This window comes from Macaca fascicularis, chromosome 13 (genome assembly GCF_037993035.2).
Source record: "Macaca fascicularis isolate 582-1 chromosome 13, T2T-MFA8v1.1".
Lineage (NCBI taxonomy): Eukaryota > Metazoa > Chordata > Mammalia > Primates > Cercopithecidae > Macaca > Macaca fascicularis.
This window is the reverse complement of record NC_088387.1, coordinates 89,911,608-90,020,590: the sequence shown is the minus strand read 5'-3', so window position 1 is coordinate 90,020,590 and position 108,983 is coordinate 89,911,608. Positions and strand designations below refer to the sequence as shown.

Below are 108,983 nucleotides of genomic sequence, written 5' to 3'. Positions count from 1 at the left end.
TTAAAATCAAATCTTACAGCATCAAGGTTATATAACATCAGTAATTTAAAACCAGAACAAAACACAGCATTCTTGAGAAGAAAACAATTCAGAGTCATCACAGCATATACCCAAAGCTCAGTACATAATAAACAGTTACTAAGCATGCAAGGAAAAAGTATGTGATCCTTTTGACTCACCTTCCCTCATGGAAAAAAAAAAAGTGGTCCATACCATACTCAACAGAGAATATATAGAAGCAGATGCACAAGTGACCTCTATGAGAGTGATTTTAAAATAGTGTTAAAATATGTTAAAAAAATTTACAGGAGGCCGGGCGCGGTGGCTCAAGCCTGTAATCCCAGCACTTTGGGAGGCCGAGACGGGCGGATCACGAGGTCAGGAGATCGAGACCATCCTGGCTAACACGGTGAAACCCCATCTCTACTAAAAAATACAAAAAACTAGCCGGGCGAGGTGGCGGGCGCCTGTAGTCCCAGCTACTCGGGAGGCTGAGGCAGGAGAATGGCGGGAGCCCGGGAGGGGAGCTTGCAGTGAGCCGAGATCTGGTCACTGCGCTCCAGCCTGGGCGACAGAGCAAGACTCCGTCTCAAAAAAAAAAAAAAAAAAAAAATTTACAGGAAAAGAGAAAATGGGTGAATAGATTGGGAGTTTCAGCAGAAAAATAGGAATTAAAAACTCAATGGAGGCCGGGCGCCATGGCTCACGCCTGTAATCCCAGCACTTTGGGAGGCCGAGGCAGGCAGATCACCTAAGGTCAGGACATCGAGACCATCCTGACCAATAATGGTGAAACCCTGTCTCTACTAAAAATACAAAATTAGCCAAGCATGGGTGTTACATGCCCGTGATCCCAGCTATTTGGGAGGCTGAAGTGGGAGAATTGCTTGAACGCGGGAGGTAGAGCTTGCAGTGAGCCAAGATCATGCCATCGCACTCCAGCCTGGGCAAGAAAAGCAAAACTCCATCTCAAAAAATAATAAAAATTGGCCAGGCGCAGTGGCTCACACCTGTAATCCCAGCACTTTGGGAAGCTGAGACGGGCGGATCACAAGGTCAAGAGATCAAGACCATCCTGGCTAACACGGTGAAACCCTGTCTCTACTAAAAATACAAAAAATTAGCCTGGCATGGTGGTGGGCACCTGTAGTCCCAGCTACTTGGGGGACTGAGGCAGGAGAATGGTGTGAGCTCGGGAGGCGGAGCTTGCAGTGAGCCGAGATCATGCCACTGCACTCCAGCCTGGGCAACCGTCTAAAAATAAATAAAAAATAATAATAATAATTAGAAAATAATAAATAACCCACTGGAAAGTCTTGTAATGAAAAATATAGTATCTGAAGTTAAAAATTTAAATGCACGGACTTAACAGTAAACTAGGCACAACAGAGGAAAGACTGAAAAAGACAAGCAAGTAGGTATCAAACCAAAGCACAGAGAGAAAGAAAAAAAAATACCAGAGGTTTGAGACCTTTGGAACATTATCAGTTCCTGCAATTTGAAGTAGAGAAGGAAAGGAAGAGAATGGGGCAAGAGAAATCTTTGAAGCAATAATGCCTGAAATTTTCCCCCAAGTGTTGAAAGGCATCAATGTACAGATCTAAGAAGTTCACTGAACCCCCCAAGCAGAATAAATACAACAAAGACGACATCTGGGTACATCACATTGCCAAAAAAAAAAAAAAAAAAAATCTTAAAAGCAACCAAGGTGGGGAGTGGGAAGGAATAGCATTACACTCAGATAAACAAGAGTGATGGCTAACCTCATCAGAAATGATGAAATTCAGAAAATGATGGAATGACGTCTTTAAGGTGCAAAGATTAAACAACAAAGGTTAACTTAAAACTCTATCCAGTTAAAATATCCTTCAAGATGTTAAGGCAATGGCCAGGCTCAGTGGCTTAACCCTCTAATCCCAACACTTTGGGAGGCTGAGGCAGGAGAATCCCTTGAGGCCATGAGTGACCAGCCTGGGCAACCTAGTGAGAACCCCATCAAAAAATAAAATTAGCTGGGCATGGGCTGTGATCGTGCTACTGCACTCCAGCCTGGGGGACAGAGTGAGTCCCTATCTCTTGAAAAACTTAAACTTTTCCAGATGAAAACAGAATTTGTTGCTGGCAGACTGACTTTATATGGAATGCTTTAAGAAATTCTTCAGGCTGAAGGAAAATACAAATCTGAAGTGAAAAATGAAGTACCTGAAATTAAAATTTTCCTTGGATGGACTTACCAGTAAATGGATTTCTCAATGAGAACCTGTAATCTCCAGGATGGAATTAAGAATTTTGAAATGACAAATATGTTGGTAAATAACATATTTACATTTTTCTTTTTTTATTTTTCTAAATATCATTGCTGTTTAAAGCAAACAAAAATAGTATTGCACTGTTTATAATATATGTATAAGTAAAATATGAGACAGAAATAGCATGAAGGGCCAGAGAGGACAATAAATGTAATTATATTGAAATAATATTATTACATTGTACACAAGGTGAGATAGCATTAATGTAAGGTAGACTGTGATAAGAATGCATTTCATAATCTCTCACCCCATCACTGGGGTGATCTACTGCACTAGATCTAAAAAGCCATTAGAGAAGATGAAATGGCTAAGAATTACTAAGAGTTATGTGATTGGTCAAATGAAATCAAGGAAAGAAAAATAAAGCAAAGAACTGTAAGATAAAACAGTGGGATGGTAGAGCTGAAATTAAGTAATGTCACTAAATTGCTTACCTTCCTCCTTCCTGAGCTATTGTGGATTTTTTATTTTTTATTTTTTTTCAAGGAGTTGGGGTTTTTTTTTTTTTTTAGAGACAGAGTCTCGTTTGCCCCAGGCTGGACAGCAGTGATGCAATCATACCTCCCTGTAGTCTCAAACTCCTGGGCTCAAGTGATCCTCCTGCCTCGGCCTCCCAAAGTGCTGGGATTACAGGCAGGCAGAGCCACTGCACCCTGCTGGAACTATTGTTTTAAAGTCATTAGGTGGTTAGGCCCTCAAGATTATGTGCAAGTTTGATGATTCATTAGGAGCACTCACAGGACTCAGCATATAGCCTTACTCCCAACAATGATTTATTAGAGCAAAAGGATATGAAGCAAATTCAGCAAAAGGGAAAAAAGGGAATTAAGTGAAGTCCAGAGGAAACCAAGCACCAGCTTCTAAGGGTTCTCTCCTGGTGAAGTCACACAGGATGTCACTCCAGCAACAAGTGACAGCATGTGAAAGTGTCAGGCCTCACTGTTAGGCATAGTAAGCTTGTTAGGGAATAGAAGGAATCTTTCCTCAAATTCAAGTTCCCAGATGCCTGGCAAGGGTCAACCTTGCCAGCAGGCCTTTCTAGGGATAGCAGTCTCAGGCACTCATTTGCACAATGGTTCAGATCAAAGTGCCTACATTGGGTAGAGGGGACCTATGGAAGCCCAAATTTGGGTGTCAGAGACCTAATAGGGTGAAGACTGTGTGTACAATGATGGACAGCTAGGTATGAGGTGTCAGGGACAGATTGAGGCAGTTATTCACATGGTGGATAGGGGCAACCTGGAATGAGGAATAAGCTCAAGCACAGAAAGGAGTGTCCATATGGGGTAAGGGTGTCAGCAGAGACGGTAGATTGGTTGCATACCAAAGACTTGATTGAATCAAGTGAATATACTAACCACAGTGGAAGCCAGGTTTCTCACCATCAGAGAAGGTAATTATAAATACACAAAGGGGGAAAGTTAGAATGAAACTTGGAGTTCAGCTTGAGTTGGGTTTAAGAGTGAATTCATGGTTTAAAATCTATAAAAATAGATGAAATATTGGTTGGGCACAGTGGCTCATGCATATAATCCCAGCACTTTGGGAGGCTGAGGCGAGCAGATCGCTTGAGATCAAGAGTTTGAGACCAGTCTGGCCAACACTGCAAAACCCCATCTCTACTAAAAATACAAAAATTAGCCAGGTGTGGTGGTACGCACCTGTAGTCCCAGCTACTTGGGAGGCTGAGGCACAAGAATCACTTGAACCTGGGAGGTGGAGGTTGCAGTGGGCTGAGATCGCGCCACTGCACTCCAGCCTAGGCAAATGAGATCCTGTCTCAAAATAAATAAAAATAGAGGAAATATAGACGTAAGTATATAAATATACACTTGTGTATGTGTCCAAATATGTGTGTTCCCTAGTCTGTCCACCAAGGTGGCCTTGGAGCAGTTACACTCCAATAGTAATGAGCACATAAAGTACCCATATCTTGCCTTCCAAATTCTTCACTTTTTTTTTTTTTTTTGAGACGGAGTCTCGCTGTGTCTCCCAGGCTGGAGTGCAGTGGCCTGATCTCGGCTCACTGCAAGCTCCGCCTCCCGGGTTCACGCCATTCTCCCGCCTCAGCCTCCCAAGTAGCTGGGACTACAGGCGCCTGTCACCACGCCCGGCTAGTTTTTTTTTGTATTTTTAGTAGAGACAGGGTTTCACCATGTTAGCCAGGATAGTCTCGATCTCCTGACCTCGTGATCCGCCCGCCTCGGCCTCCCAAAGTGTTGGGATTACAGGCTTGAGCCACCGCGCCCGGCCATTCTTCACTTTCTTAGTCTGCTTGGGCTGCATTACAAAATACCAAAGACTGGGCAGCTTAAATAACAGAAATTTATCCTCACAGTTCTAGAAGTTTGGAAGTCCAAGATTAAAGTACCAGCCAGTTTGGTTTCTGGTGAGGGCTTTCTTCCTGGCTTGCAGATGGCCACCTTCTCGCCGTGTCCTCGTATGGCAGAGAGCACAAGCTCTCTGGTGTCCCTTTTCATAAGGGCACTAGCCGGGCGTGGTGGCTCATGCCTGTAATCCCAGCACTTTGGGAGGCCGAGGCGGGCGGATCACAAGGTCGGGAGATCAAGACCATCCTGACTAACACGGGGAGACCCCGTCTCTACTAAAAATACAAAAAATTAGCCGGGCATGGTGGCGGGCGCCTGTAGTCCCAGCTACTCGGGAGGCTGAGGCAGAAGAATGGCGTACACCCGGGAGGCGGAGCTTGCAGTGAGCTGAGATCCGGCCACTGCACTCCAGCCTGGGTGACAGAGCGAAATTCCATGTCAAAAAAAAAAAAAAAAAAAAAAACATAAGGGCACTAATCCCGTCATGACGGTCCCATCCTCATTATCTCATCTAACCCTAGGTACTTCCCAAAGGCCAAACCGCCAAAGACCATCACATTGCTGGTGAAGGCTTCAACATATTAATTTGAGGGACACAAACATTCAGTCCATAACATCAACTAAAGGAACCAAGACTGATAAAATGGCTAAATTCAGGGCTGGGGCAGAGAAAATACATGAGCTTGGAACTTCTTGTGCCAGAGAGAAGAAAGTGCCCAAAGAATGATGAGCATGAATCACTGAAATGACACACAGATTAAAAGGGTTCCCACTGGACAAATTTGAGCATCAAAATAAGTAATAGTAATTATATATAATCCATCAGATGAAATAAACCATGAGCTGATGTGAATATATGAATATGTACATAAACAAATTACAAGCATAATGAGGAATGTGATAATTATATGGCTTAAAGGTACCTCTCCAGGCCGGGTGCAGTGGCTCACGCCTGTAATCCCAGCACTTTGGGAGGCCAAGGCAGGTAGATTACCTGAGGTCAGGCATTTGAGACCAGCCTGGTCAACATGGTGAAACCCTGGCTCTACTAAAAATACAAAAATTAGCTGGGTGTGGTGGCACATGTTTATAATCTGCCAGTGACTAGGTGTGTGGTTTTGCCGAGCAGGGGATAACAGTAGTACCTATATCAAAGGCTGTTATGAGGATTAAATGAGCTATCACATAATCACGCTTTTTTTTTTTTTTTTTGAGACAGAGTCTTGCACTATCGCCTGGGCTGGAGTGCAATGGCATGATCTCAGCCCACTGCAACCTCTGCCTCCCAGGTTCAAGCGATTCTCCTGCCTCAGCCTCCTGAGTAGCTGGGATTACGGGCTCCTGCGACCACCCCTGGCTAATTTTTTGTATTTTCAATAGAGATGGGGTTTCACTATGTTGGCCAGGATGGTCTCAAAAACCTGACCTTGTGATCCACCTGCCTTGGCCTCCCAAAGTGCTGGGATTACAGGCATGTGCCACCGCACCAGCTTTTTTTTTTTTTTTTTTTTTTTTTTTTGAGATGGAGTCTCACTCTGTCACCCAGGCTCCATCTCAGCTCGGTGCAACCTCCGCCTCCTGGGTTCAAGCAATTCTCCTGTCTCAAGCGATTCTCCTGCCTCAGCCTCCCGAGTAGCTGAATTACAGGTGCCCACCACCACACCCAGCTAAGTTTTGTATTTTTAGTAGAGACAGGGTTTTGCCATGTTGGCCAGGCTGATCTCAAACTCTTGACCTCAAGTGATCTGCCTGCCTCAGCCTCCCAAAGTGCTGGGATTACAGGTATGAGCCACTGTGCCTGGCCTCAAACTCTTAGAATACTGCCTACTACATATTAAGAGCTCATTAAATCCTAGGTATAGGCCAGGGGTGTTGGCTTGTGCTTGTAATGCTAGCACTTTGGGAGGCTGAGGCAGAAGGATCACTTGAGCCCAGGAGTTCCAGACCAGCCTGGGTAACATAGCAAGACCTCACCTCTACTAAAAAAGATTACTGTGGCTGCAGTGTGGAGAACAGACTGTAGATAGACAATAATACCTAAGATTTTATCTATTTTTTATTTCTTAATTTTTTTGAGACGAAGTCTTGCACTGTTGCCCGGGCTGGAGTGCAGGTGCATGATCTCGGCTCACTGCAACCTCTGCCTCCCAGGTTCAAGCAATTCCCCTGCCTCAGCCTTCTGAGTAGCTGGGATTACAGGCACCCGCCACTACGCCCAGCTAATTTGTTGTATTTTTAGTACAGACAGGGTTTCACCATGTTGGCCAGGCTGGTCTCGAACTCCTGACCTTGTGATTCGCCCGCCCCAGCCTCCCAAAGTGCTGGGATTACAGGCGTGAGCCACCGCGCCCGGCAAGATTTTATTTTTTAAAATTTGAGAGAAGGTCTCAGTATGGTGCCCAGGCTGGTCTCAAACTCCTGAGCTCAAGTGATCCTCCTGTCTTGGCCTCCCAAAGTGCTAGGATTACAGGCATGAGCCACTATGCCCAGTCCACAGTAACCTTTTAAAAAATGTAAACATCACTCCTTGTTAAAACTGTTATCTGGCTTCTTGTCTCACTTGGGGGGGGGGGCGCGGGAGGGCAGGAAGGGGGAGAAAGCACTTTACCATTAATTTAGAAATTCCTGCTTGATCTGGCCCCTGTCTAGCACTTAGATCTTCTCTTCATTTCTTCCTCTCAAGCACAAAACTCCAGACTTCCTTAAGATCTTAAAATACCCTACTCAATTTGACTTACAGTTTTTGCACTAGCTGTTCATTCTGCCTGGAAAAATCTTCACGAAAAGACTTTTGCCATTCAGAAATTAAATTTCATCTCCTTAGAGCTAAGTTTTCTCTGACCACCACCCTAAATTGGCCACCCAGTTGCTTTTTGTTTTTCTTCCTTTTTAGATTGTTTTTGTAGAGACGGGACCTTCCTATATTGCCCAGGGTGATCTCCAACTTCTGGCCTCAAGGGATCTTCCCGCTTGGCCTCCCAAAGTGCTGGGATTACAGGTGTGAGCACCACACCCACCCAGTTGTTCTATATAGCATTACATGTTCAGCATCCCTAATCCAACCATCTGAAATTAAAATGCTCCAAAATCAAAACTCTGTGATCGTCAACATGATGCCACAGTGGAAAAGTCCACGCCTGACTGCATCTGAAAAGTTTTGTTTGATACACACAATTTTTTAAATTGCATAAAATTACCCTGAGGCTATGTGTATAAGGTGTATACGAAACATAAATGAATTTCAAGTTTAGAAATTCGTTCCCCCTCACCCCATCCCCAAGATAAAGAGCCAAAATCTGAAACAGTTCTGGTCCCAAGCATTTGGAATGAGGGATACTCAACCTGTACCCAGTTTTCTACATGACACTACTTATGAATATCTTTTAAAAATTTCTTTATCCCTACTTGTTTTCTGTCTCCTCTACGAGAATATAATTTCCACGAGACCAGTACCTGACAAACACACGTGCTACATATTCAATCTTTATCTAATGAATTTAATATTTTCCAAATTTTCTATAATTAACATTACTTCTATATTAATTTTATAGAGAATCCAAATAGCATTTTATTAAGTAGACCATTAGTCGGTCCCAGTTAAAATTCTGCTACTACAGCAAACTATATGTATGACTCAAGACAAGTTTCTTTTTTGTGAGACCGGAGTCTCGCGCTGTCGCCCAGGCTGTAATGTAGTGGCGCGATCTCGGCTCACCGCAACCTCCGCCTCCTGGGTTCAAGCGATTCTTCTGCCTCAGCCTCCCGAGTAGCTGGGATTACAGGCGCGCGCCATCACGCCCTGCAGTTTTAGTAGGGTGGGGTTTCACCATGTTGGCCAGGCTGGTCTCGAACTCCTGACCTCCAGTGATCCGCCTGCCTCGCTGCCGAAAGTGCTGGGATTAACGGGAGTTAGCCACCACGCCCGGCGGAGGCAAGTTTCTTCGTTCCTCACTTGTAAAACTGGAATACTGTCTATTTTCATAAGGTTAAATCATACAACACAGGTAAAAGCGTTTCAGCACTCAACGAAATTTTTCTAACATAACGAAAAACTCCTGCTTGCTCCTTGCCTTGCCCTTGGACTCAACGCTTCAAGTCCCGACCAATCCCTCCGAGAGCTCAGAAGGAGCCGCTCTAGCAGCCTACCGCCACGCAGTGCAGGGGCAGCCGGGAAGGGGGCGAAGCCCGGAGGCCAGAAGCACGCACTTCCGCCCACGCCTTCCTCACAGCCAATCGCCCACTAGTGCCCCACCCCTTCCGTTCTGGGAAAACTCGAGCACCAAGAAAGACTTCCGGCGGGAGCTGTGCAGCTCCTTATCATGGTGAGTTGGCTGTTGGGGTGAGGGTTTCGGCTGTAGCTGATTCGGTTTATCTTATCTGGTCCCTAAGCGGCCTTGAAATCCCTCAGCCACCCGGAGGAGGGGGCATTGAAGTTGAAGTCGGGGCCCCTTGGCTGGAGCGGCTGTCTCCCAAAATGTTCTCCTCAGAGTTCTGGTCCCCTTTGGTCCCTCACCTGTACCGCAGGCGCTCCCGAACCAGGCCCCGCTGCAGGCCGAGCTTTCAGCTCCTGGCGAGTTTCTGACTTCCCTCTGCCTAGATTTCTTTAATGTAATAAAAGTCTTTGCCAGCGTCAACAACTAGACCACTAACAAAAGATCTGAAAACAAGTCCACAGCAACAACTCTAATAGTGATTGTTAGAGCAGTGGCGATAACGCCAGCGGAAATAAAGAAGGTTATTAATAGGGTTTTAAGGCAGACGCCTCACTCTGCAATTTGGCTTTACTAAATATTAAGTAGCCTGATTACGGCAGCAACTTTCATAAGCGGAGTAACTACAGAAAGTCAAGGTGTTGGTAGGACGTCTTATTGCTGCTTTGTTTCTGCGTTTGTAGAAACTAATGGAAGACCCAGTAGACGTAATGGCTGTTGGGATATGGTGTTTTCTCTCAAATTTGTTAGAATTGGTCACTGTTTACCTTTAAAGCTCAAATATATAGCTATGAACTTTATTTAAAAATAAGCAGTTGGTTGGGATTTCAAGTGTCAGAGTGGTGTGTGCCTTTTGAAAATGCATTTATTAGAAAAATTCATGGAGTACTTATTGATAACCTACGTATGAAAGAGACCACATTTCTGTGCCTAAGCTTTTGTCACTGTACTAAGTTTTTTACATAAGTGGATATGGTCGGGAAAATGTCTTATTCACACTATGTTATGTAAATTTTCTGTAATCCTTTTGCACACAGAAAATGGGTAAAAGTTTACCCTTTTTGGCTAATGATCAAATAGCCTTCAGTTATGCTCTTTTTCAAAACATTCACCATTGTGTAGCTTGTAGCCAGAGTTATATTTCTAAAATTTGACTACATCACTCCCTTACTCAAATTTTTTCTTTCTTTTTTTTTTTTTTTTTTTGTAGCACTCAAGATAAAGTCCTGTTTAGCATGGCATGCGAAGCCACTCATTATCAAGCTTCTTACTTTTACAGCCTCTTTTGTTGTTGTTGCTGTTGTTGTTGTTTTTGAGATGGAGTTTCCCTCTTATTGACCAGGCTGGAGGGCAATGGCGCGATCTCGGCTCACCACAACCTCCGCCTCCCGGGTTCAAGCGATTCTCCTGCCTCACCTTCCCGAGTAGCTGGGATTACAGGAATGCACCACCACACCTGGCTAATTTTGTATTTTTAGTAGAGATGGGGTTTCTCCGTGTTGATCCGGTTGGTCTCGAACTCCTGACCTCAGGTGATCCTCCCGCCTCTGCCTCCCAAAGTGCTGGAATTGCAGTCGTGAGCCAGTGTGCCCGGCCACAGCCTCTTTTTTTTTTTTTAATGCATACACGTATGTAACATCCGTATTTCAGCCACAGTGAATAGCTTGCAAATCATGCTGTATGAATTGAGCCTTTGTACCAACTTTGCATATGCTCTTCCATCCCCCTGAATTGTTCCCTGTCCTCTACCGGCTGTCCTTATCAGAATAACCCTTATATATCCTTAACTATTTTTCATGAGCCTTTCCCCCATGTTCCAGTATACTGTTAGTTGCTTCTCCTTTGTGCTCTGGTGGTACCTTGTGCTTTTATACATACACACACACACCAGTTTTGTTACATAAAGCTGCACAAAACGAATGCATACAATAGAAACTTGCCTATAATACTGATGATTTGAAGGGATTTGAAGGTAAAGGGACAAGAGACTTAAAATTCAGAGGTCTTTCAGGTTGTACACCTTCATTAACTCACAGCCCTAATTTAATAAAGTAAAGCTTGAATCTCTTGTGCTTTTTACCATTAACATCTGTAATCCTTACAGACTGTGTTAAAATTGTATATTTATTTGTCCTTCTCACTTTCTAGACTAAGCTCATTGAGAGCAGGACCTATGTGTTTCACTCTGGTATTCCCGGAGCTTTGTATAGTGCCTGGCCCAGAGGAAGTTGTCAGTAAACATCTGTTTTATAAGACACTGAAAACCTATAGCACTGTATCTTTATGCTTGAAACATTAGTAATAGTCATGCAGGGAAACAGTATTTAAGGTTTATTTTAAAGGATATTGAGAAAAGGTTTTGTGTTTATTAAGAACATGCTATGTGAAAGCAGTACTTTCTTAGAAAATACAAAGAAAAATACAAATAAAACATCTGTTTTATAAAGCACTGAAAACCTATGGCACTATATCTTTATGCTTGAAACATTAGTATTAGTCATGCAGGGAAACATTTTTTAAGGTTTATTTTTTAAAATAAGTATTTTAAAATAAAATATTGAGAAAAAGGTTTTGTGTTTAAGAATATGCTATGTGAAAACAGTGCTTTCTTGGAAAATATAAATAATATAAATACATGATATTAAAATATGAATATATAAAAACAAAATATAAAGAAAAATAGCCTTTGTCAGTAGTGAAGTTACTAAATTATAAAGCAACGCAACAAGTTGAAGGCTATACTTTGATTAACGCAAAATAAGTGGCATTAAAAAAAACACTACAGTTTGGAATGATCTAGGAAGACTTCATTTAAGAAGTGAAACATGGGCCGGGCGCGGTGGCTCAAGCCTGTAATCCCAGCACTTTGGGAGGCCGAGACGGGCGGATCACAAGGTCAGGAGATCGAGACCATCCTGGCTAACACGGTGAAACCCCGTCTCTACTAAAAAAACACAAAAAACTAGCCGGGCGCGGTGGCGGGCGCCTGTAGTCCCAACTACTCGGGAGGCTGAGGCGGGAGAATGGCGTGAACCCGGGAGGCGGAGCTTGCAGTGAGCTGAGATCCGGCCACTGCACTCCAGCCTGGGCGGCAGAGCGAGACTCCGTCTCAAAAAAAAAAAAAAAAAGAAGTGAAACATGAAACTAAGTACTTTGTGCCTCACTCTAATACTCTTAATCTAGTACTTGTTTCTCATTATATGAATAAGAGCTTGGGTTAGACAGATCTGGCTTTTTCACGCAAGAGCGGTGTAATGAGACAAAGAGTAGACCAGTTTAACCGAAGTTGAGGGTTTCTATGTGGAGTAAGAGGTAAGACTGGAAAGAAACAGGCTAAGTCATTGAAAACCTGGAAATTCTGGTTGTAAAATTTGGAGTTTATTCTGATAGCAATGGAGAGCCAATATAATTTTAGGAAGAGTGATATGAGCATTAGGATTTTTGTTTTATTTTCATTGTCAGGATGGCATCAGAAGTGGCCTTCTGCCTCTTAGAAACCTTGTTGATTCTCTTAACCTGAAACTTAAAGTCGGCTAGGGTTAAACAGAAGATGTCCAAAAATAACAGTATTAAGGAGAATTTTTTAAATCTTTGGAACCAAAATATCTCACACGTAATTCCTTAAGAATATATATACATACGTATGTAATATTTATACATATGTGTGTGTGTATTTATTTATTTATTTATTTATTTATTTATTTTGAGATGGGGTCTTGCTCTGTGGCCCAGGCTTGCTCTGTGGCCCAGGCTGGAGTAAAGTGTGATCCTGGCTCACTACAGCTTTGACTTCCTGGGCTCATGCAATCCTCCCACCTTGGCGTCCTGAGTAGCTGGGACTACAGCCGTGTACCACCATGCCTAGCTAATTTTTTTCTTTTCAATTTTTTGTAGAGACAGGGTCTCAGTATATTGCCTAGGCTGGTCTTGAACTCCTGGGCTCAAGTGATCCTCCTGACTCAGCCACCCAGAGTGGTGGAATTACAGGCATGAGCCACTATGGCCAGCCAAGAAAAAAATATATTTATTAATATTAACATTTATTAACATCTAAAGTGAAAATAGCATATTCTTTTAAAACTGGATTAGCTTAGCTGTCAGGTTATACACACACAGTGGTCTTTATTTGGATATAAAAATGGTAACATTTTTCTGGTGCTTTATTTTTACTTTTTTCACCTTTCTATTATGAAAATTTTTATACATACACAGAAGTAGAGAGACCATAATATGAGCCCCCTTGTACCTGTCACGTGGCATCAACAATTATCAACACTCTGCTGTTGTTTTTCTTATGCCAAATATCTAGTGCTTGGCCTTTTTTCCTGCTTTTCCTGAGTCTCAGCATAACGCAACTAATGATGCCTAAGCTTTGAAGAGATGAGTTATCCCTCCTTATAACCACTTAATTGCTCTCTAGATGCTATGTAGGAAAATCATGCTTGCATTGGATTTGAAAGTTTTTTACATTTATTTTTTTATATATATATATATATATATTTTTTTTTTTTTTTTTTTTTTTTTTTGTGAGACGAAATCTCACTCTGTCACCCAGGCTGGAGTGCAGTGGCATAATCTCAGCTCACTGCAAGCTCTGCCTCCCGGGTTCGCGCCATTCTCCTGCCTCAGCCTCCTGAGGAGCTGGGACTACAGGCGTCCACTACCACGCCCGGCTAATTTTTGTATTTTTAGTAGGGACGGGGTTTCACCGTATTGGCCAGGATGGTCTCGATCTCCTGACCTCGTGATCTGCCCGCCTCAGCCTCCCAAAGTGCTGGGATATAGGCATGAGCCTCCGCGCCTGGCCTACATTTATAATTTTTTAATACCTCAGTTTCACTGCTTTCTGGGGCTTCAGTGTTTGAGTCAAATTGACCAACTTTAGTGAGGTAGAAATGTAATAAGGTTGGTATAGTGATTGTGGCTTTTACCATCTAGGAAAGTATTTCATTAAAATTCAAATCCAAAAATTTATGTTTGTGGCACTTAGCAATCAAATTACTGTGTATGAGCCATTTAAAATTGTGAAGGATTTTTTTCCCCCTGTAATGATACTTTCTTTTGGAATGACAAAATATTCTCTTTAAAAGTAGCTATAGGGTTTTGCTTTTGGAAACCTATACCAGAAAAATTAATAGGGCCATGCCAAATTTTCAGCATAAAAAAAGGCTAAGTATTTTTGAATGATAACTGAAACAATTAGTAATCAGATCTTTTGGCACTATTCCCGTTCTTACCAGTAGACATCACAAATTCGATTCATTATAGCACACACTTAAAGTACCGTTTTTTGCCTTCTTCATAGACATAAGTTTCTGCCTCATTATCAGTACTACATCATAGAAAAATGACAGGAATGGTTTTCACCAAATTTGGGACAATCTGATTTTTAATACGGCAAACAGGATATTCACTCCTTCGCCGCAGGATGAGACTGCAGTAGAGTGAATATCCTGTTTGCTGTGTAGCCTATGTTTAAAATCAGACTGTCTTCCTCAAAAGCAGCTGGAACTGAGGTTCAAGAGATGGATGTGACTGTGTATAGGGAGAGGCATACCATTTTTATTTTTAAAGTATCAACAGAAATCATGATTTCACATTAACAATACAAAGTCGCAAATGTGAAGAATGAGCAGGTATTGATTTGGCCAGCTTTATAAATGTGTAATTTTTAAAACTGGGTTATTTATCTTTTTAAAAATAATTTGTGGAAGCTCGTCGTGTATAGAGAAAATTGGCCTATTGTCTGTTGTGAATTACAATTTTTTTTTTCACAGTTTGACCTTAAATCTTTTTTCCCCCGTTAGGATATTACATTTGGCCATGAAATTATATAGTAAAATCAATCAATTTTTTTCCTTTAGAGCTTCTTGGTTTTTATGTCCTATTAAAAAAGGCTTCCCCCAAATCCCAGATTATAAAATAATACATCTAGGCTTTCTTCAATCAAGTACTCTGTAATTCTGTATTTTAATTTTCAAAATAATAACAAATTAGAGTAAGGAGTATGGTAAGAGTGAAACATTACCTTGATTAAAATACCATTTATTGACTGGCTTATATTTTCTCCCACTGATATTGGATACTGCCTTTCTCATAAGTTAATTTCTCATATGTGTTTGAACTCTCCTTTCTGCTAAGGCTTTCCCATATGATATCCTAAACTTGGGTGGTAAATCGCCTCAGTCTTCTCTCTCATTGGTGAGCCCTATCTTTACTATCCCCAAACTGTATACTAGCAGGGGCCAGGGAGACTAGCCAGGGTGTCAGATACTTTGACTGAATGCCTAAGAGAGAATCTCAGGTGTTTTACTATAATAGTTGCCTGAACTTGCTTTCTTTTTGAGACAGTCTTACTCTGTCACCCAGGCTAGAGTGCAGTGGCGCGATCTTGGCTTACCGCAAACTCCACCTCCCAGGCTCAAGAGATTCTCATCCCTCAGCCTCCTGAGTAGCTGGTATTACAGGTGTGCACCACCACACCCGGCCAATTTTTATATTTTTAGTAGAGATGGGGTTTCGCCATGAACTCCTGGCCTCAAGTGATCCCTCTGCCTCGGCCTCCCAAAGTGCTGGGATTACAGGCATGAGCCCCAAGCACTGCCACATATATAGCTTTAATTAGGTGAATTTTCAGTAGAAATTTCCAGTAGAGCTGTTTGGCAAACTGTTTCTTTTTTGGTTCAAATTGCCTTATCCATTTCTAAAAAGCCTGGTTTTGATTTCTGCTCAGCCATTTACTAGCTCTTTGACTTTGGATGGCTTACTAAAAGTTGTCTCCACCCACATAGGTTTATTGTGAATATTCAATCCATAAATACACATAAAGTATCTAGAATAAGTGCTTGGTGTATAATGAGTACTTAATAAATATTGGTTATTATTACCACTATCTCATACCATAGCATAGGAACCACTATATCATATCATAGGAACTCAGAAGATGATTAAATATTTAAATGCTGATTTGTATATTGTTTGTTTGAAAGGGGACAATTCATCTCTTTCGAAAACCACAAAGATCCTTTTTTGGCAAGTTGTTACGGGAATTTAGACTTGTAGCAGCTGACCGAAGGGTAAGTTATTCCTTAACCCCAATTTTAATTATTGCACAAACAACATTATAACATTGAAGAAAGATAATTTTTAAGGCAAATAGAAATCACTCCTGATCCCACCACACTGTTTTCATTTTTCTATGTTGGAAAAGTGTTTTTTTAGTGTAAAATTGCAGTCGTTTGGTGTTAAATTGTTTTGCTTTGGTAGGAATCTTCTGTTAAAGTTTTGATTCTAATTCTGAACTGTTTTAAAGAAAAATGGTTTTGTGGTTGCTTTTGGTTATTACGTTTTCAAAAAATTAAATGGATCCAATCTAAAGCCATGTTTTCTCTTTTATTTATTTATTTTTGAGATGGAGTTTCACTCTTGTTGCCCAGGCTGGAGTGCAATGGCATGATCTGGGCTCACCGCAACCTCTGCCTCCCGGGTTCAAGCGATTCTCCTGCCTCAGCCTCCCAAGTAGCTGGGATTATAGGCATGGGCCACCACGCTCGGCTAATTTTTTGTATTTTTAGTAGAGATGGGGTTTCTCCATGTTGGTCAGGCTGATCTCGAACTCCTGACCTCAGGTGATCTGCCCACCTCCACCTCCCAAAGTGCTGGTATTACAGGCCTGAGCTACCGCACCTGGCCCATGTTTTCTCATTTTTAATGTAGGGCAAGAAAAATATGTCATGTTTTGAGACTGTAAATAAAAAGATGTAATTGCCATCCTTTTAGGCCACCAATGTATACCTTCTAGTTACTGTGTTTCATGCTTCTCATTGTTGTCTAAATGATAAATTCTCTTAGGGAACTGACTATCTCTATTTTGCTCACCTTTTTATAGAAGTACAATATAAGCATCCAGTAAATATTTGATGACTTTTAAGTAAAGCCAGCTTCAATGAAACAATAATAAGCAGTACCAACGGGCAGTCCAATTGAAACTCTGCCATATTTTCACTATTTTTCAACTCCCTTATCTTCATTTGCTTCCTTATCCAGCTTAGATTCTATGCTCCATCATTATCATTTCCCTCCTTTTTCTTTTTTTTTGAGATGGAATCTTGCTATATTATCCAGGCTGGTCTTGAACTCCTGGGCTCAAGGGATCCTCCTGCCTCAGCCTCCTGAGTAGCTGGGATTGCAGGTGTACACCACCACTCCCAGCTGGTATCATTTTCTTTTATATACTTTCAGCTCTTTTGTGCTCCCCTTCCCTCTGTCTTAATTCCTGGAAAATCCCCAATCTTCATTAAGTTCACTTTCTTTTCTTTTCTGTTCTGTTCTGTTCTTAGACGGAGTCTTGCTCTGCCGCCCAGGCTGGAGTGCAGTGGCATGAGCTCAGCTCACTGCAACCTCCACCTCCCGGGTTCAAGCGATTCTCCTGCCTCAGCCTCCCAAGTAGCTGGGATTACAGGCACGTACCACCAGGCCCAGCTAATTTTTGTAGTTTTAGTAGAGATGGGGTTTCACCATGTTGGCCAGGATGGTTTCGATCTCCTGACCTCATGATCCGCCCTCCTCGGCCTCCCAAAGTGCTGGGATTATAGGCGTGAGCCACTGCGCCCAGCCAAGTTCACTTTCTTTCTACTCTCTACTTGCATCTAAGCAACTGAATGTAACCTGAGAGAAACAAAACCATGCAACTGGTCTCACTTTGAATTCATGATCAGACAGACCATTAGTGCTGCCTGTATTTCTTTCATTCTATACTTCCTTCGTTCATTCAATTTTCCAATTTCCTAGATGGCTATTTCATACCATGTTCTTTCATTTCTATCCTCAAGCTTCTAATACCATCTTCATCCTCACCCCTAAGCCAATGATCTTGCTTCCTGTTTCACCAAGGTAAAAGAAGTAATCAGAAGAAAACTTCTACATCCTGTCATTAGCACATCAGCCATCACTCTGCCTTCCCTCCTATTTCTCTGGACAAGCTTTCAGTTATCCTCTATAAAGCCAGTTCTTTCACTTGTTACCTACTGAAAGATGATGTTCGTATAATTGTTCTGTTTCTTGCATCATTGTTTTTCTTTTTTTTTTTTTTTTTTTTTGAGATGGAGTCTCGCTCTGTCACCCAGGCTGGAGTGCAGTGGCCGGATCTCAGCTCACTGCAAGCTCCGCCTCCCGGGTTTACGCCATTCTCCGGCCTCAGCCTCCCGAGTAGCTGGGACTACAGGCGCCCGCCACCTCGCCCGGCTAGTTTTTTGTATTTCTTAATAGAGACGGGGTTTCACCGTGTTAGCCAGGATGGTCTCGATCTCCTGACCTCGTGATCCGCCCGTCTCGGCCTCCCAAAGTGCTGGGATTATAGGCTTGAGCCACCGCGCCCGGCGCATCATTGTTTTTCTTGCATCATTCTCTTTCTTGCATCGTAATTACATGTTATAAGTTCCACTCTCAGGGCTGCTTCATTTCTCAGCTTCCTTTTGTAGCAAACCTCCTTGAACGACTTGTCAGTACACTGTATTCACCTTCTCTTCTCCCCATCTCTATTAAACACATACCAGTTTGGCACTGGTCCCCACTAATTTATGTAAACAGCTTTTACAAGGTAACCAAAAACCTCTGTGTTGCCAAAATCAAGATCTTTCCTTATGTCTCATCTTACTTGATTGATGTTGAACAGCCAAGGTCAGTACTTTCTTTTTTTTTTTTTTTTTTTTTTTGAGACAGTCTTGCTCTGTCGCCCAGACTGGAGTGCAGTGGCACAATCTCGTCTTACTGCAACCTCCGCTTCCCTGGTTCAAGCGATTCTCCTGTCTCAGCCTCCCAAGTAGCTGGGATTGCAGGCACCTGCCACCATGCCTGGCTGATTTTTTATTTCAGTAGAGATGGGATTTCACCATGTTGACCAGGCTGGTCTTGAACTCCTGACCTTCACCCGCCTCGGCCTCCCAAAGTGTTGGGATTACAGGCGTGAGCCATTGCACCTGGACAAGATTAGTAACTTTTAGGAACATCATTATGCCCTTTATTCAGATTCACCAGTTGCTTACATTTTGCCCCATTTGCTTCATCATTGTTTCTATAATATGTACCTATAGAGACAATATGCATATGTATATGTATTTTTCTCAACTATTTGAGAATTTCTATGTCAGAATTTATTTTCTCTTGAACAACTCTCCTTCTGGAATTATTCCTTTAAATTTGTATACTATAACTTAGCTGATGACACTTTTGGTAGATGTGTGACACAGACTTTTTGAAGGAAGTTATGTTTATTCCTTTGAATATCAGAGTATAAATTATAGCAACTTGAGCAGACCTTGTGAAATTTATCACTTGTGTACACATAAGAGTGATTTTTATTTTCACAGTCCTGGAAGATACTGCTCTTTGGTGTAATAAACTTGATATGTACTGGCTTCCTGCTTATGTGGTGCAGTTCTACTAATAGTATAGGTATGTCACCTTTGTATTTTTATGGAGTTGTTATTTTCACTTTTGTTTTTCTCATTGGAAATAAAGGTATATCTTATATAGAATATATTCTGAAATGTATTTAACTCAAATGATTTAAATAAGGGAATATATTTAAAACTTCCTTGTAAGCTATAAAATTTTGTTCATTTGTTAACATTGTATCTTTTCTTTTTTTAAAGTTTTTTCCTTTTAAAATATATTTTAAAGTAGCAGTGGGGTCTCACCATGTTGCCCAGGCTGGTCTCAAACTCCTGAGCTCAAACGATCTACCCACCTCGGCCTCCCAAAGTGCTGGGATTACAGGTGTAAGCCACAATGCCTGGCCATTTTCATTTTAAATAAGCTGTTATTAAAAAAAAAAAAATCATTAAATCTATTTGGAGATTTGTTTTTTTTTGTTTGTTTGTTTTTTTGGTTTTTTTTTTTTTGAGATGGAGTCTCACTCTGTTGCCAGGCTGGAATGCAGTGCTATAATCTTGGCTCACTGCATCCTCCGACTCCCTGGTTCAAGCGATTCTCCTGCCTCAGCCTCCCAAGTAGCTGGGATTACAGGCACGCACCACCAGGCCCAGCTAATTTTTGTCGTTTTAGTAGAGATGGGGTTTCACCATGTTGGCCAGGATGGTTTCAATCTCCTGACCTCATGATCCACCCACCTCGGCGTCCCAAAGTGCTGGGATTAGAGGTGTGAGCCACCGCTCCCAGCTGGAGATTTGTTTTTAATGTAATAGATTAAAACTTTAGTTTATACAGTTTATAAGTTAGATTTTGAGGTTTGTTGGCTTTTCTTTAAAAAGGGAATTCTGTAATTTTTTCTTGTATCTTAACTTTTTATGTTTTTTAATGCATTGTTCCTTTGTTCTGTTGTTCAAACAATACATTTGAAATAGTGCTGAGATTACAGAAGCAGGCAGAAAAATGGTCACAGGGCTTTTTAACATTCATTACTTCATTTTTCCTAATGGAGAAATCAGGTTGGGAGGTAAGCTTTTCTACCAACCAACTTTGGCTACATGTATTGATCAAATTTACTAGATAACTGGCAATATATCAGGTTGGCCAGTGACTCAAAAGTTTTTTTGGTGATGGATACCCCTGGTAGAAATAATTTGGGTGACTTGCTGTATTTTTTTAGAGGGGTCAGTAATATTTTAACCTTTTTTTTGGTTGTTTTGCAGCTTTAACTGCCTATACTTACCTGACCATTTTTGATCTTTTTAGGTAAGTTTTTAGGAAATCTTAATGTTTTGGAGCCAATAAGGAATTTGGTAGAAATGTGGTATAGCCATACAATTCAGCAATAAAAACAGCAGCTACTGATATCGTATAAGAAAACAATAAAAACATTATACTATGAAGACAGTCATAAAGGACCACATATTGTATGATTTCATTTATATGAAATGTCCAGAACAGGCAAGTCTATGGAGAGAAAAAGTAGATTATGAAGAAGTTTTCTTTGCTTAAAGGAAAGTAATCTAAATAAGTAAAATTATCAACATAGAACAAACACACAAACAACAATAATTAGAGACATAACAGTAATTAGAGACATAACAGTAATTAGAGGCTGGGTGGGGTGGCTCACGCCTGCAATTCCAGCACTTTGGGAGGCCAAGGCGGGTGGATCACTTGAGATCAGGAGTTTACGACCAGCCTGGCCAATGTAGTGAAACCCCATCTCTACTAAAAATACAAAATTAGCCAGGCATGGTGGCTTGTGCCTGTAGTCCCAGCTACTTGGGAGGGTGAGGTATAAGAATCGCTTGGACCCAGGAAGTGGAGGTTACAGTGAGCCGAGATTGTGCCACCACACTCCAGCCTAGGCAACAAGAGCAAAACTCAGTCTCAAAAAACAAAAAAACAAAACATTTATAAATTTGATTATATTAAAGTTAAAAACTCTAGGTAGCAAATGTCACCTTAAACAGAGAGTAACCTGAGAAGATACTTGCAATTCATACCTCAAAGGACTAATTTTGCTAATATTTGAAGGGCCCTACAATTTAATAAGACGAAGGCCCAATAAAAGAAAAGTAAGAAAAAAAATTTATAATACATACGAGAGTTTACAGAACAGGAACTATAAATGACACTTATGAAAAGTTGCTCATCTTCACTAACAGTAAGAGAAATGCAAATTAAAATTACTCCGAGATGCTGTTTTGCCTGTCACGTTGGGAAAGATTAAAAGATTTGAGTATAGCTGTGTTATTGAGTGTGTTAGGGAAACACGTGCTCTTTTGTTTTTAAAAAGATGGCTTTATTCGGCTGGGCGCAGTGGCTCATGCCTGTAATCCCAGCACTTTGGGAAGCTGAGGAGGGCGGATCACAAAGTCAGGAGTTCAAGACCAGCCTGGTCAATATGGTGAAACCCTGTCTCTACTAAAAATACAAAAATTAGCTGGGCATGGTGGTGGGCATCTGTAGTCCCATCTGCTTGGAAGGCTGAGGCAGGAGAATTGCTTGAACCTGGGAGGCAGAGGTTGCAGTGAGCTGAGATCGCGGCACTGCACTCCAGCCTGGACAACAGAGCGAGACCCCATCTCAAAAATCAAAACAACAACAACAAAAAAAAACACCAGTTCACTGTAAATGTGAATGTTTGAATGTTTATTTTTGGATTTTCAGGTCTGTCCCATTGATCTGTATGTCTGTCCTTTTATGCCAGTACCATCAGTCTTGATTATTGCAGCTCTGTAGTAGGTTTTGAAATTGGGAAGTATGAATATTCCAGCTTTGTTCTTTTTCAAGGTTGTTTTGGCTAAACAGGCATTCTTTTTGCTCAGGCTGGAGTGCAGTGGGTTGACTTCGGCTCACTACAGCCTCAGTCTTTACCTCCTGAGCTCAAATGATGCAACTCAGCCTCCTGAGTGAGTGGTACCACAAGCTTGTGCCACCACATTTGCCAATTTTTTGATATTTTGTAGAAATGAGGTCTTCCTATGTTGCCCAGGCAGGTCTCAAATTTCTGGGCTCAAGTGATCCTCCTGCCTTTCCCTCCCAAAGTGTTGGGATCACAAGCGTGAACCACTTGTCCTGGCTGGAAACAGGCACTTTTATACATTGCTGGTGGGAATATAAATTGGTGCAGCATCTCGAGGGCAGTTTGGCAATATCAATTAAATTTAGAAATGCACATAACTGGCCGGGCGCGGTGGCTCACACCTGTAATCCCAGCACTTTGGGAGGCCGAGGTGGGCGGATCACAAGGTCAGGAGATCGAGACCACGGTGAAACGCCGTCTATACTAAAAATACAAAAAATTAGCTGGGCGCGGTGGCGGGCGCCTGTAGTCCCAGCTACTCAGGAGGCTGAGGCAGGAGAATGGCGTGAACCCGGGAGGTGGAGCTTACAGTGAGCCGAGATCGCGCCACTGCACTCTAGCCAGGGGGACAGAGCAAGACTCTGTCTCAAAAAAAAAAAAAAAAAAGAAATGCCCATAACCTTAAACATAGCAGTTCCTTTTCTAGTAATTTATGCTACAGATACATTCCTGTGATCAAAAATGAGTTGCATATGAGGTTATTCAGTACAAAAGATTGGAAACAATCAGTATGTGAATGATGAAATAAATTATGGGGCATGTATACCCTGTATTTTGGTACATATATATCATAGAATTCTCAAACTTGACCATACATCAGAATTACTTGGAAGGTCTTGTTAAAATACATGTTGCTCCATTTCCAGAGTTACTTATTCAGAAGGCCTTGGGTAGGACCCAAGAATTTGCATTTCTAGCAACGGATGAAACCGATCCTGCTGGGTATAGGGAACCCACTTATCTATGTAATTAAATATTATGTAGCCTTAAACAACAAAGCCAAAGCATTTTATGGTTTAGAGGTCCTAATGAGGGGAAAAAGCAAGATATACAACAGTGTATATAGTATGCTGCAATTTGCATTAAAAAGGGGGAAAGAGTAAGAATACACACATGTTTACACATCCACACACTACAGTCATTTGCTTATATTTGCGTAAATATACATAGGAAGGATAAACAAGAAACTGATAGTAATAGGTGTCTTTAAGGAGGAAGACTCTGGCAGGGAGACGTAATTTAAAATCTTCCCACTATATATCTCTTTTGTAAATTTTGAATTTTAATTATATAAATAAAATGCCAATTTAAAAATAAATAAAAGCAGATTAAGTATGTTACAGCCAAGAGTGGTGTCTCGTGCCTGTAATCCCAGTGCTTTGGGAGGCTGAGGCAAGAGGACATTTGAGCCCAGGAGTTTGAGGCTGCAGAGAGCTATGATCTTAGCACTGTACTCCAGCCTCAGTGACAGAGAGATACCCTATAGACCAGGCACAGTGGCTCATGCCTGTAATCCCAGTACTTTGAGAAGCCAAGGTGAAAGGACCGCTTGAGCCCAGGAGTTCAAGATCAGCCTGGGCAATACAGTGAAACCTCGTCTCTACAAAAAATTTTAAAAATTAGCCAAGTGTGGTGGTACACACCTGTAATCCCAGCTACTTACTGAATAGTAGGCATTAGGATCACTTGAGCCCAAAAGGTTAAGGCTGCAGTGAGCTATGATTGCACCATTGTACTCCAGTCTTGGGTCTTGGTGACAGACTGATACCTGTCTCAAAAAAAAAAAGGATTTTATTTTATTTATTTTTGAGACAGGGTCTCACCTGTCACCCAGGCTGGAGTGCAGTGGCACGATCTTGGCTCACTGCATGCATCCTCCGCCTCCTGGGCTCAAGCGATTCTCCTGTCTTAGCCTTCCGAGTAGCTGGGGTTACAGGTGCCCACCACCATGCCCGGCTAATTTTTGTATTTTTAGTAGAGATGGGGTTTCACCATGTTGGCCAGGCTGGTCTTGAACTCCTGACCTCAGGTGGTCCTCCCGCCTCAGCCTCCAGAAGTGCTGGGATTACAGGCGTGAACCACCACACTCAGCCCCTTCATACACTTTAAAAAAGTTACTTTGGGGAATAATTATTAATGTTCCCAACCATATTTGATAATAATAAACTAATGGTAATAAAAATAGTAACATTTTAAAACTAAAGTAATGTTGTTTCCCTAATGTCTTAAGGTTCATAAGGAAAATCTTTTCATTTAATTTGAAGAAGTTTCTTTCTTTAGAGGCTCATAATCTGCCATGTGAATTAGCTATCGATATATATTGTTTCAGATGAAAGGTGTGATTTACATTCATTTAGAGCTTCATTAACATCCAAACACAGAAGAAAGTGGTTATCTGATTTTAGACTGTTGTTAATAAATGCTACTGTTTTACAAAGAGGTGTAGAAATATATTTTAATGGAGAACATTAATACCAAAGTGGTGTTATTAAACTATGGAAATTAAAATAATTTATGCATATAAATAAAATCAAACATATTGAATGATTTGTTAATAAATGGGTGCTGATTTTTAGATTTATGTAGTAATGGGAAGTAAGTTCAATTAGTGTACCATATTTCATCAAACATTAGATGTTAAGAGTTTTAAGACAAATACTTATTTTATGTGTCCCCAAGAAAAATGCTGCTAATTCAACTGTGATGTACTGTAAGTTGTAAGACTAACCCTGATTTGAGGAGTATTAAGATGTGAAAAAAATATGTGCTTCTTAAAAGTGATGAACTGTAGAAAAAGTTTCAGAGATTTTTATCCACTTTTAAGGGTAAAATTTTCAAAAGTTAATGTTTAGACACTGAATTTTTCAAATTTCTTATTAGTAACAAATATCATCTATAGAGTATTATTTACAAAGAAATATTTTACAATTAATAATTGAAGCTTTGGCCGGGCGAGGTGGCTCACGCCTGTAATCCCAGCACTTTGGGAGGCCGACGCTGGCAGATTCCCTGAGCTCAGGAGTTGGAAACCACCCTGGGCAACATGGTAAAAACCCATCTCTACTAAAATACCAGAAAATGAGGTGGGCATGGTGGCGCACTCTTATAATCTCAGCTACTCGGGAAGCTGAGGTGGGACAATCGCTTGAGCTTGGGAGGTAGAGGTTGCAGGAGCCAGGATTGTGCCACTGCACTCCAACTTGGGCGACAGAGTGAGACTCCGTCTCAAAAAAAAAAACATAAATAAATAAATTAATGATTGAAGCTTCAATTGTATATTTCGTTTTTCTTTTCTTTTCTTTTTTTTTTTTTTTTGAGACAGGGTATTGCTCTGTCACCCAGGCTGAGTACAGTGACATAGTCATGGCTCACTGCAGCTGCAATCTCCTTGACTCAGGCGATCCTCCTACCTCAGCCTCTGGGGTAGCTGGGACTACAGGTACTCACCACCACACCTGGCTAATTTTTGCATATTTTTGTGGTGACAGGGCATGACATGTTGCCTAGGCTGGTCTTGTACTCCTGGGCTGTCAAATGATCCACCTGCCCTGACCTCCCAGAGTGCTAGGATTACAGGCATGCGCCACCATGCCCAGCCTAATTGTATATTTCTGACTGCAGAAACTCATTTGGCTGCCTTTATCCAATGCAATTTCAAAAATCATCCATCCATTCAAAACCAACCTAGATTATTTGCTTAACTTCAATGTAAATACCATATTCTTGCTACTTACATGAATTGGAAATGAGGTTAGCACACTATATGAACCCTGTCATGAGTGTGAAGTACTCTCAAGGAGTTAGCTGGGGCTCTTTTGATTGCAGCCATCAGACTTCCACTGGAGCTATACTGGGGGAGCAAAGGTGTAGGATACTTAATTCTACAGATTCAGGGGTGTTAATGGAATCTGAGGGCAGAGGTTTAGCTGGGCTCCATTGTAAGAATCAAACTTCTCCTTATCTGTCATCTCTGTTCCCTGTGTGTGGACATTGTTGAGCTATTTTCTTCCTGTAGACCAGCATTCCCTACTCCCAAATCCGGGGATAGAAATATAAATACTGCTCCAAATTTTCAGATTTGCATTTCCATCATTCAATAAAGCAGCCAAATTAAGCCTGGAATGCTTTGGTTCCAGTTCCAAATCCTACTTCCAAATCCAGAGCAGCATTTTGACCCAGCTTAGGTTACATGCATCAGGTGTCTGTCTGTGGATGAGTCAGCTGTGGCCAGGGAGTAGGGTCATGTTAAGAACATACCAGTTCCCAGCCAGGCTCGGTGCCTCGCACCTGTAATCCCAGCACTTTGGGAGGCCAAGGTGGGTGGATTACAAGGTCAGGAGTTCAAGACCAGCCTGGCCAACATGGTGAAACCTCATCTCTACTAAAAATACAAAAGTTAGTCGGGCATGGTGGTGCATGCCTGTAATCCCAGCTACTCAGGAGGCTGAGGCAGGAGAATCACTTCAACCCAGGAGGCGGAGATTGCAGTGAGCCGAGATCGCACCATTGCACTCCAGCCTGGGCAATAGAGTGAGACTCCATCTAAAAAAAAGAACATATACCAGTTCCTGCTGTAAGTTTATAGATGGAGAAAAAAAATGAAGGATAGTTAATAACTGAGAATTAAGAATTGTGAGCTAGGGAGAGAGACTCTTGGCTCCCTGCTTCATGGAGCCTTTCATATTTCCATTTAGGGATTACAAAATACTTTGATGTCTTCAAGATCCATGAGATAGGAGTATATTATAAGGATGGCTTTTCAGCCAGGCGCGGTGGCTCACGCCTTGTAATCCTAGCACTTTGGGTGGCCAAGGTGGGTGGATCATTTGAGGCCAGGAGTTCGAGACCAGCCTGGCCAACATGGTGAAACCTCATCTCTACTAAAAAAAAATACAAAAATTAGCTGGGCATGGTCGTTCACACCTGTAATCACAGCTACTTGGGAGGCGGAGGCAGGACAATCACTTGAACCCGGAAGGAAGAGGTTTCAGTAAGCCGAGATGGCACTACTGCACTCCAGAGCAAGACTCTGTCTCAAAAAAAAAAAAAAAAAAAAAAGAATGCCTTTTATTAATCAGGTAACTAACATATTTAATTGGGTCTAACACAGATAGTTGTTACCTCAATTTCATATTGTAGTAACTTGTTTTAGAGGGAATCTCTACTACACTTGGAAAATGAACATAGTTTTATCTCAGTCAAAATGTTGTCAAGGTATTATTAATATTTATTTTAACTTTTAACAAAGATGAAGCGTATCAAAGATAAAATTGTATGTGTCATTTTTTAGCATTTTCAGTTACAGAAACCATTTAGGGTGGATAACATTGTGTAGTAGAAGTATGAGGTTAGGTTCTACTTAACTGACTTGATGTATTATAACTTTATTCTGTTCCTTCACATGTTAAAATCTTACAAGTATACCACACGTTCAGATGCTCACTATGATTAGATGGTAAACTACTAGAATTAATTATCTTAATAAATTATTAGAGTAATTTATTATTAATTTAGTCTGTGCAAACACGGATAACTTTCAACCACTTAGGAATTCTGAAAACTTAATTTCTCTTCACATGTTCTCTTCTAGTTCTAACACTAAATTTATTTTTGTTTTTACTTAGTTTAATGACATGTTTAATAAGTTACTGGGTAACAATGAGGAAACCTAGCCCTGTCTATTCATTTGGGTAAGTTCAAATTATTTTATTTTTTGCTAACTTATGACTACTAAAATATTATTTATAGTAGACAATAAAGATCTAGCTAGAGTATTCCTGGAAAATAAATGCTGCGTACTTAGTGAAATGATGATCAGATAGTGAAAACAGATAGGCTGGGCACAGTGGCTTACACCTGTAATCCCAGCACTTTGGGAGGCTGAGGCACACAGATCACCTAAGGTCAGGAGTTCGAGACCAGCCTGGCCAACATGGCAAACCCCTATCTCTACTAAAAATACAAAATTCATCCGGGTGTGGTGGCGTGCACCTGTACTTCCAGCTACTTGAGAGGCTGAGACAGGAGAATCGCTTGAACCCAGGAGGCGGAGGTTGCAGTGAGCCAAGATCATGCCATTGCACTCCAGCCTGGACGACAGAGCAAAACTCCGTCTCAAAAAAAACAAAAGAAAATAGATAGAAAAGCATCTTCCAAGAAACAAACATTTAAGGTATAAATCATATTAAAATGAAATGTTCACATTAGGTTTTTTACATTTTATAAAGCAAATATTTAAAGTTCACATTAAGTTCTTTAATATTTTGGGAATTTATTTTAGCTAGAGCAAGTACAAAGGATTTTTATGTTAGTGTATCTTCTAGATGTTAAATAAATGTGACATAGTTTAATACTAGGCAGTGGTAAAGATGGATTTTCATCTGAAACTGGATTTGTGATAGCAGTGGGTCAACAAATAATTTGAGATTTGTTTCCATAATTTTAAAAATTACTGAGGCCAGGTGCGGTGGCTCACACCTGTAATCCTAGCACTTTGGTAGGCTGAGGCGGGAGGATTGTTTGAGTTAGAAGCCAGCCTGGGCAACATAGTGAGACCTGTCGCTACAAAAATTTTTTTTAAATTATTGTACATGGTGGTATATACCTGTGGTCCCAGCTGCTTGGGAGGCTGATGTGGGAGGATTGCTTAAGCCCAGGAGTTTGAGGCTGCAGTGAGCTATAATTTCATCACTGCATTACAGGTGGCAAGAGTAAGACCCTGTCTCAAAAAAAAAAAAAAAAAAAGAAAAATACTGAAAGTTGAAAGGAAATAATCTTTTATATTAAAGGTTTAAAAATGTATTTAAACATGAGTTCCTTTTAGATTCTAGGAAACAACTTGAAATAATTTTACTTTATTATTATTATTTTTACCTGAAGAGGCATATCAACCAAGGAATTTTACTTTAGTAAAGAAACTTTTGGACCAAACTTACTCTTCTTTTCTACCATACCATTCGTTGGGACTATATTCTTTTGAACAAAATTAGGTTTTATTAAACAATGGGAAGAAGTAAATATAAAATTTTAATGCAAAATAAGGATTTTTATAAGTCATAAATCAAAATGAATTTTTAAAAAATATTTATTATTTTTAATTTTATTTATTTTTTGAGACAGAGTCTCACTCTGTCACCTAGGCTGGAGTGCAGTGGCGTGATCTGGGCTCACTGCAGGCTCTGCCTTCCAGGTTCAGGCGATTCTTCTGCCTCAGCCTCCCGAGTAGCTGGGATTACAGGTGTGTGCCACCACACCTGGCTAATTTTTTTTTTTTTTGTATTTTTAGTAGAGATGGAGTTTCACCATGTTGGCCAGGCTGGTCTTGAACTCCTGACCTCAGATGATCCACCCACCTCTGCCTCCCAGAGTGCTGGGGGATTACAGGTGTGATCCTTCACACTTGGCCTTTTTTTTTTTTTTTTTTGACAGTTTTGCTGTGTTGCCCAGGCCGAAGTGCAGTGGTGTGATCTTGGCTCATTGCAACCTCCACCCACCAGATTCCAGCGATTCTCATGCCTCAACCTCCGGGATATCTGGTATTACAGGTGTGCACCACCACACTCAGCTAATTTTTATATTGTTAGTAGAGATGGAGTTTCGCCATGTTGGCCAAGCTGGTGTCCAGCTCCTGGCCTCAAAGTGCCAGGTCCAGCCTGTGTCACTGAAATTTGATAGAGTTGCATTATCACTATGATGATCAGTTGTAAGGTGTAGATATATCCATATAAGGAAATCTGTCACTGCAAGTTACAGAAATCTAACTTAGTTTGGGGCCTGGCGCGGTGACTCATGCCTGTAATCCCAGGACTTCGGGAGGCCAAGGTGGGTGGATCACCTGAGGTCAGGAGTTTGAGACCAGGCTGGCCAACATGGCGAAATGCCATCTCTACTGAAAACACACACAAAAATTAGCTGGGTGTGGTGGCAGGCGCCTATAATCCCAGCTGCTTGGGAGGCTGAGGCAAGAGAATCACTTGAACCTGGGAGGCAGAGGTTGCAGTGAGCCAAGATCATGCCACTGCACGCCAGCCTGGGCGATGGAGCGAGACTCTGTCTCAAAAAAATTAGTTTGGGGAGTCAGATGCAGTGGCTCATGCCTATAGTCCCAGCATTTTGGGAGGCCCAGGTGGTCAATCACTTGAGCTTAGGAGTTTGACACCATCCTAAGCAAAGAACGAGACCCTGTCTCTACAAAAAAATATAAAAATACAAAAATATGCTGGGTGTGATGGGGTTTGCCTGCATTCCCAGCTACTCAGGAGACTGAATTGGGAAGATGGCTTGAACCTGGGAGGCAGAGGTTGCAGTGAGCTGAGATGGTGCGACTCTACTACTCCTGCCTGGGTGACAGAGCCAGACCCTGTCTCAAAAAAAAAAAAAAAGAAAAAAGAAAAAAGAAAAATGAGTTTGGGGGGAAAAAATGGGAGGACTTTTACAATTTCTATAACCAAACTACTATGGGAAGACAGTAACTGGTGCAGGCACTAGACCACTGAGGACATTGTCATTTTTTTTTTTTGCCTCCCAGGCCTGCTTTTCTCTGCATGTCATGTTCAGTCTCTCAGACGACTTTTCTCCTCCAGTCTGGAATGATACTCCTAGCAAGACCTTAATTCACACCTTCTCACCTTCATCCTAGAGAGGAAATAATAAATTATGACTGTTAAAATGATATTTATGGTAGGCAATAAAGAGCTAGCTAGAGTATTTCTGGAAAATAAATACTGCCTAGTTCAGAAAATCATGAGAACTGTTGCTTGGGCCAGCTTGGAACAGGCATCAGTCTTTATAGATCAGTTACTGTGGATAGAAGACAAGGTCATGTAAGGACATGACAGCTCCCATTTTGGCTCACTTGCTTAGAGTGAACAGGAAAGAAAGGAGGAGTTAAGCAATAAAGTTAAACACTCAAATATAGTTGCAATCAGTCACATAGCTGAAGTATCACATATATCTGGAGACTTCAAAATCCAGTTCTCTAGGCCTGAGAACTATCTAGAATTTCAGACTACCTTCTTGATAGCTTCACATGGATGTCTAATTGGTGTCTTAAACTTAGGAAAAAATTCTTGGTTTCTTCCCCAAAAACCTATTCCTTTGTAGTTTTTCCCATCTCAGCAAATACCATCAGCACTTTGTTGCTCAAACAAAAAATTCTGGGAATTTCTGTTGATTACTGTCTCTCATCACCCACATTTAATCTATTAGCAGATTAATTATGTCAAGGTAACCTACAAACACATCCAGAATTAACCCCCAATCCCATTTCTATCTCCACTACTGCCATCCCAGACCAAGCTACTTTGATTTGCAGCCAGTGTTTTTCTTTTTAAACCTGTATCATATTATCACTGTCCCCTTAAAACCATCCAGTTGTTTCCCATAATACTTAGAATAAAATCCTAACTCCTTTTTCTAATTTACAAGCCCCTTATATGATCAGGACCCTGCCTACTTTTCTTCAACTTAATCCTCTCATGCCCTCTATAGGACACTGACTTTCTTTCTGTTGTTTGAACGCTACTCATTCCTATTTTAGGGCCTTTGTATAAGATCTGCCTGATATGCTCGTCACCTGATCTTTGCAAGGCTGGCTCCATCGTGTTATTCGTATCTTAATATCACTAAATGCTAATTTCCATTAAGTGACTGAACAGCCCAATCAAAAATAGTCATCTGGTTAATCTCTTGTCACATCAGACTACTATAATTCTCTGTACAGAACTTACCAAACCAGGTATTTGTTTTTCTGTCCCTACCCTTTAAAATGTAAATTTCATAGCTGGGTGCAGTGGCTTATGCCTGTAATCCCAGCACTTTGGGAAGCCGAGGTGGGAGGATCATCTGAGGTTAGGAGTTTGAGACCAGCCTAACTAACATGGTGAAACCTTATTTCTACTAAAAATACAAAAATTAGCCAGGCGTGGTGGTGCGAGCCTGTCGTCCCACCTACTCATGAGATTGAGGCAGGAGAATCACTTGAGATGGGGAGGCGGATACTGCAGTGAGCGGAGATGGTGCCACTATACTCCATCTTCCATCTCAAAAAATAAGAAAAAAAAAAGTAAATTTCGTGAAAGTAGAGACCCTGTCTTGTTTTCTGTAATATCTTTTTGCAACTTAATGAATTTTAAGAAAGGAATACATTTGTATAGCCACTATCTGGATCATGATATACAACATCACAAGTCCCCAAAAACCTCCCTTCATGTCCATTCAGACCCTACCAGAAGTAACTGGTAATGTGACCTCTAACATTGCATATTAGTTTTGCCTGTTTCTGAGTATCCTGTAGATGGAATATAGTATGTGCTATCTTGTTCATTCTTGTTCTTTGCTATCATATTCCATTATATGACTATATCACAAATTGCTTAATTGTTAAGGACATTTAGATGACTTTCACTTTTTAGCCATTATAAATAAAACTACTTCTGAACATTCTTGTATATATCTTTTAGTGCACATATGTACCCATTTATGTTGGGTATGTATCTTTGAGTGGAATTAGTTTGGATTTGCATGTTCATTATTAAAAGATAAGATAATACCAAACCGTTTTCCAGAGCAGTTTTACCAATGTATACTCCCACTGGTAGTGTTTGAGAGTTGCAGTTGCTTCGTGTCCTTGCCAACAGTTGGTATTGTCTTTTTTTTTTTTTAATCTTTTTTTTAAGGCAGCGTCTCACTTGGTCACCCAGACTGGAGTGCCGTGGCGCGACCTCGACTCACTGCAACCTCCGCCTCCCGGATTTAAGTGATTCTTGTGCCGCAGCCTCCTGAGTAGCTGAGACTACAGGCATGCACCACCATGCCTGACTAGTTTTTTTTATTTTTTTATTTTTAGTAGAAATGGGGTTCCACCATGTTGTCCAGGCTGGTCTTGAACTCCTGACCTCAAGTAATCCACCCACTTTGGCCTCCCTGAGTGCTGGGATTACAGGCATGAACCACCGCACCCAGCATTTTTTTTTTTTTTTTTGAGGCAGGGTCTCACTCTGTTGCCCATGTTAGAGTACAGTGGCATTATCATAACTCATTGCAGCCTTCAACACCTGGGCTCAGGTGACTCTCCTGCCTCAGCCTCCTGAGTTGCTAGGACTACAGGCACATCCCACCATGCCTGGCTGATTTTTAACATATTTTTGGAGTCAGGGGTCTCACCATATTGCCCAGGCTGGTCTTGAACTGGCTTCAAGCGATCCTCCCACACCCCAAGTAACTGGAATTACAGGTGTGGAGCCACCATGCCCAGCTGTTACTGTCTTTTTTATAAAGGCCATTCTATGGTATGTAGTGGTATTTCATTGTGGTTTTAAGTTATTTTCCTTACAACTAATTGACCACCTTTGCATATTTTGATTAACCATTCAGATCACCTCTTTTTTAAAATGCTTGTTAAAAATCTTTTAACCATTTTCCCTTTTTCTTTATTAATCTGTAACAGTTCTTTATATATAAGTATCTTCTCCTTCTCTTAGTTGCCCTTCTTCTTAATGGTATCTTCTGATGAATAAAAGTTTTAAATTTTAGGCCGGGCGCGGTGGCACACACATGTAATCCTAGCACTTTGGGAGGGTGAGGTGAGCGGATCATTTGAGGTCAGGAGTTCGAAACCAGCCTGGCCAACATGGTGAAACCCCATCTCTACTAAAAATACTAAAATTAGCCACGCATGGTGGTGGGTGCCTGTAATCCCAGCTACTTGGGAGGCCGAGACAGGAGAATCACTTGAGTCCGGGAAGCGGAGGTTGCAGTGAGCCGAGATCGCGTCATTGCACTCCAGCCTAGGCGACAAAGTGAGACTCCGTCTCAAAAAAAAAAAAAAAAGTTTTAAATTAAACTTTTCGGGTTGGTCCTTTTGTGTATTTGTTAAGAAATCTTGGCATGCCCCCAGGTCATAAAGACACTTTGCCCTGTTATCACCTAGAAGCCTTACTGTTCAATTTTTCATATTTAATCCTACAATCCAGTTGGAATAGATTTTTTTGGTATGGTGTGAAGCAGGAGTAAAGGCATATTCTGGAGTGCAGTAGCGCAATTCGGCTCACTCCAACCTCCATCTCCCACGTTCAAGCAATTCTCATGCCTCAGCCTCCCAGGCACCTGGGATTACAGGCGCACACCACCACGCCCAGTTAATTTTTTGTATTTTTAGTAGAGACGGGGTTTCGCCATGTTGGCCAGGCTGATCTTGAACTGCCTCAGCCTCACAAAGTGCTGGGATTGCATGTGTGAGCCACCGCACCTGGCTCTTCTTTATTGCTTTTATGTGCCACCTTTTTCACAAATCAGATGACTATATATGTGTAGGCCTGTTTCTAGATTATCTTTTCTGTACAATTTGGTGTATTTGTACTTGGATTAGTACCATACTATGTTAATTATTACAGCTTTGAAATACTTGTTGATATCTGGTAGTATAAATCTTCCAGCTTCGTTCTTCTTCAAGATTATCTTTGCTTTCCTTCACATTTTGCAGTTCCATATGCATTTTAATATCAGCTTCTCAAATTCCACAAATAACGTTGGTACATTTGCATACTGTTTTTTCCTGTTCTTTTTTATTTTTTCAGTAGCTGGAAAAAACACTTAATTTGTATTCTATTATAACCTACTTTTTTCACTCACCTTTTTCCATGTCAATAAATACTTTTTTTGTTTAATAATATATAAACAAACAGTTATATTGTTGATTCCAACATTTTTCCTTTACACATAACAATGTGATGTACAGCCTTAATTTTTTTAATTTTTTCTGTGCCTCCATGATTATTTTCTTGAAAAATTTTAAGCATTTATACTTACCATAAATATTGAATACCGTTAGACTATGTGTTGCAGGGAAAACTAAAACAACAGTTCCTGGCCTCTGGCTTATAGTCTAGGGATTATAAAATATGCTTATAATGTCACTGTAACTATGTATAGAAATGAGAGGCAGTATAATAAGTGGTTAAAATATGAACTCTAGAGTCAAAGAGTGTCTGAGTTTGAAAACCTTCTACTTGCTAGCTATATGACTCTAAACAGTTACTTTTCTTCTTTATGTCCTAAATTTCTTATCTGTTTGAAAAAAAAAAAACTGAGCCAAGTGTGGTGGCACATGCCTGTAGTCCCAGCTACTCAGGAGGCTGAGCTGGGAGGATTACTTGAGCCTGGGAGTTCAGGGTCCAGCCTGGGCAACATAGCGAGACCCCCATCTCTTCAAAAAAAAGGAAAAAGTGGATAAAGTAATTTTAAAACGGGGTTGGGAGGTTTAGATGAGGTAATAGGTTAAGTACTCTGGTGTCTAATGCACAGTGGGTCAATTAAGTGTTGTTACTATGATTGTGATTATTTCTAGAAAAATAAGGACTATAAGTGGGTTCTGGTAATTGTCTTTTTTTTTTTTTTTTTTTTTTTTTAATAATTTTAAAGTATTTCTGGGAAGAGAAAGCCTCTGGCATGGGCTGAAGGTGCTCTCTCTTCTGGGTCCTGGGAATTATACAAATAGGTACTCTTTGGAATCTGTGATTTTCATTGTTTGTTATTCTTCTAGAAACCCTAATCTGCTCTAACAGTGTTTGGCTCATAGTAGACAGCACCTATGTGTATTAAGTGAGCAAATAAATGAATGTAAATGTGTTCTAGAGAGACTGGTTTGTGAATTGAAAGAATTGTGATGATCTAATTAATGTTTTGGTTTCAGATTTGAAAGATTAGAAGTCCTGGCTGTATTTGCCTCCACAGTCTTGGCACAGTTGGGAGCTCTCTTTATATTAAAAGAAAGGTACATTTGTATATGATATTACTCTAAATCCCACCTATGACACCTTTGGGAACATGAAAGAAACCCGTCAGACACATTTGCTTTCAAGGGTATGAAAATTTAGATGAGCAGGGCTGGAGTTTTGATGGTACAGTTTTTTTATGTTTCAGACATTTTCTTCTGTTTCACTTTTTTTTACTTCCTTAATGCTGCTAAATTGAGTCAGAAGTGGTTGTGAATGAAACAGAGATTCAGTCAGGCATGTTTGATGCTTATTACACACCCATTGAAATCGGCTTGGCAGAGAAAGATTGAATTACATATTAAGGATAATTTGTGAAAAAAGAAAACAACTAAAAAGGATAATTTGTGAGTCTCCTTGCCTCATCACTGCTAATAGTTAATAGTTATATTACTAAAAGATTTTGTGAACTTTAAGGTGGGTTAATGATATATTTAATAAAGCTTTTTAACTTTACAATTTATAGGACTTATTTAATACATTTTTATTTATTTTAGTGCAGAACGCTTTTTGGAACAGCCCGAGATACACACGTGAGATTTTATTTTCGATATATAATTTACTATTGATTCTTAATTATTAATTGATGTATTATTAAACAGTTGGCCAATGTCAGAGTTCAGACTGTGGCAGCATAAGTTTTTGCTTTTATTTCACAAACAAAATTCCCAAATACCAAGACTCCATTTCTTTACCCTTAACAGTTCCCAAGTTCTAAATATTTTTATACTGCACAGGAAGGCCTTTCTATCTTGGCTTCAGGCTTCTCATTATTTCCAAACCTAGGAAGCACTAAGCCAGCTTCCCCTAGTATTCTGTAATTTCAAATTTGACCTTCAAAATCTTTTCATAGCACCTATAGAAAAGAGAATTGGACCAGGCTCAGCGGCTCACACCTGTAACCCCAGCACTTTGGGAGGCTAAGGCAGGAGGATCGCTTGAGCCCAGGAGTTCAAGACCAACCTGGGCAACAGAGTGAGACCCTGTCTCCAAAAAAAAAGAAATGTATATATATGTTTCATATATATTGCAACTATGTGATTTTCATATATATATGAAAAGAGAATTGTATGTATCATATATATGTAAAAACAATTGTATTTCTCAACCGCATAGTTGCCAACTATATGGACCTTATCTATTCTGATCAGTGTAATTCCGAAAAGTCTGATTTGTCCAGCATATCATAAAACAAATACCATTAACATTTATACAGATTTGTAACAGCGTTTACCTGTAGGAAGATACTGTTAATGCTAAAAGTCCTTTCTTATCCTTTGTAAGATGGAGCAACAGTAGATGGGACATGGGTGATGGGGCTAGAAACTAAGTTCAGGTTCTGTATCTGGAAACACTGAATCATTAAAGCAGACTACTTTACCTTCCCACCTCTTAGTCCCTCTATGTATTGAAATTACCTACTGATAATACCAAGAACAAATTAAAGATGAATGTTATCATTCTTTTTAGGGGAAGATTATTAGTTGGTACTTTTGTGGCTCTTTCTTTCAACCTGTTCACGATGCTTTCTATTCGGAATAAACCTTTTGCTTATGTCTCAGAAGGTATGTTTTTTATTTACTATTAATATAAAAATCCAACTAATCTCTTATAAAAACAAGTCTTTTGTTTGTTTCATTCACTCAAATCAATGAGGAAGTATATTCTGAAGAGAAGAGAGAACTAGCCCAAATGTTCTCAAGTCTTTTTTAAGTGGAAAATTATAAAACAAAATCTCATTAGTTCAAGCTTTAAAATAACAAATTATTTTGAAACAGGCAGGAGTGACCTGTAAATTAAATCATATGATGATGAAAAATTACATTTACCAAATAATGTGAGATTTTAAATGTGTAATCTATCTAAGAAAAGTCTATTGTAAGCATTTTAGAAGTCTCAGTATACTTAGAATAGTTGATATGCTAATTGAAAATAGTTGTATTTTGTTAATAAAGTAAGTTCCCAGGAACTTCTCTTCGGCAGTGGTGGATGGGCATATATATTTGCAAGTAGCCAAACTTTATTTCTTTTGAAATATTCTTTTATTTTGAAGTGTTTACAACTTCAGACTGATTTTTCACTTTTGCAGTCTAAATTATTGGCATTTTTCAACAATTTCAGTGTTTTGGAATCCCACTAACACACAAAAGAGTTAGCCACTAAGAGATGGAGAAGTGAGGTGAAAACAGAAGTGGGATGTTTGCACAGACCCACACTTTGAAGTATAGAGAAGCACAGATAGGTGTGGATCTTTTTAGATCTCACTCTAGGACAGTCAAGAGAAGAAAGTTTTCTGAAATGCCCATTCAAGTTTAAACAACTTCATGAATGTTATGAAGATAAGTTGTGTTTGTATGAGTTAAAGAATTACTGCATGAATTAGAAAAATAAATAATGTTACTTATAATCACCTGAATTTCTTGAAAAAAATTCATAATTTATAAAATACTATAACACTTACTCTAGAGATTTTTAAGATGGTGCAGAGATTTAGAAACACTATTTCTCTGTAAAGATCAGGAAGACATAAGAAGGAAATAAGACTACTGATAATCTTATGACCCACAGATAATATGTTAACATTTCTATGTTATTCCTTTCACTTTTTTGTATGCACACGTACATATAATTTTATGTGCTTACTTAGAATTGTATATATTACAATTTTATGCCTGGCTTTTTTTTTTTTTTTTTTTTTTTTTTTTTTTTTTTGAAACGTAGTCTCACTGTCTTGCCCAGGCAGGAGTGCAGTGACACAATCTTAGCTCACTGCAACCTCTGCCTCCTTGGTTCAAGGAGTTACAGGCGTGTGCCACCATGCCTGGCTGATTTTTGTATTTTTAGTAGAGACGGGGTTTCCCCATGTTGGCCAGGCGGGTCTCAAACTCCTGACCTCAGGTGATCTGTCCAACCTGGCCTCCCAAAGTGCCGGGATTACAGGTATGAACCACTGCGTCCGGCCATGTCTGGCTTTTTTGTTAGCATTATGTCTTCAGTATTGCTTCTCATTAAATACTCTTTGAATGTAAATGATTTTTTAATGCTTGCATAGTATTCTGTTATGAATATTTTAAAATATTTTACACATTTCCAACTTTTCCTTTTATAAATAACTCTATAATCAGCCTCTTTAGATCAACTTTGTCTGCATTTTTTATTCTTTCTGTAGGATAAATTCCCTGAGAAGGAATTATTTACAGGATTAAAAATACAGTATTTTTTAAAGGCTTTGTTGTATATTGCCAAATTTATTTCCAGAAAAGTTATCTAGTTTATATCTTTATTTATTTTATTTTATTTTATTTTATTATTATTTTTTATAGAGACAAAGTCTCCCTGTGTTATCCAGGCTGGTCTCAAACTCCTGGGCTCAAGCAGTCGTCTCACATCAGCCTCCCAAAGTGCTGGGACTACAGACGTGAGCCACTGCTCTCAGCCTACTGTATATTTTCATTAGCTGGAAATGAAGGTTCCCAGAAACATCAAGATTTGTGACATTAGCTGGGCTTGGTAGCATGTGCCTGTAGTCCCAGCTACTCAGGAGGCTGAGGTGATTGTATTGCTTGAGCTCAGGAGTTTGAGTCCAGCCTGGGAAACATAGCAAGACTCTGGCTTTAAAAATAATGAAGTCTGGGTGTGGTGACTCACGCCTGTAATCCCAGCAGTTTGGGAGACCAAAGCAGGCGGATCACAAGGTCAGCAGTTCGAGACCAGCCTGGCCAACATGGCAAAACCCTGTCTACTAAAAAATGATAAAAATTAGCCAGGCATGGTGGAAGGCACCTGTGATCCCAGGTACTCGAGAGGCTGAGGCAGGAGAATCCCTTTAACCTGGTAGGTGGAAGTTGCAGTGAGCCGAGATCACGTCATTGCACTTCTGCCTGGGTGACAACTGAAACTCCATCTCAAAAAAAAAGAAAAAGAAAAAAGATTTGTGAAATTACTTGAAATTTAAGTGGAAAATAATATTAAGTACTTTCTATATGCCAAGCACTGCTAAATACGTAGAATAGCCCATTTAATTCTAGCCATATGAAGTAAATACTTTTATTATGCCCATTTTACACTAAGGCACTGAGAGATTAAATTACTTACCCAGTGCTACACATCTAGTTAAAGGCAGAGCTATGATTTAAAGCCAGATATTCTGACATCTTACTTAACTGCTCAACTATTTTTCTTTTGCATAAGTCTTGCCAATCTTTTTTACATGATGGTACACATTTTAAAAATGGATATTTCTGTAGCACTCTGGGATAAATGGAGGAGGATTCTTGAGCCTAGACACAGGCTACTTGTCCAAGAATAGTAACCGACAGGTATCTTTGTAGGTATCCAGGTCCTCACCTGGCTTTTTTGAGAGCTGAGGGAAGTAATTTGTATGTCATTTGAATATCCCTTATCTGAAATACTTGGGGCCAGAAGTGTTTCACATTTTAGGTTGTCTTAGATTTTGGAGTCTTTGAATTATATATATGGGTTGAGCATCCCAAACCTGAAAATTCAAAATTCAAAATATTCCTATGAGCATTTCCTTTGAGTATCATGTTGGTGCTCAAAGTTGTGGATTTTTGGTTTTCAGATTTGGGATACTCAGCCTATACCTATGGCCCATTCCCAGCACACTGGTTAGGAAGCTCTGCTTAAAAGTATAAAGAACCGCCGGGCACGGTGGCTCACACCTGTAATCCCAGCACTTTGGGAGGCCGAGGCAGACGGATCACCTGAGGTCAGGAGTTCAAGACCAGCCTGACCAACATAGTGAAACCCAGGTCTGGAGTTCAAGAGCAGCCTGACCAACATGGTGAAACCCCATCTCTACTAAAAATACAAAATTAGCCAGGTGTGGTGGCATGCACCTGCAATCCCAGCCACATGGGAGGCTGAGGCAGGACAATTGCTTGAACGCAGGAGAGGGAGGTTACAGTGAGCCGAGGTGGCACCCCTGCACTCCAGCCTGGACAAAAAGAGTAAAACTCCATCTCAAAAGAAAAAGTATAAAGAATCTTTAAAACTTTAATAGTAACAATGACATATCTAAGTTCACTAATTCCTTCAGGTCAACTGTATATTGTATAATAGTTGAAACTGCTTTTGACTTAGTGGCATAAGGGCATAAAAGAGGAAACATTTATAGATTTGAGGAGTAGCATGTTCTTTTGTAATGGTATTCAATCACTGCCAAATTTATTTTTTAAAATTAAAGAACTCAAATATTTCGGATAGTGGTTTATTTTCTTCTATATAGATAATTTAAGTATTTTCTTCTTAAAGCTGCTAGTACGAGCTGGCTTCAAGAGCATGTTGCAGATCTTAGTCGAAGGTAAGATGTTACGGAGTTTCATGATATGCATAATTTAAAGGAATACACAAGAAATGCATCTATCATGGGAACTTAAATTATTCATTGCTGAGGTTACTACATGAATCACACAGATCAGATTGTTATTCTCCTTTTACTTTTTAATTGACGGTACAAAAGAGAACTTTATAAGTGAAAGGGCTTTGTTCACAAATCCTTTTTGCTTTCTTTAAGAAGTACACTATGTGGTACCAAAATACAAATTATCTTTACAGGGTTGTCACCAGTTTTATGTGAGTTCTGCTAATGGATACTCTTTCTGTTTGTTTTTTCTTAGCTTGTGTGGAATTATTCCAGGACTTAGCAGTATCTTCCTTCCCCGAATGAATCCATTTGTTTTGATTGATCTTGCTGGAGCATTTGCTCTTTGCATTACATATATGCTCATTGAAATTAAGTGAGTATTTTTTATTGTTGTCAAGTATGTTTTGATTTCTGGGGCCTTAATTTTAAGAGCATCAGCAGGATGGATAGTGGTCAAGCTTCTAGCAGTTTTGCTTATGACCTGTGTAACTTAGATCACGTCTTTTCCTTAGGTGTCTTCATCTGAAAACTTAAGGGGCTTGGGTTCAATAAGTATTTCTTACCACAGTATATAAAGCAGACTGGAAAACAATTTAAATTGCCTACTGCTGACCTGATGAGTAAAACAGAAAAGAGAACAGTAAGAAAGAGATCTGAACCACAGCTGCTATTGCTGAGAGAGGGAGGAGAAGAGGACGTAGGTGTGAAACAATTTTTTAAAAATAAAGCCTTTTAGGAAATAGGCTTTACAGCTGCTTTAAGCTTAACATGTTATGGCATATGATTCTTTGGCTACCCACCTTTTAAATATTAGTCTTTACTAGAATTTGTCCTTCTTCTTCTTGCTGTTTTGTATATTTTCCTTTAAAATCACATGCAAGTATTTGTTTTTGTTTGCTACTTCTGTGGGATTCCCAGATTTTTATTTCTAGCCCACATCTCTATTGAATTACAAAAGACGAGTCTTCCTGACTTCTGTATGTGTCTACTTTAACTGAACCTATTTTCCCTTAACTCCGAAACTGTTTTTTCTTGTATCTCCCATCTCAGTGAATGGGAGATAAAGAAAAATACTGTCATTTATGCCAATGCATTCTTATTTTAAATTGCATTAAAATATACATAACATAGAGTTGTTTTTTTCCTGAGATGGAGTTTCGCTCTTGGTGCCCAGGCTGGAGTGCATGATCTCGGCTCACTGCAACCTCCGCCTCCCGAGTTCAAGCAATTCTCCTGCCTCAGCCTCCCGAGTAGCTGGATTACAGACGCCTGGCATCACACCCGGCTAATTTTGTATTTTTAATAGAGATGGGGTTTTGCCATGTTGGCCAGGCTAGTCTTGAACTCCTGACCTCAGGTGATCCACCTGCCATGGTGGCTCATGCCTATAATCCCAACATAGAGTTTTTTATTTACATTGAGTGTACAATTTAGTGATGTTACATGCAACCATTACCACCATCCATCTCCAGAACCTTTTTCCTCCTTCCTTCCTTAAACTCCATGCTCATTAAACAGCTTTCCTTTTCTTCCTCCTCACAGCACCTGGAAACCACCATTCTACTTTCTGTCTTTAGGAATTTGACTTCTCTAAGTACTTCATAGAAATGAAATCATATAATATTTGTTCTTTTGTGTCTGCCTATTTCACTTAGCATAATGTCCTCAATGTTCATCTATGTTGTAACGTGTCAGAATTTCGTTCTTTTTTAACGCTGAGTCACATTCCAGTGCATAATGGGTAAACAACGCATTTTGTTTACCCATTTATCTATCAATGGATATTTGAATTGGTTCCATTTCTTTCACTATTGTGAATAATGCCACTGTGAACCCGAGTGTACAAATACCTGAGTCCTTCCTTTTAATTCTTGTGGGTATATACCCAGAAGTGAAATTACTGGGTCATATGATATGATAATTCTGTATTTATCTAATTTATTTAATTTTTTATTTTTGTGGGCACATAGTAGGTATATATATTTATGGGGTACATGAGTTAATTTGATACAGGCATACAGTGCATAATAATCACATCAGGATAAATGGGGTATCCATCACCTCAAGGATTTATTTTTTCTTTGTGTTATAATCTAATTATGCTCTTGTTTATTTTTAAATGTACAATAAATTATTGTTGACTGTAGTAATGCTGTTTTACTATCAAATAGTAGATTTTATTTATTCTAACTATATTTTTGTATCCGTTAACCATCCCCCCACATCCCCCTAATATTTTAGTTTTTTGAAGAACTCCAGTGCATCCTTAAATATCCACTTTTCCTCCCTCCTCCCCTCTCACCACTCCCCAAGCCATTTCTAATTCATCTCCAAGCCTTGTGTAATTGTTTATTAATATTTATTTATTTGGCTGGGTGCGATGGCTCACACCTGTAGTCCCAGCAGTTTGGGAAGCCGAGGCGGCCAGGTCACCTGAGGTCAGGAGTTCAAGACCAGCCTGGCCAACATGGCAAAACCCTGTCTCTGCTAAAAATGCAAAAATTAGCTGGGCATGGTGATGCACACCTGTAATCCCAACCACCTGGGAGGCTGTGGCAGGAGAATCGCTTGAACCCAGGAGGTGGAGGTTATATATATATATGAGACATATATATATAATATATATCATGATATTATATATCATCATATATTATATCATGGTATAATTATGATATATAATATATCATGATATAATATTATCAACATATATAATATATAATATTATCATATATATAATATAATTATATTACACAGAGTCCTGTGTAATCAGGCTCCTACCAACCTTACTAACCATCTATGTATTCCTGACCATTTGTGGTTTTATTGCTGGGTGATGGTTTTCATGCCCCTGCACATGCTGCTTTCACTTGCTCATCTTTGAAGTCTCTGCCCAAATGTCACCTTCTCTTTTTATATTTGGCCTTTCTGGATTATCCCCACCCCAGTAGCCTTGTCACTCAATCTTTGGTGCAGCCATGGTACACTGTAGACATTTCTGCCTTAGTGCCCAAAGTGCTTCATTATGTTTTTCACATGTGTATCTCCTATTATTTCTAGGGTAAGGATTGTGTCTCATTCACATTTCTATTCCCAGCATGTGGGGAAAAGTAGAAAAGAGTGCACAATCAGCTTTTAATTATTGGCATTTTGGTCTGTATTGTTGGTAGAACTTCAGCCAGTTTGAATTGTTGATGTTGGCTACAGTGTTACCATAAAAAATTTCTGGAGAATCTTACCTGGTGAAATTCCTGGGGAATTTGAACTTTTATTGGAAATAATTATTGCTCACTGGAAAATTGATATAATTACTTATATATTTCATTAGTCTTTCTGTATCAAAAATTACTAGTTGAGTGACACACGGCCAAGACCGAGTGGCCGCCCTGCCCCTGCTTCCTTTCACGTTTTTTCTGCCTGTAGGTGGTTGTGGCCACTGTATCCGGAGGGAGGCAGCAGTGGCCAGTAATGCCTGGGAAACTCCTCTGGGGGTACATTATGGAACTGGAAGCACCCTTGGAGGAGTCCGAGAGCCAGAAGAAGGAGAGGCAAAAGGGCGTTCTGGATATCACAATTTCAGATAATGGATTATGGACCTGTACTTCCTTTATATGGTTGTTACGAAGATTGAAACAAGATACGCTGAAAGCACATTACATAGTGCTGGAGTGACAGAAGGAAGTCAAGGCACCATTATGACTCAGATGAGAAATCAGGAACAAGAGAAAATGGTGTTACAGATTACCTGGATGCTCCCAAGATGAAAAAAACTAAAATGAAAGAGAAGCTAAATGGAGATACTGAAGGAGGATTTAACAGACTTTCAGATGAATTCTTTAAATCTCGTAAGTCAGTAAGAAAAGATCTACCGAATGGAGATATTGATGAATGTGAAAAAAAAGCAAGTATCATCCTTAGATAGTTCTACTCATAAATCAAGTGATAATAAACTAGAGGAGACCTTAACACGTGAGCAGAAAGAAGGAGCCTCTCCAATTTTCCTATTTCTGAAGAGAATGTAAAACTTCTGAAAGGTCAAAGTTCTGAATAGGAAACATCTCTCTTTCCTATTCTAGTTAAGACTTTTGGTCCTGTATATGAAGGAAAAGATTTAATAGCTCAAGCACGGACGGGAACAGGAAAGAAAGACATTCTCTTTTGCCATCCCTTTGATTGAAAGACTCCAGAGAAATCAAGAAACAGTTTTTTGTTTGTTTGTTTGTTTTTTGAGATGGAGTCTTGCTCTGTCGCCCAGGCTGGAGTGCAGTGGCGTGATCTGGGCTCACTGCAAGCTCCACCTTCTGGGTTCACACCATTCTCCTGCCTCAGCCTCCCGAGTAGCTGGGACGACAGGTGCCTGCCACTGTGCCCGACTAATTTTTTTTTGTATTTTTAGTAGAGACGGGGTTCCACCATGTTAGCCAGGATGGTCTCGATCTCCTGACCTCGTGATCCGCCCATCTTGGCTTCCCAAAGTGCTGGGATTACAAGCGTGAGCCACTGCGCCCAGCTCCGATTGGATCTTTCTAAACTGTGCCACGTTGTGCTTGATAAGTGGATCAAATGTTAGATTTAGGTTTTGCTGAACAAGTTGAAGATATTATTCATGAATCCTACAAAACTGATTCTGAAGACAATCCTCAGACTTTACTTTTTTCTGCAGCTTGCCGACAGTGAGTATACAAAGTTGCAAAAAAATGCATGAAATCCAGATACGAACAGGTTGACCTTGTTAGAAAAATGACTCAAAAGGCTGCAGCTACTGTGGAACATTTGGCCATCCAGTGTCATTGCTCTCAGAGGCCAGCAGTTATTGGAGATGTCCTTCAAGTCTGCAGTGGGTCTGAAGGGAGGGCTATTATTTTCTGTGAGACCAAGAGGAATGTAACTGAAATGGCCATGAATCCACACATAAAACAGAATGCCCAGTGTTTACATGGGGACATTGCACAGTCACAAAGAGAAATTACACTAAAAGGCTTCAGAGAAGGTAGTTTTAAAGTTTTGGTGGCAACCAATGTGGCTGCCCGTGGTTTGGACATTCCTGAAGTTGACCTGGTGATTCAAAGTTCTTCTCAGAATATTGAGTCCTATATCCATCATTCTGGACGCACAGGTAGAGCTGGACGGACAGGGATTTGTATTTGTTTTTATCAACCAAGAGAAAGAGGTCAACTAAGATATGTGGAACAAAAAGCAGGAATTACTTTTAAATGTGTAGCTGTTCCTTCTACAATTTATTTAGTTAAGTCTAAAAGCATGGATGCCATAAGCTCTCTGGCTTCCTTTTTTTATGCTGCTGTTGATTTTTTCCAACCATCAGCTCAGATACTAATAGAAGAGAAAGGGGCAGTGGATGCCTTGGCTGCAGCTTTGGCCCACATTTCTGGTGCATCAAGCTTTGAACCAAGATCTTTGATCACCTCTGATAAGGGATTTGTGACCATGAATCTGGAAAGCCTAGAGGAAATACAAGATGTCAGCTGTGCTTGAAAAGAACTTAACAGAAAGCTGAGTAGTAATGCAGTGTCTCAGATTACCAGAATGTGCCTCCTGAAAGGAAATGTGGGTGTTTGCTTTGGTGTTCCTACAACTAAGAAAGGTTACAGGCAGAGTGGCATGATTCCGACTGGATACTCTCAGTGCCAGCCAAATTACCTGAAATTGAAGATTATTATGATGGAAACACATCCTCTAATTCCAGACAGAGGAGTTGCTGGTCAAATGGCCAGTCGGGCTGGTCAAGTGGTTGATCTGGCAGCCGGTCAGGTAGACAGAATGGACAAAGGAGTCGCTCAGGAAGTCGACAAGGTGGTAAAAGATGAAGTGGGAATAGAAATCGATCAAGAAGTGGGAGCTACAAACAGAGTTTTCACTATTTGATGGTTAATCTACCAGTATGAGCTTGCCTATTTCTGCCTAATCGTGTACATTATCCACCAAAAATTAGGTCATCATAGTTGAGGTATGTGTCTACTATTTGCAAAGAAATTGGTCATATTTTTTTAAAAAGTATTTCACAAGAATGGTTGTAAACAAATCTACTTATCCAGTTATACCTTTGAATTAAAAAACCTCCTTTTATTGTCTCTTTAAAAAAAAAAATTACCAGTTGAAGTTTTTTGTCTGTCTCAAGCAAAAAAATATATTTCAGCTCTTTCTAGTTGACAGGTAGTTTGACCAAAAAATGCATAACGGAGAAATGTCCACATTTTTTTCATCATACCTCTTCCTACTAATTAATATAATTATTAGTTATTTTTCCACTAAACTTTGACAGGAAAGAATTCTAAAAACTGGAGTTTTTTTCTTTGAAATGTTTCTTTGCGAGTAGTAGCCAATTGTGGTAAAATTGTGTCCTGTTGGTTTAGATAATTAATGTTCAGGAGATTTAGTTGTAATATGCTCAGTGAGATATAAATTTAAAATGTAAAATTGTTTTTTTCTTTTAGTAATTATTTTGCCGTAGACACTGCCTCTGCTATAGCCATTGCCTTGATGACATTTGGCACTATGTATCCCATGAGTGTGTACAGTGGGAAAGTCTTACTCCAGGTAAGGTTCTTCTTCCAATGTACATGCTTAATGTTAGCCATGTTCTTCTACCAGATTAAAAAGTTGCATGTGTTCTTCTACCAGATTGTGAAATTTTTATTTTTTAATTTAATTTAATTTATTATTATTATTATTAGTTTAAGAGACAGGGCCTCGCTCTGTCATCTAGACTGGAGTACAGTGGTGGGATCTCGGCTCACTGCTGCCTTGACCTCCCAGGCTCAGAGGACCATCCCACCTCAGTCTCCTGAGTAGCTAGGACTGCAGGTACACACCACCACACCCAGCTAATTTTTAAAAATTTTTGTAGGGATGAGCTCTCACTATGTTGCCCAGGCTAATCTCAAACTCCTGGGCTCAAATGATCCTCTTGCCATGGCCTCCCAAAGTGTTGGGACTATATGCGAGAGCCATTGTGCCCAGCCATACTTTTTAATTACAAAAAGTTTTTTGGCCGGGCGAGGTGGCTCACGCCTATAATCCCAGCACTTTGGGAGGCCAAGGTGCGCGGATCACAAGGTCAGGAGTTCAAGACCAGCCTGGCCAACATGGTGAAACCCTGTCTCTACTAAAAAATACAAAAATTAGCCAGGCATGGTGGTATGCATCTGTAATCCCAGCTACTCAGGAGGCTGAGGCAGGAGAATTGCTTGAACCCAGGAGGCGGAGGTTGCAGTGAGCTGACATTATACCACTGCACTCCAGCCTGGGCGACACAGCAAGACTCCATCTCAGAAAAACAAAACAAAATGTTTTGTTAATGCCCTCCCTTTAACAGTACAGATTGTGAAATTTTTAGTTACTGGAAGCTCCTGCTAGAAATGAAGTCAAACAATAATCTCTGAAATTCATATAGTAAGAACTTGATGAAAGTCCATTAGCCCATAAAATAGGCACAAATCCTCCTGTATTTATAATGTGACAAAATCATAAATTTAAAATTATTATTATGTTTCAAGTGAAAACAATGTTACTTAAATTTTTTTTTTTTTGAGACGGAGTCTCTGTTGCACAGGCTGGAGTGCAGTGGCGCTAAACTCAGGTCACGGCAACCTCCACCTCCTGGGTTCAAGCGATTCTCCTCCCTCAGCGTGCCAAGTAGCTGGGACTACAGCCACGTGCCACCACACATGGCTAGAATTTTTGTATTTTTAGTAGATTTGGGGTTTCACTACATTGGCCAGGATGGTCTCAAATTCCTGACCTCAGGTGAGCCACCCACCTTGAACCTCCCAAAGTGCTGAGATTACAGGCATGAGCCACTGCACCCAGCCTGCAATTTTTTTTAGATATTTATTTTCCCTCAGTAATGTGCTCTGGTTTTTGTGTAATCTGGTTATGACTATTTTATTATTTCCTGCCACTGAGTTAGTGAGACTTTAAAATTTCAAACTTAAAATTTTAAATGACACATTGCTACTTACTGAAACAATAGGAACACCCTGAATAGAAAGGCAGTTTCCCAGGGCTAGATGTGCATGTAAGCACTGTGGTTACTTCTGTCTTACCCTTATGCCTTTTCCAAAACTTAAGGCAGTAGCTCCATCTCCGGAAACAATAAAAACAATAAGATAATAGTTGCATAGTGCTATGCCCTATACAAAATATTACCTTTCTAACCATTTCCCAAAGATTTTTTTGTTGGTTGGTTAAGTGTTATTTATCTTTTTATCTTGTCTTCAAGATAGAAAAACAGGTATGGGCCAGTGGATGACATTGCTCCACTAGTGGGGCCAGTTGAAACCTCTCTTCTCTAATGATAGGACACCTGTCAAAGCAAAGGCTGGCTTAAAATCCTTTTGGGGAGCTGGTTCAGGACCATTGTTGGCAAACTTTTTTCCTCCCGCAGTTATTCATATTTTATTGTATTTTTCCCCAGACAACACCACCGCATGTTATTGGTCAGTTGGACAAACTCATCAGAGAGGTAAGATGGAATAGTAAATAAAATTTTATTTTATATCGGAAATTGAAAAGGTGGATACTTTTAATACTTTATTCACCTCTACCTAGAATTTTATTTTAGGGAAGTTCGTGTTCTTCACAGTAACATACTAGGAGCCATAATATAGTGGCAAACAGAAAAATATGAAGAATTAAAAATTGTTCAATTTGGAAATCAAATTCACTTGAAGTAAATGTGGAAGGTAATGGCCTAACGACCAACCTATTATAAATGCTGTGATTTTTATTTATTCTATTTAGTTATTTAGTTATTTGTTTTGAGACGGAGTCTTGCTCTGTCACCAGGCTGGAGTGCAGTGGCACGATCTCAGCTCACTGCAACCTTCGCCTCCCAGGCTCAAGCTATTCTCCTTCCTCAACCTCCAGAGTAGCTGAGACTACTGGCATGTGCCACCATGCCCAGCTAACTTTTTTTTTTTTTTTGGAAACAGAATCTCGCTCTGTCGCCCAGGCTGGAGTGCAGTGGTGCTGTCTTGGCTCACTGCAACCTCCGTCTCCCAGGTTCAAGTGATTCTCCTGCCTCAGCCTCGTGAGTTGCTGGGACTAGAAGTGCATGCCACCACACCCAGCTAATTTTCGTATTTTTAATAGAGACAGGGTTTCACTGTGTTCAGGCTGGTCTTGAACTCCTTACCTCGTGATCTGCCCGCCTCGGCCTCCCAAAGTGCTGGGATTACAGGCGTGAGCCACTGCGCCTGGCCCGCCCAGGTAACTTTTGTATTTTTTTTTTTTTTTTTTTTTTGAGATGGAGTCTCGCTCTGTCGCCCAGGCTGGAGTGCAGTGGCACAATCTCGGCTCACTGCAACCTCCGCCTCCCAGGTTCAAGTGATTCTCCTGTCTCAGCCTCCTGAGCAGCTGAGATTACAGGTGCCCACCACCATGCCTGGCTAATTTTTGTATTTTTAGTAGAGACAGGGTTTCACCATCTTGGCGAGGCTGGTCTTGAACCCCCGACCTTGTGATCCACCCACCTCAACCTCCCAAAGTGCTGGGGTCACAGGCATGAGCCACAGTGCCTGGCCTAACTTTTGTATTTTTAGTAGAGACAGGGTTTCACCATGTTAGACAGGATGGTCTTGATCTCTTGACCTCATGATCCACCCGCCTCAGCCTCCCAAAGTGCTGGGAATACAGGCGTGAGCCACTGTGCCCAGCCTGTTTTTTGTTTTTTTTTTTTTTTGAGACTGAGTCTTGCTCTATCACCCAGGGTGGAATGCAGTGGCATGATCTCAGTTCACTGCAACCTCCTGGGTTCAAGCAATTCTCCTCCTGGGTTCAAGCGATTCTCCTACTTCAACCTACTGAGTAGCTGGGATTACAGGCTCTCACCACCACGCCTGGCTAATTTCTGTATTTTTAGTAGAGATGAGGTTTCACCATGTTGGACAGGCTGATCTCGAACTCCTGACCTCAAGTGATCCACCCCTCTTGACCTCCCAAAATGCTGGGATTACAGGCGTGAGCCACCGTGCCCAGCCTTTGGTTGTTTTTTAAAATATATATATAAAAAGAGATGGGTCTCACTATATTGCCCGGACTGGTCTTGAACTCCTGCCCTGAAGCCGTCCTCCCATCTTGGCCTTCCAAAGTGCTGGGATTACAGGCATGAGCCACTGTGCCCAGTCAAATGCTGTGATTTTTTTTTTTTTTTTTTTAGGGGGTACAGAGTCTTGCTCTGTCGCCCAGTCTGGAGTGCAGTGCCATGTTCTCTGCTCCCCACCAGCTAATTGTTGTACTTTTTTAGTAGAGACAGGGTTTCACCATGTTGGCCTGGCTGGTCTGGAACTCCTGGCCTCAAGTGATCTGCCCACCTCAACCTCCCAAAGTGCTGGAATTACAGACATGAGCCACCGTGCCCAGCCTAGACTTTCTTTTAAGTTGTTATAAATTTCCACCTACTGACTAATGAAGAAATAAAATAATGAACTATTTTGATGTTGAAACTATTTTAAACCTTTGATTGTCAGTGTCACAGAGGCCACTTTCACCAGTATAACTGGGTACTACTCTCAACTAGTGAAGCCTGGCCTTGGGTATGTGTCCTGTGCCACTGTACCAGTGAGCTACACGCAATATATCTGGCCTTGGAATTTCTTCTAGACTCACATCCAAACAACATCCTGTGTTGTGCAGAGCTTTGTTATAAGGGAATTCAGAGAAAGAAGTGATTGAGAAAACAAAAAAATTAAGTAAAAAATCTGATACCACAAAGTGCTAGATATAAATATATTCCATATTGATAAAATGAAAAGAACCATACACTGTTGCATAAATTGGTGGGGGTAGGGGTTTAAAACTGAGCAGTGGAGACCTGATTCTAAAAGAATTGGGGCAAACAAGAAACTAGGAAAGCAAGGTCTTGGGTCAGTATGGAACAAACAGGAATGGTATCTTGAGTGGTCTGAAACTTCTCTTAGCTAATGAGTGTCCTCGTGCAGGATTTGGCTATGCCTAAGTCCATAATGTGACTAAACTGCGTTGGATATGTTAAGTACAGACAACTCTGATCACCTCTTTCTGTTTTTGGTTAGGTATCTACCTTGGATGGAGTTTTAGAAGTCCGAAATGAACATTTTTGGACCCTAGGTTTTGGCTCATTGGTATGTTCGTTTACATATGACTTTAGTTATAATTTAAAATAGTCTTCCGTTTTAAAACTGAAAAAAAGTATTTCTTTAAAATTTTCTGGAGCCTTTGGATTCCTAGTTATGTTAAGCAGAGTCTAAAATGTACATGAATTCAATTACCTAATTGAGGGATTTTTTGTTGTTTAGAGACAGGGTCTCACTCTGTTGCCCAGGCTGGTCTCGAACTCCTTGCCTCAAGCAGTCCTCCCGCCTTAACCTCCCAAAGTGTTGGGATTACAGACGTGTAATCCCAACAATAGAAGAATGTTTTTATTTTTTTTCCTTCAAACATGTTAATGGTAATAATACAAGAGTGTCCAGATAAGATAAATTTTTAGTCAGTGTAATTCCCAAATAAAATGTTTTTAAAAATTAGAAGTGCAATTGCTTTCTTTTTTAACTGCAGTTCTCATTTTGGAGAGTTTGCTGAATATTTTGAAGAACTGCAATAACACAACTTGCTTCAGCATAAAATTTCGTATTTTCTAATTCAGTTTGAACCTCAATACCAGAGAGACGTTTTTATGACACGGTTAGGAATGATGAGGAAAATACAGAAAACGTAAAGCACTGTAATCTTATCTAAAGAAAACTGCTGTTGACATTTTGGTGTTTATACATTTATTTTCCTTAGAAAATGAGATCATGGAGTGGGCGCGGCTCATGCCTATAATACCAGCACTTTGGGAGGCCAAGGTGGGCAGATCACCTGAGGTCGGGAGTTCGAGACCAGCTTGGCCAACATGGTGAAACCCCGTCTCTACTAAAAATACAAAATTAGCTGGGCATGGTGGTGTGGCACGCGCTTGTAATTCCAGCTACTCAGGAGGCTGAGGCAGGAGAGGCGGAGGTTGCAGTGAGCCAAGATCACGCCATTGCACTCCAGCCTGGGTGACAGAGTGAGACTCTGTCTCTAAAAAAAACAGGAAATGAGATCAGGCTGTTTTATAATTAGCTCTTTTCATTTAATTAATTTATCATGAACCGTTTTCTATGTCATTAAATACTCTTCTACAGTATCATTTAAAAAAAATAGGATTTGATTTTTCTAATATAGCACAAATTTATAGATAAGCAGATCAAAGCTGGTCCAGCAGGTCAGTGATGTTACCCACTTTGCAGTGTTTAGTTTCAGGCTATGCTTTTGTAGTGGGAAAATGGTTTCTTCACCTTCACTTTCCCCAGCTCTTTCCCTCTCTCATTATTTTGGATGTCTAAAATTTATTAGAAGAAAAACTTGAGACTGTAACATCCCCTCCCTCCTTACTGGGAAGGTGCCAAGTGACCAAAGTGTCAAGAGACCAAAGAATGACTTGGACAGGTTCAGCATGGCCAGTAGGTGAGTTTATTAGGACTTACCTATGGGGCACTCCTGGGAAGTAGCAGGACAGCTTTAGAAATCTACCCACCTCCCATTTCTAAGCTGCTTTTAAGCTAATTTGCTCGCTCTTTGCCTACTGTATGTATGTAATGAGACTGTTTTCCTCGGTAGGGTCTCGGATGCTCTCTAAAAGCTTTGGTTCTCAGGGTCGCTTGCTCCTCGACTGGGCACCATGGCTTTGGCTCACTGCCTGGCCTTCAGAGTTCAGGCATCGGACATACACCCTCCAATTACCTGGTGGGGGACCCATCACACTATACTTCTCTAGTAAATTCTTTAGAAGGGGCCATTGGGAACAATATTCTCTAAATGCTTGAATGTTGAAAGCAGCTTGTGGACATTATAATTAAAAATTAGTTTGACTGGATATAAACTCTTCAGTACACATTTGCTTCAAGTTTCTTAAAAATACATTATCCCTTTTACTTCTGGCATGAAGCATTTCTGAGACAATGCCTAATAATAGTCTAATTTTTTTCCTTTTATATGTGACTTGATCTTTTTGCCTGGATGCCCAAAAGATTTTTTTTTAAGTTCAGTTCCTTTACCAGACTACGTCTTGGCATTGGTCATTCCGCATCAGTTATTTCAGGTATGCAGTGCACCCTTTCTTCTTTTTTTTTTTTTTTTGAGATGGAGTCTCGCTCTGTCGCCCAGGTGGGAGTGCCGTGGTGCAATCTCAGCTCACTGCAGCCTCTGCCTCCTGAGTTCAAGTGATTCTTCTGCCTCAGCCTCCTGAGTAGCTGGGATTACAGGTGCACACCACCACACCCAGCTAATTTTTGTTTTTTTTAGTAGAGATGGGGTTTTACCATGTTGGCCAAGCTGGTCTCGGACTCCTGACGTCAAGTGATCTGCCTGCCTTGGCCTCCCAAAGTGTTGGGATTACAGGCGTGAGCCACTGCGCTCAGCCCACAGTACACCCTTTCAATAATGCTGTTTCAAAAATAATTTTTTAAAACATCTAATTATAGTTCATAATTTTTGCTCTATTCTCTTTCTTTGGTTTTCTTTTGTGGAAACTTCTGTTATGTACATGTTGAACATGTTGGATCTTTGCCTTTCTTATTGTTATTTTCTCTCAAATTCTTATATTCTCTTAATTTACTTTTGATTTTTTTTTTTAACCTTTTATATCTCTTAAAGTATACCTGTATGTTTCCTTGTTTGTATTTATTCTGGGTAAGTCTTCATTTCTAAAGTGATCTTTTTTCTTGTATTATAATTGTCATCTCATTTCTAAGGTTTTCTAATTCTGATTTATGTTCTTGTTTTATATCTTTTGGCTGGTTTTTAAAAAGTAGGTTATAGTTTTTATCTGACGTAGTTTTATCTGTCTGGTGATCTTTTATAATCTGTTTTACAGTCTCTTTTTTTCTTGTATAACTTTTTGTGGGATTTGATCCTCTCTCCTTTTCTGTTGCTCATTTTTATGTGAAGTTAGTTTTCCTGAACTTTAAAATTAGGAATGGTTTAGGGTAGTGTGTACAGATTCATGGGTCTAGAGCTCCATCTTCTGATGATTTTGTAAAAGAAGAAAGTTTTTTATTCTGGCCCTGTTCCTCTCTGCCATTTTTACCTTTTTTTCTTTTTTTTTTTTTTTTTGAGACAGGGTCTCACTCTGTTGCCAGGCTGGAATGAGTGCAATGGCATGATCTTGGCTCACTGCAACCTCCGCCTCCCCAGTAGCTGGGACTACAGATGCATGCCACCATGCCCAGCTAATTTTTGAATTTTTTGGTAGAAACAGGATTTCACTATGTTGGCCAGGCTGGTCTCAAACTTCTCACCTCAGGTGATCTGCTTGTCTTGTGAGCCACTCTGCCCAGCATTTTTTTTTTTTTTTTTTTTTTTTTTAAGAGACAGAGTCCTGCCCTGTTACCCAGGCTGGAGTGAGTGGTACAGATATAGCTCACTGCAGTCTCAAATGTCTGCCTGCTCAAGTGATCCTCCTAACTCAACCTTCCCAGTAGCTGGGATTACAGGTACACGCCACCATGCCCAGATGAGCTTTTAAAATTTTTTTGTAGAAACTGAGTCTTGGTGTGTTGCCTAGGCTGGTCTTGAACTCTTGGCCTTAAGCACTCCTACTGCCTTGGCCTCCCAAAGTGTTGGGATTACAGGCACGAGCCGCTATGCCTGGCCCTGCCTTCCGTTTTTATCTGAACCTCTTCTATCCTTTGTCTGAACTGTACTACTCAGTTTGGATTTTCTTGCCATTGTTTCTTTTTTATATGGGGCTTTTTTCTAGAGGGCAGCTTTGCCTGGTTACTTTTGAGAACTCATAGGACTCAGACTATTCCAGCCCTTAATGCAGACCCAGTGTATTTCCCCACTGTTGAAATGTGCAAAACTCCTCCCAGTTTCAGCTGCTTTTCTCCTATTGGCTGTCCTAGATTTCCATTAAGTCTTCTTAGCCGCTTTGGGGTTTTTAGGTCAGTCAGATGTGCTGTTGCTTCCTGCTGCACAGATTGTGTTACCTTGAAGGTCTCACAGCTTGTATTTGGGTTTTCATAGGAGTACTGGGTTACCTAGTTTTTTGTGGATATTGTCCATAGATTTTCAGTTTTGCTGTTTTACCTTCTTTGTTTTAATGGAAATATTTGAGGCAGTTCAAAAACTGCCACCACTGCTGCCACCTTGCAAGAGTCCAACGTAGTTTTTAGTTTTCTTAGTTTTACATTATCTAAATATGCCATAATTTATTTCATAAGTCCCTTAGTGAATATTTAGATTATCTTCTATTTTTCCTATATTAACAGGTCTGGGATAAACTTTTTTTTTTTGATACGTAGTCTCACACTGTTGCCTGGGCTAGAGTGCAATGGCATGATCTTGGCTCACTGCAACCTCTGCCTCCCAAGTTCAAGCAATTCTCCTGCCTCAGCCTCCCAAGTAGATAAAAACCAGAAAGAAGCTATCTGTGAAACTGCTTTGTGATATGTAGATTCATCTCACAGAGTTAAAACCTTTTTATTGATTCAGCAGGTTGGAATCTCTCATTTTGTAGACTCTGCAAAGCGACAGCTGGGATTACAGATATCCGCCACCATGCCCCACGTCTAGCTAATTTTTTGTATTTTTAGTAGAGACAGGGTTTCACTGTGATGGCCAGGCTGGTCCCGAACTCCTGATCTCGTGATCTGCCCGCCTCGGCCTCCCAAAGTGCTGGGATTATAGGCATGAGCCACCGTGCCCAGCCTGGGATAAACATTCTTATGGGATAAGCTTTGTAAATATCCATGATTATTTCTTAAGATTAGTTTTTAGAAGTTTTTATAAATCAGAAAATACTCACTTTTTTTTATGGCTTTTGATGCAGATTCCCAAATTGCCTTCTAGAATGCCTTTTAGAACTACACACTTTGAGTCTTATGGTTCATTTTCAACCATTCTTTCCTTTATTTTATTTTTTTAGATTAATTTTTTAAAATATGGAATGCTTCATGAGTTTGCATGTCATCTTTGCACAGAGGCCATGCTAATCTTACCTGTATTGTTCCAATTTGAGTATATGTGCTGCCAAAGTGACCACTTAACAATTCTTTTAATTGTATTAATGACGTTGGATGGCTTATAAACACAAAGAATGTAGTCATCAGCTCAGAACTTGGCATCTAAAAACCACACCTATGAAGTCCCTGGTTAAGAGCCAGGAATTTAATAACACAAACTTTTGAGCTACTAAAAGTTAATGTCACAAAAGCCATAGATTAATGCATGCACTGTGATTATAGGAGACTTTTCAAGTTCATACTCTGAAAATAGTTTCCTTATTTTAATTACTTTGATTTCCATATCAGACTAAAAGAGGATATGGCATCTTTAATACTTATGTAGTGACAACTGTGAATGGTAGTGGCAAAGGAAAAGGGAAAAATCAAAGATGACTTGATTTCAAGACATGGCTTGTCTGAGCTAAAAGTAATAAACTAGAAGTCAAATTCAAGGAATATAGGTATTTTCTCTGTCTCGTGATTGACAGTAACTCTTACTATTTTTCTGTATTTAGTATTTCAAGTCATAGATTCAGATGCATTGTAATTAAACAATTTGGCTAATTTATTTGCAGTTTATGTTTTGTAAGAATTTTTTTTTGATTTTTGAAAATCTGTGTTTATTTAGAAACCAAAATGGGGTGTCTGCTGGACATTTTATTTACTTTTATTTACTCTATTTTTTTGAGACCGAGTCTGGCTCTGTTGCCCAGCCTGGAGTGTAGTGGCATGATCTTGGCTCACTGCAACTTCTGCCTCATGGGCCCAAGCCATCCTCACACCTCAGCCTCCCAAGCAGCTGTGACTATAGGCATACACTACCACACCCGGCTAATTTTTGTATTTTTTGTAGAGATGGGGTTTTGCCATGTTGTCCAGTCGGGTCTCAAACTCCTGAGCTCAAGCGATCCATCTGCCTCACCCTCCCAAAGTGCTGGGATTACAGGCATGAGCTACCATGCCTGGCCATCTATGATATATATATATATATATATTTTTTAAGTTTTTATTAGGCAAATAGTACCCAATTGTTAAGAAAATAAAAACTTGTAACTAAGTCATAAAAAAAGAGAGTAAATATCCTTAATAATCCTGCCATCTAGAGATAAATACTGTTATCCTTGATATTTGTCTCTGTCCTTCTGTTTCTTTAACTTTTATTTTTCTTTATTTATGTCTTATTTTACTTTTTATTTATTGAGACAGGGTCTTGCTCTGTCACCCAGGCTAGAGTGCAGGGGCACAGTCATGGCTCACTGCAGCCTCAACCCTCTAGGCTCAAGCAGTCTTTCTGCCTCAGCCTTCCTCGTAACTGGGACTGCATATGTGTGCCTGGTTAATTTATTTTTTATAACGATAGGGTCTTGCTATATGGTCCAGGCTGGTCTCAAACTCTTCCTTAAGCAGTCTAACCTAGGTGCCTATCAATCCTAGGCATTATTGGGCATCTAGGTTGATGCCATGTCTTTGCTATTGTGAATAGTGCTGTGATGAACATCCAAGTACATGTGTCTTTTTGGTAGAAAGATTTATTTTCTTTTGGATATATACCCAGTTATGGGATTGCTGGGTCAAATAGTAGTTCTGTTTTAAGTTCTTTGAGAAAAGCCACTGCTTTTTAGAGTGGCCGAACTGATTTACATCCCCACCAATGGTGTATAAACATTCCCTTTTCTCTGCAGCTTCACCAGCATCTGTTGTTTTTTTGTTTTGTTTTGTTTTGTTTTTTTAATAATAACCATTCTGGCCGGGCGCAGTGGCTCATGCCTGTAATCCCAGCACTTTGGGAGGCTGAGGCGGGTGGATCACCTGAGGTCAGGAGTTCAAGACCAGCCTGGCCAACATAGCGAAATCCTCTCTGTACTAAAAATACAAAAATTAGCCAGGCATGGTGTCATGGGTCTATAATCCCAGCTACTTGGGAGGCTGAGGCAGGAGAATTGCTTGAACCCGGGAGGTGGAGGTTGCTGTGAGCTGACATTGTGCCACTGCACTCCAGCCTGGGCAAGAGAGCAAGACTCTGTCTCAAGAAAACAAAAAATAATAGTAATAATAATAGCCATTCTGACTAGTGTGGGATGGTATCTCATTGTGGTTTTGATTTGCATTTCTCTGCTGATTAGTGATGATGAGCATTTTTTTCATGTTTCTTGGCCACTTGTATGACTTCTTTGGAGAAGTATCTGTTCATGTTTTTTTCCCATTTTTTAATGAGGTTATTTGTTTTTTGCTTGTTCAATTTTTAAGTTCTGTATAGATTCTGATATCAGACCTTTGTCTGATGCATAGTTTGCGAATGTTTTCTCCCATTCTATAGGTGTTTCTTGGTTGTCTTGCAGGTTTCTTATAGTTTGAGGTCTATTTTTTTTTTTGAGACGAAGTCTAGCTCTATCGCCCAGGCTGGAGTGCAGTGGCGCGATCTCAGCGCACTGCAACCTCTGCCTCCTGGGTTCAAGTGATTCTTCTGCTTCAGCCTTTCAAGTAGCTGAAACTACAGGTGTTTGCCACCATGCCCGGCTAATTTTTTTTTTTTCCTCATTTTTGTAGAAACGGTTTCGCCACGTTGGTCAGGTTGGTCTTGAACTCCTGACCTCAGGTGATCTGCCTACCTTGGCCTCCCAAAGTGCTGGGATTACAGACATGAGCCATAGCAACCGGCCGAGGTCTTAAATTGAAATCTTTAATCCATCTTGAGTTAATCTTTTTATATGGTAAAAAGTTAAGGTCCAGCTTCATTCTGCATATGGCTAGCCAGCTATCCTGGTACCATTTATTGAATAGGTAGTCCTTTCCCCACTGCCTACTTTTGTTGACTTTGTCAAAGATCAGATGGCTGGAGGTATATGGCTTTATTTCTGGGTTCTCTATTCTGTTCCATTGGTCTATGTGTTTTGTCTTTTTACCAGTACCATGCTGTTTTGGTTACTGTAGCCTTATAGTTTGAATTCAGGTAATGCAATGCTTCTGGCTTTGTTCTTTCTGCTTAGAATTGCTTTGGCTATTTGGGCTCTTTTTTGGTTCCATATGTATTTTAAAATAGTTTTTTCTAGTTATATGAAAAATGACATTGGTAGTTTGATAGTAATAGCATTGAATCCTAGATTGTTTTGGGCAGTATGGCCATTTTAATGATACTGATCTTCCAAACCATGAGCATGGAATGTTGTTCCATTTGTTTGTGTCATTTGTGATTTCTTTGAACAGTGTTTCATAGTTCTCCTTGTAGAGATCTTTCACCTCCTTGGTTAGATGTATTTCTAGGTATTTTATTTCTGTTGTGGATATTGTAAATGGGGTTGAATTCTTTTTTTTTCTTTTCTTGATACAAGGTCCCTCTTTGTCACCCAGGCTGGAGTGCAGTGGTGCAGCCACTGCATCCTCAACCTCTCAGGTTCAATCAATCCTCCCACCTCAGCCTCCTGAGTAGCTGAGTAGCTGGCACTACAGATGTGTGCCACCACACCCAGCTAATTTTTTTAAATTTTTGTAGAGATGGGGTTTCACCATGTTTCTCTGGCTGGGGGAGTGTGTGTGTGTGTGTGTGTGTGTGTGTGTGTGTGTATGTGTGTGTGTGTGCACAAATAGGATCATTTGCTGTACCTACTATTGTATTATCTACTTTAAACACATAATTTATGGACCAGGCATGGTGGCTCACGCCTGTAATCCCAGCACTTTGGGAGGCTGAGGCAGGAGGATCACTTGAACCTAGGAGTTCAAGACCAGCTTGGGCAACATGGTGAGACCTCATCTCTACAAAGAAAACAAAAAAACAAAACCAAACAAACCCATAATTTATGGTAAACACTTTTTCAAGTTAACGAATATACTTCTTACTCCCATTGTAATGCCTGGTGCTCTCTATCCCTTAGAAGCCTTGATATCATCTTTGATGAATCAATTTCCCTCATCCTTTACTTCCAGCTGGGTATCAAGTCCTTCCATTTCTGCCCCTGGAATATGATATATCTGTCTGTCCCTCTCTGATCCCACTATTTTTGTCCTGGCTCAGCTCTCCTCATTTGTTTTGTTTTGTTTTGTGTTTTGTTTTGTTTTGTTTGAGACAGAGGCTTGTTCTGTCTCCCAGGCTGGAGTGCAGTGGCATGATCTGTGCTCCCTGCAATGTCTGCCTCCTGGGTTCAAGTGATTCTCCTGCCTCAGCCTCCTGAGTAGCTGGGATTACAGATGCATGCCACTGTGCCCAGCTAATTTTTGTATTTTTAGTAGAATCGGGGTCTCACCATGTTGGCCAGGCTGGTCTTGAACTCCTGACCTCAGGTGATCCGCCTGCCTTGGCCTCCCAAAGTGCTGGGATTACAAACATGAGCCACCGTGCTTGGCAGCTCTCATCATTTCTAATCTAGATTGTTGCAGTTTTTTTCCTACCTGATTACTAGTCATCTATACCTACAATTTTTCTGAACTCTGATTATTCTGTTAGGTTGCTGATGTTAAATCAAAATTCCTTATCATTTTAGAGTCCTCTGGTAGCCTCTTTTTAACCTTATTACCTACCTATCATGTTTCTTCCTTCCTTCTTCCCTTCTTCTCTTCCCAGGCTGGGAGTGCAATGGCGTAATCTCGGCTCACTGCAACCTCTGCCTCCCAGGTTCAAGCAATTCTCCTGCCTCAGCCCCCCTAGTAGCTGGGATTATAAGCATGTGCCACCATAGCCAGCTAATTTTTGTATTTTTAGTAGAGACGGGAGTTTCACCATGTTGGTCAGGCTGGTCTCAAACTCCTGAACTCGGGTGATCCACCCACCTCACCCTCCCAAAGTGCTGGGATTACAAGCGTGAGCCACTGCGCCCAGCCCCTTCCTCTGTTTCTCCCTCTCTTCTTTCCTTCCTGTCTTCCTTGTCTCCATCTCTTCTCTCTCCCTCCTCCTTCTTCTGCCCCCTGAAATACTTGGACTTCTTTTTTTTCTTTTTCAAGATAGGATATCACTCTGTCACTCAGGCTGGAGTGGAATGGTGCGATCTTGGCTCATTGCAACCTCAGCCTCCTGGGTTCAAGCAATTCTCCTGCCTTGGTCTCCCAAGTAGCTGGGATTACAGGCACATGCCACTATGCCTGGCTAATTTTTTGTATTTTTAGTGGAGACGGGGCTTCACCATGTTGGCCAGGCTGGTTTCGAACTCCTGACCTCAGGTAATCCACCCGCCTCGGCCTCCCAAAGCGCTGGGATTACAGATGTGAGCCCCTGCGCCCAGCCAGGACTTCTTTATATGTTAGTATTACTGCTTATTCTTACCAAGTATGCCATATATTTTCATTGCTTTTCTCTTAGTGTGAAATGCCTCTCTACTTTTTGAAATTCCATTTAATTACTGACCCTAGATTAAATGCCATCTTCTTTTGAAGTCCTCTTCAATTGAAATTAATACCTACCTTTTCGGCTCTTACAATTTATTTTTTGTATGCTTCATTTATATTCTTCCTTGTATTATAACATGCCTATCTTATTCCTACATGGATTTTTCTTTTTTTGTATTTTAAAGATTCTCAAAGTATTTAACTCATTGCAATGATAATCACCAGCAAGTAGTCTTTAAGAAATATTAACATTAAGCTTTTTCTTTCAAAGAAAATGCCAGGAACTTACCAAATCATAAATAAAATGTTTTATCTAATGAAATTTTCATTAGTATAATTCTAAGCAATCTCTTTCTTATGATTTTGCCCCTTTTAGGCTGGATCAGTGCATGTAAGAATTCGACGAGATGCTAATGAACAAATGGTTCTTGCTCATGTGACCAACAGGCTGTACACTCTAGTGTCTACTCTGACTGTTCAAATTTTCAAGGATGACTGGATTAGGCCTGCCTTATTGTCTGGGCCTGTGGCAGCCAATGTCCTAAACTTTACAGATCATCACATAATCCCAATGCCTCTTTTAAAGGGTGCTGATGATTTGAACCCAGTTACATCAACTCCAGCTAAACCTAGTAGTCCACCTCCAGAATTTTCATTTAACACTCCTGGGAAAAATGTGAACCCAGTTATTCTTCTAAACACACAAACAAGGCCTTATGGTTTTGGTCTCAATCATGGACATACACCTTACAGCAACATGCTTAATCAAGGACTTGGAGTTCCAGGAATTGGAGCAACTCAAGGATTGAGGACTGGTTTTACAAATATACCAAGTAGATATGGAACTAATAATAGAATTGGACAACCAAGACCATGATGGACTCTAACTTATTTTTATGAGGAATATTGACTCCTTGGCTTCCAATTTATTTAGTAATCCAACTTTGCATTGACTGTTTAATCATTTACTCTAAATGTTAGATAATAGTAAGCTTGTTCACATTTCATGAAACCTATGAAATTATATTTTTGTAAAATGTATTTGTGACAGTGAAATCCTCGTAAATGTTAAAGGCTTTAAATAGGCTTCCTTTAGAAAATGTGTTTCTTTAAATTTGGATTTTGGTATCTTTGGTTTTGTAGTTGACTGCAGTGTGATGTGACCTTACCTTTATAAGAGCCACTTGATGGAGTGGATCTGTCACATTACTAAGATGTGATATTTCTTTTTTTTCCGAGACGGAGTCTTGCTCTGCCACTGTGCCTGGCCAATACATTATTATTAACTTAAGGCTGTACTTTATTAAGGTTTCCTTAGTTTTTGTTTTGTTTTGTTTTTTGAGATGGAGTCTCACTCTGTCACCCAGGCTGGAATGCAGTGGTGTGATCTCGGCTCACTGCAACCTCTGCCTCCAGGTTTCAAGTGATTCTCCTGCCTCAGCCTCCCAAGTAGCTGGGATTACAGGCACCTGCCACCACGCCCAGCTAATTTTTGTATTTTTGGTAAAGATGGGGGATTTCACCATGTTGGCCAGGCTGGTCTCAAACTCCCGACCTCATGATCCACCCACCTTAGCCTCCCAAAGTGCTGGGATTAGGTGTGAGCCACTGCGCCTAGCTGATATTTTCTTCAGTGAAATTTATAAACATGCTTCTTGACTAATACACATTTTGGGAAAGGAAAAAATGTCTGTTCAAAAAGTAAAAGTCTCTTTTATAGCTTTTCCAAATTTAATTGCTACATTTTTCTTTGAGGTTCTCCTGAATTATGTCTTACAAACTAAAAGCAAACATTTTTAGCAGCAATTTTGGAATACATTCTATCTAGCACAATTTGAATTTTTAATTATCAAGATTTTTGTTAAAGTTTCTCTCCTTCAAAAATTTTAGTACATTTGTAAATAGTCCATGGTTCTAGGTGTTTTATTTTGATTAAGTGACTACCCAACTTTTGGTGATATGCAGTGAAAGAATCCCAGTCTTCTATGTTACATTTAATCAAATACTGACATAATGAATTTATCTTTTCTGACGCATTTTCATTCATTGGCTTTTTAATTTCTTATTTTATTAACAAATATATCAAATATATTACCAAAACACATAGAGTTCCATACATAATATGGAATTTGATGTCTTTTCAAGTTGCACAAAGAATTTGAGCAAATATAATTTTACCAAAGCATAATGGACCTTAGATTATAGAATACAGCATTGTTTTTTTTTTTGTTTGTTTTTGTTTTTTTTTTTTTTTTTGAGACGGAGTCTCGCTCTGTCGCCCAGGCTGGAGTACAGTGGCCGGATCTCAGCTCACTGCAAGCTCCGCCTCCCAGGTTCACGCCATTCTCCTGCCTCAGCCTCCCGAGTAGCTGGGACTACAGGCGCCCGCCACCTCGCCCGGCTAATTTTTTTGTATTTTTTAGTAGAGACGGGGTTTCACTGTGCTAGCCAGGATGGTCTCGATCTCCTGACCTCGTGATCCGCCCGTCTCAGCCTCCCAAAGTGCTGGGATTACAGGCGTGAGCCACTGCGCCCAGCCGAATACAGCATTGTTAGGTCTGCAGTGGATAGTTTTTTTTTGTTTTACTTTGTCAAAAATGGGAAATTGTTAACTGTGATGAAGTGTGAGAATTACATAGATTATGTTATTTTTTAGTTGTTTTCCAAATGCAGAGTTTAAGGACTTTCTAACATGGCTAGTATTACTTCCAAAAAGTGTAACAAGCAGCAGTCACACATGACCTAGAAGGGTTTTTTATTGTTTTATTTTATTATGCATTCTGTAACAGTTTTAAAAAGGGATTTTGAGAATGGACTCAACTTTCCTGGAATCCCGTGCTCCTGGAGATTTATGACTTTCCCAGCCATCAGCCAGCTATCTAGAGAAGATTTTTGTTTTTCTAGAATTTGCAACAGTTTCTTCAGTCAACTCATTCACTTTCAAATAGGAGCAGCACTTTGAAATCCTTTTTCTTCACTGTGGATTAAAAACATCCAAGAAGCCATCTCTGTCAAGCAGAATTGTCATCTGTGGTAATGTGACCATGTCCTAAATACCTTTTTCTTAGTGAGGAGTTGATCATTGTCTTTGACATCTGCAACCCTGTTCAGGCATGTGACCTGCTGAAGAAATACAGCCTATGCTACCTTGAGTACTGGGGAAAATGATACTTTGTAAAATGTAATAAGGCAACCTGTTCCCGGGCCTTTGTCTTATGTTTTCCAACTATTACTGTATCTGTTGTTGGTCTGCTATTACAGGATGATTCTTCTTCCTTCATTGATCTCAGCTAAATGTGAATTAGGGTCATGCATGAAATCTGAACTGCCATGTCCTGAGTTAAGAGGTATGTGCTGCCACCCCATGCATGTCTTCCCCATCCCCATAGGATTTTAAAGTGTTTAGGTACCAAACACAGTTCTGTGTGAGGTTTTATGCCTACTTCCTCAACACCAATTCAGAGGCAACACCTGTGCATCTGTCCCACCAAAGGTGCTTTAATACCTACCTTCACTATTTGAGAAAGGACACTCACAGTTGCCTGTGAGTTATGAAAGAATTGGCCCTACTTCCTGAATGTAAGATGTTACAGGGGACATTGGCCCATGCCAATAATCCTAGTAGGAGAGCTAAGACACAAAGAATAGAGAAGCCTTATTTGCCAAGCTCTGACTAACTTCTGGATATGAAAATAAGGAACGTGCCCAGCATAGGCATATAGGCAGCAGCCTTACTAGTAAATCTTGCCACAGAATCATTTGAAACTAGACAGAGAAAGAAGTTCAATTTAAATATTTGTCCCATTGTTTGTGATTAAGATGTAAGCTCCGTGGAGTGTAATTAACCCTGCTTTATGAAGTCACCTTATTTATAATGGGAAAAACATTGCCTAGGAGGCAAGAGATCTGAATTCCAGTTCTGATGCTGCCACTGTGTAAGGAAGTAGTTTTATAACCCATGGGCAAATCATCTGAGCTTTCTCATCTGTAAAGTTAGGGTGAGGAATTAATTAGTTGATCTGTAAACTATCAGCTTCAAAACGTTATGGCTCAATCTGTAGAATATATGCCCAATTGCTAAACAGATGTTGTGCCCAGAATTTTATCTAGTGACTACCTCAACATACAGGCCAAGTGTTACCTACACCAACACCCAAGCCATTAATTTGAGGTGCCGTGAGAATAGGCGAACCGCAGCCTAACACCATTTAGGTTTTTGTGTTTTTTTCAGGCTTGCCTCTACTTAAATATATTTAGATTAGAGAGTTTTCTTAGACTTCTTTCTTTGCAAGGAAGGGTTATTTGGGGAAGTGTTGGAAAAAAGATTAGGGCAGGGTACCCTTAGTTTATATAGGGTACAAAAGTATGGGAAACATTTTCCCTTTCTTCTTTAATCTCTGAAGTCATGTTTGGAATTACATATAATGTAGCAGGTACTGGAGAGGACCTGAATTTCAAGCCTCTGATTTAGCTGTTTGTAAACTGCCAAGTTTTGCTTGACTGAAGAATGCTGATCTTTTTTGGGAGTCTAATCTCCTTCTAATATCAGAAAGTGCTTTTTACATTCCAGATTGTTTGAATTAAACTGTTTGGATTAAAGAACATATATGGAGTTTCCTCTCTGATTTTAAATAATCTTTGTTTCTTTATTCAGTAGCTATTTATTAATAATTTAATCATCTCATATTCAACAAATATTTATTGAGACTATTGTTGAGAATCTGTTACATGCCAGGCATTATAGTAAGTTAATATGCATTCAGTACACCAGTTGGTGTGACCCAGACCAAAGGTAACACAAAGATGAACGAGAATTCCTTCAAGGAGCCAATAATCCTAGTAGGAGAGCTAAGACACAAAACTGTTGCATGTTTTTAATCATCGAATTAAACTTCTTTCCGCTTCCTTATCTTCTTTGGCATCCTTTTGCAAGATTTTTTAACCACCAGGCTTAAAGTAATGAGGTCCCAGAGCACTTACTGGCTTCAAGTGCCCTTTATTTAAGCAGTTACTAGTTTAAAAGCACCTTTAATAACACTGAGATCATCATCATCAAATTGCCACCCAACAAGCCTAGCTTCTTGCAGAAAAGTTAACTTGGATAACACATGGCTAAGTTTTCTGACTAATGCTGCATCAGGTAGAAATTCTTTAGTACTGAAGTCAAAAAACACTAATTGCTTAAGATTCTCAAATGCACCCATGAAGGCAAGCCATCCATCACTGCTCACACAATTTCCTGCCAAATTCAACTGCTGGAAGTTCTTCAGAGGGTTCTTTCCAAAAAATCCACCTGGGTAAAGAAATAAGTATATTAGTTGGAAGAAAAATTTTTTTAAAAAAAAGAGAAATAGGTTCTACATTTATTTTACATACTTTTTTTTCCACTTTGAAATGGTCATGTTTGAACTAGTGCTTTGCCTCAGAAACAAATTATTAATATAATTCTCTATAGCTAGGGCAGTGATTGTGAATATGGTCTATTATATTTACAAATTATATTTTTCCTAGAGTATAAGGGAATCTGATAAATAGTGATTCATAGTGAGGTAGCAACAATATATAAGTGAATTACATTTTTTTTCCTTTTCCTTATTCCTAGGAAAGGGAAGTTTGCTTTAAAATTGATGTGTGAGCGATGCAATTAAATATTCAGTACTTGTTTTCAAAACTGGAGTCAATCTTTGGCAATATTAGGTCGTTTCCTCTTCTGAAGCAGTAAATACTACCTAACTGTTGTTTCTTTGGGTATGTTCCTAACTGTAAACTTGAGTAAGTGAGCCTCCTTCAGTATCTAAAGATTTGGGTGTTTTCGTTTATCTGTTTATATGTAAACCTCCCGAGCCTCTTCAGGAAGTTCCTCCATTCCTTACAGAATAGGGCACCTAAAGTATTTCCTACAGAGGGTAGGTGGATATTCTGTCTTTCTGATATACAAAGAATGCATACACACACACACACACATATATCTCCTTTGTATGTATATGTGTATGTGTATATACACATACACACAAATAATTTAGTTTCATTCTTTATCCCATGTTACTAGTTTAAGTGGTACTGGAACTCAAGTGAGTCTTGCAATAAGAAAAAACACCTTTCTTTCAGGTCATGTACCATCATGCAGATTGGCCAGTATACAACATTAGGATTTCACAAAGCTAGCTCTGTTAATTATGCATATTAAATTATGCAAAGCGTTAGCCCTACCCCCCTACCTGGCCTTCTCTGGATGACTAAGTTCACCTTGAAGTACAGAGTGGACAGTCAGGCAGACTGGACAAGGGAATTCTATTACTTACATGTTTATATTCCAGAGTATCACACACAAATTGCAGAAGATGTATGCCTGGCTTATCGATCTACATTACTCAGCTCCTCTGAGCTCATCTTAGTCTTAGTGTACCTCACCCAACTTTGGAGGGTTAATTTGTTGTATATTAAACTTTTTTCTTTGTGTTTCTTGGGAGATGTGTAATATTAGATAATGTTCCAGAAACTGACCCTTATGGAAATGAAGGTCCATGATTCACTTTGGATTCCAAGTAGGAAAAGAGGTTTTAAAAGTTCCTTTCCATTGTCTCAGTGAGAAGACCACTAAAGAGTTGAAGTTAAAGAAGGAAAGGTTCAGTGCCATACAATCTTAAGGTTAGCAAGCAAAGACTAAAAGCTATCTGCTACCAGTAATGAGGGCTTAATGACAGAAATGGACAGTCTTGTCTGACCAGCTTACGTGGGTGAGGTCAACCTAGTTATGCACTGAAACTGTACCTTTACCCACTTTCAGTAAGTGTGTTTACCAGCTCCGTAGTGAGGAGATCTGTGAGTTTCGTGTCTGATGTCACTGCGTGGCCTTTTGTAGTTAGTTCAGTGCAACTAAGTACGTTCTAGTATGTGTCTTTAGTCAATGTCAGCCAATGTTTTCATCACCATCATAAGGTCTTGAGTTTTGAAAGCTCTTCAGGTTCTTCTTTACAGACACCTAAAGTGATTGACCCTGCCTGACCGTGGTCAAGATGCTAGCAGCTAAAGTGGGCAAAGCCAGGTAAGGAGATGATTCACAGGGTTCTGCCTTCATGTCTCTTACCCATGGTCAGTGTCACTGACACCACCTTTGGGCCTTCTTTGCTGCTTTTATTTATTTGAAAAGTGAGACAGAGGCCGGGTGCAGTGGCTCACACATGTAATCCCAGCCCTTTGGGAGGCCAAGGTGGGCGGATCACCTGAGGTCAGGAGTTCGAGATCAGCCTGACCAACATGGAGAAACCCTGTCTCTACTAAAAATACAAAATTAGCCGGGCGTGGTAGTGCATGCCTGTAATCCCAGCTATTTGGGAGGCTGAAGCAGGAGAATCACTTGAACCCAGGAGGCGGAGGTTGCGGTGAGCAGAGATCACACAATTGCACTCCAGCCTGGGTAACAAGAGCGAAGCTCCATTTCAAAAAAAGAAAAAGAAAAGAAAAGAAAAGTGAGACAGACTGCTAGTTGTTCCCAAAACTCTCTCTCCTTATTCCTTAGTTACAGGGTTTTATTTGGGCATATGGCCACTCATATCCCAGCCTCCCTTGCTGTTAGGTGTGGCTAAATTTTTGCCAAGGAAGTATAGGCAGAAGTGATGTGTGCAACTTCCATGTCACTTTTCTGCTTTTCCCCTCTTCTGCTAGGTTGAAATGATCACAGAGCAATGACCTAGCTATGGCCATAAAGCCAAAAATAACACTCTAAGGAATAGAGGAGTTATCTGGACCTGAAAGACTGCACAGAGGAAAACCACCCCACCTGCCTGGACTGCTCATTTCTGGACTGTTAACATGAGAGAGAATCAAGTTCTGCCTTCCGTAAGCCATGGTATAGTTGGGTCTCTGTTATCATAGCTTAGCCTGTGCCCAGCCCAAATACTACATAGGTCCTCGCTTTCCCCTCCTTCCTCCTCTGTTCCTTGGAGGGTGGCTTTCTCCCTGCTCTCTCTTCCATCTCATCTTCATGTCCTTTCTGCCTTTGCCCCTCCTCCATATGCTTCCCAGCATGGCATGCACTCAGTCCAAATGCTGGTTGCCAGTTGTGTGTCTATTTAAAGCTCCTTCCCCAAAGATCAACTTTTTTCTCCTTCTCAGCTAGCAGAATATATTTTCACCACCTAAAAGAAATTTAAAAAGAATTTAAAGCCCATTCCACCCTCAGAGGGTGAGCAATTTATACTGGTTATCTACTAAGGTATAAGGATCTTATCATCAATTTAAGAGAGTTTCTTAGATAATTATTAGAATTATTAGTGCAGGAACCAAGAACAAACAATATTTGTCATAAGCCAAGGGCATGCCTTTTGTTCATTTAATCTGCAGTGCTTATGTTATGAGGAGCAGAATAGATCCGAGAGAAACAGAATCTATGACATTTAGAGCCATAGGCTGTATGTGGGCTGTGTAGAGTGCAAATGGCTTGATTAGAATTCCAGGAGAAATCTCAAATGCCCTGGGTAGAAGGCTTCTGATTCTTGGGGGTTCCTGTATCCCAAACACAACTGTCATTTGTATTGTCCTGTGGCTCACCTGAACCAGTACCAGAGCTCTCACTGTTTATTCATTCAGCACCATCTTTAGTGCTACTATGTGCCGCGGATTATGCTGGGTGCTGAGGATATGTGCAAACAACAGACGTGGTCCCTGTCTCATTGGGCTTACAAAACAGTGTGAAGACATGCATTATCAAGTAATTAGATGGCTGGTGGTACTATGGTAGGTCAGGGTACCCTGGGAGCACACAAAAGCAATAGGCTTTCCCACTCCACTTTGTTCCCAGAACACTTGCAACTGGGCTTATATGCTCCAGGAGGAAGACTGGAGGATTCTTAGGAGAAATGGAACTGCTCCCCAGGAAAAGGCCCTACAAAGAAGGGGCCATTTTGCTTGCCCAATCACCCCCTAGTGAAGTTAGCCTGTCAAAAAATCACTGCCTCCCTTAGACACCGAACTCCCTATCAACTTGTGTCTCACTCTCAAATGTGAAGAGGACAGTATAGGATTACCAGACATTTGACAACAGCCTCCCACAAGGAAGACTGAAACTAAAAGCCAAACAACTCCCAAAGAAATGAGGCACCATAGAAAACGAGAAAAATCAAACTCCAAAGACGTAAGTTTTTCAGAGATCCTAAGTTTTTCAGTAGACTGCATCTACTCAACAACAAGACGCTAAGAAAGAGCTTTTGGAAAATAAAATATGATAGTGGGATCTATACAGCAGAATGATTGCGCCCAGGATTTGGGCACTTATAGAACATGAGCTTCTAGAACATGAACAGGGTCTGTGATGGCTTTTTTTTTTTTTTTTCTTTTTTTTTTCTTTTTTTGAGACAGGTTCTGGCTCTGTCGCCCAGGCTGGAGTGCAGTGGCACGATCTCAGCTCACTGCAAACTCTACCCCCCTGGCTCAAGTGATCCTCCCAACTCAGCCTCCTGTGTAGCTGGGATTATAAGTATGTGCACTATGCCCAGCTAATTTTTGTATTTTTAGTAGAGACGGGGTTTTACCATGTTGGCCAGGCTGGTTTTGAACTCCTGACCTCAAATGATTCACCCACCTGGGCCTCACAAAGTGCTGGGATTACAGGCATGAGCTCTCTTTTTGAGAACAGGCTGGAGAGCAGAGTTCAGCTTCGAACATCCAAGTTGAAAGATGCCATTTAACAAAGGGTTTTGTTAGAGCGGGTGAAATTGGTTGGGAGTGGTGGCTCATGCCTGTAAGCCCAGCACTTTGGGAGGCCGAAGCAGACAGATCACTTGAGGTCAGGAGTTTGAGACCAGCCTGGCCAACACGATGAAGCCCCGTCTCTACTAAAAATACGAAAATTACCCGGTGTGGCAGCATGGACCCGTAATCCCAGCTACTCAGGAGGCTGAGGCAGGAAAATCACGAGATTCGGAGAAGCAGATAGAGAACAGAGAATCCCGGGAAGCAGAGGTTGCAGTGAGCCAAGATCGCGCCACTGCACTCCAGCCTGAAACAAAACAAACAAGCAGGTGAAATAGATACCTGAGCTAGCAATGATTTTTATGTTGTAGTCTCAGATTGCTGATGGGTAAGAAACAAAATTTTGGGAGTCGAGCAAAACATGGCAAAGCTTGGAGATCAAATGCAATCTCTGAGGAAGAAGACCAGATAGTCTAGACCAAGCTTTAAGGAAAACTAGGAACATTTAATATCTGGGTAGAGGAATCGCCATTGAAAAGAAGACTTAGAAGTAGCCAAGGTGGCATGGAGGTCAAGAGAATGTTTTGAAAAGAAGTGAGTGCTCAGTGTCAACTCCTGCAGAGGAATCAAGTAAATTAAACACTTCTGAAAGTGTCTATTGAAATTCAGCCACATTGGAGGGTTGTAGAGAGTCATGCAATGAGTAGGAAGTAGGAGATGGTCAGGAAGTGGAGATGTCATAAGGGTACATCAAATTTGTTTTAGAGCTTTTACCTTGAAGGAGAGGAGAGATAGAATGATAACCAAAGAAGGAAGATAGGACTCAGGGAGAGTTTTATTTAAAATGGAAGAGATTTGAGCAACTTTAAAAACTGACAGGAGGGAGCCAGTAACAAGAGGCACAATCAATAAAATGATGTCCCTGAACCGGAGTGAGGGTGAGGCTGGCATCTCAAGCACTGCTAAAGAGACTGTGCTTAGGTAGGAGAAGAGAAACCTACTATCAGCTCCACAGGAGAAGGAGAGAAAAAATAACAATCACATCCTCTGTGAAATAGGAGACGCTGAGTACTGATTGAGGAGAAAAAAGTGTGAAATAGTTTACATAGAGTGTTGAATATAGAAACACAGTAAGATTGCCAGGAAATATTAAGAGAGATTGTGTTTATTCGTTGTTTTTTGTTTGTTTGTTTCAAGACAGAGTTTCACTCTGTATCCCAGGCCGGAGTACAGTAGTGCGATCTCAGCTCACTGAAACCTTCGCCTCCCAGTTTCAAGCAATTCTCCTGCCTCAGCCTCCCGAGTAGCTGGGATTACAGGCATATGCCACCACGCTTGGCTAATTTTTGTATTTTTAGTAGAGACAGGGTTTCATGTGGGCCAGGCTGGTCTTGAACTCCTGACCTTGTGATCCACCCGCCTGGACCTCCCAAAGTGCTGGTATTCCTTCCTTCCTTCTTTCTTTCCTTCCTTCCTTCCTTCCTTCCTTCCTTCCTTCCTTCCTTCCTTCCTTCCTTCCTTCCTTCCCTTCATTCCTTCTTTCCTTCCTTTCCTTCCTTCCTTCTTTCCTCCCTCCCTCCCTCCCTTTCTTTTTTTTTGAGACTGGGTGTCACTCTGTCACCCAAGTTGCAATGCAGTGGCATGATCACAGCTCACTGCAACCTCAACTTCCTGAGCTCAACTACCAGCGTATGAAGATTCCAATGTCTCCATATGCTTGCCAACAACACTTGTTATTGTATATCTTTTAATAAAAAATAATAACCATCCCTAGTGGGTCTCAGGTGGTATCTCATTGTACTTTTGGTTTACATTATTACCCTAATGATATTGATTATGTTTTCTGGTATTTACTTTGCAATTTAAATATCTTCCTTGGTGAAACGTCTGTTCAGATTCTTGCCCATTTTACAAATTGGGTTATTTGTATTTTTATCAGTGAGTTGTAAGAGTTTTTTGTTTTGTTTTCTGTGGTTTTTTGTTTTTTTGTTTTTTTTTTTTGAGACGAAGTCTCGCTCTGTCGCCCAGGCTGGAGTGCAGTGGTGCGATCTCGGCTCACTGCAACCTCCGCCTCCCAGATTCAAGCCATTCTTCTGCCTCAGCCTCCCGAGTAGCTGGGATTACAGGCATGTGCCACTACGCCTGGCTTATTTTTTTTGTATTTTTAGTAGAGACGGGGTTTCACCACATTGGCCAGGCTGGTCTCGAACTCCTGACCTTGTGATCCACCCGCCTTGACCTCCCAAAGTGCTGGTATTACAGGCATGAGCCAGGGCACCCGGCCATAAGAGTTTTTTATATATTCAAGATGGAAGTCCTTTATCAGATAATGTGATTGGCAAATTTTTTTTTCACATTCTATAGGTTGTATTTTCTTTCTCTCTCTTCTCCTTTTTTTTTTTTTTTTTGAGACTGGGTGTCACTCTGTCACCCAAGCTGCAATGCAGTGGCATGATCACAGCTCACTGCAGCCTCAACTTCCTGAGCTCAAGCCATCCTCCCACCTCAGCCTGCCAGGTAGCTGGGACTGCAGGCGTACATTGCCACACCAAGTTAATTTTTTGGAGATTGGGTTTTGCCATGTTGCTCAGACTGGGCTCGGACTCCTGGGCTCAAGCAATCTGCCCACTTCGTCCTCCCAGAGTGCTGGGAGTACAGGCGTGAGCCACCGCACCCAGCCAGATTTCCTTAGTTTTGACCAAATGTCTTTTTTTCTGTTGCAGGAACTCATCCAGGTTAGCACATTACATTTCATCGTCATGTCTCTTTAGGTTCCTCATGCTTACGACAATTTCTCACAATCACCTTGGTTTTGATTTCCTTGACAGTTTCAAGGAATACTGGTCAGTTTTTTGTAGAAGTCCCTCAGTTAGGATTGTTTGATATTTTTATCATCATTAGATGGGGGATATGGATCTTTGGGGAGGAAGATCATAGAGGTAAAGTACTATTTTTGTCATGTCATATCTAGGTACATACTATCAACATGAATTACCACTGTTAATGTTGACCTTGTTCACCTGACCGAGGCAGTGTCAACAGCTTTCTCCACTGTGAAGTTACTATTTTTTGCTGCCTTTTGCAGCATGCCACAAGTTTTGATATACAGCATTTCTTACCATTCACTTCTAAATATTTTCGTTGAAATTTGCCAGCATGAACTTGTATTTATCTCCCAAAGTTTGCAGTTTTTCCCCTGCATCCTGAGTGTAGTTATGAAATTCTAAAAAGGGAAATTTAAGGACAATCCAGGCCTGGAATTTTGTCAGGAAAGTACACCCCATCTACTGTATTTCATTTCATACCTCACATTCCACATCTCATGTTCTCCCTGCATCTCATTAGGTAGTCTTTCTTTAATTAGACTGTATCTCTCATTATACTCTTCATTTCACCATTGCATCTATCACACATCCATCACTCAAAGTCATTGCCTGAACTGACTCATGCTACTGTGGGCCATGAGAATTTCAGCTGTTAAAGACAAGAATGTTTGCAGGGATGGAAGATGGAGTTGAAACTAGGTAGGAAGGGAAGTCAAAATAGAAAGGGCCTGAAAAATAGGTAGAAGGTAGTGGGATCGACAGACTGGAAGTCCCAGTGAAGTAAAAGAACTGGTGATTAGGAGTGGATAGAAATACAGGAGGTTGTGGTGTGAGAATGGGATATCTGCATTTATTATTTTGCAGGTAGAACAATTTTAAGTGGCTTATCATAATCTAGTCATTGCATGCTCATAGAATGAATGGATGAAGGAGAATGGAAGGTAAGGTCATTGAAGAGGAAGGTCCATTAGCAGAGCATAATAGCCTCTAGTCCCAGCTACTTGGGTGGCTGAGGAAGGAGGATCCTTTGAGCCCAGAAGTTCAAGGCTAGTGAGCTGTGATCACATCTCTGCACTCCAGCCTGGGCAACAGGGAGACCCTGTCTCGAAAGAAAGAGAGAAAGAGAGGGGGGAGGGAGGGAGGGAGGGCGAGAGCAAGGAAGGAAGGAAGGAAGGAGGGAGGGAGGGAGGGAAGGAAGGAAGGAAGGAAGGAAGGAAGGAAGGAAGGAAGGAAGGAAGGAAGGAAGGAAGGAAAGAGAGACAGAAAGAAAGAAAGGAAAGAAAGAAAAGAAAGAAAGAAAAAGAAAGAAAAGAAAGAAAGGGAGGGAGGGAGGGAAGGAGGGAACATACTGCTTTCACTGTATCCCATAGGTTTTGGTATGTTGTGTTTCCATTTTCATTTGTCTCAAGAAATTTTAAATTATCTATCTATCTATCTATCTATCTATCTATCTATCTATATATATATTTTTTTAATTGTAGAGATGACATGTTAGCATATTGCCCAGGCTGGTTTCAAACTTCTGGGCTCAAGCAGTCCTCCCACCTTGGCCTCTCAAAGTGCTGGGATTATAGTCATGAGCCACCACACCCAGCCTATTTCAAGAAATTTTTCAATTTCCTTCTGAATTTCTTCATTGGCACACTTGTCATTCCAGAGCATACTGTTTAATTTCCATACGTTTGTATAGTTTCCAAAGTTTCTCTGGTTATTGATTTCTAGTTTTATTCTATTATGGTAAAAGAAGATACTTGAATCAGGTTTCAATGTGGGGCGATTTTTAAAGACTTATTTTGTGGCCTAACATGTGGTCTATCCTTGAGAATAATCCATGTGCTAAGGAGAAGAATGTGTATTCTGCAGCTGTTGGAAGAAATGCTCTATAAATATCTCATAGGTCCATTTGGTGTATAGTGCAGATTAAGTCTGATGTTTCTTTGTTGATTCTCTGTCTGGGAGATCTGTCCAATGCTGTAAATGGGGTGTTGAGTCTCCAGCTATTGTTGTATTGGGTTGTATGTCTCTCTTTAGCTCTAACAATATTTGCTTTATATATGTAGATTCTTCAGTGTTGGGGGCATATATATGTGTGTGTGTGTGTGTGTGTGTGTGTGTGTGTGTGTGTGTGTGTGTAGTCTGTGTGTATATACATGTATATGTGTGTATATATATGTGTGGGTATAATATGTGTGTGTGTGTATATATAATGATTATATCTTCTTACTGAATTGCCTTTTTTTTTTTTTTAAGAGACAGGGTCTTTGTCACCCAGGCTGGAGTGCAGTGGCACGAGCATAGCTCACAACAACCTTAACCTCCTGGGCTTAAGGGATTGTCTCCCTCCTCAGTCTGCTAAATTGCTAGGACTACAGGCATGTGCCAACACTCCCAGCTAATTTTTTTTGTTTGTTTTGAGACAGAGTCGCGCTCTGTCGACCAGGCTGGAGTGCAGTGGCGCCATCTCGGCTCACTGCAAGCTCTGCCTCCCAGGTTCAGGCCATTCTCCTGCCTCAGCCTCCGGAGTAGCTGGGCGCCTGCCACCACGGCCGGCTAATTTTGTGTATATTTAGTAGAGACGGGGTTTCACCGTGTTAGCCAGGATGTTCCTAATCTCCTGACCTCGTGATCCGCCCGCCGCGGGCTCCCAAAGTGCTGGGATTACAGGCTTGAGCCCCTGCGCCCGGCCTAATTTTTTAAAAAAGTATTTTGTACAGACGGGGTCTGCCTGTGTTGCTCAGGCTGCTCTTGAGCCCCTGGCTGCAAGCAGTCCTCCCACCCCAGCCTCCCAAAGCACAGGGATTACAGGTGTAAGCTACTATGCCCGGTTCACAAATTCTTTTTTTAAAAAAACTGAGGGCCCGGTGAGGCTCTTGCCTGTAATCCCAGCACTTTGGGAGGCCGAGGCTGGTGGATCACTTGAGGTCAGGAGTTTGAGACCAGCCTGGCCATCATGGCAAAAGCCCATCTCTACTAAAAATACAACAATCAGCCGGGTGGTGGAGCGTGCCTGTAATCCCAGCTACTAGGCTGAGGCAGGAGAATCACTTGAACCGGGGAGGCAGAGCTTGCAGTGAGCCAAGATCAAGCCACTGCACTCCCGCCTGGGAGACAGAGCGAGACTCTGTCTCAACAAATAACAAATTACAAATTATTGCCTAGCTCAGTTTATTTCATTAAGCACACCATCTCCTTCTCTGGTCTCAATGGCCAGCCTTGGGAGTGGACAAAGTAGGCAGCTACCTAAAGATTTAAAGGATGCTAAAAAACCTCAACCTAAAAACGCCTCCCCAACATGAATTCTAAATCTATATATTCTCCAAGGGCCTCTTGGAAAAGACACATCCTTTCCAACTCACTTAAGGTATGAGGTTACCTAAGAGGGATTATTTATCAGCTAGCTAATTAGCCTGTCACAGAAGCCACCTGACTCTAGTATAACCTAAAATAGAGGAAGGGCCTGAAGGAATGACACCAGAATGATGTGAGTTAATGGGTTGAGGGAGTGGATGGACGTGAAGTTAGGAATTAAAGGAAGGAAAGATCCAGAACTTGAAGCACCATTAGGAAGGCAAACCCTCGGGCAGCCTAAGGACTTAGGTATGAATCTCCAGGAAAGAAGGTTCTAAAAAGAGCAGCAGATGGGAGTTAATGTTTAATGGGTACAGAATTTTAGTTGGGGAAGATGAAAAAGCTCTGGAGATGGATGTTGTGACGGTGGCACAATAATATGAATGTACTTAATGCCACAAAGCTTTTACACTTAAAAACAGTTTAAATGTGGCCGGGCACGGTGGCTCACACCTGTAATCCCAGCACTTTGGGAAGCCGAGGCGGGTGGATCACGAGGTCAGGAAATGGAGACCATCCTGGCTAACACGGTGAAACCCCGTCTCTACTAAAAATACAAAAAAAAAAAAAAAAAATTAGCCAGGCATGGTGGCAGGCGTTTGTGGTCCCAGCTACTCAGGAGGCTGAGGCAGGAGAATGGCGTGAACCCAGGAGGCGGAGCTTGCAGTGAGCCAAGATCGCACCACTGCACTCCAGCCTGGGCGACAGAGCGAGACTCCGCCTAAAAAAACCAAAAAACAAAAAAAAGTTTAATAAATTGTATGTTACATAAACTAAACACATTCTAGACAATCTGTAAGAGAAATGAAGGTGATAGAGGCTGTCTTCATAAGTCCTTGGCTTTAGTATGATAGCCTCCAAGTTGACCCTGATGAGCCTGACCTCTTTGTATTCATGTTTCCATATGCTGGATTGGAATAACTTGTGCAACCAGTGGGATATGTCAGAAGTGACCAGAAATGAGTGGGCTGCCGTGTTGTGCAGACACTCACAGCCTGTGAAGAGGTCTAGTGATGAGGACGTGAGGCCTCCAGCCAACAGCCAGTGTTAACTTGCCAACCATGTGAGAAGTTACCTTGGAAGGACATCCTCCAGCAGCCCCTCTCATGAGAGAGGTCAAGCCAGAGCTAACCTGCTGAACTCCCAAGTTCCTGAACCACAGAAACTGTGAGATAATGGTTATTGTTTTAAGCCATTATGTTTTGAGGCCATATGTTATGCACAGATTGAAAACTAATGCAGAGAGTATGAGGGCTTCTTTCATCAACTGCCTGAGGTTGGTGGTGCCTTCAGTCATTTATATAGATCTATTTGTTTCTGGAGAATATTACAGTTATTTAAAGATATTTGGTGACTCTATTTAGATACAGCTACATTCACCTTTATATATAGTGTTGAATACCCAATAAGTAACTTGAAAATATTTCCTGATATTGGAGGGAGGGGCGTTGCTGAATTTCAGAAAGTTAAGGCTAGTAAGAACTATGACTAATATAATACATCTTACTGGATACTGTGAATGCTTTCCATTTAATTCTGTAGGTAAAGGGCTTACAACCTGAAGGAAGGCCGGTGTTTTAAGTCTTCTTACTCTAACATGAATGAATTCCTTAGACATACTTATATTTAAAAAAAAAGAGGAAGCAAAATAAAATAAGGGGGCAAAATAAGCAAAGCCAACTCAAGAACTTTTTAAGGGCCAAATCCATTTATCTTGGCTCGGTATGTGTGTACTTACCTAAAATTCTAATCTCTGTATCTGTGAGTCTCCAGTTTTTCAACCCAAGCTTGACGAGTTGTGGGACCTCCTCCAAATGTTTCAACAGGCTGGTCAGGCTGCCTTGCACATCACAGCCCCAGGGCAGCATCAGTGCAGTGAGCTGTTCTAGCACGTTCAGCCTGTCAACTGGAAGAAACAAAGAGCAGTTCAGGGACTGGATGATCTCAAAACTGAGGAAGAACGAAGGGATGTTGGGGAAGGAATGATCGTTATGTTTGGTGGCTCTGTAGCCTACTCAATCTGCAATGAGAATCTACTTAATTTTTGGTTATTTTTATGGAAAGTGTTCAAGCTTATACAAACATTATGCAGAAGAATATAATGAAACTATATATACTAATAAGTCACTTTTCAAAAACATTAAATCATGGGCAATCTTGCTTAATCCTGACCTAATTCCCCCGGTATTATTCTAAAGCAAATCATGGACAGTATGAATCAGTTCTTTCCTTTTTTTTTTCTTTTAACCATAATCACATATCACTGTCACACCTAAAAATCCATATCACCAATTCCTTAAGCAAATTTGTCTTGCACATCAGCTACTCTGACAGTTGCCTCCTCAAAGGAGGAAAGCAGGTGGGATCCCGCCTCAAAGTGCAGTGAGCATATGTAAACTGGTGACTTAAAAGACATGGGCCTGTGTTTGTTAAGGGCAGTTTAGGAAAGGCCTAAATGATGTTCCTAAGGAGGGTGCATCTAGTAAGGCACACATGGGTATAAAAGACCTCAGGGCCCAGGCTATGTATTTCGACTATCCAGTACACATATTCAAGCATCTGATTTTGGCTGAATTGTCATTCTTACTCAGTTCATGTAGAGCTTCATTTCCATATTTTTCCAGGTAATTTTCTGATAAATCAAGAATGCTCAGTTTGACCAAATTGTGAAGATTCTGAGCTGGGAAAAAAAGTAATCCAAAATAAAAAAGTTTTCAGGTAAATATAAATGTATTTTGAAGTATCCTTAGAATAATTCTGAGTTCTTATCTTTTCTGCTAATGGTAATGCAAATCATAACTTGCCTTGGTTATTTTAATTATTTCCAAAGGCACTGGCATAGGCATAACCCTCAAATCCCATGTTTATGACCAAATGGGCAAATAGTCATTGGTCCTAGGTTCTGATTAATAAATTCCAGGTCACATAAAGCCTAAAGCAGCATGGGATGTAGTTGTTATGTCATCATGGAAAAATCTCTAAGCCTCAATGTCTTCCTCTATAGAATGAGGTAGTTGGACCAGATAAAATATAAAGTTGCTTCAATTATAAAATGTCCTTAATCATACAGGAGAAACAGGAACAACAACAACAAAAATGAAATGAGCTGGTTTTGTGTACCTCAACTGAGATGATTTTATTGACATAATTGTTGTGATGTTAATAATAAAAACCTAGTAAAAATAAAGATGAGAAAAAAGAAAACAAATAGCAAAATGGCAGATTCAAATTTATCCATATCAACAATTACATTAAATCTTAATGGACTAAACACTCCAATTAAAAGGCAGAGATAATCAGATAATCAGAACTTTTTTTTTAAGCAAGACCCAGTTTTATGCTATGTACAAAAGATGTATTTGAATAACAAAGACATAAATATGTTGAGGTAATGGAAAACTATTTTGTATGCAAACATGAATTATATAATGGTACCAGTCTAGCTAAGAATTGCTTAGTTCTTTTCTTCACATGTTATCACTCTTGCTTAATCTAGGTGAAGTTTTTTCTGTCAAGGCTAGAAAAATCTCCTTTTTAAAAAAATCAGACAAGTTTTTCATGAATATGTACTCTTGTTATAATATTGGCTATTATTTTTAATCAATCATATGAGCCCTTTTCTTAAAGTATCTTCTGGGTTGTGTGCTCTACAGTAAAAAACCTGCTGAACTTCTCTTTAAAAGAGTACATTTGCGATTTCCAGTTCTAAGCCTGTCTCTGCCCAGCAGTAAGCAGAGAAATAAAGGCATGTGCTCATTGTGCTCATATTCCCAGTACTTGTCTAGCCTTTTTCAACTGTGGGTTTCTCTAGCTGTAACTTTGTATTAGTATACAAATGGCTTCCTTAGTTATCTTTAGAGACTCCCAGAAGTTATATAGTTTAACTTTAAAAAGATTATACCACTCTTTTCCAAAATCTAAATTTTAAAATATGTCTGAATTACACATGTATAGTTTATCCAGAAATATGCAGTAAGTTTCCCCATACTCGATATGCATCCCTTTGGGAACTCAGAAGACTCAATTGTCACATTAATGCACATTAACTTCATCTTAACAGGGCAATGGGTAGGAATTAGAGGCCTGAGATCATTTAAGAAAATCTTTATCTCTCACTTCTCAATCATTTATCCATTCATTTAAATGTTTATTAGGCAGTAAATTATATGACAGGTTGTGTGGCAAGTTTCAAGCACCTCTTTCTTATTTTCTTCCTTTTCACTTTCTCTAAAAGTTACATCTTCAGTTATTCTGAAATTATCCCCTATTATCCATCAATAGTTGATTTTAATTCCAATATGGAGAAAAATCATTAAAAACAATCTGCTTATTATCCAGAAGTTTTTATTATCTTTTCCAGTTTTCCTTAAAATTAAATTTCCATTTGAGACATTTAGTGTGAATTAGTATAATAGTATCACATGTTCTGTTATACCGTCCTCATTCAGTTAATGGAAGCAACAGTTACCTAGGATTTTCACTGCATTTGCAGACAAGCAGCAGGAGACTAATTGAATTTCTTCAAGGTCACAGGGTTCACTTGACAGAGACTTGACTATGTAATCCATTCCCTCTCCAATGTCAGACAAGTGGGTCAAACGAAATAAACACATCTTCTTCAGATTTTTCAGGCCTTCAGCTGAAAAAAGAGAAAGGAATGCATTAGGATACCAAGTTAATTCAATTTAAGCATAGATTAATGAACTGAAAAGAAAGCAAAGAATAATTGTGCAGAGACCTTCCCATGTTCTTCCTGCAGCAACCTTAAGCTACAAAGAGTCAAAGAGAGCTGTTCTTCTTTCAACTCTCACTTTCCAGTCTCTTGGACCACACAAAAATCACTTATGTGGAGGTTATTCTCTTAGTAGCATAAGAAACACTATCGTAAATTTGTAATTAATGGGCATCAATGTATACTCTTACGACAATTCTTTAGATGGATGAAGTGTTCTAGAGCACTCTCCTTTCAATCTTCTCAAAAATCTTAAACAGCGGGGGGCTGAGTTCAGGGGGGTAGCATGGGGACTTGGTCCTTGGAGTGCTTCTAGTGCAACTGTTCACAGCCTCAAAACTCTTGCCTGGGACTCATGATATGGGGCCTGCCTGATGCTTTAGAATGAAGACCACAAGTCCCGCCTGATGCTTTAAAATGAAGACCACATCCACTGCAGTGTATTTAACCAGAAAAAAGATTTACCTTATATCAACAGTACAATTGGAAACATTCTGAAATGTCCCCCATTCTTAGGTCTAAAGCTAATGTGCAGTTTAGGATTGGTTAGGCCTTACTTTGTGTCATTAAAATATTGCCTTATCTTGATGGTACTGTAGCCTACAGGAAAGAAATACATGATTTTAATGGCCAGGCACGGTGGCTCACACCTGTAATCCCAGCACTATGAGAGGTAGTGGTGGGCAGATCACCTGAGGTCAGGAGTTCGAGACCAGCCTGGCCAACATGGCAGAGCCCCCATCTCTACTAAAAATACAAAAATTAGCTGGGTGTGATGGTGCACACCTGTAATCTCAGCTACTCGGGAGGTTGAGGCATTAGAATCGCTTGAACCCAGGAGGCAGAGGTTGCAATGAGCTGCGATCTCGCTACTGCACTCCAGCCTGGGCAACAGAGCGAGACTCTGCCTCAAAAAAAAAAAAAAGAAAAGAAAAGAAATATATGATTCTAATAATATCAATCTTGCAGAGTTTTCAGGAAGGTTGCAGATAATGTATGTAACATATTTAATGTGGCACATAGTAAGTGCTCAATAAATGTTCAATAAATGTTCATTGTTGTCATGGGAGTACATACAGGTTGGAGGTTGTGAGCATGACCTGAGCTTTGCAGTCAGTTCCTGGATCCCCTACTTAATAATTATAAACTTGGACAAGTTATTCAATCTTTTAGCTTAAGCTTTAGGGATCATTATATCTATGTACTAGGACTGTTGTGGGGATTCAGTGGAATGAAGTATATAAAACTGCCTAGGCTAGTGTCTAATCTATAGCACAGTAACTCTTTAATAAAGAGTAAATTATTACTAATATAATTAGACTGGTTTAGTCAAGTTCATATTTTGATTCCTTAATAGCAGAAGCAGGCTGTCCTAGAGAGGTACTTTTTGACCTCTTTCTGCCAGTTGGTAATATCTTGAGCAAGTCAATAAGCTATTTTAGGTTCCAGTGGAGTTTTCTGTGAAATGAATGAGTTGAATTAGATGCTCTCAATCCTCTTCCAGCTCTGATTTTCTGTGTAATTTATACACATGCAATAAATGTTTATTGAACACTGAATTAATTTGATTATTCTCATGTAGGCCATATAAAGAAAAGAAGTCAGCCATATTTTGCTTTTGTTTTTGTTTTTGTTTCGGGATGGAGTCTCTCTCTGTCGTCCAGGCTAGAATGCAGTGGAGCAATCTCGGCTCACTGCAACCTCCTCCTCCTGGGTTCAAGTGATTATCCTGCCTCAGCCTCCCAAGTAGCTGGGATTATAGGTGCATACCACCACGCCCAGCTAATTTTTGTATTTTTAGTAGATATGGGGTTTCACCATGTTGGCCAGGCTGGTCTTGAACTCCTGAACTCAGGTGATCCACCCGCCTTGGCCTCCCAGAGTGCTGGAATTACAGGCGTGATACACCGTGCCCAGGCTTCAGCCATGATTTGATTATAGGATAGAGTTGTCTTTCGGCAGCAAGCAGAATAAGAAAGAACAAGGTGAAGGGAAGAGAGGAGCCTTTTAGTGAGGACTCAACTAGGGAAAAAAAGAGCCAAAAAAAAAAAAATCTAACACACGAGGAAACAGGGACATTCAAGGAAAGCAGCTTTAACAGGAATCCTCCCTGGCCTGGAGGGCCTGGTTCCCTGTGGTAAGCCATGTGTTCTGCTTGTGTTCCTGAAGTTTCCTTTTCCTTTTCATTTTTTTGATTGGGGAAACACAACCTCTAGTGTAGAATGAAAGCATGCTTCCCCCAAAGTTTTCTTGATTCACATTGTTTCCTGTGTCCTATTTCATTTATGAAATTTTACTTAATTATGAAATCATAGTATAAACTTTAAAATATTGTTTCTATGCAATTATGAAACCATACTATAAACTAAAATATTGTTTCTATGCCTTAAATAAAAACATAGCCAATGAGCCAGGGAGAGGGAAATTAAAAACACGTCATGGGCTCTCTTCCCAAAAGGGTTACCATCTAGTGTTGTACAATTTGAATATGTCTAGGGAAACCAATGTAGCCATAAGTACATAAAAACATCCTTGCCTTGTGCAGACACACAGTGTCACAGCCTGAAGTTAACTCCTCTTATTATCAAACTCACATTAATACACATATGAGAACAGAAATCTGACCTAGTTTTATAGCATCTTCTTCATTCATCTTAATGTTATCCATTATGAGCTTTGTAAGGTTCTTCAAATTACCCAATCTGTCAGTCAGACCACCTGTCAAAAGAAAGAAGATTAGACTCTGTTCAGCGGATATTTGCTATTTACTATGTCATTTACTATTACTGTCATTTTTGTTACCAATCAAAAGATTTTAATGATCGCCATGAGCCAAAAATGCTCATGAAATAGACATAAAAACATACTTTTTATAAGAAATGGGCATTGTACTTCACTGTAAGCATGTTCTCCAAATGATTTCCCAGATAACAGGGAAATTTCTAAACACTTGAAAATTAAACAACACACTTTTAAATAATTATGCGTTAAAAAAGACTCAAGGAAAATTTGACAATATTTTGAAAAATATTTTTAAAAATAAGAACAAAACTTCAAAATCTGCAGCTCTCCACTCACAAAGGGGTGAAAAGAAAAAAAAATCTTCAGCTAACATAGTGTTTACAGGGACATTTACAGCGTTGCATACTTATATTAGAAATGAGGAAAGGTCTCAAATCAACAACTGAGGCATACTAAAGAAATTACAGGCCGGCGCGGTGGCTCACGCCTGTAATTTCAGCACTTTGGGAGGCCGAGGCGGGCGGATCACGAGGTCAGGAGATGGAGACCATCCTGGCTAACGCAATGAAACACCGTCTCTACTAAAAATACCAAAAATTAGCTGGGCGTGGTGGCAGGCGCCTGTAGTTCCAGCTACTCGGGAGGCTGAGGCAGAAGAATGGCGTGAACCCGGGAGGCGGAGCTTGCAGTGAGCCGAGATCACGCCACTGCGCTACAGCCTGGGAGACAGAGTGAGACTCTGTCTCGAAAAAAAAAAAAGAAATTACAGAAAAGAGAGCAAAATAAAGGAAAGAAGAAATAAACTAATAAAGATAAGGGTGGAAATCAAAATTATTACATCTTTATTATAAAAATTAAAAACAGAGACAAGATCTTACTATGTTGCCCAGGCTGGTCTCGGACTCCTGAGCACAAGTGATCCTTTGGTCTCAGCCTCCTAAAGTGCTAGGATTACAGGCGTGAGCCACCATGCCCAGCCCAGAAATCAAAATTATAAATGTAAACAATAGAAAAAAAGCAATGAAGCTAAAAGTTGGATCTTTGAAAAGATCAATAAAATTAGAAAATTTCTACCAAGACTGACAAAAGAAGACACAGATTACCAATATCAGAAACAAAAAAGGGGATATCACTACACACACTGCAGATATTAAAAGGACAATTAGAGAATAATATAAACAAATCTACACACATAAATTTGACAACATATATGAAATTGCCCAATTTTTTGAAAACCGCAAACTACCAATAGTCGTGAGATATGGAATAGGTAACCGGAATAGCCTTATAGCTATTAAAGAAATTGAATTTGTAATCTAAAATTTCCCAAAAAAGAAACCTGCAGGCACAGATACGTTCGCTTGCAAATTCTGCCACACATTTTCATTTTTTTCCTTCTTCAACTGCCTTCATATCTACCACACATTTAAAGAAGAAATAATATCAATTCTACACAATCACTTCCAGAAAATAGAAGTACAAAGAGCAATTCCCAACTTATTTTATGAAGCCATCATTAGCTGGATATGAAAAGCAGACAAAGATGTAGAAGAAAAAAATTTAGGCCAGGCACAGTGGCTCACTCCTATAACCCCTGTGCTTTGGGGGCAGAGGTAGGAGGATCACCTGAGGCCAGGAGTTCGAGACCAGCCTGGGCAATATATCCAGACCCTATCCCTACAAAATATTTTTTAAATTACCCAGGTGTGGTGGCAGGTGTGAGTAGTCCTGGCTACTCAGGAGACTGAGGCAAGATAATCGCTTGGGTCCAGGAGATCAAGATTGCAATGAACTGTGATCACACCACTGTACTCCAGCCTTGGTGACAGAATGAGACACTGTCTTTAACGAAAGAAAGAAAGTGAGAGAGACAGAATAGAGAGAGAAAGGAGGGAGGGAAGGAGGGAAAAGAAAAGAAAGAAAATTGAGGCTGGGCGAGGTGGCTCACGCCTGTAATCCCAGCACTTTGGGAGGGCAAGGCCGGCGAATCACTAGGTCAGGAGTTTGAGACCAGCCTGGCCAACATGGTGAAACCCCATCACTACTAAAAATACAAAAAATTAGTTGGGCCTAGTGGCAGGCTCCTGTAATCCCAGCTACTCTGGAGGCTGAGGCAGGAGAATCACTTGAACCCAGGAGACGGAGGTTGCAGTGATCTGAGATCGCGCTACTGCACTCTAGCCCTGGTGACAGAGTGAGACCCTGTCTCGAAAAGAAAGAAAGAAAGGAAATTAAACTTTAGACCAATATCATTCATGAATATAGAATCAAAAATCTTCAACAAAATAGCAAATGGAATTTAGTCATGCATAAAAGAATATTACGGCAGGTGTGGTGGCTCACACCTGTAATCCCAGCACTCTGGAGGCCAAGGTAGGTGGATCACGAGGTCAGGAGTTCGAGACCAGCCTGGCCAACATGGTGAAACCCCGTCTCTACTAAAAATACAAAAATTAGCTGGGCATGGCGGCATGTGCCTGTAGTCCCAGCTACTTGGGAGGCTGAGGCAGAAGAATCACTTAAACCCAGGAGGCGGAGGTTGCAGTGAGCCAAGATCGCACCACTGCACTCAGCCTGGTGACAGAGCAAGATTACGTCTCAAAAAAAAAAAAAATATTACACCACCTCCAAATGGGTTTCATATAGGGAATGCAGGATGCTCAATATTTGGACATCAATCCATATAATTCATTATATTGGCAGTCTAAAAGAAAAACTACATGATCCTATAAATTGATGCAGAAAACACATGTAACATAATCCAGCATCCAGGCTGGGTGGCTCACACCTGTAATCCCAACACTTTGGGAGGCCCAGGCGGGAAAATCTCTTGAGCACAGGAGTCTGAGACCAGCCTGGGCAACATAGTGAGAACTCATCTCTACAAAAAATTTAAAAATTAACGAGATGTGATAGTGCACACTTGTGGTCCCAGCTAATCAAGAGGCTGAGGCGGGCGGATCTGTTGAGCCCAGGAAGTCAAGGCTACAGTGAGCTATGATCATGCCCCTGCACACCAGCCTGGGTGACAGAACAAGACCCTGCCTCAAAAATAATTTAAAAATAATTTTATAAAAACAATCCAACGTCCATTCATGTAAAATGACATGATCATATAAATGGATACAGAAAACACCTTTAACACAATCCATCATCTATTCATGACAAAAAAAATTCTCAGCAACTTGATAAAAGACATCTACAAGAAAACTACATTTAACATTATACCTAGCGGTGAAAGTCTGAATGCTTTCTCCCTAAGGTCAGGAACAAGACAAGATGTTCATTCCTACCACCCCTGTTCAACATTGTACTGCACATCCTAGTCAGTGAAATAAGGCAAAAAATAAAAATAAAATAAAAGGAATACAAATTGGAAGGGAAGAATTTAAAATCATTCTTTTCAAAGATAACATGATTGTCTACAATAAAAATGTCAAGGAATCTACAACACCCTCTCCTGCAAACCCCACAAAAAACATCCTTCTAAAACTGGCTGGGTGCAGTGGCTCATACCTATAATCCTAGCAGTTTGCGAGGCTGAGGGGGAGGATCACTTGAGCCCAGGAGTTCAAGACTGGCCTCAGCAACATAGAGAGACCTTGTCTCTACAAAAAAGAAGGAGGGCCGGGCACAGTGGCTCACACCTGTAATCCCAGCACTTTGGGAAGCCGAGGTGGGTGGATCACTTGAGATTGGGAGTTTGAAACCAGCCTGGCCAACATGGTGAAACCCCGTCTGTACTGAAAATACAAAAATTAGCCAGGTGTGGTGGTGTGCGCCTGTAATCCCAGCTACTTGGGATTCTGAGGCAGGAGACTTGCTTGAATCCAGGAGGTGGAGGTTGCAATGAGCCAAGATTGTGCCACTGCACTCCAGCCTGGGTGACAGAGTGAGACCCTGTCTCAAAAAAATAATAATAGTTAAATAAAGTAAATAATTTTTTAAATGGCAAACATTACAAAATAATTCTAAACACCATGTAGGCCAAATTCAGCACACAGGTGATCACTTTACAAGATCAGTATAAAAGAAGAGTTGTCATGAGTAGATGGTGAGCTTCCTGACACAGAAGGTAGTCTAATAAAGTCTTCGTGACATCCAAAATCTTACAGAAGGGATTCCCGCATTAAGGAGGAGGTTTCAAAGATTATCTGTACAAAAAATTCTAGAATCTCAAAATGACAGAAAATTTCTCTGCAGGGTGACAAGCAAGGCAGAGCTGGGTGGGAAATTGCTTGTGTCTGAAACTAACCCCAGACTGCTACAGTTAAGTAGAACAAGGTTCCTGCTTCTCATAGCTTCACACCACATAGCATTCCTGCTCTGGGCAACCAAACTGGTCTACACAGGTAGGGCAGGCATTCTCCTTTAGTGTTATTCAGAATTTGGGGAAGTATCCCCTTTACCCAGAAAGATTGCCCTCACATATCTGTGTCTGAAGTCTAAAATCTGGAATTTCATCATGTTAGACAATATTCCCCAAATCTTCCACCATTCATTCTTTTTTTTCTTTTCTTTTTGGAGATAGGGTCTTGCTCTGTTGCCCAGGCACTGGTATGATCATACCTTGCTGCAGCCTGAAAATTCCTCGGTTCAAGTGATCCTCCCACCTCAGCCTCTAGAGTATCTGGGATTACAGGCATACACCATCACGCCCAGATGATTAATTTTTGGTAGAGACAGGGTCTTCCTATTGTGCCCAGACTGATCTCAAGTAATCCTCTGCCTTGGCCTCCCAAAGTGTTGGAATTACTGGTGTGAGTCACCTGGCCCGGCCCCAACTAAGTAAACAATAGTTAGGGTGGGAATGGGGCTGGGTATCTTCTACAATTTCCCAGATGAGAATCTTGTAACACAATTAGCTACTAACTCCTGCAGGTGATTAATTTACAGGCTGGATTTCCTCCAAGACTTGAAGTAGGGCAGGGTGTCACTTGGCAGGGGAGGACTGGGTATTGGTAAAGATGGGGGTGCTCGCAGAAGGATTTGCTGAAGACAAGCTTAACCTGCGCATATATATATATATATATTTTTTTTTTTTTTCCTCTTTTCTTTTCTTTTTTTGAGACAGAGTTTCACTCTTGTTGCCCAGGCTGGAGTGCAATGGCACGATCTCGGCTCACCGCAACCTCCACCTCCCGGGTTCAAGTGATTCTCCTGCCTCAGCCTCCCCAGTAGCTGGGATTACAGGCATGCGCCATCACGCCTGGCTAATTTTGTATTTTTAGTAGAGACGGGATTTCTCCATGTTGGTCAGACTGGTCTCAAACTCCCGACTTCAGGGGATCCACCTGCCTCAGCCTCTCAATATATTTTTAATAAAAATATTTTTAATATATTTATATTTTTAATAAAAATATTTTAAAGATATTTAAACACATACATATATGTATATATGTAGGTGTGTGTATATATATCTTTCCAATCAGACTACAGCTCTGGGAATCTTCCCTATGGCTCCCAATCTGACAACTTTTCCCCAGCATGGACCTCTCTCCACCACCCTTCTACCTTCCTTTCAAGTCCTGACACCTAGCAGAAACTACTAGAAAATTTAAAACAAAACTAATAAAAATGAAATCATGTCTTTTGCAGCAACACTGATGGAACCGGAGGCCATTATCTTAAGTGAAATAACTCAGAAACGGAAAGTCAAATACCATATGTACTCACAAGTGGGAGCTAAATAATGTGTACACGTGGAGATAGAAAGCGGAATAGACATGGAGACTTGGAAAGGTGGGAGGGTGAGAGGGAGGCAAGGGATGAGAAATTATCTAACTGATAATGGTGGTTACACTCAAAGCTCAGATTTCACCACCACGAAATATATCAATGTAAAAAAACTGCACTTGAACCCCCATATCTATAAAAATAAATAATAGATAAATAAATAAAGCAAAACTATATATCTAACATTTTCACAGTATTCCTGGCTATTATTTCCAGCCAGGCTTGATTATAGCTGTAAACTAAAATTCCTAGGCCCCCCTGCACCAATGGAATGCATCCCCTCTGGGCTAAGGGGACCCCGGAAAAAAACTTAAACAAAGGACCTGGCCATGACAGGATGGGAGGTCAAACACACATCATCATACTCTCTCTCTTTTGTGGTTTGAACACAACTCATCAGCATTACTGTTAACATAGAGATCATAAGACTAACAGAACAGACATTTTATGGCAATAAAATACCAAGTTATAAACAGGACATAAGACCATGCCAGGCAAAGGCTAAGTCATGCAGCTCTACACTTAAAGAATAAACTGTCCTAGGCTGGGCGTCGTGGCTCATGCCTGTAATCCCAACAGTTTGGAAGGTGGAGGCAGTAGAATTGCTTGAGCCCAGGAGTTCAAGACCAGCCTGGGCAACATAGTGAGACCTCGTCTCTCAAAAAAAAAAAAACAATGAGGATCGACTGAGCCCAGGAGGTTAAGGCTGCAATGAACTGTGATTGCACCACTGCACTCCCACCTGGGTGACAGAGCAAGACCGTACCTTGAAAAAAAAATTTTTTTTTAAGAATAAACTGTGCCGTAACCACCACAGATTTTTCTTCTTTGGTAGCTAAACATGCATTGGTCTCAAGACAAGCAATATTGATAGTTGTGAATATTAAACAATTCGCAACTCATCCAGCTCACAAATGCTAACAATCCCTGTTCCACCTGCCATAACTACAGCTTTGATTGGAGAAGAGAGTGATTTCAGTAACTCTCTCCTGATCAGAGGAACACCAACCACAGACTGGTTCTGGCTGGTTTACAGAGATTGCATACCTGCTTACCTTTGTGTTCTGAAAAGAACTTCTGAAGTATAGGCCTATTGTAATACATTTAAATCATTTAAAGGGATGTACAATCTTTTGGTTTCCCTGGGCCACGTTGGAAGAAGAATTGTATTGGGCTACACATAAAATACACTAACGCTAATGATAGTTGATGAACTAAAAAAAAAAAAAAAAAAATTTGCAAAAAAAACTCATAATGTTTTTAAAAGGTTTATGAATGGGCTGGGCACGGTGGCTCAAGCCTGTAATCCCAGCACTTTGGGAAGCCAAGACGGGCAGATCACGAGGTCAGGAGATCGAGACCATCCTGGCTAACATGGTGAAACCCCGTCTCTACTAAAAAATACAAAAAACTAGCCGGGCGAGGTGGTGGGCGCCTGTAGTCCCAGCTACTTGGGAGGCTGAGGCAGGATAATGGCGTAAACCCGGGAGGCGGAGCTTGCAGTGAGCTGAGATCCAGCCACTGCACTCCAGCCTGGGCGACAGAGCGAGACTCTGTCTCAAAAAAAAAAAAAAAAAAAAGGTTTATGAATTTGTTCTGGGCCACATTCAAAGCTGTCTTGGGCCACGTGCAGTCCACGGGCTGCAGGTTGGATAAGCTTGATTTAAATGCTAAATCTCCACCCCAAAGTGAACTTGGGTTGTATGTTACATGCATGTTTATTCAATAGGCATGCGTCAAGACCACCTTCAGGAATATTCATAGCTCCTCCTGTAATCTGTTGAATATGTATGTTTAGCCAACCCATTCAACATAAAGCGTCTACCCCAACCCCTCCTTCGAGGTGCCTGTCTGTGGTCTTGGTTAGAGGCATGTTTCCCAGCCTGCGGGATGGCCACCTTGCAGGCTGTAACCCTTTAGAAGAAATAAAGTCTCCTCTCTCCTTTTCCAAATTTATACACTATTTTTTTTTTAAGTGAACATAGCACAAACCACTGATATTTACAATACCTGGCAGCCATTGATTCTGTAGGTCGTGAATACTCAAGGTTTTCAGGTTTGTTACCGACGTGATATGCTGCTCATCTTCTATGGTGAGGGGACTGGCTTCCAGCATGAGAGAATAAATGTTCTTACAGGTACTCAGGACCAAACCGAGGCTTCCAGCCACACCAGCACATCTCTTTATTTGCAGCCTGAGGCTTGTGGCAGAGCTGAATATTTTTCCCAGATACTTGATATCTTTCTTATTCAACTTGCTGAAATCCCAGAGTGTGACCTCCAGAGTCCTGAATTCCTGCTTCCAGTTGAAGAACAAAGATACAGCCCTGCTGGGAATGTAGGTTTCTGGGGCCTCTTCCATGTGGATTGTGCCTGTGTCTTCTGCTGCCTTGTCCCATGAAGCCATAGCTCCCCCATAGAAGTCCAGTTTAATGAAGTCCAGAGCGCTTGCACAATTGGGCAAGTGTTCAAAGAAGTCAAATAAGTAATCGGGGATGTTCTCTGAGTTGATATATAAGCTTTTACCTTGAAAGAAAGCTTCAAATTCTTGGCTCAGGGCTGATTTGGATGTACTCTCATGATATAAATGGATGCCACACTCTACAAAGGAATTGATGTTTATGGCTTTCAGAATTTCTTGCTCAGTGGTGTTTTTCACACTTTGCAAAGATTCCTGTCTCCAGAGAGGCCTCTTGGTGATGGAAAGCCCAAGAAGGCAGCCATGTTGATACACTGCTGCGAGGTGCTTCATAACAGCCCTGGTGGCTTCCACAGATGACCCACAGGTGTACCGGAGCAGGCTGCTATACGTGGATGTAATGTCCGAAATGGAAACCATTTTCTGCAAGTAACCATTCCCCTTGGTCACCTCCTCTGGCTCATGAGACGTCAATAAACTGCTGAGTCTTCGTCCTGCTGTGTACTCCTGGAATGACTTGTGAAAGAATTTATACTTTGGCTTGAACCTTTGAGCCGTATATTTACAGAGGAGCCCAGTTGTCAGCAGGACTTCCTCATTCACGCTGGACACATCCTCCAGTTTGAAATCAAACTTGTGGGAGAACACACCCTCCAGAGCTAGGTCTCCACAGTGGTCCAGGCTCCGAATGAAGTCACTTGCAGTCACACCTTTATGTTTGTGTTTGTTTTTCTGTATCAACAGATCATAGAAGGTATGGAACAGTGTTGTTTGTGTGTGAGAGTGGAACTCACTTTCACCCATCTGGATTGCACAAGTGATGACCACAAAGAGAGGGGTCTTCATGAGATTCCTCAAGCACCTGGATTTCTGAATTTGGAGCAACAAGCCTTCAGCAAGCTCCTCGATCAGCACTTCTCGGATGAGAGCCTGCGCGCTGTCTTCTGTCATATCCCCCACCTCAGCAATCAGGGCACCAAACTGCCGTATGTGCCTCAGGCACTCAGTGGTGGTGGTCACGATGACCATGTTCTTGAAGCGGTGGTTTTCCTTTATCAGGGCTTCGATTTCTGGGCAGTTCTGGGGCTTGAATTCATTGTAGCCATCAAGAAGAAAAAGAACCCTCTGCCGTAGCTTCAGCAGCATGGCCATGAATGTCTGCTTCCTGAGTGTGTCTGGTATATCCAAGACCTGATCACAGAGGGTTTCAAAAAGTCCGCCCTGGGCCCTGCTGAGACGGATGAAGAAGACGAATTTGAACTTGGTCAGAGCCTCGCACTTTCCGGAGCCCCAGAGCATGGCAATTCGCTGCAGCAGAGTGGACTTCCCTTTGCCAGATTCCCCTTCAATGATGCAGGGGCTCTGAAGAGCCTGCAGGAGGCCGTTCAGGGTCAGCTGCTCCACGCGGTGATGGTGTTGGTCCTTCCTCCACAGGACAGGTTCTGTGAAGGTGCTTTTCAGGCTAAAAATAATGTCAATATCTTCACCAAGGGGATAGAAGTTCAGAAAAGATGGGGTATGGTACCAGCCCTTTAAATCCTGAGCCAAATCGTCCAAGTCTCCTTCTGATATCTGATAGAAAAGACCTATTAGAGAAGAGGTGATGTTAAAGAGGACCCAATTCTGTGTCTCCTCAAAACCTAGTGTTCAGGAGGATGAACGAGGGGGTGAGGCTGAGAATCTGCCATTGGTGAACGTAATGTCCTTTCCCAGTTCCGAGCAGGCACAAAGGGTCCTGTCTGCTCCCCCTTTCCCCGGCATCCTTTACCCCACTCCCCTTTTTGCTTTCTGTTTCCTCCTTTCCACAACCAAATCTTATAGTAGCTGGTTGGAACAGGGAGGAGCTTGTGTATGGGTTAAGGAAAGTAAAGAATTTGGCGGAGAAAGATGGTTGGGGTAACTGTCAGCATATTAGGCCTTCACTCTAAGTAAAATCTGTCATGACCTTATTTACTAATTTAAAAAAATAAAAACTGAATTCATATTTCATGAAAAATAGAATTGTGCTCTTGTGTCAGTCAGGCTGTCTTTACCAGGAGGCCTGGACATGGTAGGTAGTCAGCTGGGCCTCTCTCCCATAGGTAGATCTCATCCAAGCAGGGAACGCTGAGAACCACTGCTGCATTGGCAGCTTAACTAGTACACTCATTGTCCTGTTTTATCTTGCAGTGACACTATACTCAGTCATTTATTCCCTGGCCCTGGGGTTGTTTGGCTTCACCATCAATTGATCTACTATGAATTTTTCCTAAAATCATCTAAGCTTTTCTTTAGCAGGAATCAAAGGCCATTGCCAGGTGATATGAAGAGGAGGAAAAGCAGAGGCTCTGCCATCTGCAAAACTAAATGATACTTACTTTGTCCATTCAAGTCCTGAAATAGAGGATAGTTCCATTCCTCAAGGGATTTAAGAAAGAGGTTACAGGCCTCTGAACCCTTTTTCAAAATCATGTGAATGATCCCTCTCGCAGCATCCTGCTCCACCTTCTCGCAGCAAATGTTGCATACTTCTTCGTAATTCAGAACATTCCATGCAAATAGGTCATCTGTAATTTGCTTTACAACAGTCATTCCCATTCTTTGAATAAGGGCTCGGATATTGTCCTTTATGAAATTCACTGAGGAGATGGGAAGAAATATATATATTTATTTGTTTATATATAATGTGCATGTCAGCATCTGTCTCCAGAGCATTAGGGCCATGCATTTTTTTCCTGTGGGCATCTCCTGAGTTATGGAGATGCCAAATGCTTGAATTCCAGGCCTTTAAGAAATGCTCTGCAAAGCAGTTCTAACCCCAGAGTCATTGATGAGCAAGATGGTTTTGCTTTGGTGATGAAGTAAGGTGAGTTATCTTGTCCCTCCGATATAAAACAGTCCCCATTGAGGTCGTAGTGGTAAGACCGTTGGCTTTAGAATAACAGCACTGGCCTAGGATCTGCCACTTGCTACCATCTGTGTGACTTTGGCAAGTCACTAAGCCTCTTTGAGTCTATTTCAATTCTGTGCTGCTGGCTGGGCACGGTGGCTCACACCTGTAATTCCAGCACTTTGGGAGGCCGAGGCGGGTGGATCACCAGAGGTCGGGAGTTTGAGACCAGCCTGACCACATGGAGAAACCCTGTCTCTACTAAAAATGCAAAATTAGCCAGGTGTGGTGGTGCATGCCTGTAGTCTCAGCTACTCGGGAGGCTGAGGCAGGAGAATCGCTTGAACCTGGGAGGTGGAGGTTGCAGTGAGCCGAGATTGCACCATTGCACTCCAGCCTGGGCAACAAGAGCAAAACTCCATCTCAACAACAACAAAAAAAGTTATGTGCTGCTAAATGGTTTCACAAACTGGCCTTCTAGGAGTAAAGGCCCTAATTTGTAGCATTCACCAATCCCCGTGGTATAAATATTCCTACCATGGCCTATTTCAAGCTAACAGTGTATGTCAGCTGGCTAACAAAATCCTGAAAATTCAATAATCAGGTTTCACATCACAGTAAGAACCAGCTCCAGCACACCAGGGATTCCTCATCCGTACAATGGTGTGGAGAACAGTATTTAACTTAGGAAGTTGTTACAAGAATTCATGTATAGTATCTCGTACAAAGTTATAACTCAATATATGATAGCTACTATTTTTAGCCTTTATTCAGGTGTCACCCTACAAAGGAAGAGCACATTTTATCTCTCACAGACTTTGGTCTTTTCTGAAGAGTATCACATCAAAACATTGATTTTTATCCAATGTAAGCTCTCCCGCCTGGCCTTGAGGATAGTTGTGTCCTTTTTGTGTCTGACTCTGCAATGTCTAATTCTGAAAGGCAGACCACACTGTACCCAGGCACTGTGCCCACTGTGCCCATGCTATGTTTGTGACAGCTTGGAGAAATGTCTTCCTGGTTTTTAACTCTCAGACACCGTCTGCACTAGATTTCTTCCTGGGCTAGGCTGCTTCTGGGTTTTTTTGTTTTGTTTTGTTTTTGTTTTTTTGATGAAGTTTCGCTCTTATTGCCCAGGCTGGAGTATAAGTGCGATCTCAGCTCACCACAACCTCCGCCTCCTGGGTTCAAGTGATTCTTCTGCCACAGTCTCCCAAGTAGCTGGGATTACAGGCATGTGCCACCACGCCAAGCTAATTTTGTATTTTTAGTAGAGATGAGATTTCTCTATGTTGGTCAGGCTGGTCTCAAACTCCCGACCTCAGTTGATCTGCCCGCCTCAGCCTCCCAAAGTGTTGGGATTACAGGCATGAGCCACCGTGCCTGGCCGCTCCTGGCTTTCAAACCTGTGTTGACTGATCAGAGAGGGAATGTGCTTCTCTCAAAGACCCCAGAACCTCTCTGGCCTGAAATGCACCATCAATCACTCCAAGCACCAGGACCCCATCCCAGCTGTCCTTTCTCACCATTGCAGAGCTCTACTGCTGACCTCAGCCAGAATATTCCTTGTCTACATGTCCTGCAAGACAGTCCCATCTCTTTCCTTCTGGGGTCTCATCTGTTCTCTAGCTTCTACATCATCCCTATGGAAGTAACCTCTAAGTCTGTGTCCCGTTGTGATCTTCAGTTTAGAGCTAAAGAAATACAGCCTTAGCTGGATGCGGTGACTCATGCCTGTAATCTCAGCACTTTGGAAGGTTGAGGTGGGCGGATTATCTGAGGTCGGGAGTTCAAGACTAGCCTGACCAACATGGAGAAACCCTGTCTCTACTAAAAATACAAAATTAGCCAGGCATGGTGGCGCATGCCTGTAATCCCAGCTACTTGGGAGGCTGAGGCAGGCGAATCGCTTGAACCTGGGAGGTGGAGGTTGCGGTGAGCCGAGATCGCGCCATTGCAGTCCAGCCTGGGCAACAAGAGCAAAACTCCGTCTTGAAAAAAAAAAAAAAAGAAAGCAAGCCTCAGAAAGGCTTAGAGACCCACATACACAAGTTCACAGCCTAGCCTTCCTAAGACTACATTTCTTCACCTATAAAATGAAGACACGTTATTTAAAAGATTCTATTTAAAAGACTCATTATATTGAATAAGTCACATAACTCTCATACACAAAAATGTCTCAAAATTGGAAAAGTGGCTGGGCGTGGTAGCTCACGCCTGTAATCCCAGCACTTTGGGAGGCCAAGGCGGGTGGATCACGAGGTCAGGAGATCGAGACCAGCCTGGCTAGTATGGTGAAACCTCGCCCTTACTAAAAATACAAAAAATTAGCTGGGCATGGTGGCACGCGCCTGTGGTCCCAGCTACTCAGGAGGCTGAGGCAGGAGCATTGCTTGAACCCAGGAGGTGGAGGTTGCAGTGAGCCGAGATCACACCACTGCACTCCAGCCTGGGCTACAGAGCGAGAGTCTGTCTCACAAAAAAATAAAAAAATATAGAGATATATATATCTATATATACAAAACAGTAAGGTATTATTGTACTATGTTATATATCCTTGTATGTAGACCATCATACTCCTTCCTTATCAAGTAATTAGGTGGAAAAAATGCTGCTCATTTATTAATTCATTATTCATTCTTTTCAGAATATCTCTTTGTCTAGACCAATGCCTTTCAATAGAATGTTCTGTGATAATGAACATGTTCTATATCCGCATTATACAATATGGTAGTCATTAGTCATATCTGACTACTGAGTACTTGAAATCTGGCTACAGTGACTGTGCAACTGAAGTTTAAATTTTATTTAAATTCACCTTTAAATAGCTACAGGGGCTAGTGGCTACTACTAATATACTAGACAGCGCAGGTCTACACCCAGTCGTTGAAGTGGAAAGAGCTACATTTTGGTTGCCACTTAGATCTACACCATGTTTCTTCACAATGAGCTTGATGTGTGTAGCTCTCTGCTGTCTGGCTGAACAGGTGATAAGAACACTTTAAAACATACACCTGGTCACTCTTTGTGTAAGTCCTATCCTGTCTGTGGTTCTGTCTTTTATCACAGGTTACCATATTTGCAACTGAATTCCTAAAACAACAGAAGAATATTTATCGGTAATTCCACATACGACTGGTCAGAGGAAGCCATGAATTGATTTTCCATTCAACATCACCAGTATTTGGTAGCAGACTGTATAACCAGGCAGATGTTATTTCTCATATACTTACTTGTTCTAAATGAAAGTTTCCCACCTTTCTATAACTCAATAGAAAATATTTCCAAATGGACAGGTCAAAGGTGATCCCAATATTGTCCTCTTTTTTCTATAAAACTACTCTTCATTCTGTAAAACAAACAAAACAGAACCAGAGACTATCAAGCAGAGGGGCTGGTGCAATTAACTAAGTAATGCCCTGCTTTTCATAGATAAGAAAATGGTGACTCAAACCAGATAAAAACTTGCTCAAAGCCACTGGCTATTCATGGCCAAGCCCTAAAGAGAACCCAGGGGTCTGGACTCCTGGCCTAGAGCTCTAAACTGTGTTCAACTGGAACTTTGCCCTTCTCTTCAAAGTTTCTTCTCATTTCTGCTGTTCAGAGCCAAGAAGGCAACTTGGAATTAAATGTCAAAAGATGGTATAAGTGTCAATATGAATGGTGCAGAGGGTACATTCTCTCCGGTATTTCCAAGAAAGAGTATATGGACTGGAATCATCCAGGGAGGAAGTTTTCATGGAGGAGACAGCACATGAAGCTGGTCTTAAAGGATAAGTAGGGCCGGGTGCTGTGGGAGGTCAAGGCAGGCGGATCACCTGACGTAAGGAGTTCGAGACCAGCCTGACCAACACGGTGAATCCCCATCTCTACTAAAAATACAAAAGTTAGCTGGGCCTGGTGGCACACGCCTGTAATCCCAGCTATTCGGGAGGCTGAGGCAGGCGAATCATTTAAGCCCGGGAGACGGAGGTTGCAGTTAGCCGAGATGGTGCCACTGCACTCCAGCCTGGCAGACGGAGCGAGACTGTGCCTCAAAAAGGAAAAAACAGACTGTGCCTCAAAAAGGAAAAAAAAAAAAAAAAGGATAAGTAAGATGAGGCGAGGTAGTTGGGTTGGGGTGGAGGTGGAGGTGAGGATGTAAAACGCCTTGCAGGTGAGAGGATGAGACCGGGGAGTATGGAAAGGGGGAAAGTTCTCTTGTCTCCTTCGCAGGGCGTGCGATGGGGGTGTGGCTTGCTTCTTCAGTGCCCGCTGCTCAGACCTCTAGGGGAGCATACAGATGGGCAGGCTGTGGGGTTCCAATCCCACGGCAGTGTCTAGTGGTGAATGTTTACAGCTCCTGAAGCCCCAGTGGGTGTGTGTTACAGGGTGCTCTTTCGGTTTAGCTGTCCGTAGGCGGCTTGTGTTAGCTCAATTAGACCCCTGCCTTATTGCAAGGACAGAGGGTTTTCTGTGTTCCGGGGTTCTTGCCTTGGGGTTCTTGCCTTGGTGTACCGGAGGAATTGGATCACACGTGGTCTTGGAGAAAGAGTGCAAGGTTTTATTGACTGGAAGAAGCTCTCAGCAGATGGGGTAGCCAGAAGGGAGATGGTTTTTCCCTGGAGTCAGACTGCCACCGACTCTTCTCCAACACTCCCGGCCAAACTCCGCGTCCTTCCTCTGGCGGATGCCCTGCTGGCGTGCCGGTGTCTGTTGTGTGCTCTTCCGCCAGCATTCGCCCTTCAATGTCCTCTCGACGTCCAGCTGCTTGTATCTTCTTCCGCCGATGTGTTCCTCTCGACGTCCAGCTGCTTGTGTATCTGCCTGCCAGGGTCTCTGGGATTTTTATACGCATAGGATGACGGTGTGGCAGGCCAGGGTGGTCTTGGGAAATGCAACATTTGAGCTCCAAGGCAGGAGTGCCTGTCCTCACCTAGGTTCGTGGGCACAGGCCTGGGGGTGGAGCCCTTGCCAGGGACCCGCCCTTCTGGGACCCGCCCTTCTCTTCCCTGCACTTCCCTGACCCGGTTCCCTATCAGTATGAGTAATTGAGGAGACAGAAAAAAGGAGTTATGCTTCCAGGGTACAAAGGGGAAAAGCTATGGAAAGCCTTGTATGCCAAGATGAGGCATTTGTTCTTTATCCTATGAGCAACTGGGAGAGATTATGCTATGAGGAGCATGTTTAAAGTGATGTTTTAAGAAACGGATTTCATCTTCCTGGTATGGTCCTGTCATTTCATCCTCCTAGATGGTTTGAAAAGCAACTTCCTTTCTCCCTTTCCCCTCCACAGGGGCCCAGAAGCCTCTGAGACCAAGTTAGATGATCTACCCCGGCTCCTCATACACACATACACGACCCCCTGCGTCAGGATGAAGATGCGAAGTCTGAATTAAAGGCAGCATGAGAGGGCAGACAGGAAGTGGGGAAGAGAACTAGAATCACTGGGTGGGGAGAAACAAAACGGGAGCTATGTGAGTGGGATTGGGGTATGTGAATGGAGTTGGCTTGGGAACTCATGTGAATGGAATTGGCATGGGAACTCATGTTATCCTAACATTAAAACTCTTTTTTTGAGACAGGGTCTCACTCTGTCACCCGGGCTGGAGTGCAGTGGCCTGATCATGGCTCACGAAATCCTTAACCTTCTGGGCTCAGGTGATCCTCCCACTTCAGCCTCCTGAGTAACTGGGACCACAGGTGTGTGCTACTATGCCTGGCTCATTTTTTTTTCTTTCTTTTTTTTTTTTTTTTTTTTTTGAGACAGAGGCTTGCCGTGTTGTCCAGGCTGGTCTCAAACTCCTGGGCTAAAGTGATCTGCCTGCCTCAGTCTCCCAAAATGCTGGGATCACAAGCGTGAACCACCGTGTCTGGTCATTACCCTAACATTTTATTATGAACATTTTCACACATAGAGAAAATCCATCCCTCTATCCATTTATCAATCTATGTAAGTTGCAGATGTTAGCACATTTCTATGTCCATATAATTAAGTAGAATTCAATGCTGGTTTATTATTCTTTATTATTCTTTATTCTTTATTATTCTTTCTTAGGAAAAATTCACCTACAGTGAAAGCACAGATCTTAACTGTACCCTTTGATGAGCTGAAAAATGCTTCTACTTCAAACACCTATCAAGACAGAAAACACTGCCCTCTCCTTGGAAAGTATCCCATGCCCCTTCCCAGTCAAATTCCGTCTCCACCGTACCCTCACAGACAATCTCTATTCTGATTTTTTTAAACCATAAATTAGTTTAGCCTGTTGAAGAACTTCACATAAACGGAATCATACAGCATGTGCTACTCCTTTCATTCCACACAATGTCTGTGTAAGTCATGCTGTTGCTTGTAGTATAAGTAGTTTATAACATTTCATTGCTTAGTAGTACTCTACTGTATAAAATACTACAATGTATTGGCCGGGCGCGATGGTTCACGCCTGTAATCCCAGCACTTTGGGAGGCCTAGGCGGGCGGATTACGAGGTCAAGAGATTGAGACCATCCTGGCTAACACGGTGAAACCCCGTCTTTACTAAAAACTACAAAAATTAGCCGGGTGCAGTGGTGGGCACCTGTAATGCCAGCTACTTAGGAGGCTGAGGCAGGAGAATTGCTTGAACCCGGGAGGCAGAGCTCACTGAGCAAAGACGGTGCAACCGCACTCCAGCCTGGGCAACAGAGCGAGATTCTGTCTCAAAACAAAACAAAACAAAAACAAAAACAAAACAAAACAAAACAAAAAAACATGCATTTCACAACAAAACCTCTCACTCAGGTTCCCCTCTCTCTCAACAAAACCTCTCACTCAGGTTCCCCTCTCTCTCTGCAGGAGAGAGAGCTATTCTCTTTTCTCTTTCTTTCCCCTATTAAACCTCCACTTTCTTTCTTTCTTTCTTTCTTTTTTATTACCTTTAATAAAGATAATAACATTTTACTGGTAAGGATCCGAGAAGGAGTCTGGATACCTGTTTCCCTCAATAGAACTTGGGAGGCCTCTCCCTTCATACATATTATCACTGAAGTACTCAAAGGAATACTTAATAGATCAAAGAGATTCATATTTACTTTAATAGCTGTGATCATAGAGCTTATAGCTATCACAGCTACTGCTGCTGCTGGTGATGTTGCTTTGCACTCTTCTATAGGCAGGCTGGAGTGCAGTGGTGCGACCTCAGCTCACTGCAACCTCTGCCACCTGGGTTCAAGCGATTCTCTTGTCTAAGCCTCCCGAATAGCTGGGATTACAAGTGCATGCCTCCTTACCCAGCTAATTTTTGTATTTTTAGTAGAGACTGGGTTTCACCATGTTGGCCAGAATGGTCTCTACTCCTGACCTCGTGATCCGCCCCCATCGGCCTCCCAAAGTGCTGGGATTACAGGTGTGAGCCACTGTGACCGGCCTAAACTTCCACTCTGGAACTCCACTCTCAAACTCTCTTTTTGTGTGTCTATGTCCTCGATTCACTTGGTGTGAGACAACGAACATGGGATATTTGCCCCAGACAATGATGCTGCTTCAAAAGCATATCTGTTTTCAGAAAATAAAATTTCCCTTTTATGTTAAAACTAATTCATTAACAATATAAAAAAATTGTCATTGAAATTGGAGCAGCCAGGTGTGGTGGCTCTCGCCTATAATCCCAGCACTTTGGGAGGCCAAGGCAGGTGGATCATGAGGTCAAGAGATTGAGACCATCCTGGCCAACATGGTGAAACCCCGTCTCTACTAAAAATACAAAACATTAGCCAGGCGTGGTGGCGGGCGCCTGTACTCCCAGCTATTCGGGAGGCTGAGGCAAGAGAATCACTTGAACCTGGGAGGTGGAGGTTGCAGTGAGCCGAGATTGCGCCACTGCACTCCGTCTGGTGATAGAGGGAGACTCTGTCTCAAAAAAAGAAAAAAGAAAAAGAAAAAAAAAGAAAGAAAGAAAAGAAATGGGGGCAGCTCAGGAGCATAAGCAAGGGCACATTTTGGTGTCAGGATTGTGTTCAAACTACAGCTTTACCACTGACACGCGTAGTGGTAGTAGTGACTGGCACACCAGAAGGACTCAGTGAATAGCAGCAACTATAGATTCTTCTCTCCCTTTCTACTTCCCCAAAAAGGGGTGGGTTTGGGAAGAATCAAACCATCCCTGACTGGGTCAAAGTTTAAGTAAGAGTAGAAAAAGAGGAAGAAGATAGAGGAAGGAGCTAAAAAGTATAAAGTTTTTAATTGCTCTCAAGAACAAAATCAACCCATACACTGAAGCTCATGTAATTTTTCTCAGTTACCCACTGGCATACAGAACAGGGCTGTGGACCAGGCATGGGGGTTCATGCTTGTAATCTCAGCACTTTGGGAGGCCAAGGAGGGCAGATCACCTGAAGTCAGGAGTTTGAGACCAGCCTGGCCAACATGGTGAAACCCCGTCTCTGCTAAAAATACAAGAAATTAGCCAGGCGTGGAGGTACACACCTGTAATCGCAGCTGCTGGGGAGGCTGGGACAGGAGAGTTGCTTGAACCCAGGAGGTGGAGGTTTCAGTGAGCCAAAATAGCACCATGGCACTCCAGCCTGGGTGACAGAGAGAGACTCCGTCTCAGAAAAAAAAAAAAAAAAAGAATAGGACTGCAACCTGTGTACTCCCCTGGAATGTAGCTATGGCCTTGCAACCCCTCCCCACAAGCTGTCCAGTGAATAACTGAATTGGGTGGAAGAAGTCCTTTCCCCACATTTGTACATTGGAAAATAACATATATAATATATATAACATATATATATACACACACACAGAGAAAGAGAGAGAGAAGGAGAGAGAGAGGAGAGAGAAAGATGGAGTCTCACTCTGTCTCTCAAGCTGGAGTGCAGTGGCACGCTCTCAGCTCACTGCAACCTCCACCTCCCAGGTTCAAGCGATTCTCCTGCCTCAGCCCCGCGAGTAGCTGGGACTACAGGCGCATGCCAATATGGCTGACTAATTTTTTGTATTTTAGTAGTGACGGGGTTTCACCATGTTGCCCAGGCTAGTCGTGAACTCCTGAGCTCAGGCAATCTGCCCGCCTCGGCCTCCCAAAGTGCTGGGATTACAGGCATGAGCCACTGTGCCTGGCTGGAAAATAGTATTTAGAACTAATTCTAAAATTAGCAGTTTCTTACAAATGGTTACATGAGCTCCTCAAAGAACTGAAGTTTCTCTGGACCAATATAACCCACGTCTATGGGGTCATTCCCACACCTCACGGATAAAATAAGGGAAAGAGTACATATAATTAGGAGCAGACAGGAAGCACACGGAAATGGAAAATGTGTGTGCTTTGGCATTGCAGATCTGAATTCAAATCCTCACTCTGAAGCTTATGAGGTAAGTATCCCTAGACATGTTACTTAGTCTTTCCAAATCTTGCTTTAATATCCACCTCCTTGGACTGTTGTGAAGATTAAACATGAAAGTAGTTGTGATAAAGGTGGTCAGTGGGTGTTATCTGTCTTCCTTTCTAGTGAAAAGGCTCTAGACTAGAATGTTCTCAGGTCTTTAATAGGCTTCAGCAATCTCACATGTTAATAATAGTGTTATGTGCTGAACTGGGCTTCCCCCAAATCCATATGTTGAAGCCCTGAACTTCAGAATGTGACTGTATTTGGAGACAGGGCCTTTAAAGAGGTCATTAAGCTGAAAAGAGGCTGTGATGAGAAGAGGAAATTGGGACACACAAAGGGAGATGCCAGAATGTGCATACAGAGAGAAAAGGCCAAGGAGAGAGGTGTGGGGAGAAGCTAACCCTGCTGACACCTTGATCTTGGACTTCCAGCCTCCAGAACTGTGAGAATACAAATTTCTGTTGTTTAAGCCACGCAGTCTGTGGTATTTTAAACAAATTAATATGACTAGTATTATAGAAGTGTGTGAACTGTTAAGAAGTGTGCTAACTGGTTCTATCCTAGTTTTGTAGACAATTAGCAGTGTGATGTAGGGCAGGACATTTAACTCCTCTCTACCACATTTTCCACCTCTCAAAGCCAGGCTGCAAGGATCAACTGAGATAATGTATGTAAAGACCCTATCACGAAATAGGTGTCCCGTAAAGGGTGATTTCTTTCACTTCTGTCTCCAAATACCAGGTTTCTCATCAGTAACTCGGGAGATTGGATGGACTAAGTAGTCTACCTGGTTCCTTTCAGCTTTGATCATCTGTGATTCTAACAACAGTCTTAGCAACAAGAGTGAGTTTCCTGGCCGGGCGCGGTGGCTCACACGTGTAATCCCAGCACTTTGGGAGGCCGAAGTGGGCAGATCATGAGGTCAAGAGTTTGAGACCAGCCTGGCCAACATGGTGAAACCCTGTCTCTACTAAAAATACAAAAATTAGCCAGGGCACGGTGACGGGTGCCTGTAATCCCAGCTACTCGGGAGGCTGAGGCAGGAGAATTGCTTGAACCCAGGAGGCAGAGGTTGTAGTGAGCTGAGATCACACCACTACACTCCAGCCTGGGTGACAGAGCAAGACTCCGTCTCAAAAACAAAACAAAACAAAACAAAAGGGTGAGTTTCCTTTCTGTAATGCCAAAAAGTGTTTTCAAAGTCCTTTCCATCTCACAGTAGTCCAAGGGGGTACATGTACCCCTTGAACCTGATGAAACCCCAGCAGACCCAATTAACCACCCCTAAAAGTTTCTCGGCAGGAAATCCCGCCAGTCATGCAAATCACACTCGTCAATGTTAAGGCTTTTGTACGTCCCAGACACAAGCTTTAAATGAATGTAAACCCAGGTTTTAATATATGGGTCCCAGACCTTAAAAATCCCTTTCTCGGCCGGGCGCGGTGGCTCAAGCCTGTAATCCCAGCACTTTGGGAGGCCGAGACGGGCGGATCACGAGGTCAGGAGATCGAGACCATCCTGGCTAACACGGTGAAACCCCGTCTCTACTAAAAAATACAAAAAACTAGCCGGGCGAGGTGGCGGGCGCCTGTAGTCCCAGCTACTCGGGAGGCTGAGGCAGGAGAATGGCGTAAACCCGGGAGGCAGAGCTTGCAGTGAGCTGAGATCCGGCCACTGCACTCCAGCCTGGACCACAAAGCGAGACTCCGTCTCAAAAAAAAAAAAAAAAAATCCCTTTCTCTCTACCCACAGTACCTGGCTGAGCAATCCAATTGCCCTCTTCTTGGGGGGACCAAGACACGTTTTTAAAATAAAGTTTCTTTGTATTTGCTTTCCGTTTCAGTGAGGTCTCGAGTTCTTGTAGACCAGATGCCTTCTTGTTCTGTGAAAGGAGAGTGCACAGAGAGGGGAACTGCTGAGCAGTTCCTTTTTTTTTTTTCAAAGCACAATAAGAGTGGTTTGGACACAAGTACTACCAGTTCAGAAAGGGAAGATGGGTGTAGCCGGGGAAGAAGTAGGACTTCAGAGTTAAGGATGCAAGAGCTAGAAATTCCCTCAAGAAAGGAATTGCTCATTTGTTTCCTGTTTGTTCACAACATAGGAATTCTATTGCTGTTCAGTTATTTATTCTATGCCTTAAAATGAAACAAAGTCTTTTGAACATCCAACATGTATTTTTTTTCTCTTTCTGTCTTTCTTTCTTTCTTTCTTTTTTTGAGACAGAGTCTTGTTCTGTCACCCAGGCTGGAGTGCAGTGGCACGATCTCAGCTCACTGCAACCTCTGCCTCCCAGGTTCAAGCGTTCCTCCTGTCTCAGTCCTCCCAGTAGCTAAAATTACAGGCGTGCACCACCACGCCCAGCTAATTTTTGTATTTTTAGTAGAGACAGGATTTCACCATGTTGTCCAGGCTGGTCTCAAATTCCTGAACTCAGATAATCTGCCCGCCTCGGCCTCCCAAAGTGCTGGGATTATAGGCGTGAGCCACCTCACCCAGTCCCAACATGTATTTTTAATGCTCAACCATGGGAGATAGAGCGGTAAATGAAATGAGCCAGCTTAGTTGGCTAAAGCATATTGCTACTGCAGTCAAGGTCATACTTACCCCCGCATCTTGAAGCCCAGAGGAC

At 41.2% G+C, this 108,983-nt stretch overlaps 2 protein-coding genes, 1 non-coding gene and 2 pseudogenes across 10 annotated transcripts; 3 read left to right on the top strand and 2 right to left on the bottom strand.

The window, feature by feature from the left end:
• Nucleotides 1–8,898: 8,898 nt before the first annotated feature.
• Nucleotides 8,899–67,250, top strand: SLC30A6 (solute carrier family 30 member 6). 8 transcript variants are annotated; one of them, XM_074012026.1, is made up of 14 exons: nt 8,899–8,961; nt 15,840–15,926; nt 19,218–19,302; nt 20,502–20,544; nt 27,775–27,840; nt 35,841–35,921; nt 36,425–36,455; nt 37,393–37,487; nt 41,197–41,245; nt 41,562–41,681; nt 47,758–47,860; nt 49,740–49,787; nt 52,357–52,425; nt 63,023–67,250. In XM_074012026.1, the coding sequence occupies exons 8-14, from the start codon at nt 37,445–37,447 to the stop codon at nt 63,521–63,523; spliced, it is 933 nt and encodes a 310-aa protein (XP_073868127.1). In that variant the 5' UTR covers nt 8,899–8,961; nt 15,840–15,926; nt 19,218–19,302; nt 20,502–20,544; nt 27,775–27,840; nt 35,841–35,921; nt 36,425–36,455; nt 37,393–37,444; the 3' UTR covers nt 63,524–67,250. The 8 variants fall into 8 exon arrangements, with proteins under 8 accessions (XP_073868127.1, XP_005576222.3, XP_073868125.1 ...); XM_005576165.4 differs by having other exon boundaries at nt 36,420–36,455; XM_074012024.1 differs by lacking the exon at nt 20,502–20,544 and having other exon boundaries at nt 36,420–36,455.
• Nucleotides 44,811–46,472, top strand: LOC135966851 (ATP-dependent RNA helicase DDX50 pseudogene; annotated as a pseudogene).
• LOC141408390 (ATP-dependent RNA helicase DDX50 pseudogene) lies at nt 45,768–47,185 on the top strand (annotated as a pseudogene).
• On the bottom strand, nt 57,262–57,368 carry LOC123568575 (U6 spliceosomal RNA). Its single transcript, XR_006691938.1, has one exon. It is a non-coding gene; the product is annotated as a U6 spliceosomal RNA (small nuclear RNA).
• A 33-nt stretch (nt 67,251–67,283) lies between the features above and the next one.
• On the bottom strand, nt 67,284–108,240 carry NLRC4 (NLR family CARD domain containing 4). Its single transcript, XM_005576167.5, has 9 exons — nt 108,110–108,240; nt 100,241–100,356; nt 96,496–96,756; nt 93,730–95,724; nt 85,867–85,959; nt 82,978–83,148; nt 81,097–81,189; nt 80,248–80,415; nt 67,284–67,939 (listed from the first exon to the last, which is right to left on the bottom strand). Coding segments are annotated over exons 2-9 (3,075 nt in total). The 5' UTR covers nt 100,242–100,356; nt 108,110–108,240; the 3' UTR covers nt 67,284–67,646.
• Nucleotides 108,241–108,983: the final 743 nt, after the last annotated feature.

Excerpts from the sequence above, each read along its gene's own strand:
- NLRC4 (XM_005576167.5), bottom strand. Across the intron at positions 95,725-96,495 it reads TCAGGACTTGAATGGACAAA|GTCTTTTCTATCAGATATCA; the intron begins GTAAGTATCATT and ends CTTCTCTAATAG. Across the intron at positions 80,416-81,096 it reads TGAAGCTCTACATGAACTGA|TTGACAGGCTGAACGTGCTA; the intron begins GTAAGAATGACA and ends TGTTTCTTCCAG.
- SLC30A6 (XM_005576165.4), top strand. Across the intron at positions 47,861-49,739 it reads GTGGGAAAGTCTTACTCCAG|ACAACACCACCGCATGTTAT; the intron begins GTAAGGTTCTTC and ends ATTTTTCCCCAG. Across the intron at positions 52,426-63,022 it reads CCCTAGGTTTTGGCTCATTG|GCTGGATCAGTGCATGTAAG; the intron begins GTATGTTCGTTT and ends TGCCCCTTTTAG.